A 121,896-nucleotide genomic window follows, 5' to 3' on the forward strand; every position below is an offset into this window, starting at 1 on the left:
AGTAATTCTTGAAATGACGTGTCTTTGATGTCCCTTCACTTAGTTAAAAGGTCAAGCAGTTGAAGACTATGACTAATAATAACCTCAAGTGTGGTCAATGCCTTGATCCTGGGAAGTTGCCCCTCCATTTTAAGTAATATCTAAGGTAGTAGTTATGATTTCAAAATTATCCAATGTTTTTCCATAGCACACATTAAATAAGTAAATATATATATATATTAGTTCGGCATGTATGGCCAGCTGGTTAAGACACTCGACTCGTAATCCGAGGGTTGCGTGTTCAAATCCCCATCATGATAAACATGCTCGTTCTTTCAGCCGTGGGGGCGTTATAACGTGACGGTCAATCCAACTAATCGTTGATAAAAGAGTAGCCCAAGAGTTGACAGTGGGTGGTGATGACTAGCTACACGCGGGCTATCTGCGCTAGCCGTTCCTAATCTAGCAGTCTAAGACTAGAGGGAAGGCAGCTAATCATTAACAGCCACCGCCAACTCTTGGGTTACTCTTTTACCAACGAATAGTGGGATTGACTGCCACATTATAACGGCTGAAAGAACGAGCATGTTTGGTGTGACGGGGATTCGAACCCGCGACGCTCAGATTACGAGTCGAGTGCCTTAACCACCTGGCCATGCCGGGGCCTTATTAATAAATAATAAAAAGTTTCGAAAAAAACTAAATTAACACATGAGATATTTATAAAGAACTTGTTATTTTATCTGACGTTTCGTCTTTGCGGCTTCATTAGGGTTAGTACATGTATTTTATAGTCCAGAACATACCATGCACTAACCTGAAAAAAGCCGCAAAGGCGAAACGTTAGATCAAAAAATAAATAACTCTTGTACAGCTATGTGGAATATAAAACTTTGTATCGCTAGGTGTAAATTCCTCCTGTATGCTCCAAGAAGTTTAATGGAAACATAAAATTTCTATCACATTTGAGATTCGAGTAGAAAAAAAAAAAGCTCATATTCGGGTGTTTGGCTGAACTGAAACTAAAGACATGTTTAAAAATTTTGTATTAAATTATGAATTATGACATTCACATATTTTTTCCATTATTATTATTAAAAGGTAACATTTTAGGTGTTATAACATGTCATTTAAGTATAGAGCGCCCCTAGTGGTACAACGGTGTATCTAAATGCGGGTTTTGATACCTATGGCGGGCAGAGCACAGGTAACTCATTCTGCATGGGCAGGTGGGTTAAAGCGTTCGACTAGTAATCTGAAGATCGTGGGTTCGAATCCCGCTCTCGCACTAAAACATGCTCGCCCTTTCAGCCATAGGGGCGTTATATGTGACGGTCAATCCCATTATTCGTCAGTAAAAGAGTAGCCCAAAAGTTGGTGGTGGGTGGTGATGACTAGCTGCCTTCCCTCTAGTCTTACTGCTAAATTAGGGACGGCAAGCACAGATAGCCCTCGAGTAGCTTTGTGCGAAATTCAAAAACCAAACAAACACACGGTATCATTCAAAGTGAGTTTTTGTTTTCTGAATACGTGTTAAAACGAGTTTACTTTAAAGTGTTCTCATTCCAAAGTTCCTGATATTAAACACTTTAAACGTAAAACAATTTAATTTGTTATTTATTGTATTTCAGCTTTTATACTTTCACAACAGGCGGCGTGATCTAGTGGTTAGCGTGTCGGGCTGTGTACCTCAAGTTCTAACGTTAAAACTGCAGGTTGTTTTTGACATTTTTTGAACTTGTCACCAAGATCAGCAACTGTGTACCGAGTAGACGGGGGAGGAGGGGGGGTAACAGAAGTTAATAGACAATGGATGTTGACCACTGGTTCGTTTCTATTTGTTGTCAGTATAAGCTGGATGTGTTTAAACCCTAAGGTTATCACATTTAGCTCATGTGGAACATAAAAGTAATTTTGAGATTCAAAATACGACACACCCGCTTCTTTAATCTTCTATACTATATGCATGCCATTATATATATATATATATTTTAACGTATAAAGTTGTCAGGTGATCCTAACAGTTAATAAATTGTATCTTCAACGAGAAACATGAATTTTAACCTTATAATAATGTTAGTACGATACCTTTTTAAAACACTCCGTTTCCAAGTGTTATTATTACACAACATGGCAATACTGAAAATGCGTTATATATTAAACGTTGTACGCAGACAAGCTCTTTCACAAGAATACAAAATTTCCTGAATTCAAGCCCAATGTCTCCATCTAGTAGCATTTATATTAACTACACATTTCATATTAACTTTTGCTGTGTATTAGTTTGTCTCTGTCAAAGCTTAAAACTGCGTGTCTTGAAAACCAAACTCTAATCACCAACAAAATTCTTTGTAAAGTTTCCTTTCCCTGTTGTTAGTCAATAATATGATTTTTTCACAAAAATTAGTCTTTTTACTAAGATACTTATCTTTCATATATATCTATATATTTCAACTTCAGCAAACGTGTTCCTATTTCTTCTCTACAAAAAACAAGTGAAATATAAACAATGAGATATCTCTGCAATATTTTAATTGACTTGTTTGTTTGAATTAAACACAACGCTACACAATAGGCTATCTTTGCTCTGCCCGCCATGGGTATCGCAACTCATTTGTAATATCTTGCTTAGAAAAGAATACCACATAAGTTGACATCGAATTTAGTCACGATGACAGATGTCCTTTTTTTACCAAAGCCAATTTTTATATGGTTTGTTTTTAAAAGTTTTTATATGCAGTTTTTGTCTGTGCAAGAGGCCTGACATAGCCAGGTGGGTTAAGGCGTTCGACTCGTAATCCGAGGGTCGCTGGTTCGAATCCCGGTCGCACCAATCATGCTCGGTCTTTCAGCCGTGGGGCGTTATAATATTACGATCAATCCCACTATTTGTTGGTAAAAGAGTAGCCCAAGAGTTGGCGGTGGGTGATGATGACTAGCTGCTTTCCCTCTAGTCTTACTCTGCTAAATTAGGAGCGGCAAGCAAAAATATCCCTCGAGTAACTTTGTGCGAATTTAAAACAAACAAACAAACATTCGTAACAGTTTGATATTATAAATTAATTAAGGACATTAATTAATGAACTGGTATTCGAATGTTGTAAATAATTAATTCTGAGAGCTCTTTAGATATACAGCATGGCCAGGTGGTTAAGGTACTCGACTCGCAATCCTAGGGTCGCAGGTTCGAATCCCCGTTACACCAAACATCCTCACTCTTTCAGTCGTGGGGGCGTTGTGATGCAACGATCAATCCCACTATTCACTAGTAAAAGAGTTGGCGGTGGGTGGAGATGACTACACTTCACTCATATACTGCTAAATTAGCCCTCGTGTAACTTTGCGTGAAATTAAAAGTAAAAAAAAAAAACGAACTACTAAGAGACGGGATATGTCGTGAAAAATAAAAACTTGCAAACTTTGTCTTTTCCTAAAAAAACAGAAGTTCAGCAATACGTGATAATGGTGTAACGTGTCCATGGGTTTGTGGAATTTCACTAAGTGTATAACTGGTACCTTAAGTGAAATTCTTTGCTGTCGAGAGTAACTTCAATTACTTTCTATCGGATGTCAAACAGGCTAATATCAAGATTTCTCTCTTCATTAAAGGTAATACCGGCTGATAAACATTTTCCAAGGTCGTTTTACCCTTCTTCAGTTCAATGGAACCAATCAAGTGCGCGAGGTTTTCCGTGATCAATACAGTCCAAACGAGCTAGAATAACAGACCCACTTTGCACGTGCATGCTTCATTATTGCGCGTGCAAAAGGTGGGAACGCCCCTTACAATGGATTCATCAGGACAGAATATAGTTAGACCGAGTTACCAACATATATCTTCATCACGAAAACACACACACACACAAAAGCAAATTACTGTGACGTACATCGACTGAAGTTTCGATTAAGGTTCTCATATATTATAAATGAACGTATCTTACCATATTTCACTCTGATAATTGAATTACGAACACGATCAAACCTCTTTTGTTTTCCTTTCCCTCTCTTTCTATCTGTGCTACACCCCCCAGTGACAAGGCAGTATGTCCACGGGCTTAAAACGCTAGAAGCCGGGTTTCTGTACTCGTTATAGGCTGAACACAGATAGCCCATTATGTTGTTTTGTACCAATTACAAACAAAAAAATCATAATAAAAACATGCTATACAATATTTAATTTATATGTTAAACAGAGTTATAATAAAATAGCCATTTTTTTTCGAGTCTCTTGCATTATATGATTGAGATAACAATAAAATTAGGAGTCACTCCTTTCAAAATCTCCCAGCGTAGACACATATTTCATCTTTCACGAAGATAAAAACATAGGGGGCGTTCTCTCACTTCGTGGGTATTACAATACGACAACGGAATGACTCGTATTTTGTTTTCACCTCATAAAACCGAAATATTCAGTAACAAGCAAGATCTACACCATCATTAATAGATTAAAAACAAACTATCTTTTTATATCCTCTACCGGGTTAATTTTTACCACGGAGTAGTGGGAGTGACCTTCACATTAAACGTCATGGCTAAAAGGGCGAACATAATTTGTGCAACGGTCGAACCCGCCAGCCTCCGATTCGAATGCCTTAACGCGCTCGGCCATGTCGGGCCTGTAGAGATTACTATATTATCATTATAAAAGGCTCTTCGTTTATAATAATGCACAAAGCTACACTAGGGGACACCTGAGCTCTGCCCACCACAGGTGTCGAAATGGATGCTATTGTACTTGAAGATAAATCTACCAACCTTTCTTAGATCCTTTGATTTGTTAAAAGGTTTGTTTATTCATTATCACCTTGTTCATTCTTTACAAACTAATTTTAGGAGTAATAAATAAATACAAAATTCAGTTTTCATTTTGTGACAAATGTCACACAGTATACACATATACACAATTTTCATGACCCAGCATGGGCAGGTTATGGCGCTCGACTCACAATCTGTGGATCGTAGGTTCGTATCCTCCGGCCCACGAAACATGATCGCCCTTTTACCCGTGGGGGCGTTATAATGTTATGGTCAATCCCACCACTCTTCGTTAGGAAAAGAGTACCCCAAGAGTTGGCGGTGTGTGGTGATGACCAGCTGCCTTCCCTCTAGTTTTACACTGCTAAATTAGGAATGGCTAGCGCAGATAGCGCTTGTGCAGCTTTGCGCGAATTTCAGAAAACAAACAAATAAGAAACAAACACAATGTTAGAAACAACAGCGATAAATTATTATTCATATATTAATTATTAATATCATTTTAGATTTAAACGTCACATGTGTTACAAAAGTAAAACTTTAAAGTAAATTGTTTTCATAACAAGTTTGATATTTTGTTTTTAAAACTGTGATAATTTCACAGTTTTAACAGTTTACGAGTACAAGTAGGCCTACTAAAATTAGCCATTCCATTATTTAAGCCTACTCAGTGTTAATCAGGTCGATTTAGTTCTGTCTTGACTAACTCTTCTGTGTGATTATTTCTGAACTGTATTTTGTTCTGACTAGCCTAAGCCTTACAAATTTGATATTACTACTGGTACTTTTGATCCGTTTGCTAACTCGAGCTGATCATCAGTCACACACTGATCAATTGTGCTTTCTTGTATCGAATCTGACAAGTAATTTTTATTCTCTTTCTTCTGACTGCAGAATCCATAAGGTCAGTCACTGTTTCATTTCTTACCGGCATCGTGTTTGTAAATAGCTCCAGCTGCTTTATGTTAAGACTTATGCTGTTGTTTGCTGGTGAGGGACTTGGGCTTCTTCGCAATCTATTCATTTTGTAATTAACATAGCATCTCTTCTATTTAGCGGCCCAGCATGACCAGGTGGTTAGGGCGCTAGATCAAAATCTGAGGGTCGCGGGTTCGAATCCCCTTCGTACCAAACATGCTCGCCCTTTCAGCCGTAGGGACGTAGCTACTCGTATGAGTAGCCCAAGAGTCAGCGGTGGGTGGTGATGACTAGCTGCCTTCCCTCTAGTCCTACACTGCTAAATTAGGGACAGCTAGCGTAGATAGGCCTCGTGTAGCTTCGCGTGAAGTTCAAAGTTAACAAACCCTTATTTATATTAACCTCGGTAAATTCCTACTTCTGGTCAGCCATCTCGAGTTTCAGATTTTAGTGGATATTCTTGTACTTGTCAGTTATACTCTGTCAATGGGCTTCCATCTACTGTTCATCTCGTTTATGTCTTTTGGTGCTCTCTCCTTTGCAGAACAGAGACATGTCGATTGAGCACGTGATCACGAACCGTTCTCGCATTATTAGGTCTCCAAGCCCATGTCAGTCCAGTGTCGGATTTGACTATTCTTAACTTCTGATGAAAACATTATTCAGGAAGTTCATACCGTTTTAACAAAACCACCTTTAATTTGCCATAGTCCATGGCACCTTCTGACGTCATATCTTCATACATTTGTAGACCTTTTCCTGTAAGGAGTGGGTTGAAAGACATTGCCCAATCGCCTTTGTCCCAGTTATGACTATGAGCGAATCATTCATATCTCTCCAGGAAATGATCCATGTCATCTTTATAGTTATCAAATTTGAACAGGTATGGTCGGCTGGCCATGACTCCATTGTAGGGTCCTTCTTCCTCTGGTTGGATGATATGAGTAATTTTAATGTGTTGTTTTCACTGTTCCCTGTCTCTCTTCTCTGTTCTATTCTTCTTTTTCAATTTGTGTTCTTATTTTTCTCTATATATAACCAAATATTCTTTTCTCTTGTTTTCTTTTCTCTCAACCTGTATTATCATTCTCTCTATTTCTTGCCTTTTCTTTCTCTCATTTTTTCTTTCTCCTTTTCTCTTTCAGTCTTTCTCTTTCATTTTCATCTTTCATTCTTTCCGTTTTCCTTTCCTCTTTCAGTCATCCTCTTTCCTTTTCTTTTTTCAGTCTTTCTCTTTCCTTTTCTCTTTCAGTCTTTTTCTTTCATTTTCCTCTTTCAGTCTTTCTCTTTCCTTTTCTCTTTCAGTCTTTTTCTTTCATTTTCTTCTTTCAGTCTTTCTGTTTTCCTTTTCTCTTTAAGTCTTTTTTTCCCTTTTCTCTTTAAGTCTTTCTTCCCTTTTCTCTGCCTACGTTCTTTTTTCTCTATTTCTTATTGTTCTTCAATAAACGCTCATAGTTCAGTGTCCTTTAATCCAAAATGCTGTTCTCATTTTACCCATTTATCAAAATCACCTGACGCTGTTGTATAACATAATTATTATCTCTATATTGTTTGTTGTTATTACACTTCTGCATATATAGGCCTACTTATTTCCGCTGTTGCTCGTGTTTTCTTCTATCGCTGTTTACCGTTGTATAATCCTGGTTATGATTCACCAACTGCCAAAATAATGGAGGCATATTCTTCGTAATATTATATATAGTAGTAGTATTTAGTAAATAAGTTAAATAATATGGGTATTTGCCTAAAAATTCTTCCAGAGTAGGTGTCTGTGAGTTGCTGGTAATAAATTTGACGATAAATTGACAACGCACACTCCACTTGTTTTCAAAATAATATATATATATTCGAGCTAGTTAAAGGTATTTACAGAAGTTCCTGTAAAGATTATAGCTATATTATAAACTTTATATAGTTCTCTTCTTCTTGTCAGAAGTCCAGTTAGGCCTAATAAATAGCTTTAGAATTTCAGTTGACAGACCGAACTATTTTTCTCTGTTTTTATCGCACGATTATTCCTGTATAATTGACTTAATTATAGCGTGAATTACTACAGTCGTATACCGCTATTGCAGTGATCGTCTGGTCTTCAAACTTCATATATTGTCTGTTCCTTTTGTCAAAGTGCACTCAGGCTGGTTCAATTACTCTAGAATTCGCTTTCACGGAATAAATTATACCTCCTGTCTCTTTTAAAACTGTTAATTTTCCTCTAACATATTAATTGTTAGGCCTTTCACTTCTACATCAGTTAACATTAGGTTTATCATTCCACGGCCGAACTGCAATTTCAGATGACTTTAGATATTCGTCTCTTCTGTCCATTTACTGTTCCCGCTCGTCTCACACTATTTATATATTTATCACTTAATAGTTTCTTCGCCTTTTAGAAAGCGATATACCCTTCATCAATAAATTACAGGGGACGTTCGATAGCGTCAACATCAACGAACTACAAACACAACTTCGAATCATCGTCTGCTTTTAACTCCCTTATTACAAAAAAAAAAAAATCATAAAATGTTAACTCACATAATAATTTATTAATACTGCCTACAATAGACAGTCTTTTATGATGACAACTTGAAAATGAAAGGCAAAGAAAATTATATAAACAGGTCAAAAAGAAAAATTAGTCCTATATTTTAGGAATGGTATAACATAACAAATTCTGTAATAAGCATTTTAGTTTTTTTATTATCACATGCAGTGGTCAGAAACCATGTTAAAATATAAATGTATTTCAGAAGATGACCTAGAAAGGTCGAAATATTGTTCTCTGTTTATCAATAAAAGTGTTAATACCAGCCGTTCTGAGATACATTTTTGTTTCAGGTGAGTTTCTCGTATTCAAGAATGTTGAAATATATGTAGAGATACACAAAGTAAATAAATTATTAAAAAGTGATAAGCAGAACTGTAGGGTTTTAATAGCAGGTATTGGACAATAATGATAAGCCTACAAAGGATAGTCAGTACTGGGAAGCCATTGATTAGAAACTTGTATTAATAACTGCTTAATTATTAACTCATTTGGTTTACATGGTTTGAGTAACAGACTTAGGCTTAGCTGTTATTGATAACGTTCTCCAAAATACATTTTGGAGTTTTTCTCTCTTTGTGTAATTCTTTTTGTCTTTTTCTTTTTCGAATTTCTTTTTAACCCCATGTCTTTATCACCTAGATTCCAATAATCATCTCATTGACCATGGACGAATTACTTAGCCCGGCATGGCCAGGTGGTTAAGGCACTCGACAGGTAATCCGAGGGTCGCGGACTCGAATCTCCGTCACACCAAACGTGCTCGCCCTTTCAGCCGTGGGGGCGTTATAACGTGACGGTCAATCCTACTATTCTTTGGTAAAAGAGTAGGTCATGAGTTGGCGGTGGGTGGTCTTGACTGTCTGCCTTCCCTCTAGTCTTACACCACAAATTTAGGGACGCCTAGCACAGATAGCCCTCGTGTAGCTTTGCGCGAAATTCAAAACTAACCAAAACGAATTACTTAGGTATAAGTACTTTGTCAAACATCATGTTTCTAATTTTCACTTAACCAAAGTGTTTTAGTTTACCTGTTGCGACACTCTGTCATTAATACACTTATTGTGTAACATATCACTGAGAAGCAAAAATCACATAAAGTGTTTCACTAGAATTATTATTTTCTGTTCATACAAGCAAAAGGCTAGTGTTATGTTGAATGTGCTGTGAACATAGCATGCGCCTCCTATATTCACTTCCTCAGTGGCTCTCTGATAACTAATTCTTCAGCTGCCTTCACAATTATAACGTTAATATTACCATGGTAGTTAAATGCCGAAACGAGAGACCCACCTAAAGAACCAATATACCAAGTACGTTATTACGTATTATAAACGTTTGGTTTTACGACTTATGGAAAAAAACAACAACAATGATCCTATTACATTTTTACCAACAATATTTGCTTACACTAGGCCATCGTGATGATTAAAATTTATTTACTTATTTGTGTTTTCTTATAGCAAAGCCACATCGGGCTATCTGCTGAAGCCACCGAGGGGAATCGAACCGTTGATCTCAGCATTGTAAATCTATAGACCTACCACTGTACCAGTTGGCGACGTATGAATGACGGTATGAAATCTCAGACACAACATTTCGTAATCCAAGTAAGACAACGTTTCCTTGTAACAACTGATGAATTCACACTTAACTAACGTAAGGTCATGTCCAACAAATCATTTTTCTAACCACAAAGAACCAGTACCACAGCATTTTCATCACTGAAAACAATATTTACATGTTCAGTCTTGAGATCCATGTGGAAACAGCACGATGAAACTATTCCCATGATGGTTAGTTTAATGACACTATGAAAATAATGACTTCCTTACGTAAGTTAATAATGTTAGTTTACTGTAGATAATTTACGCCGTTTACGTGAAGAATATGTGTGTGTGTGTGTTTTGTTATAGCAAAGCCACATCGGAGTATCTGCTGAGTCCACCGAGGGAATCGAACCTCTGATTTTAGCGTTGTAAATCCGTAGACTTACCGCTGTACTAGCGAGGAACTTCACGTGGAGTAACGTCCTGATATTTGAGCGTTGTTTTGTTTGTTTGTTTTTGAAATTCACGGAAAACTACAGGAGGTGTATCTGCGCTAGCCGTTCCTAGTTTAGCAGTGTAAGACTAGAAGGAAGGCAACTAGTCATCAACACCCGCCGTCAACTGTTGGGCTACTCTTTTACTAACGAATAATGGGATTGACCATCACATTATAACGCCCCACGTTGAAAGAGCAAGCATATTTGGTGTGACGGGTGGAGGGGAAAGCTTTGTTTTAAACTGCGTTATGTTAATGATATCAAAACAGAACGATGGAGAAATAGTTGGAAATAATCCATAAAATACAATTAAACAAAACAAGAGAGTGCCTTCAAGTGATGTTGTAGACGAACGCAATTCTGCCCGTATAATCATTAATTATACTTTTTGCTACTTTGTGTTTCTTTTTCAGATACTTGGTAAGCCTTCTGTTGATGTATTTTGTTTCTGTGCTAACTGTTTAATAATACAGAATGGAGATCAAACTACATCAACATACGTGTTTATTATCATTGTATCTCTTTAAGTTACTGATACCACAAGAGGTTCAGTATACTGATGTTGGATTTTCATCAATTAATGTTTTCTTAGAGATCTCTGTTTGCCCTATAGCAAAATTTGATTTGCAATGTTTTGTTTTAGACGTTTGTTTTTATAGGGAGTTCGTCATAACGTATAGATGTCTTATTTCGAAACTTTCTAAAGAAATAAAAGAAAACTTGATTCCACAAAAGCACACGGTTGAGTTGGTTAGAGTGAATTAATCACTTAATCAGTACAGGCAGTTAATGAGTTAGACAGTGAAAATAAGTTAGTGCTTCTGTTATTCAGTGATCGAATTAATAAGCTATTTACGCAGCGTGTTTTTTTTTTTTTTTGCAAAACGATTTAGTTCAGCTTAACAATGTGCATATGCTCAGGGCCCGGCATGGCCAAGCGTGTTAAGGCGTGCGACTCGTAATCTGACGGTCGCGGGTTCGCATCCCCTTCGTGCCTAACATATTCGCCCTTTCAGCCGTGGGGGCGTTATAATGTTACGGCTAATCCTACTATTTGTTGGTAAAAGAGTAGCCCAAGAGTTGGCGGTGGGTGGTATATGACTAGCTGCCTTCCGTCTGGTCTTAAACTACTAAATTAGGGACGGCTAGCGTAGATAGCCCTCGTGTAACTTTTACGCGAAATTCAAAACAAACTAAGAGTATGACAAACCTACTAGTATGCTCACTATTTTGAAGTAAAATAATATTTTAATATCTGTTTCTGTTTCCGAAATTCTTTTGAAATATAGCTGCACATACTCTAAAATAAAGAGAAGCCTACTCGTCAATAGGAATTTAGGTTGAATTATTTTTTCGTTACCACGCATGGGGACGATCAAAATTTTTGTTTCTCTTCACTGCAACAGTGGCTGTAGTTAGTTAGTTTATTTTAGTTTGATTAACTATTGGGTGATAACACTGATTACTTTGGCTGTCGTTTTATGATCTCTAAAAGGCGAGTCGGTCGAAGCTGTGAAGAGGTCTCGGCGAGCTAAAACAAAAGTTATAACTGGCAGGTTAATGCCAAAAGTTAGGATCGAACCAGAAACTTTTAAATCTTCAGTCTAACGCTCTCCAAACTGAGCTATCATCCAAGATAACATTTTTATATCTGTTCCTGTTTTCAAAATTCTTTAGAAATGAGGTTGTGCCTCATTTTAAATGTTATTTTTTCTTATTATCTGTTTAGAATTTCGCACAAAGCTACACGAGGGCGATCTGCGGCAGCCGTCCCTAATTTAGCAGTGTAAGACTAGAGAGAAGGCAGCTAGTCATCACCACCCACCGCCAACTCTTGGGCTACTCTTTTACCAACGAGTAGTGGGATTGACCGTCACTTTATAACGCCCCCACGGCTGAAAAGGCAAGCATGTTTGGTGCGACGGGGATTCGAACCCTCGACCCTCAGATTACGAGTTCAACACCTTAACCAACCTGATCATGTCGGGCTTTTTTTTTTTACAGAATAAAATTTTCTACCAGACCAATAGTCTCCTCAACATGAACGAAAATATATTCACTTATTTAGTGACTCATAATCTGAGGATCGCGGGTTCGAATCCTCCTCGCATCAAACATGCTCGTTCTTTCAGCCGCGGAGGCGTTATAATGTGACAGTCAAATCTACTATTCGTTGGTAAAAGAGTAGCCCAAGAGTTGGCGGTGGGTGGTGATGACTAGGTGCCTTCCCTCTATTCTTACTTTGCTAAATTAGGGACGGCTAGCGCAGATAGCTCTCGTGTAGCTTTGCGCGAAATTCAAAATAAGCCAAACCAACAAATCCGTAGACTTTCGCTGTACTAGCTGGGGCTTTTTCTCTGTAATACATGATCCCCTTGAGGTTGTTTTATTCACAGATTTGTTGAGAGTTTTTGCCAGCTGTCCCCAGTTTAGATTTTACCTCTTATAACCACAGTATGGCGAAATTTGTAACAGATATACCAATAGATGGAAGGTTCAAATCCCAGGTGGCAGTTAAACATGCTTTTGATTTTGTAAATAATTTATTCGAGATAAATCAAGCGCATGTTCTCGCTACAGATAAAAACGAAGATTTGTAACACTCCGGTCTTCTCAAGTCAAATGATTTCCCTTCGGAACCGCAGAATAACAGGAGATTTGACAAAAAGCAACAGAAATCTGAATATTTTGACAAAGTTAGTCAGAGTCAAAGAATTTTGTTTTTATTCAAACAAAAACATTAAAGGTTCGAAAGCAAATCTACAGTTTCATCACCTTTCTGGAAAGCTATCATCTCACGAACAGCCCAACTATTATTTAATATTTTTATTTATTTATTATTTTCACAAACATTATTTTTTGGTAGTACTATGAGAAAATTAGTGCTATCTATTCAGCACGGTTTAAACAGTAACGTGTATCTCACAAATTGTCTTCGTTTGCGTTTTCTTAAAGCAAAGCCACATCGGGCTATCTGCGGAGCCCACCGAGGGGAATCGAACCCCTGATTTTAGCATTGTAAATCCGAAGACATACCGCTGTACTCGCGGGCTGGGGGCACAAGTTGTCACAGATATCACTTGCCTCTAACTCTGAACAATAGGGCTGGTTTACTGAGTTTTCTTTCATCAAAAGATTGTTTGTTTGTTCTTTTAATTTCGCGCAAAGCTACTCGAGAGCTATCTGCGCTAGCTGTTCCTAATTTAGCAGCGTGAGATTAGAGGGCAGGCACAACCTACTGCCAACTCTCGGGCTATTCTTTTACCAACGAATAGTGGGATTAATCGTAACATTATAATGCCCCAACAGCTGAAAGGGAGAAAGAACATGTTTGGTGCGATGGGGATTCGAACCCGCGACTCTCAGATTACGAGTCGAACGACCCTGGTCGAAAGACGTGCTAGAGAGAAATGGAGAAAATTCGGGAATGTTTTGCAAACATTTATTTATAAACAATAGTTCGAACTAACAGTTAGTGTTTTTGTGTTCCATAAGTAAGGTATATTACGTTACTTATTAACTCTAACATTAATTAACAGTCTTCATCATACGGTTTTTAAATATATCGAATATTATTAATTTTTATTTCGATGTTCTCGTGGTTGAATGGGCTTATCACACTAAAAATCGGATTTCAATACCTGCACTATGCACTGCATCAACAGAAATTTCCTGAGCTGGCCGAACCTCTTAAAATATTGTTAGGATTATAGTCAAAAACATTGTTAGCAGCGACTGTTCCTAAAAGATGAAGCAATCATTGCATTCTAATTTTTCTCAGTAGAAATGTAATATAAATCTATTAAGTTAGTTTGCTCCGATGGAAAGTTAATATTAATATAACTAAATATGAGAATCAATAATTTTTATCATTATTTCTAGAATTTTAGACCTCAATCAACTGTAATTATCAAACAAAATTTTATCCAATCGATCCACCTGGTGAATGATTTATTTAATTTAATTCAATAAAAAAAACTGCTGGATGAAATAGTTTGAAACTTGAGAAAACTCTCAAGAGTAAATGCTCTTCAGCATTCTACCTCAGCTATTCAAAGTTAATGATATTAAAAACAATCCTCTTCCCACATAGTACGTACGTTGGCGTTTTTATCCAAAGAAAACATCCATTGAGATATAAAACCAAACTTTAAAATATAAACAGGAAAACACAAACAAATAACGCCCATCGTAGGGGCATAGTGAGGGGAAGTCAGAACCACATGTTTATTTTAAAAGGGCTATGAGTTGCACAAGTTTCTGTTCCACTCTTTTTTGAAAAAAAACAAAACAAACAAACCTGCACACAGTCACTAGGGCTGACTACGCTCCTGAAGTTCCACGCATCGTAAAATGGTGTAATCAAACTAAATTGAATATTTTGAATTTTCTATGATCATATTTAAATATAGTAATATAGAAGCAGTGTGTTACATGTATATCATATTGACATTGCCGATGACATAAAATCAAACTAAAAACCAATGTAACTGTTTTTCTTTTTTATAATTCTAATACAAAATATCTTGAAATTCATTTCGACTTGATATGAATTAAACTTTTATACTAAACAAAGAGGGCGCTAAAGGTGTTCACTTGTGTAACAGAAATTTGAGATTAGGCTTATCTGATATCAGTAAAACTGGGAATTGGTGTGTGGATACAATTTTTAACTTCATACACAAAGTAGGTTTTAAGTTTATGACTAATTTCGATGTATTTGTTGGAACAACTTGTTTGTAATTGAGTCTTATTTGTAAAGAAATAATCGAATGCACATACTTTTCATAATCATAAGTCTTCAATTTTGAATTTTACCACATTCTAATAGTAATAGCAACACATGGCTCATTAGTATATGAACTTAAACCCGTAGCTACAGCCTACGCTAATGTATAGGTTATGTATGTTACATTAACAACCTGTACATTATTGTAGCTTGAAGTTCAGGCTCTGATCCTAGACGTGTTTGTTTAATCTTATCAATTTTTACACTCTTAAGTTCAAATTTAGGTGTGTTGAGTCACTAGTCCTAGTAATTACTTGCTACTGACTAAGTAACTGAGTGTTACTGTTAGAAATTACGGATTTACTTACCATATTAAAATAGTTTGCGATATGTCATATAATATAAATCCAATTTGGAGCTGTACTAATTGTACATTAACTAAATTGTTATTTAAAAGGTTGTGAGTGATCTCACAATTTTCTTAAGACATAAGTTAAATACGAAGGTATATTCGAGTTAACCATTATTATAATAGTCGTAAATATATAGTGATATTATTATAATATATTAATGTGTGAGATCATGAAATTTGATTGAGTGACATAACTGACACTTAAGTAATGTTGGAAGAACACATTGAAGGTGCATTATAATTCATTTATATATATATATATATATGCATGTTAAAGTGTAATATTGCTTGCTATATAGTAATAGAACTGAACCGTTTTATCTCATTTTAGCAATAAAACGTTCTTACAATGAGACAAAATATCACAAAAATTGGTTTTGCTATAAAGTAAATTCAAGTATGAACATTTTGTGTTTTATTTTATGATGTCACTTAATGAATAGTTGAAGCTACTAAAAGTAATATTAGCTAAAATGTGTTAGCAGATTGAAGTATTGTAGCTTGGTGAAGTCCAACTATTTTTCTTCCCCTAAATGGTATTAATATTGTAATTTCGTTCAGTTTAAGAAACTTTAGAAGTCCATCATCAGGTAAAAAGTTAATGATTGGACTCAGAACTTAAGTATTACAATATTAAAAGGAAAAATCACTTTAACTGCATTTTCAATTTATATCAGTAATCAGGTGGGTAAAATGTCCTTCAACGTGTAACACTTGGTGCAATTTTAGAACTAGCTGTAACAGTGATAAGTATGTTATTTAAAAACAAAAAGAACAGTTGTTAAATATTTGAAAATGCACTTATATCACAGTTTAATCAATTTTTTTTAAAATAAACTCTTAAGTTTTTGCAGATTGAATGATAGAGTTGAATTGTTTATTAGATTAATTAACATAATTACCTATGGATGCAGTTTATGGTGTTTAGTGTTGTAAAATAATGCAGGTCTAACAATTTAAACTTCATCAGGATTGTTTTAGTTTTAATGATGGGTGTTCCATAATTCAGCTATGCAAATATTGAAAATAATAATTATGGATTTGTTGTAAATTGGAAGAGTTTATCGTGTGTACCTAATTTTGGATAAAGTCTTCATTAACATAGTTGAAAACTGATTTAATTAGGTAAACATATAATTTAAAGGGTTAACCGGTAAATTGTGTGTTTTAAGTTGCATTGTTAAGAAATAAAAGTGATTGTTTCTTCCTACACAAACACGTGAAATATTTTTTTATGGTCTGATTGTTAATTGTCATGTCTTACTTTTAGTATCAGTGCAGATTGGTGTGAATATGAAAAACTGGACCTGAATATTACACTAGCAGGTTCGGTGATGAGCTGAATGGTTTAAGTCTTGGCTCTTCAAAACCACAAAGCAGAAACAGTTCCCAAGTTTGGGGTACTGTTATTACTGTGATGTGCTCTGTAAAGTTTAGTATTGTATGAATTAATGCAATAGTCGTTACATTTCTCCAATTTAACTTATTTGCTTGACCTAAGTAAATGGTAAATGCAAACCAAAACCTGTGTTTAGCATAATGAGCCTTGTGAACAAAATGAGTCTTCATTTGAAGATCTGATATTAAAACTGATTATATTCATTGTACTGAATTTTTTACACTAACACTTAAGAAATAAAGTTAGTTTACATTCATAATCATTTGGTCTATTTACAGAAGAATTATAGGACCTGTTACTTGTGCTGCTAAAAGATGATTGAAATTACGTGCAACGATCGACTTGGAAAAAAGGTGCGGGTGAAGTGCAAGTATCCTTTTGAAAGCGGTGTTACTTGTGTGTACTTAGCATGGTTCTACATAAAGCAGTGTTACTTGTTTACACTCGTGTGTACTTAGCATGGTTCTACATAAAGCGGTGTTACTTGTTTACACTCGTGTGTACTTAGCATGGTTCTACATAAAGCGGTGTTACTTGTTTACACTCGTGTGTACTTAGCATGGTTCTACATAAAGTGGTGTGACTTGTTTTCACTCGTGTGTACTTAGTATGGTTCTACATAAAGCGGTGTTACTTGTTTTCACTCGTGTGTACTTAGCATGGTTTCACATAAAGCGGTGTTACTTGTTTTCACTCGTGTGTACTTAGCATGGTTCTACATAAAGCGGTGTTACTTGTTTTCACTCGTGTACATAACATGGTTCTACATAAAGTGGTGTTACTTGTTTTCACTCATGTACTTAGCATGGTTCTACATAAAGCGGCATTACTTGTTTTCACTCGTGTACATAGCTTTGTTCTACATAAAGCGGTGTTACTTGTTTTCACTCGTGTACATAACATGGTTCTACATAAAGTGGTGTTACTTGTTTTCACTCATGTACTTAGCATGGTTCTACATAAAGCGGCATTACTTGTTTTCACTCGTGTACATAGTTTTGTTCTACATAAAGCGGTGTTACTTGTTTACACTTGTGTACATAGCTTTATTCTACATAAATGTTTTGCATCATTAGCCCATTCAGGTTAGTCACAGAAACTGTTTGCTGTTGAAATAGTATGTACATGCACCACAAAGATTAGCTTTTGGTATCGTATGTTTTAAAAGAAATTTGCAAATGTTGTAAAGTTGTAACATTTTCAGTTGCTAAATAAAACACGGTCGGCAACTTTTATTTCAAGTCCGTAGGTGGTGTAATTGTAGGCCATCTTGTGATGAATGAACTTTTAATCAGTAAGTGTAGAAAATATTTTTGATGGTGCAGCTAATGTCTGAAAAAAAGAAATTTGGCTAAGGAGGTTAAAAGTTAAAGGTGTGTTATGGAGATTTGTCTAACAGGTTTGGTGAATGTCACCCTACAAAGTATGGATTTGTATTCTCTCTGGAAATACAGTACACAAACAAAACATTAAAATCTGAAATGATAACCCACACAGTTAAACCAAAAGTCAAATGTAAAACTACTTTATGGGAGAATCTCACAACAGTTTTATTTACAGATGGTAAATGTCATAAGATTTAAATTTGCCCACAAAAAATTTTAAAGCTCCTGAAAGGGGTAGAGTCTGGTTTTATATACCAAAATACATTAACACCCACAAAGCCAGGTTGCTCATGATGCTCACCACACATCTTTAGAAACAGGGCAGGGAAGTTCCATTCGTTATTCAACTCATCAACACAAAGGATGGCTATCTGTTTCAGGAATCACAAGTGAAACCCACAGCTATCCTTCCTGTAAGAAACCGTAACTAGTGATCGATAGAATAACTTAGTCATAGACAGTAAACTGAGTTGTGAAAGCTACCAGTGAAAGTTTTACTCTGATGTTCTGTTGTAATATTTTCAATTGTTTAAGTATATTAGTGCAGAAAATTCTTACGGTATAAGAAATGTTCTGTAGAATTTTTTTAAAACTGTGTGCATGATTCATGAAATCTTTGAAGTTGAATTGTTCTGGTTTTAAAAATCAGTATAGCGACTTACATTTGTTGTGTGCATAAATAAAAGTTAATGTATACATTAGAATTCAGTGGAATTATTTGATCAAAATGTACATGTCTAGGAACAGAAGAGAGTGGTTGTGTGCACATGTTCATAGGAGGAGTTTGACTGAACCACTTATATTTGTCATATAAACAAATTATGTTTGTATAATTATAGTGGAACTATCTATAGTAATTAATATTTTCTAAATAGTCTACATTTTTTTGAGGAGCCATTAACATTGTTTTTACTTGAAATAATCGCATGCAGTGACTTTTGTTGACACTGTAATTGGAAGCCTAAAACCAACCATATTGCTACTGCCAGCTTTTGTGGGTTGGACTCTTTACAATAGGTTTGTGGTATTGTTGGTAATAAATTTCAACAGTAAACAACAACATGGTCCACTTGTTTTAAAGTATATTAAAACTAGTCAAACATGTATATATAAATGTTCATTAAACTGTTGGTTTATCACAGTTGTATACAGAGCTTTAAATCTCTCTTTCATCAAAGTTCACAAAATTGGTTCAGTTACTCGTAAACACATTTGGTAGATGAAATGTTCTTCTCTGCTGTGTTTTTACAATACAGTATATGCTAATTTTTTCCTTTAAAAATTGCCACCATACACAGTATCTCTAAGCTTGTAATCATGCAGTCTAGATCTAAATTATCCATTATTGACATGCTGATTGTGCTTTACACAGTTGTTAGCTTTTGATCTCGCAGATCAGAAACCCCAAACAAACATTCTGCATACTGGCCTGTGGTACATGGTGTTTTCCAGGATGTAAGTATGCTACTAATGAAATCTGCCAGAGGGCTCTTTTTTATTTTAATAATTAGTTTGTTATCTTGACAATAATATTTCCAAAATTTGCTGATCACCATAACTTGGTGTAAATGGCTACTTTTGTTCCTGGAGATCCTGGATCACATTTCTTATTTGGCTTACATGAGGAAAATGGGTCTTAGCATTGCAGTGTGCGAAGTGTTTGGGTTATGGAAATTTACAAAGGATCTTTTTTCCCATTGGAATTCTAATATAGCAAAGGAAGAACAGAATGGAAGTGTAATTTTTGTAAAATTCTTGAAATATTCAGTTGCATGTTTTGAAAGTAGCTAATAGATTTGAGATTAAGGAAAATGTGTGAAAAGTTATTGTATGCTTTTATTATACTTCAGTGAGGTTACTTTGGTCATGTTTTTGCTGGACAAATTGCAGAGATAAACAACTGCAATGACTTTGGTTTAAAAATTTTGATTGTGAAGAGAAACTTGAAGATTTAAACTTGTTTTCATTGAAATTCAGGTTAAGATTCAACAGTTTTTAGGATGTTTAATGAAACCTGTGAGGAGGTGGAGTTAAGCAAGGTTGAAAATGATGAATACAGAGAGAATGAGGACCAAAGGATCTGATGAGGACCTGAAGATTTTACCGTCACGTTGGATCAGGACCTGAAGATTTTACTGTCACGTTGGATCAGGACCTGAAGATTTTACTGTCACGTTGGATCAGGACCTGGAGATTTTACTGTCACGTTGGTCCACTGACTTAAATTTCAGTAAATCAAAGTGCTGTATGGCTAAGTTGTAATTAACATTTACTAAATGTGACATAGCTGCTCTAATTGGACACATTGTAATTAACATTTAACAAATGTGATATATCTGTCCCAACTGGACACATTGTAGTTAACATTTATCAAATATGACATAACTGTCCCAACTGGACACGTTGTAGTTAACATTTGCTAAATGTGACATGACTGTTCCAGTTGGACACATTGTAATTAACATTTACCTAAGGTAATATAACTGTTCCAACTGGACACATTTAGTTTTATGTACTGCATATAATGCTGTACTGACTTCTTCATACTCTGGGTAAACTTGCTCTTTAGTAATTACAAATTGTTTGGAAATTTTGTTGCGTCATAGTTGGATCAAAAAATAAGTTTGGTTAATTTTTGTTTTTGTCAGTCAAATTGTTTATGGCTTTAGTAACATAATCTTTATGATTTGGTACTGTTCCAAATGTCTTCCCCTCGGTGTGGATTCCTGTACGTGGTGAGGGGACCTCCCAGGGAAGGTTCTGTTCTATCTGGTTAACTTCTCTGGGATCTAAACATCCACCCACGTGTTTGCCGTGCGTGGCGACCCGTGAAGGGGAGGAGAGGATCCTGGTGGTTGAGGGGTCCAACCCTAACACACCACTTTGGTCTCAAATTCCTGTAGACGGCCGGCCTTTGGGTGGACCCCCCTTGGGTCAATCGGCTGGTCCACTTGGGCTAGAGTCAACTAAGTACCAGTGTTGGAAGTTCTCAACGGGTGTTGTGGACATTGTGCCTGATGCTGGTGTTTGGGTATAGTGCTCACAAAACCCTGGCGTTGCTGCATTGTCCTTGCATGACTTTGTAGTGTGTCCCCTTGTAGGGCTCCATGGTGGGTGGGGTCAGTGGGTACCGAAATTTTTTCTTTTTCCTATGGATCCTCCAAAAAATTTAAATAAAATTGTAAAAAACAGTCAATAGGTAAGCAACCACGTCTTGAATACTCAGAACAGCAATCTTCAACATCAGTAACACACGTACCTCATTTTCTTATATTACATTCTCTTTCGGAAAAACCTTTAGGGCAAATGTCCCCTTTTTTTATTCAAAAGGGACTAGAGGGACTTGCTGGCTCTCCAAAGTCAGTAAAGAAACTTCGATCTGGTGACATATTGGTTGAAACATCCACATCCCAACACAGTGAACTCCTCTTGAATTCAAAGGCAATTGGGGATATACCTATTGAGGTTACACCCCATGCTACCTTGAATTCTTCACGAGTTATTGTTGAAAGGGATTTGAAGAACGTTCCCGAGTCAGAGATTCTCGCTGGTCTCTCCACTCAAGGAGTTTCTGCAGTGAGGCGCATCTCCACTCCCAAAGATGGAGTTACACTGCCAACAAATACCCTTGTTTTAACATTTACTTCACCACGTGCACCTGCCACCATCAAGGCAGGTTATCTCATTGCAGGGTTCGCCATACATACCAAACCCTCTTGATGTTTCCAATGTCAGAGATTTGGCCACTCAAAGACATCTTGTCATGGTTCCCTGACATGCGCTCGTTGTGGAGGCAAGGACCACGATGCCTGTGACTGTGACATGAACCCACATTGCATAAACTGCAATGGTTCTCACCCCTCTTACTTTCATTCTTGCCCAAAATGGTTGGAGGAAAAAAAGGTGCAGCGTTTGAAAAGGACACATAACATTAGTTATCCTGAGGCTCGGAAATTGCTGTCCACAACTCCATCTCGGACATATGCTGCTGCACTTCATTCCACAATTACAGTGGGAGTGCAGACAGATCTCTCTGTGCCTCCAAGAGAATCGTTTTCAAAACAAATGAAAAGCCTTTTGACCTCCGTGGTTAAAAAGGTTGATGAATCGACTTCCACACCCATCTCTGTTCCTCCCATACCTTCCAACAAACCTCAAGATCCACGTCCTTCAGTTTGAAATACAGGCATTTCTTCTGATACATCTTTTTCTCCCACCACAAGAGACAAAACAATTATTCATTCACGTCCTCAGTCACTGGAGTCCCCTTCCAATAACAAAAACCTGCCCACCCGACCCAGAGCAGGATCCATGGAGGTTGATAGACCTCCTCCGACTAAAGGCAGTAAAGAAAAAAGACGTGGTCGTAAACCGAAGGGTTCTCCAGCCACTTCACCAACCCATTCTTAAAAATGGCCACCTTGATACAATGGAACTGTCGAGGTTTACGTTCTAATCTGGACGATATCAAAACGCTGATTGCTTCCTACCATCCTGTTTGTCTTTTTTTACAAGAAACATTTCTCAAAACTGCTGATACTGTCTCCATTCGGCAGTTTTCTCTGTACAGAAATGACAGGTTGTGTGATGGTCGAGTACATGGAGGGGTGGCACTGTTGGTTGATCAACACGTGCCCACCCTGTCTTTGTCACTCTACACACCCTTGGAGGCTGTAGCCATCCGTGTTTCCTTGGGTCATACCATCACTGTTTGTTCTCTGTACCTGTCCCCTGGAGAGACATATGATCAATCAGATCTTGATGCTCTTGTTGAACAATTGCCATCTCCATTTCTAATCCTAGGGGATTTTAATGGACATCATCCCCTCTGGGGAAGTGCTATTATTGATGGGAGGGGGCCGATCTGTAGAGCGGATGCTCTCTGATCACAATCTTTCTCTTTTCAACACTGGTTCTTCCACTTACTTTCATGCACCTAGTCAGTCCTTTACCGCTATTGATCTCTCAGTTTGCTCCCCTTCATTATTCTCCCATTTTTCATGGAGTGTTGACAGTAATTTACTAGACAGTAATCATTTTCCGATCCTTTTAAGAGAGACAGGCCGTGGTCGATGCCACCCTACCCACGTGCCCCGGTGGAAGCTGGATCAGGCAGACTGATCCACTTTCACTGCTCTCGCAGAACTTGATCCTGCCATCGTAAATCAGCCATCAATAGACGACTGTGTAGCAGCGGTAACTGACTGTATTACACATGCAGCTGCTCAGTGTATTCCTAAAACCTCGACACGTTTTTCACGATATCCTTGTCCGTGGTGGAATCCTGCTTGCCACTTAGCGCGGAAGGCTCAAAAGCGGGCCTGGGATAGTTTTCGTAGATATCCCACACTTTCAAACCGGGTTGCTTTCCAACGGGCCCGTGCACATGCTAGGTGGGTAAGACGTCAAAGCCAGAAGGATTCTTAGATTAAGTTCACAACCAGCGTATCTTCTACCACCAGTTCCAAGATCATATGGGACAGGATTTGAAAGGTTAATGGGCACTACAATTCTGTCCCCCTCTCGATCTTACTCTCTGATGGTCAGGAGGTGACTGATGTTCGGAACATCGCTAACTCTCTAGGTGAAAGTTTTTGCTGGGTATCTAGCACTTCTGCTTGTTCCTCCACCTTCCTGGCCATCAAGACTGGGCAGAGCGATCACCTCTTTCCTTCGAACTGACTGTTTCTTTGACTATAATTGTCCCTTTACCCTGGTGGAACTAAAAATGGCCCTTCATCGGTCTGACAGTACGTCTGTTGGACCTGATGATATTCATTATGACATGTTGCACCATCTATCTCCTGCTTCTCTTGATGTCCTTCTGATTGTTTTCAACCGGATCTGGCAGGAGAATGTTTTTTCTGATGCCTGGCACCAGGCTATTATTTTACCTTTCTCTAAGCCAGGGAAAGATCCCAAGATTCCTTCAAACTACCGTCCAATTGCTTTGACGAGCTGTCTCTGTAAGACATTAGAAAGGATGGTTAATGCTCGTTTTGTTTGGTTCCTTGAATCAAACAACCTCCTCTCGCCCACCCAGTGTGGGTTCCGTCGACAGCACTTCACCACAGACCACTTAATTCGTCTTGAAACATCTATCAGAGAAGCCTTTCTCAACCGCCAACATCTTGTATCAATATTCTTTGACATAGAGAAGGCTTACGACATAACAAGGAGGTATGGCGTTTTGCGAGACCTCCATACATATGGGTTACGTGGCCATCTACCCATGTTTATTAAACATTTTTTAATGGACAGGAGATTCCAAGTTCGTGTGGGTTCGACACTTTCCCGTTCTTTTGTACAGGAACTTGGAGTCCCTCAAGGCTGTGTATTGAGTCTTACACTCTTCAGTATAAAGATAAATGCCATCACTGAACAACTCCCTCTCACTGTTGCGAATGGGCTGTATGTCAACGACTTTCACATCTCATGTCAGTCGTCAAACATGAGATATATTGAGCGGCAACTACAAACCGCCCTCAATTGTGTACGGAAGTGGACTCTGGCGAACGGCTTTAATTTCTCTCTCTCCAAAACTGTATGCATGCACTTTTGCCGTCGACGGGGTATTCACCCTGATCCTGAACTTCATATCGGTGAAGTTTTGCTGCCAGAGACCAAGTTTTGGGGCTTATCTTTGATCATAAACTGACCTTTATACCACACTTAAAGCAGCTTTGGGTCAAATGTACAAGAGCACTGAATATCCTCCGTGTTCTCTCTTCTACCAGTTGGGGGGGCAGATCGCTGTTCAGTGTTAAAGGTATATCGTGCTCTTATTAGATCGAAACTCGATTATGGATAAATGGTCTATGGCTCTGCCAGACCCTTGGCCTTAAAGATGCTGGACCCCATTCATCACCAAGGACTTCTACTCTGCACTGGGGCTTTCCGTACCTCTCCAGTTCAAAGTATATACATTGAATCTCATGAACCTTCTCTACACCTTCGCCGTTTGCAACTATCTTTACAATATACTTCGAAACTTCATTCCTTACCAAAGCATCCCACCTGGAAATGTGTTTTTCTTTCTCGGTGAGCAGTACTTTTTCAGAACAGACGATCTGTCATTGCTCCGTTTGGCCTTCACATCCGGGCGCAATTGGATGAATTGTGTCTGTCCTTGGATAACATTGCAGATTCCACAGGTTGGCCCATCCCACCATGACTTATTACAGCCCCCAAATGTGACATTTCTTTCAGTCACCTGAAAAAAGGCAGATACTCCAGATTGGAAGTACCATCTTTTATTCAATGAATATCTTTCAAACAATCATTCAGTTCTCACTTATACAGATGGTTCCAAATCAGGTAATTCAGTGGGCTCTGCTATGGTTTGCTATGGGTCAGTAATTGCGCGCAGAATCCCTTCTACAGCTTCTGTGTTCAGTGCTGAACTGTATGCCATATCTCTTGCCCTGGATCATATTGCAGCTGAGCAGTACTCCAACTGCACTATTTATACTGATTCGCTTAGTTCTATACTTGTCTTGGAATCGCTACACGTTAGCTCACATCCTATTCTCGCTGATATTCAAACCGACTGGCCCATTTCTCATTAGCAGCTACTTCAATCCAGTTTTTCTGGATACCAGGCCATGTTGGTATTGGGGGAACGAGCTTGCAGACATGGCAGCTAAATATGTCTGCTTCAGCACCATCACTCCTATGCCTATTCCGTGCATGGACTATGGTGTTGTCTTCAAGGCTCGACTCCGTGCCAGCTGGCAGTCCACTTGGGTGAGCAGCGACAACAAACTTTTCAAATCAAACCCAAAATTGGACTTTGGCCATCTAGCTTCCATAAAGTACGGAAGGAGGAAGTTGTTCTCACTAGGCTACGCATTGGTCACAGTTTTTTAACTCATCATTTTCTTTTATCTGGAACTGATGCACCAATGTGTAGTTTGTGTAACACTCAAATCACTATCAGCCACGTTTTACTTTCTTGCCATCGTTACAATTCTCAACGACGGCAATATTTTAAATATATTTTTTCCCAGGGTCAGTCTGTAACATTGGACAGAGTTATTGGTGATGGTGACTCTGTCCACCTTGATAATGTTTTTAATTTTTTAATGGCCATTAATCTTTTTAATCTCATTTAAGTGTTGCATATTTATTCATTACACCTTTTTAATTGTGGTTCCTTTTTTACAGTTTTAATCTCTCTCATTCAATTTGACATTGGACAATGGCCAGAACATTAAATAACTTGACACCAGGACTGGAAAGGCCAACATCAGGTGACTAACGCTACTGTTTGAACTATCCGTTTGAACTACTCGTTAGTCGTCCTGGCGAGTTGTTATTATACTTTTGCTGCATATCATTTCACACTTTTACTACTTTACTTTTTAGTACTGGCCATATTGACTCATAATCCGGAACCAGGACTGGAAAGACCAACTTCAGGTGACTGACGGTGGTTTTTATACTTACCTGTTAGTCTTCCTGGCGGGTTATGATCATTACCATTTTGCTAGAGTAAATATTTTACAACTTTGAACACTGGATGTCACCATTGGTTTTTACACCATTTTCTGTTTTAATTGCTGTTTTGTTTTTACCTTCATTTACTTTTACAAATTTTACTCCATTTACTTGACTTTATCTTTTTACTGGACATTTGGCTACTCATTGTTACAATTTTGCTGTCTCTTTTAAAACTTCTATTATTTTAAATTTTGATACTGGTTGCTATGACACATAACCCGGAACCAGGACTGGAAAGGCCAACTTCAGGTGACTGACGGTGGTTCTTGAACTTACCTGTTAGTCTTCCTGGCGGGTTATGATCATTACCTTTTTGCTAGAGTAAATACCTTACAACTTCTTATGCTCTGCCTTCTATCTTAACATTGTAGACTAGGTGTCAACATTGGTTTTATACTTTTTTGTTTTACCTACATTTATTTATTTATTTATTTTTTTTTACATTTTTACCGAATGTCTGGCGCAGATAGCCTCGCTGCTTTGTGCCATAAAACACTAAATCAATCAATCAATCCAAATGTCTTATTTGAGAGTGCAGTAATTTTTAAGGACATTTTCAAACTTGCTATTTCTTCAGCTTTAAATGTAATTTCTCTTCTGCATTTTCTGAAGTATTTGTGAATAGTTTCCTTTGAGAAATGTTAGTAATAGATTAAAACTACCTAGAAAACATTCTCAAACTTAGAAAAATCTGTATTGTACATCTATACTACTGGTATCATGTGGCTAGGTTTCATCCAGTCTGTAAATATGAAAAGGCTTCCTCAGTTTAAGCTCCTTGGTGGCTCAGTGGTAAGTCTTGAAGGTTTGTGGTGCTTAAAATTGAGTATTGATACCCATGGTGGTCAGAACATGGATTACCCGTGTTTAACAACAGACAAATCTTAATTAAAATCAGAGTTTAAATTTCAAATAAATTTATATAGACCTTCATGAACATAATTCATGGTTGGGTCATGTATTTAGTGTAAATATAAATTTGCATCACACTTAAGTTTCAGAAAAATTCTTTTAATTTATTGTGGGATGAACATATATTCCAGCATTTGAATAGGACTATCTTCATTTCATCCCAAAACTGTTTTAGCTGATTTTTTTTCTAGGGAAAATAACACATGATATCCAGAAATAAAAGCTATTTTTTCTATTGGTAAATCAATCAGTTAAATGTTGATGTATCCTGGAAATTAACTACAAATAGGCTTAGTTAATTTTGTGTTCATGCTTGGATTTTGTTGTTTACAATGTTTTCTGTATAAATCCAGGTTTGTTTGCAGTAATAACTTATAAATTTTGAACTTTTAAACTTAGCTTACTTTCTGTGAAACTTGGTTTTCTTTTATATATAAGCAATTTTTTTTTTTTTAAGTTAACTAGTTTGTGTAGCTTAGGGTTTTAGTTGTGAGTTTCGGTTCGAACATTTTTGTTTAGGTTAGATTTAGATGTGTGTAGTTGTTGGTTTAACTTTTCATGAATTTTAATTTTACTGGAATTTCACTGTTCTGAAGTTTTCATATTATAGTTTAACTTAAGGGAGAATACATTAGGTTGACACTCACACAAAACTACACAGTTACCTGTACTTAGGTTTATTTTGTTAATGTCTTAATAATAAACATTTGTGGACTTGTAAGCTGTACTCCAATCAGTATCAAATGTTTTTTCTCAAAAGCCCTGGTTGGAGATTAGAGAGATAATTATACTTCATAATACAATATTTTCCAAATCTTCAGTTAGGCTTAATGCAGAAATCCATTATTCTTAAGGAATATCACAGTATGTACCTGTTTTTCCCTATGGTAGTACCTACACACACTTGGATACAGATATTATTAAATTATTAATAAAATAAAAATTATTAAACTTTGATTCTGTTCAGTTGATCAGAAATTTATAGGTTCATGTACTAAAGTCTCATAAAATATTATTTATTCCTTGAGTATCTTTTACCAAGGAAGTGTATTTCTTTTGATGATGGTCATCTATTACAGTAATACTTGTTTGTTTGTTATTCTGAAAATGTGCACATGCTTATTTCATTGGATCTAAATATACCTTAATAGACGTTTTCTACAAAATATTAAATATTTTAAAAATGTCAGGTCACAGAATTACAACATAAGTTTATTTATCGATAGTATTAAGTATGGTTAAGTTTAGCTCTAACTAAACTAAATTAAAAAACATGCACAATTTTCAGGGTTAATATTTTATCGAATATATGGTGTGTGTAATAAAGGCTTAACTAATGTTAGGCCTAAGGCAAGTGAATTTTTAGATGTTTGAGTTTGTGACCAGAAATCTTGTGTTTACTGTTGCAATAAAGAAACTGATTTGACCATAAATATTTTGTGGATCTTTGGTAATATCTAATTGAAATGTAATATATCAGCTTTGTGTGGTGAGGTTGAGTAAACAGAATGGTTTCAATTTTAAATTTGAGAGTTTGTCACTTAGTATTTCTAAAAACTTGTATCTGAGTGCAGTACAGTGTAGTACTATTCATATTATTATCAAAAGTACTTTTTTCTTGAAAACAAAGTGAACATTATGTTTGTAAGTTTTCCTTAATGAAAACTAGTCCAGATGACACCATTGGAGACTTGAAGAAATTGATAGCTGCTCAAACTGGAACTCGGTGGGATAAAATAGTTCTGAAAAAGTGGTAAGTTTCCTGTATTCTTACGCTTTGTTTAACATGTAAAGTGTTTTCAATATTTAGTACTTACTTGACAGGAATAGGAATTGTATTTTTTAAGTAGTACCTTCATTGCTTATTGTGTTCTAGAAGGCTGACTAATATGACTCTAAAGGAGATTGGTCCAGTTAGAGTTGGACAAGTAACTTCCTATGTTCTTCCTCTTATTTTGACCAAACTTGTAACCATATTATATCTCTGAATTTTCTAAATGGATCTTTAAAAAAAAAAACTTAGTAAACATTAGCAGTCAGTTCGACATGAAAAGAGATTTTGTAGTAAAGAATATTCTGTGTATTTCTTTTCATCCTAAAGTTTTCATATTTAATTTGCATAACCTCTAGAAGCTAAATGAATATTAAGGGTCTATTTTCAGTAAAACTTTACCTGTTCTTTCGACCGTAACACTGACTGCAGCAAAATTGGCAATGAAGGGAAATTAAAAGTTGCAAGAAAAATAATTTTAAATTATCTTTTACTCTTGTTTCAAGAATGACTTTGTGTTAACAGTTACACCTTTCTCATAACTTTGTGTTGACAGTTACACCTTTCTCATAACTTTGTGTTGACAATTACATCTTTCTCATAACTCTGTGTTGACAGTTACACCTTTCTCATAACTTTGTGTTGACAATTACACCTTTCTCATAACATTGTATTGACAGTTACACCTTTCTCATAACTTTGTGTTGACAATTACATCTTTCTCATAACTCTGTGTTGACAGTTACACCTTTCTCATAACTCTGTGTTGACAATTACATCTTTCTCATAACTTTGTGTTGACAGTTACACCTTTCTCATAACTCTGTGTTGACAGTTACACCTTTCTCATAACTCTGTGTTGACAGTTACACCTTTCTCATAACTTTGTGTTGACAATTACATCTTTCTCATAACTCTGTGTTGACAGTTACACCTTTCTCATAACTTTGTGTTGACAATTACACCTCTCTCGTAACTGTGTTGACAGTTACACCTTTCTCGTAACTCTGTGTTGACAGTTACACCTTTCTCATAACTTTGTGTTGACAATTACACCTCTCTCGTAACTGTGTTGACAGTTACACCTTTCTCGTAACTCTGTGTTGACAGTTACACCTTTCTCATAACTCTGTGTTGACAGTTACACCTTTCTCATAACTTTGTGTTGACAATTACATCTTTCTCATAACTCTGTGTTGACAGTTACACCTTTCTCATAACTTTGTGTTGACAATTACATCTTTCTCATAACTCTGTGTTGACAGTTACACCTTTCTCATAACTCTGTGTTGACAGTTACACCTTTCTCATAACTTTGTGTTGACAATTACACCTCTCTCGTAACTGTGTTGACAGTTACACCTTTCTCATAACCTTGTGTTGACAATTACACCTCTCTCGTAACTGTGTTGACAGTTACACCTTTCTCATAACTCTGTGTTGACAGTTACACCTTTCTCTTCTAATATCTTAAGTTACTTGCCTTTCACATCTGCTTTCATTTAATTTTTGTTACAGCAGAACAAATTTACGTAGATGACAGAATTATAGTCGTGCCACAATGTGCAAATGCTGGGATGTTTCATGAGATGTTTTTCATTTAAGTTTTCTTATCTAGTGTAAGAAGTTCCTAGGTTTAATTATTTTTATAACAAGGAAATACAAATAAAAAAACGAGAAAGTTCGTCTTTGATTCGGGTCTTTAGTTACTGACGAGCAGGGCATTTGACCTTCATGTTTCTTTTATAATGTTGTTTGTTCACAAAATTATTAATTTATTAAGCCAGGATTGATAGATTTATTTAAACATTTCCATTTGAAATTAAATTTAAAAATATATAAAAGTACTTGTATTATAAAATACTTAAGGTATTCACATAATTGATGAAGTAATGTAATTCAGTTTTGAATGTAACTGTAGAGAGGTTGTGATATATACTTTGATTCAACTCTCTCCAGAGGGTTGATTCTATTAATCAGTATAATCGATTAGCCGTGAAAACTGACAACGTTGATTAGTTTTATGTAAAATAATTAAAATTATGGTTAAATCGAGATTGCCTTGAAAACAGTCAAGCGATTATTAGTTTTCATTATTCCAAAACATACTTCAGCTGACAATACAGCCATTTCTCAATCTTCAGGGTTTCTACTTTTTGCCCATCTCGGCATTGAAAATGTTTGCTGTAGTCTTTTATACTCTGCTCAAGTACCCGAGGCAAATTCTAATTTGCAAATATCTCCATTAACTTCAGTGCACCCTTTATCTATGTGCTGTAAGCACCTTTTTAAGATAATCTAATCACTTTTTCTTGACAAAGCATTTGGCATTCAGCAGGTGTATCGTGCTTATTTACTATTTTTGTTGTGACTTAGAACATGGTTGGCATTTCTACAGGTATCTTTTTGCTGATGTTTATACGCTACCTGATTAAACAAAGAAACATACTGATGGATATGAATTCCTGAGTTAATGTTTCTTCTGTAGTGGTCTCTCCCACTTCTGCCATCTGGTGTTTGCCAGTAGTCTGTTAAAGAAGTGTTGACATCACGTGGCCAAGCACTGTTACACTTAATGAACCAAGTGTATCCCAGGATGACTGGTATGATCGAAAGAGTTCTCTGCTTTATTAGTAAAAGTGTTAATACCCGTACCAGCTGTCTTGAGTCACATTTATAATTCATGTGGGTTTCTCATAATCACAAATAACAAACCAAGTGTTTTATTCAAGACACAATTTGTAAAAAGAAATACCTGGACTGCCAGGATGTTGACAAACTGACACGAGTTTTGATCTTTGTCTCTGCTCTTTGGCCACCTGGTGTTGACATTGTTTTCTACGTGACTTGTTCTTATCAAATCATGTTGTTATTGACTGTATGAACACTAATGTTTAGTGGTATCAAATGTTTTATAGACTTTATTTGATTTTCAAGTGTTTATTGGCACACACAAAGTACACTGTGAAGCTGGAAAAAAGGCACAGTTTGATAAAGATAACAAATTTATTTCTATATACGAATAAAATATACTTCAGAAAATCATTGTTTTAAATGTATTTTTTGTTTAAACTAAAAATTTATTTTTCTAGAGTTAATGGTGTGTTATTCCTGTTACAGGTACTCAAATCTAAAAATCTTAACTTTCATATGAAAAGCTTAATTTGATATGTGATGTCTATACATCCAAACTAAACACGTTGCATTAATAATTACACCCAATGTAAGTATGAATTAACATCCAATGAGTAATGTTAGTGTACAACACAACTAATGTTTCACTCATATTTTTACTGTTAACCCTGCAGTGTTTACTATGATTATTTGAGTTGGTTAAATCCTTCTTTAAGCAGTAAAGTCTCTGTTGTATGTAACAGCTACTGTGGAAAACTTGAGATTAATTTTACAGCTTATATTTTTAACTTGTGTACTTGTTTATCTCTCTATTAAACCATGAAGTATCAGAATGTTGCAATTCATTGCAAATGTTTATTTCATTTGTGTCGTTTCTCTCATTGTTTAGGTACACAGTTTTTAAAGATCATATTAAACTGGAAGATTATGAAATCCATGATGGCATGAATCTGGAACTTTATTATCAGTGAAATCCAATGCAATTGATGTGATTTTGCATTAATACAAAAGGTCGCCCAGGAACTGGAGTTTTCACACGCTTCGTGTTTAGAGTTAAAGATATTTCAATGTGGAATAAGATTGGCACCTCTCAAACTTATCTGTGTGAATTTCCAGAATCAAAGATGTTATAAAAGAATCGGAGATTAGACGTAATCAAAACTGTGTTCTTAAAGAAAATGAATTTTTTAATTAAATGCTTTTTCCATGTAAACTGTGTGCTTGAATTTCTCAGTTTCCCTGTTATCATGTTTCTCTGTTTAATGGTTTCAAAGTAGCAAGTTTTACTTTTCTGATTTTGTTAGGTAAGAACAGTATATCAATTACATTCAAATGTTTTGTAATAATACTTCTCGAATGTGCACAGTTTAACCGTAGTTTCAAGATTCTGTTCGTATAAAGAATCATCGTCAAAAGTAAGGGTAATATCGTAATTACGTTGTAAAACAGTTCTTCGCATACAATTTGCTGTTTGAACATGTTTAATAGTATAAAGTAATTATTACGATTTCATGATAATTTTGAAAGTAAAACAATGCTTTTGTTACACAGATCAGCTGTAAAATATCACGTGTTAAAATAAACGTGTGTAAAGTATGTGATTTCTAACTTTTTGTATCTAATGTATGAATTAAACATGTTTTTAAAGAATGTTTTTCTAACTAGGAAATCCTTTCAGTTTTTAGGCTGCTATTAGAACCAAAAGTTTTACTTCTAAACATTGAATGTTACATAACATTTTTACACCACCATTTTGAAAGAGAACTGTTATTAATCAGTGGAAACTGATACAAAAAATAATTATTACGAATTTATGCTTGTCTGAAATTAAAAATATCATTCATATTTTAAGTTTGAGTTAGTTTTTTTACAATAGGCTAAGAATGATACATTTTTCTCACTGAAATTGTTGTAACATTAAATAATCTTTAGTGTTTCTAGATACTTGCATAACTTAAGACAAGTTTAGTGTATAGGATATCTTGTCTACATTAGAAGCTCGTGAAAGTTGTAGATCATACAGAATTTAAAATTAAATTAACCAAAATAACAAAAATCAATTTGGAATTTGTCATTTCATTTTTGGAAAGTTCTGTTCCTCGCCAGTTACCTTGGACAAGGGTATCATACGAACAAGACTAAACTTCTTGTAATGGTGGAGTGTATTTTATGTGCGTAGTGTTTTTAGTTTGCTATTTATGTATAATCTGGAAACTGTGGTAGCATTGATGATACTAATGTTGTTAAAGATTGTGTGCTGAAAAATATATAAGAATAATGCTGCACTTCCTTCAAAACCTATACGATTCACTGTATTGAGTCGATAAACCAAAACACCCATGACCACAGTTAAGATACTGCTTTACATAAACCAAGAAACCAGTGCTGTTGAACACGATGTATTGTTATTTTTTTGTTTACAAGTTCGTGAAGGACTTTTTGTATTCTTTAATTGTTATTTGTTCAGTATACTACATTATTTACAACAGTGTTTTTAATTGTTCGTAGCACAACACTTTTCAATATACTACATTATTTACAACAGTATTTTTAATTGTTCGTAGCACAACACTTTTCAATATACTACATTATTTACAACAGTGTTTTTAATTGTTCGTAGCACAATACTTTTCAATATACTACATTATTTACAACAGTATTTTAATTGTTTGTAGCACAACACTTTTCAATATACTACATTATTTACAACAGTGTTTTAATTGTTCGTAGCACAACACTTTTCAATATACTACATTATTTACAACAGTGTTTTTAATTGTTTGTAGCACAACACTTTTCAATATACTACATTATTTACAACAGTGTTTTAATTGTTCGTAGCACAACACTTTTCAATATACTACATTATTTACAACAGTGTTTTTAATTGTTCGTAGCACAACACTTTTCAATATACTACGTTATTTACAACAGTGTTTTTAATTGTTTGTAGCACAACACTTTCAATATACTACGTTATTTACAACAGTGTTTTAATTGTTCGTAGCACAACACTTTTCAATATACTACATTATTTACAACAGTGTTTTTAATTGTTCGTAGCACAACACTTTTCAATATACTACGTTATTTACAACAGTGTTTTTAATTGTTCGTAGCACAACACTTTTCAATATACTACATTATTTACAACAGTGTTTTTAATTGTTCGTAGCACAACACTTCAATATACTACATTATTTACAACAGTGTTTTTAATTGTTCGTAGCACAACACTTTTCAATATACTACGTTATTTACAACAGTGTTTTTAATTGTTCGTAGCACAACACTTTTCAATATACTACATTATTTACAACAGTGTTTTTAATTGTTCGTAGCACAACACTTTTCAATATACTACATTATTTACAACAGTGTTTTTAATTGTTCGTAGCACAACACTTTTCAATATACTACGTTATTTACAACAGTGTTTTTAATTGTTCGTAGCACAACACTTTTCAATATACTACATTATTTACAACAGTGTTTTAATTGTTCGTAGCACAACACTTTTCAATATACTACGTTATTTACAACAGTGTTTTAATTGTTCGTAGCACAACACTTTTCAATATACTACATTATTTACAACAGTGTTTTTAATTGTTTGTAGCACAACACTTTTCAATATACTACATTATTTACAACAGTGTTTTTAATTGTTCGTAGCACAACACTTTTCAATATACTACGTTATTTACAACAGTGTTTTAATTGTTCGTAGCACAACACTTTTCAATATACTACATTATTTACAACAGTGTTTTTAATTGTTCGTAGCACAACACTTTTCAATATACTACATTATTTACAACAGTATTTTAATTGTTTGTAGCACAACACTTTTCAATATACTACATTATTTACAACAGTGTTTTAATTGTTCGTAGCACAACACTTTTCAATATACTACATTATTTACAACAGTGTTTTAATTGTTCGTAGCACAACACTTTTCAATATACTACGTTATTTACAACAGTGTTTTTAATTGTTCGTAGCACAACACTTTTCAATATACTACATTATTTACAACAGTGTTTTTAATTGTTCGTAGCACAACACTTTTCAATATACTACGTTATTTACAACAGTATTTTAATTGTTTGTAGCACAACACTTTTCAATATACTACATTATTTACAACAGTGTTTTTAATTGTTTGTAGCACAACACTTTTCAATATACTACATTATTTACAACAGTATTTTAATTGTTTGTAGCACAACACTTTTCAATATACTACATTATTTACAACAGTGTTTTAATTGTTCGTAGCACAACACTTTTCAATATACTACGTTATTTACAACAGTATTTTAATTGTTTGTAGCACAACACTTTTCAATATACTACATTATTTACAACAGTGTTTTTAATTGTTTGTAGCACAACACTTTTCAATATACTACATTATTTACAACAGTATTTTAATTGTTTGTAGCACAACACTTTTCAATATACTACATTATTTACAACAGTGTTTTTAATTGTTCGTAGCACAATACTTTTCAATATACTACATTATTTACAACAGTATTTTAATTGTTTGTAGCACAACACTTTTCAATATACTACATTATTTACAACAGTGTTTTTAATTGTTTGTAGCACAACACTTTTCAATATACTACATTATTTACAACAGTATTTTAATTGTTTGTAGCACAACACTTTTCAATATACTACATTATTTACAACAGTGTTTTTAATTGTTCGTAGCACAACACTTTTCAATATACTACATTATTTACAAGTGTTTTTAATTGTTCGTAGCACAACACTTTTCAATATACTACATTATTTACAACAGTGTTTTTTAATTGTTCGTAGCACAACACTTTTCAATATACTACGTTATTTACAACAGTGTTTTTAATTGTTCGTAGCACAACACTTTTCAATATACTACATTATTTACAACAGTATTTTAATTGTTCGTAGCACAACACTTTTCAATATACTACATTATTTACAACAGTGTTTTTAATTGTTCGTAGCACAACACTTTTCAATATACTACGTTATTTACAACAGTGTTTTTAATTGTTCGTAGCACAACACTTTTCAATATACTACGTTATTTACAACAGTGTTTTTAATTGTTCGTAGCACAACACTTTTCAATATACTACGTTATTTACAACAGTATTTTAATTGTTTGTAGCACAACACTTTTCAATATACTACATTATTTACAACAGTGTTTTTAATTGTTCGTAGCACAATACTTTTCAATATACTACATTATTTACAACAGTATTTTAATTGTTTGTAGCACAATACTTTTCAATATACTACATTATTTACAACAGTGTTTTTAATTGTTCGTAGCACAACACTTTTCAATATACTACATTATTTACAACAGTGTTTTTAATTGTTCGTAGCACAACACTTTTCAATATACTACATTATTTACGACTGTTTTTAATTGTTCGTAGCACAACACTTTTCAATATACTACGTTATTTACAACAGTGTTTTTAATTGTTCGTAGCACAACACTTTTCAATATACTACATTATTTACAACAGTGTTTTTAATTGTTCGTAGCACAACACTTTTCAATATACTACGTTATTTACAACAGTATTTTAATTGTTTGTAGCACAACACTTTTCAATATACTACATTATTTACAACAGTGTTTTTAATTGTTTGTAGCACAACACTTTTCAATATACTACATTATTTACAACAGTATTTTAATTGTTTGTAGCACAACACTTTTCAATATACTACATTATTTACAACAGTGTTTTTAATTGTTCGTAGCACAATACTTTTCAATATACTACATTATTTACAACAGTATTTTAATTGTTTGTAGCACAATACTTTTCAATATACTACATTATTTACAACAGTATTTTAATTGTTTGTAGCACAACACTTTTCAATATACTACGTTATTTACAACAGTGTTTTTAATTGTTCGTAGCACAATACTTTTCAATATACTACATTATTTACAACAGTGTTTTTAATTGTTCGTAGCACAACACTTTTCAATATACTACATTATTTACAACAGTGTTTTAATTGTTTGTAGCACAACACTTTTCAATATACTACATTATTTACAACAGTATTTTAATTGTTTGTAGCACAACACTTTTCAATATACTACATTATTTACAACAGTATTTTAATTGTTTGTAGCACAACACTTTTCAATATACTACATTATTTACAACAGTGTTTTTAATTGTTTGTAGCACAACACTTTTCAATATACTACATTATTTACAACAGTGTTTTAATTGTTCGTAGCACAACACTTTTCAATATACTACATTATTTACAACAGTATTTTAATTGTTCGTAGCACAACACTTTTCAATATACTACATTATTTACAACAGTGTTTTAATTGTTCGTAGCACACCTTTAATGTCAGATAACTGAAAAGAAATGTCTAAAAACAGTATATCAATTTTTGCCTGTTTTTGTGCTTCTGCAAGAGTGTAAAAGGTTTGACTTGCAATAGGAAGTACTGTATTTAGTAATTATAACAGAACAAAATAAAAAAAAAATTATTTGACATGTGTAAAATGCACTGGGACTGTACTAGGTGAGCTGATCAGTTTGTGTAGTTATGAATTAAACTAACGTTGAATACTGAAACAAAAAAAATATTTCACTCCCCAAAGACAAAAAGTATTGTGTCTATACTATTTTTTTCAAGTTGGTCCAAGGTCCTAGTGTGGCATAACAAGATATCAGGTCATCCCTTAAACAATGTTCGATTTTAGGCTCAGTCAAAGAGAAAGGATTTCAAATGCTTTTAATGTAATTTAATCAATAATGTGTGTTCTATTATTATTAATTACTTCCTGCCAATGATTCACAAGCTTCTGAATGTCACTTCTATGAAATTCTTGGGGTTTCGAAGAAAGAATGTAGAGAGAGTAGTTTTGACATCTTTATGTGTTCCAAGCTCTTTTCCATCAAGATAGTTCTGCAAACTTCAGAATAGATAATAATCTGATGGGACAAGGTCTGGAGAATAAGGAGGATGTGGAAGTTTTTCCTAGTCTAGCTCTTGCATCTTTGCAGATGTGATCATTGGTGTATGGGGCCATACATTATCTTGGTGTAACACAACACATTTATGATTGATCAAGGCAAGCCTTTTCTTTCAGTGCAACATTCAAGTACTTTGTTGACAGTAGAAGTCTGATGTAATTGTTACATTGAGTGGCACCAACTCATAGTGGATCACACCAACAATATCTCACCAAACACTTAATAAGACTTTCCTAGGATGGAGATCCATTTTGAGCTGTGCTTTAGCCAGTTTACCTGCACTGAGCCATAGCATGCAGCACATAACATTTTTATAAAATATCCGTTTTTCATCTCCAGTCACTCACCTATCCAGAAAAGGTGAGTTACGTTCACAAGAGTGCAGAGAAGTGCAAATATCCACTCTTGCTCTAAAATTGGCTTCTGTAAAATATAAGGGATGCATTTTCCAAGTTTTGACACCTTTTCAAGCTGTTGCAGATGACGGTGAACTGTTGAATTAAGCTTCTGTGCTAGTTCTTCAACTGTTAACGCACAATATTAATCATGTGCAGCGAGCAGTAAGTCTTCATTAAACTCAACAGGATGATTTGAATGCGGTGCATTATTTAAGCTGTAGCAGAGATGCCAACCATTACGATTTGAGCGTAATCATTACGATTTTGTATACATTACGACTATATGCTCATACAAACAAATATTACGACTTGTTGCAACTCTCAAATTATTATGTATTATATAGGCCCATACAATAAAGTGATAAATTGTTCCCCACGGGCTTGAGAGGGGTGAAAAGAAAATTTCTTGTGAGATACAAATAAATTTTGATAATAAATAAAAAACATAGTTCAAATGGCTACTTGCGATATTCATGTTTGTGCTTACAATAATAAAATATTTGTATCTCCGACGTCTACCAATAGTTTGAGTGCGGTGCTTCTTCATACTGGGTACGTGGGGAAATCCATAGTTACGTCATTGGTGCTGGTCAGCCAATCAGCGCTTACGTAGATGGGTATTTCTCGTTTTCTGAGCGGCATAGAAACACCAATGTGATCGTTCACAAGATGGAAAAAAAGAGGCCTCGTTCACCATATTGTCTTGTTTCTGGCAAATCTAAAAGGACTAAAACTGTGAATCAAAAATTTAGGAAAGAGTATAGTGCAAAATATCTGGACACTGCATCAAAAGTCAATGACAGTCATGCATTTTGTACAGTTTGTCACATCGATTTTTCTGTGGCGCATGGTGGGATAAACGATTGTTCCAGACGTAAAAAATCGGCATCTCACCAACAAAAGGCTGAGGCGAAGACAAAAACGATGCAGATAACGACATTTATGAGTAAGCATTCAGAATATGAAACCATAGATGCGGAAGTAATATTCACGCAATTCGTCATTGCTCATAATTTACTCCTAGCTGTAGCCGATCATGCAGGACATCTATTCAGAAAAATGTTCCCAGACTCTGATATAGCGAAAAAATATGTCTGTGCTGGAACCAAAACTACAGCCATTGTACAAATGTTGGGTTGCAAAGATGACAAAATGATTTCAAGCATATTTACTAACAGTGTTTGCAGTTTAGCCACAGATGGATCCACAGACATGGATGACTCAAAACTATATCCAGTGGTTGTACGATATTTTGACCCTTTGCTTGGAAAAATTGTTCTCTTTTGATAATGGTGGAATGGAAAGAAGCTTCAATGGGAGAGAATATTTTCAAGCTTTTGGACCATGAACAGACAAAGAGGAAAATTTCATGGGAAAACTGTCTTAGTTTTTCTTCAGACAATGCCTCAGTTATGTCTGGTATAGGTAAAGGTGTGATGGGACACATCTCAAGACGAGAGCCTAGCAATTACTTCATGGACTGTGCCTGTCACCTCATGAATATTGCTGCCCAGAAAGCTTCCAAAGAACTGTCCTGCCCAGTTCCTGATATATTGATAGATATCTACTATTTTCTGTGCAAAATTACTAGCAGTAAACAACATTTCAAAGAGTTTCAAGGATTGTATGACAAAGAAACAAGAACAATTCAACAACTTGTTAACACAAGATAGCTATCACTTGGGGTGTGCCTCAACAGAATATTTGACATGTGGAAGCCATTGAAGAAGTATTTTCACTGTGAAAAGGAAAAACTAGATTCAAAAGGATCTAAACGTGCATCTCAGTCAGGCAGCAAGACTTTATCAGTCAGGATATCCTCTCAGTCACACAGGGACACAAGACAACAGCCTCCAAAAGCAGACAAAGAAACATTTGATATAACTCAATATATGTTTAGGTAGTCTGACCTTGTACTAAAGAAGAGACAATCAATGAAAAAAGAAAAGAAAACGAAAGCTAGCAAGGAAGTAACCAAGAGAAGTTATGTGCAGAGCAAGTTAGATAAGTTAACCGTTTTCTTGGACAACAAAATGAACTTGTTATTTTGTCTTTTTCTTCAGTCTGCAATTCCTCTATTTGAGCAAGCCAATTTGATATTGCAAAGAGAAGAACCTTGTATACACATTATGCACAGAACTCTGATTACACAAGTTAAAAATATACTTGTCAGATACATCAAGCCAGTGAAGGCAACATCACTGAACTTGACTACAACAATGAATCCTTATACAAATCTGATGAGTAGTTTCTATTGGAAATGCTGCCAAGGAATACATTGTTAAATATGAAAAGGACCTGGACCTGATCAGCTTCTACACCAGTGTCAATAAGTACTATATTGCAGCTACAAATTACATGATGAAACATTTCCCTCTAAATGATGAACTTCTGATTCACGCAGAGGTTACTGATCCAAAACTGAAAGTCAGCAAAGATTTTTCTTCTCTACACTTCTTCACAGACGGGTATCCTGTCCTTGTCAATACACATGAGCACGACACTATTGACAAGTTGGAAGGGCAATATTTGAACTATCAAATTGATACTTTCTCAGAAACTGCCCTTCAGTTGAATGTTGACTAGTTTTGGGTTTAGCTGTCTTCAGTTAAGGATGGAAATGGTAACCAGAAGTATGACATTCTGTGTAGAGTTATGCTTGGAATTCTTACAATCTTCCATTCTAATGCTGACAGTGAAAGGATATTCAGTTCAGTGACTGAAAACAAAAGCAAGTTCAGACCAAACTTGAGCACCTCAGTTTTGAGTAGTATTATAACACACCAGATGTGTATGTAGTCAAATGGACAATGTTGTTATAACTCCCAACCATCCAGGGACATTCTCATGAAAGCAAAGGCTGCAACAGCTGCAAAACTATTACAATAAGCATCATAAACATGATATAAACTAGTCCTTACACAAAGGCTTTTTCTGCTTACTGTTTGTGCATGCTCAATGTTGTTTGTTACTCTGAACTAAATAAAAGACATAATTTCAAATACACAAAAAACAGTCATAAATGAGCAATCTATAGCAGTAATATATAATAATGGTTATAATAATAATATAATAATAAACAGCTTAAAGACATTGGTCAGGCCTAGTAGCCGCAAATGATAAAGGGCTCTTTCTACAATAATTACGCTCAGTCATTTGAAATAGTTGGCATCTCTGCTGTAGTCACCTGATCTGAACTTCTGAAACCACCTTCAACATTTTCTTTCATTGAGAGACTGCACCACAAACCTTGAATGTTTCGTGTAGTTTCTGCTGCAGTGTTGCCCTTTTTAAACTCATAAAACATTATATACCTAATGTGCTACTCAGATACATCTATCTTCATGAGGGTTTATTTGATTAATGATCTGAAACAGTGGAGTTGTGTTAGTTTCTTTTATTTGTCTGAACATTTTTATACACGTCCTACTACATATTTTAGTCATTAAAGCCTTCTACTACGACAGAAATGATGATGCACTTTGTGTATTAAATTTTCGGATATTACTTATGGGATGACTTGATATTTGAGTGTGTGTGTTAATGATCATATTGTTATATATATCCAAGGGAAGCTTAACTCCCAGCTTATACCAACTTGTACAAAACTCTTCACCACCTCTTCAATGTAGTATAATTTTTGGTTATCAATACAGAAAAAGATTTTTTTTTCCAGAAAACTTAATTCCAGCAAATGTTTTGATTTGATTTTTACTGAGAGTTGAGTGGGACGTTTGAAGTAAATCTTATTTTTAGCTAATTCATAAGACAGTGTCTAATCTCTTAGAATGACTATTGTGAGAAACCCACCTTTAGGTTGACTTCCAACCCAAGATTCCCAGAATATCGCTTAATGTTATTAGGTAATAGATTTCTTTTATTTTAAAGTCACGAGAACAACAACTATTATAGTTTTTATAAAGCAGACAAGTTTCTGTTATAACCTATAAACTGTGGAAGATCTCTGCCTCTCCTGCCCCCCAGTGGCACAGCGGTATGTCTGCATATTCACCGCTAGATACCAGGTTTCGATATCCGTGGTGGGCAGAGCACAGATAGCCTATTGCATATCTTTATGCTTAACTTACAGACAAACTGTGGCTCTCCGTGTCTATTTACCGTGTTTACGTACATTGTGAAAACAGTCTAATTAGCAACTAATTAGTATAAACCTTTATATTGTTTGTTTGTTTGTTTTCAAAACACACTAAAAGTGTTATTCACTAATATTTTCATTTAACTATACGGATGATGGTTTGTTTTGTTTTTAATTTCTCTAAAAACTGCACGAGAACTCTCTGAGCTAGCCGTCCATATTTTACCAGTGTGAGGCCAGAGGGAAGGGAGCTATTCATCATTACCACAACCCCGCAAACTCTGAGACTACTATTTTACCAACGAAGAGTAGGATTGACTGTCACATTATATTGCCCTCACGGCTGAAAAGCGCGAGAATTTGAACAATTAATTAGATCACGACTCATGCTCCTTACTCATCTGCCCACGTAGATGATATTTTGATGGCACTGCTTGTTTGGCTGAGTATACAAACAAAAGTTTTCACACTATAATTTTTATTCCATATTAAGATATGTCATTATTATTTCTTAACGTGTGGGAGACAAAGCAGCCATACTTGAAAACCGTTTGTTTGTTGTTGTTTTTTCTGTTTGTCTTCTTATAACAAAGTGGGAAAAACTGATGGCTGTACATGGTAATCCTTTCATGGACTTTCATCTTATCATCAGTGAAAACAAGCAATCTTCCAAAGGATCAAGAGGACCTAAGTTTTTTTAGAAGTTTGGTGTAGCACACAAAAAAAAAGTCTGCGAAAATTATAAACTTTCAGGCACACAAGCAAAAAAATTTGTTTGCTACGAAATCTGTCGCTAAGTTTGAGATGATTAGTGTTTGCAACCAGGGTAATACAGTAGTACATTTTGTTACATCGTAGGTATCTGCAGGCATTGTTGTGCTTGTTTGAATAGGTACCTTAAAGCAATTTAAAAATATGTGACACATTTTACCACAAAATGGAGCTATGATTCACATTTGTTAGATTACATACAAAATCTTTGTCCACGAAAAACAAAAACAAACTTGACAACAAAAAATGTTTGTATTTGGCTACAATGTGTTGAAAAATGCGCAGTTGTTTTTGGTTAGCTAATTAAAATGTAAATAGGAAAGATAGGTTTGGGACACTCTGAATGTTAAATCGTTACAACTAGATTCTAATGGCCAGGTGATTAGGGCGCTCGACTCGTAATCTGAGGGTCGCGGATTCGAATCCCCGTCACACCAAACATGCTCGCCCTTTCAGCCGTGGTGACGTTATAATGTTACGATCAATCCCACTATTCGTTGGTAAAAGAGTTGGCGGTGGGTGGTGATGACTAGCTGCCTTACTAGATGACTTACTGCTAAATTATGGACGGATAGCTCTCGTGTAGCTTTGCGCGAAATTAAAAAACAATCAAACAGATTCTAACAAGTTCATACTTCGATGTTTCTAAAAAATTATCCTACTTTCATAAATGGATAATATTGCACAGAGTAGTAACTCTTTGAACATTGCTGAGAATTTCTGTATAATTAAAATCATCTATTATTACTATAAACAAATACTTGTTAAATGAGTTTTACAGTAAATACTTGGATATGATGGTTAAGTGTGTACTATAAAATAGTTTTCTATTCTTCACTAAATGTGAAGGCGTTAGGTGTGTATTGGTATTATCAGTATTGCTCATCGCGATGATATGAAACAAAATATTTATCTCGTGTAAACTTTTAAACTTTGTTTAAATGAAAAAGTTTGGAGTAGTTTACAAACTATATATACTTCCGCAAGGTTCCCGAAAGCGTTGTTTCGAGAGTACATAAAACCAAAATTTAGTGTAACGATAATTTTGTTTCTTGTTTTCGAAGTTCATATGTCATGCTCTATTGTATTATACAAAGTACATAATTCTTCTCATGATTCATGGTATGCGCACGTTTCACTGACCTTACGACAGTACAAGCTGCAACTTTAGGCGTTCCTTAAGTGACGTCATTTTAGTGTCTATTGACTGACAGACATTACCTTGCTGTACAGTGGTGCGAGTGGTTAAAACAGGTGACCCTTCCAGGCCGTCTTCGGCACGCTATGAAGAAAGTATAAAGCCGTAGTTAGAAATAAATCTCAAATTAATACGCAAATTGTCTGTGGTGAACAGAAGGCTTAGGATAATATTAACACTGTAACATAATATTGGACCTTGTGTCAATAATCTATTGGGATAGTTATAAAAATGAATATTAATTGGAAAAAAATCATGTTAGAGTTATTCGTTACGACAATCTGAAGGTAATATATTGTACCAAAGTATTTATACCTCAAAATACATTAAACAATATACCTAATAATGTAAGAATATTTTGTCGGTAGATGGCACTAGCACTGTACTGTATAATTTTTGTTTCTGTTTATTTTTAATTTTGCGCAAAGCTACTCGAGGGCTATCTGCGCTAGCCGTCCCTAATTTAGCAGTGTAAGACTAGAGGGAATGCAGCTAGTCATCACCACCCATCGCTAACTCTAGGGCTACTCTTTTACCAACGAATAGTGGGATTGACCGTAACATTATAACGCCCCCACGGCTGAAAGGGCGAGCATGTTTGGTGCGAATGGGATTGGAACTCGCGACCCACCTGGTCATGCCGGGCCCATACGTTAACAGCTGGAGTCATCACATTCTCCTGGTTCTTCGACGAGATTTGAACACTGATTCATCTGAGTTGCAGATTTTCCTACCCGGAGGTTTCGTTGAACTGTTTGCAATCCAGGATAAAATATGGCGATATTTTTGTTTTGATATGGATGACATTTGAGCAACAAGGACGATCAGAGTTGGTGATGATGCTGTCATCATTCCTGATCGATACATCACGATGACCAATTTATTGGACAAGGCAAATTTTTGTGCCACATGGGTCTCCCGTTTATCCAGGCAGATTTACTAAATAATGGTATAAATACCAGGCTACCACTTCATCTCTACCGCGCTAATCATTTGATACGAATTCTTTCAAACAGGTATGTCCAATCGTTGATTTCTTTCAAACAGGTATGTCCAATCGTTGATCGTTAACTGCAAAAAACGTTTCAAACAACCGACTTTTAGGATCACCTTTTTCAAAGCTATTTGCTAGGATTTGTGTACACACAAGTCCAGATCCCAAATCTTTCAAATATGCTGTGCAAAGAGAAGATCTACTGAGTTTAATAAAAATATTGTAACCTTTGTTTAATAATAATATGCTATTTGTTTAATGGATGTCTATTTATTTGTTGATAAACTGTGTTCTGTGTGTAGGCACGTATATGCAAGAAAAAGGAAGTTCAGGCTATTAATATTAATTTCCGCTCAGAACAAATTACCTAGTGTTATAAATTATATTTCTAAAGTCGTAACTTGTTTTTTTGCTAGATAGTCGGGGGTTTTAATGATCTAAAAATTAATTTGGCAGGTCTAGAACATCTAAGAAGTTCTAAGAGGCTTAACGCCATGTTTTCTATTAGATTAAAGGTTAGATTATAAAACGAGATAATTGTGAAGACTGAGTTTTCAAGATGTTAGGCTTATTTCTCGCCGATGAAATGAATCAGTTTGTGTTTTCTTTATTTCTTTTTTTAAGTCGTGAAGTGGTACAAGCAGGTTTATTTTTAACGTTAGTGTAGTGTAGTTTTCATAGTTTGTAAAAATGGTTGAACCTTAAATTATTTTCCACAGATAACTTAAAAGACACCATAGACGAAAGAACAACTTTACTACAATACTTCGATTTAAAACAAACACTCTGTAACGAGAATAGATGCTACACTTTTCGTAGGTATGTAACAATTACTATAATAATAATTGCAAAGATTAATCAAAAATAATGCATAAAATCACGTATAGTAAGAAGCCAAAGTAATACTGTTAACAAAAATAACATTAAAGAACGAATAAAATATACCTTACTTATATAACACACAAACACGAGTTACTTCGCTTTGCTTCTTCTTTGTGGGTATTTGGGTATGTTTAATTTTTGAATACCCAGGAGGGTCAGGTGCACAAGACCTCTTCCCCATCTCTAGTTTTCATGTCAGGTACCAGTAAGAATTTGTTGTTGTTGTAGATTTTGGGCCAGAGTATCCAACAGTACTCCAGCCCTTTTAAGGGCAATGCCCAGAGTATCCAACAGTACTCCAGCCCTTTTCAGGGCAATGTCCAGAGTATCCAACAGTACTCCGGTCCTTTTCAGAGCAATATCCAGAGTATCCAACAGTACTCCAGTCCTTTTCATGGCAATGTCCAGATTATCCAATAGTACTTTGGTCCTTTTCAGGGCAATGCCCATGTATTGTCTTGATTTGCCCTCTTTTTTTTCCTTTATCCATTTATTATTATTTTTACTTATATTTCATTTTTTGTATTTCTATTCGTTTTTTTTCTACTTATATATATATATATATATATAATAAAATAATAACATTCTTCCGATAAATATAAGGCCAGGCATAGCCAGGTGGTTAAGGCGCTCGATTCGTAGTCTGAGGGTCGTGGGTGCGAATTCCCATCACATCAAACATGCTCGCCCTGTTCAGAGCCGTGGGGACGTCATAATGGGATGGTCAATCCTACTATTTGTTGGTAAAAGAGTAGCCCAAGAGTTGGCGGTGGGTGGTGACACGAGTTACTATCTCAGCTTTAAGTATTATCTTAATTTAACCTTCGTTGAAATATGCAATATCGGTACACTAGTATATAAACAAAACTCTATACAGTCTTCTGTAAAATATCTTGTGACAATAAAACCCCATAAAAAACAAGCTTTGACAATGTAACTGAGATAAGTCGTTTCTATACAGTACGTGTTATTGTTTAGCGTAAAGAAAAATTACAGGACAGTGTCAATTGTATAGCTAAGAGTAAACGTTTATGATGGTACAAGATAACAAATACTATCCTTTGATAATGTATACTTATCACGCTACCTAGTGTATTATTGTTTTAAAGTTGTTGATTAAAAAAGTTTATAACCGCTTGAACATTGTTGATAAAAAAAAAGATTATTAGCGTTTGGATATTGTTGACAATAATTAATTTATTATTGGTTGAATATTGTTGATAAAAATTCATTACTGCTTGGATATTGTTGACAATAATTTATTATTGGTTGAATATTGTTGATAAAAATTCATTACTGCTTGGATATTGTTGACAATAATTTATTATTGGTTGAATATTGTTGATAAAAATTCATTAATGCTTGAATATTGTTGACAATAATTTATTATTGGTTGAATATTGTTGATAAAAATTCATTACTGCTTGAATATTGTTGAAAATAGTTTATTACTGCTTTATAATCTGAACGCCCGAGTCGCGCCGAACATGCTCGCCCTCCCAGCCGTGGGTGCGTTATAATGTTACGGTCAATCCCACTTTTCGTTGGTAAAAGAGTAGCCCAAGAGTTGGCGGTGGGTGGTGATGACTAGCTGCCTTCCCTCTAGTCTTACACTGCTAAATTAGGGACGGCTAGCACAGATAGCCCTCGAGTAGCTTTGTGCGAAATTCCAAAAACAAACAAACAAATAATCTGTAGTTTAATAAACATTTCATTTTGAGTTAACAGTGAAAGTTTCAAATCTTTATTTTAAATCGCATATCTAATCAACTGTTACAATTAGGATAAAAATGAATTTGTAAGAACCTATATCACAATAGCCAGGTACCCAATGCTAATGTGCATTATATTATAGGCAGCTTGATGTGGAAATACGTTTTATTGGTTAATTAACTCATTAATATCGGTTAGTTAATTAACTAACATCGGTTAGTTCTGCAGATTTTTCAGTACTAGGAATTATTTGATACGGTTTTCGTCCACCCTTGCATGCTTTTCAAAGTACTATCAAAACCGAGACACATACATCACAACTCACAACATCTAAATCATTTTAAAACATTCTTCAAATAAACCAATAAATGAGCTCACGAAATTAGTTGCTCTTAGCAATAACGTCACGAAGAGAAGTTGCTCAGAAATTTCGATATCAGCCGTTATTAACTAAAGTCGGGCAGTGTCATCTATCGGCGTGATTGGGTAATAATAAATATATATTCAAGTGATACGTTTTATTGGTTGATACACTGTGGTCAATACCCGCATCTGTGTAAAGTATCTTTCTGTAACTCAGCGGAATGAAAGATAAATAAAACGACATCTGGTGTAAGTTTACTACTATGAAATATTTAATATAAAGCCATTAAAATATCGCAAACGATAATCCAGCACTTTAATATGGTATATCAAATACAATGTGTAATTGCACTCACTATGACGGTTATTATAATAAAAATAATTATATATATTTTATTTTTATTTTGTAAGCTATATTATAAATTACATATATGCGCATATGAGTTTCTGTACATTTTTTGTTCTTCAGAGTTCCATTCATGAGTTAAGATGTGAATATTACTTAAATTCGTAAAATATATATTTGGAAAGTTGTAAGTAGACGACTTGGTTGGTGCCTAGGGCAAGCCATCACATTTATGGCCTCGTGGAGAGTTCCATGGCTAGCCATTTTTTGTCACTTTTCCGCTTTTACCCCTTTGCACCCTGGGCGGTTGTCCTCTCCTAGCTATGACTCTGAAATTTTGTGTTAGTTAGTAGTTTTGATATCGTAAAATAAAATAAAATATTAATGCAGTCGTTACGACTATCGAATATATTTCTTCTTGTATGTTTTGAAAATAATGATATGTTATAATATTTGAAGGAATTTGCAAGACTTTATCTGTAATCACATACATATGTTTCTCGGTAGCCTATAAAGTTAAAATTCTCGATTCGATTCCCATGGAGAACACATCAAAACTGCTCATTGTGTGCATCTGCGCAAAAACAACAAAACAAAAATGATGTCAAAAGCACAAATTTGTTGCTATTTCTGTTTGTTTGCTCGGAACTAAGCAAAAGTTACGCAATGTTATATCTGTGCTTTGCCAACCACGGGGGTAATTTATTTCTGAAAAACCAACAACAGTATATATACACCAGTCAATAAAATATACAGAAACGTTTTCAGCTTCAGTTTTCTGCGTACAAGGTTCGAAAAGAAGATTTTCTTCAAATGATTGTTTGTTTTGAATTTCGCGTAAGGCTACACGAGGGCTATTTGCGCTAACAGTCCTTAATTTAGTAGTGTATGACTAGAGGATAGGCAGCTAGTCATCACCACCCATCGCCAACTCTAGGGCTACTCTTTTACCAACGAATAGTGGGATTGACTGTTACATTATAACGCCCACACGGCTGAAAGGACGAGCATGTTTGGTGCTACGGGGATTCGAACCCGCGACCCTCGGATTACGAGTCGAACGTCTTAACCCACCTGGCCGTGCCGGGCTTACAGTGGTGTTAAAGATCTAGCTTGATTACGAGTCGAGCGCGGACCCTCTTCAAGTGAAGATATGGTTGAATACTTTGAGGTTTCCGTTGTTTTTAACTGTGTGGGTTCTCGTCGTTGATTGGTGGTTTATAAATTTCAAGTACATTTTAACGCTTTGTGTTTTGATGCACATATATGTAACGAGAATGATATTTAAGTTTATTTATATGAAGCAATAATTCGATTTTCAAAAACTTGCGAGGTTCAAAGGATGTTATGGCTGCCATCTTTAATGGAGAATATTAAACAAAGTCAATCAAAGACAAAAATATAGATTATATGTAAACAAAGTTTACTCTTGGAATTAAAGGTCTAAAACATATATTTAAGCCTTTTCCATCCTGGTGTTGTGCTTTAAATATTTTATATTTTATCAACCAATCAGTATCCAGTTCTTCTAGAATTGTTTTATAGGTTAACCTATTTACATGGCCCGGCATGGCCAGGTGGACATTCAACTCGTAATCCGAGGGTCGCGGGTTCGAATCCCCGTCACATCAAACATGCTCTCCTTTCAGCTGTGGGGGCGTTATAATATTACGATCAATCCCACTATTCTTGGGTAAAAAAGTTGCCCAAGAGTTGGTGGTGGGTAGTGAAGACTACCTGCCTTTCCTCTAGTCTTACACTGCAAAATTAGGGATGACTAACACAGATAGCCCTCGAGTAGCTTTCCACGAAATTCAAAAAATAAACAAACTTATTTACTTGAACTGTGCATTTATTTATTTCTGGTAACGTAACAAGTAGAAATTATGATGTGGTTACTAGAATATTGCAATCATATAAAAAGGAAAGCAAAGTTAATTGAGATAAACTCGTTTTGAAAGTCGACCAATGGATCTGTGTTAATTTATAGCTGTATGTCCCGTTTTTAACAGTAAACAACATCTTCACCGAACTTAAAATCCCAAATTTACACGTGCTTGTTATTCTTGGCAATGTTCCTAATAAGGCCTCACGAGTTTGATTTTTAATGATCGTAAGTGCGCCTATACTGCAATGTCACATCATTTTCCTCGTACGCTTACCTAAGCCTAAACGGAACAGACTTGTCCCAGTCGGTGGCGTTTCTAGATTTGTTTTTAGAGGGGACATAGAGGCAAAGAATAAACTGGAGGATTGTTAGGGAGATAGAGTTCTTCAGTGAGGTGCTCCCTCCCTTACTCAGATGGGTTATACTTCAAATAGAACAGTACAATGTAAGTACCAAATTCTCCGTGTCGGAATTATTAGGACGTCTCGTGATCTTTAGATCATCGCAAATTAAAACTTCGCGTCTCAAATTCCTCCTTGTTTAAATCTCACGCGAAATGTTCTGGTAACACAGTTAATTTTGGTTTTTAAACAAATGAGGTTCTTCACGACAACGGAGAAGACAGTGTATCATGTTTACTCAAACGTACTTTTGAATATTCTGACTAATAATAGAAAAATCTGTCCAGATTACGTGCACACGTGGTCTTACTCTCGTTTTCTAAAGTAAAACACAAATATTAACACGTCGATTTGTTAAAAGATTAATGGGTGTTTATTTTATGACCAGGTGTTTGTGACTGGTTTGAACTTTGTACGTTTTCATGTTTACCATGTATTATCATTATACGTATTTCCACCTTATTTTTGAAAAAAAAAAAAAAATTTTTTTCAGTAAACGTTTAAACGTTAACCACAGTTTTGTAAAAGTAAAATAAATGAAACGTTAGATGAATTAGAAATGTATAGCTACCTCGATGTTGGTAGCGTTATGTTAAGTGGTTGGTTGCAGCTCATTCGACAAAGTGGGCCTGGCATGGCCAAGCGCGTAAGGCGTGCGACTCGTAATCCGAGGGTCGCGGGTTCGCGCCCGCGTCGCGCTAAAACATGCTCGCCCTCCCAGCCGTGGGAGCGTATAATGTGACGGTCAATCCCACTATTCGTTGGTAAAAGAGTAGCCCAAGAGTTGGCGGTGGGTGGTGATGACTAGCTGCCTTCCCTCTAGTCTTACACTGCTAAATTAGGGACAGATAGCCCTCGAGTAGCTTTGTGCGAAATTCCAAAACAAACAAACAATTCGAAAAAGTACATTGTTACGACTCATTCTGCTTAGTTGGTGGTTATGGGTTATTTTGTTAGGTGGGTGGTTACAGCTCATTCTACTGACGACCCTCTAAAGAAAATTTAAATATACACACATATATATATAAAACTATGTAACACAAATTTTGCTCCTGGGTAGTATGTGTTATTTCTTAATTTCTTATGTTGTAAAAGTACAGAAAATGACCATTATTCCCTTCAAACATTGCTTTTGTGACCTGGATAACGAAATTTAGAAATTAACCTATTTTCTATGTAAAAATGGGCAAATTTGCACATTTTCATTTACATAAGGTCTGAATAAAACAACATATGAATCAAGATTTACATGTATTTATACTAAAGTTACACAAAAATGTTTAGAAGTGAGTAGTTTTTCGAGATTTGCTACTGTAATGTAAATCGCTTTCACGTATCAGCCCCCAAATATAGTCTCCCATCATGTTTTCGTTATACGCTCCTTGGTAGCAGAGTTCAAAGTCCAGTATATCTTGGTGGAAGCGCTTGTCTTGCTCCTCTGAGTATACTCCCATGTTTTCCTTGAATTTATTGAGATGAGCGTCAAGAATATGGACTTTCAGGGACATCCTACAGCCCGTTTTACCATAGTTATCACCAGAGCCTCAACCAGTTCTACATAATTTTCGGCCTTGTGATTGCTCAAGAAGCTCCGAACCACTGCGAAAAAGCTGCCCCAAGTTTTTACCATTCCTACTGAGCTTTTTTGGGGAATTCTGTGTATCCCTGTATCTTCTTTATTTGTGGTCCAACGAAGACACCAGCTTTGACCTTTTTCTCAGACAGCTTAGGGAAGAAGTCTCGAAGGTACTTGAAGGCTGCAGACTCCTCATTAAGAACTGTGACAAATTGTTTCATAAGACACAGTTTTATGTGCGATGGTGGTAACAACACCTTCTGGAGGTCTACCAGCGGCTCACACTTGACATTGTGCCTCCCCACAGAGAACTCGGTCCGTTGTGGCCAGTGCTTCCTGTTGTAGTGTGCTGTGGTGTCACAAAGACAAAGATAACAGGGAAGCCTGGTAAAGTCTCCTTGTAAACCAATCAAGTGTGTCACCATTTTGAAGTCTCCGATAACCTCCCAGCCATACTCATCATACTTCAAGGCTTCTAACAAGATCTTGACGCTGTTATATTCCTCTTTGAGGTGCACCGAATGAGCCAGGGTAAGAGACGGATACTTACTCCCGTTATGGATCAGCACTGCTTTGAGGCTTCTGGATGCGTCTGGAGAATGTTTGCAGCTTTTTGATGCCATCTCTAATAAAATCAGATAGGTCTATGTGTTCACTTAGGCAGTCAGAAATAAACTGAAGTGGTGAGTAGCGAGCCCTTGTATATATATTATTATGGAAAGTTCTAGAAAATTCTAAAAAAAATTTGAAAATTCTCATGAGTTTTACAACATTCTAGAAAGTTTTTGAAAATTCTTGTAAGTTCAAAAAATTCTCTATAAGCTACTCAGCACTGAATCTACCTGGAATGATGTGAAACTTTGCTTTTCCATTTACTTTAGACATATGGAAATTAATACTTTCTGCCCAGGAACAAAAAAAAAAGTAAAACTTTGGTTACATAGTGTAATCTAACAATCTAAACAAATAACCTGACTGTATGTTTACATACATATATATATAATCTAACAATCTAAATAAATACCCTTAACTGTATGTTTACATACATATATATTCTAACAATCTAAATAAATACCCTTAGCTGTATGTTTACATACATATATATATGTAATCTAACAATTTAAACAAATAACCTGACTGTATGCTTACATACATATATATATAATCTAAATAAATACCCTTAACTGTATGTTTACATACATATATATATGTAATCTGACAATCTAAATAAATACCCTGACTGTATGTTTACACACACATATATATAATCTAACAATCTAAATAAATACCCTGACTGTATGTTTACACACACATATATATAATCTAACAATCTAAATAAATACCCTGACTGTATGTTTACACACATATATGTATATAATCTAAAAATCGAAATAAATAACCTGAACTGTATGTTTACACAGATATATATATAATCTAACAATCTAAATAAATACCCTGAACTGTATGTTTACACACACATATATATAATCTAACAATCTAAATAAATACCCTGACTGTATGTTTACACACACATATATATAATCTAAAAATCGAAATAAATAACCTGAACTGTATGTTTACACAGATATATATATAATCTAACAATCTAAATAAATACCCTGAACTGTATGTTTACACACACATATATATAATCTAACAATCTAAATAAATACCCTGACTGTATGTTTACACACACATATATATAATCTAACAATCTAAATAAATACCCTGACTGTATGTTTACACACATATATGTATATAATCTAAAAATCGAAATAAATAACCTGAACTGTATGTTTACACAGATATATATATATAATCTAACAATCTAAATAAATACCCTGAACTGTATGTTTACACAGATATATATATAATCTAACAATCTAAATAAATACCCTGAACTGTATGTTTACACAGATATATATAATCTAACAATCTAAATAAATACCCTGAACTATATGTTTACACAGATATATATATAATCTAACAATCTAAATAAATACCCTGAAATGTATGTTAAAGGAAGCGTGGTGTTGAATAAGTGGACATATAGAAACTTTCAACCTGTAGTGAATTTTTAAATTTATTGATAAACATTCATGTTATCCCCATGGAGTGTTAACACAGTAGCTCGCTAGGTATCACTACCGTCGCTTCATTTGACGTTTTCTTAAGCAAAAAGAAAGCATAATATCGTTTGTTTGTTTTTTAGGCATATCAAGTACCATAAAATATTTCACCTGCCCCTCACTCCAGTGGATCAGCGGTAAGCTTATGGACATTTTATGTTAAAAATTAGGGTTATTATTTCTTGTGGTGGACAGAGTACAGGTAGCTTGATACAAAGACCACAAACATACACTCGTCTGAAAGTTTCAGTACAGTTATCCCCTCGTAGCAAAAGTTGTTTCGAATCGCCAGGCCTGATTTTGAAAGCGACGTTTCACCCTGCTCATCACAGACTTGTTCAAAGAGGCCCTAACTAAATATATATAGGAGAATGAAAGACATGCTTTAAACAAGCGAAATTTTTTTACATAAATCTTTTTTCAAACAACAAAATAGAATACTCATATTTAAATAAATCTCAAAAGTTGTCTCTCCAAGAAGAGTGTGTGTTTGTTATAGCAAAGCCACATCGAGTTATCTGCTGAGTCCACCGCTGGGGATCGAACTCCTGATTTTACATTTGTAAATCTGTAGACTTACCGTTGTACTAGCGGGTGGGATCCAAAATAAGTGAAACTTCATCAAAGATACACTGGTGTTTCAAAAACTAACATCATATGAAATTTTTTGTCACATGAGAAGAAAATTTTACAAAAAAGGATATCCGTGTTCTTCTACCTACAACGGGTATCGAAACCCGGTTTCTAGCGTTTTAAGTTGGAAGACATACAGCTATGCCACTAGAGGGAGGTACAGTGGGAAACAGAGCTTTGTTCAAGACATGGTGATTGAAAAACTGTCACAGAAGAGGATAAGTACGTTTCCTATTGTTTCCTGTTAGAATTAACATACATAGCCTGTGGTGCTTAAATTCAACAACTCTAAGGTCACCCGTTCTGTATCTTTGAAAGTTCCTGCACAATAATAGGTAATTTGATTAATCTTATATTAGTGAAAAATAGAGAAAAGTTGATGACAAGGAACCCACTTTTAGCAAACAAGGGTGACAACGTCAACACTTTCGTTACTAATTCGAGAGGTCCAGCGTGGCCAAGCGTGCTAAGGCGTTCGACTCTTAATGCGAGGGTCGCGAGTTCGAATCCGGTCGCACCAAATATGCTCGCCCTTTCAGCCGTGTGGCCGTTGTAATGTTACGGTCAATTCCACTATTCGTTGGTAAAAGAGGAGCCCAAGAGTTGGCGGTGGGTGGTGATGACCAGCTGCCTTTCCGCTACTCTTACACTGCTAAATTAGGGACGGCTAGCGCAGATAGCTCTCGAGTAGCTTTGCGCGAAATTCAAAACAAACAAACTAATTCGAGCTGTCTTCAAACTTTATCAGAAATGTATACAATTCAATATGGTTTTTAATAGTCTGAGTATTACTTCTAAATAGTCCTGAATAAAAGTTTTGGTGATATTTTGTTCGCTTATGGGACTAATAGTCATTAAAATATATCCGAGGGTCGCAGGTTCGAATCCCGATCGTACAAAACGTGCTCGCCCTTTTATAGCACTAATAGTCATTCAATTATAATCGTTTTAGAAACTTGGATTTCTTTATAAAATCCATGTACTTCACTAATAATATGAATTATTTCCATTTGTTTACGACGATTGAGTTAGGGTTGTTACCCGTTCGCTTGGCCTAGCATGGCCGGGTGGTTAGGGAGCTTGAGTCTCAGTCTGAGGGTTGAGGGTTTGAATTCTCGTCACACCAAACTTTCTCGCACCTTTCAGCCGTGGAAAGTTAAAATGTCTCGAGCAATTCCATTATTCGTTGGTGAAAGAGTAGCCCAAGAGTTGGCGGTAGATGGTGATGACTTGCTGCTTTCCCCTGATACTTCACCTAAGTTAGGGACGGTTAATGTACAGGGTGGCCCGTAAGTCCCTACCCATCCATATGTTATTGTGTTATATTCAATTACGCATGTATTATAAATTTGTTTTTTTTTGTCATAGAAATATGGCGGGTGTCAGCCCATTTATACTTGAAGAGTGTATTGTGACAAGTACGTGGGTACATGAGCGCAAGAATACTGGTGACACCATACAAATACACTGGATACATAAGATATATGGATGAATAAGGACTTACGAGCCGCCATGTAGCTAGCTCTCGTTTAGCTTTGCACGAAATTGAAAAACAAACAAACTATTCGCTCATCAAGTTCTATATAATAAATTACCAGACATGTTTTGTTGTTTTTTTACATTCTTATTTGATAACTTGCAAAGAAGCTGATAAAGCAAAACGTTTTCTGGAATAAAATCCTTTACCCGGTATTTATTAGCAATTTAAAAAAACAATTTCATCAAACGTGGTAACATACTAGATTTCAGAATTATTCGTTAAGCTCCAATTTAGTCTAATTTCAAGACAACGAGTTAATGGTGTAAAAACTGAGGCACATGGATTATAGGCCTCGCCAGCAGCAACGTACGGCTAGTAATGTATTATAGACAGTTCACGTTAGTAACATGTAATAAGTCAATCAAAAGTGCATGGTGACACTAATTACCATCAAAGAAACCATACTGTCTTTAGTGTTATAAATCGAATAACTTCTCTTATTAGTTAAAGCCATAACTCGTACTTTCTGGGTTAAACTTTATCCCACCTTATGTATTTATAATAGGTAAAAATGACAAGAGAAACGGAAGGCGTCAAAACGCTATTCTTTCACCGTTTCAACTATGTAAGTGCCTTGACGAATTAACCAGCATAAAAGTAAACCATTCGCACATTATAAGATCAAAATTTGTTAATTTTAACTTTTTTCTAAGCTACAACTTAATAAAGGTCGTATTATTGAACAGTATTCGCCTATAGCGAACGCATTAAATTGTGTTAAAAACCAATATGGTGGACCTGGAATACCAAATATACGAAAATATGGTTCTCACGTGTATTATTCTCAAAGCGAGTTAAAAAAATTGAAACCAGCACGTCACTGTATCGTTATTTTGTGTTTTTTAATAATACAAAGTTAATTAAAATTAATTTATTTTAATACGAAGTTGTTTTCACTCGGTGTATCTGTGAAACGTTTGTGTGTCGAACAATGTGGATAACACAACACTGCACGAGTTTTCTTCACAGGTCTTAAAGTTTGACTTTGTGGTTTGATAAAAGGAACCATTGTTATTGAAGCTGCCGAGACCAATGGATTCAAACTTGGAAGTTTACGCTGTTTGTAAGTGTTGACTTCAAACTGGTAAATATGATTTAGAAACAAAGTGTTGTTTGTGAAACGTAATCTGTCAGACTGACAAAGAGAACTTTGATTCTCTTCGCCAAAATTTGACGTCATGAAAAACAGCCAATAACAAGTCACGATAGAAATCATAAAGATTTTGTTAAAGACATGCGTATATTTTTATGAATACGTTTATTCGAAATGAATACCTTAACATTGGAAAGTATTTTTATTTATTTTCCCAGTGTATCTGAACATTATCGTATGATAAATCACGTTTTTCTTGTAGATCTTGTGTTTATTTAACAGCGCTGTAAAGTACTAGGCCCTCAGAGATAGTAGATGTTATTACGGAAATGTCCGGATATCACTTTAACGACTTCAGTCTGAGACAAGTCCCCCGCTCGTACAATGGTAAGTCTACGGACTTACAACGCTAAAATCAGGCGTTCAATTCCACGCGGTGTGCTCAGCAGATAGCCTGATGTGGCTTTATTGTAAGAAAAACAAACACACTGAGACAAAACGGTACAGAGCTTTTGTGTATTTTTTCAACATTACTTAAATACGAACTTTGATGTAATGTAGAAGAAAATATAAAGAAATTACCGATAGCATATTACAGAGATTCTCTATATGAGTATTTATATTAAGGCCGTTCCTTTTATATACGTTGTTAAGGGAGGCTGAGGACGTATTGAGTTACAGGTCACGTGACACATCATCCGTAAAGGGGAATGAGTTTATGAAAGCTCTGTGAACACATAACGCCACAACAGTTTACCGTACGCCGGAATAGTTGAATTTAGCTCTCCGCACCCTAACTTCCTTTCTTCTTTTTTTTTTTTTTTTTTTATTTAAAACTTACTTGCACGGAAAAAATTACAACAGTCTGGATATAAATTCAAAGCAAGTAGATATTAACTTGTGAATAGAGCAAGATATTTAATAAATTAACGTATATGTGTGTTTATATATACAAGGATAATTCCTTGTCGGGTGTATGTGAATACCGTAACTTTTATATATATATATATGTGTGTGTGTGTGTGTGTTTCTGATTCAGAAGAAGCTCTGTATGTTAAGTAAACGAAAATGTTAGGTCCTCAAATCGTACCTAATATTAGGTATTAATCTGTTCGTTTATACTTGAACTCTTATTGAAGTAAGTGAAAGAAATGGATGAAGCATGATTCCGATTAACATTTATTTGACAAAGAGTTTTTGTTCCTCTCCAGAATTGTTAGCTTGGCTCGGTTACTTAATTTATATATCGTGTAGGATTTGTCTTTAATTCATGTATAAGGATGAATGTTTTTGTTATGAATTTAATTTCGTTATTTTTAGATGCTGAGTTGCTCACAGTCCTGAAGTTGTTAATGGTTTGAATTTCCACTGTTTTTTTTTACGAGTGCTCGTAAAATCTGAGCATTGATCGCACTGAGCAGGAGGCCCCTTAATTCTCCGTTGCTAGGGATGAGGATGCCTGTCGGGATGCGAGTGACGTCAGTTTCAGCGTACGTCCAGCTTAGTAGTGCATCTTCGGAGCCGCCACATTGGCGAGACCATTTACTGGAGTTCAACCTAGGCGGTAACGGGAGGGGATACATCCTCTAAGTGGACCCTTCATAATACATTATTCTGATGACATGATATGCGAATGTTGTCGACCATTAAAACTACGCACGTGGGGGTTTAATTTGTGTAAAGAAGCGGGCCAACGGTCTTGAACAGTCTGGGAAAGGCTTTGGGGAACAAACATACTAGCTCGACTATGCGTTGCTTGTTGAAACAGTGGTGGATGTGAGTTAAAACTGTTTAGTTGAAAACGTATGCGTTATTTTTCGAAGTTAAGATAGTATAATTTGAACGTGTGTGTACCATATGCCCAGCATTTCAAGTATATAAACTTCGTTACTAATGACGATGTGGAAAGTTAAACCTTTATGTATCTGGAGAAAACAGCCTACGGAGTATTATTAAAATGTGATCGTTTTTCTGACAGAATGATAACAGATATTGCATAATTTGGTTATTTTCTTCTTTCTTTTTTTTTACCTTGCTACAGAAATGCTTTCATGTAATTAGAGGTAGGTTTGTCTTCCTGTGGTTAGTAAAAGTAAAATTACAAATGGAACAAGTCTGTTATCTGTAAAGAAAATGTAGTGGTGTTCCTTTCTAAGTCCCAACTCTCAAGCCTATACAGCATACGCTCGAGTACGTCACACAAACATGGCCACATTCCCAAGGTCCAGAGGATCTCGTAGTGTTACTAGTCCTCCTAAACGTAGCCTAATTTTAACTGGCCTGGAACAAGTTCCATTTAGAAGGTAAGATATAATTACTCATCTAAGTTATTTATATACAATTAAATATTCCGAAATCTCGTAAAACTGGGGATACAGAAGAAAGTGTGCTTTTGTGGTCGCTAAATCTTCACCGTCATGAACCGTATTTGTCTGGAGTAATTTTATATATGTGAAATAGTAAATTAATCATCAACAGAAATGTCGATAGATGTCGGAATTATAAATATACTCTCCTTCTCAGTATAGTACGAAATTAATAATTATAAGTTACAATATATTTATATATAATTTACCAAACTGGGTCTCAAATCATTACGACCTTAGTCTAAAACTAAATTATACGACAATTGTAATTAGTTTAAAAACTGGAGTTCGTTATAACCTCGTTAAACAAGTGAAGATATTGATTGAAAATATATATTAACACGTGATAATAGTTTTGTTAACCACTCATATGTTATAAGTCATAATTTAAAACAAAGAACTTGTTTCATTCAGTTACAAACACATCTACTTTAGGCCTTATCAATTTCGAAACACAAAGAAACAAGGTTATTACACAAACATCACCAAATTTGAGTTAAGGGCACCATAACTATCTTTTTGCATTACATTCTGCATTTAGTTGAATATAAATATAGTGTTAATGAAATATTAAAACCATACAGTGTTATTAAAGGATTAGAACTTTATGTTATTTCTGAAATGTTAAAACCGTAAAGTGTTATCGAAGGATTAGAAGCGTAGTGTCACTGACGGATGAAATAATGTAATGTGCGAAGAATCAAATTCATGTAGTGTTATTGAAAGATAAAACCATCTAGTGTTACTAGATAAAACCATATAGTATCACTGAAGGACAAAACCATGTAGTATTACTTAAGGATAAAATAATATATCACTGAAAGATGAAAACCACGGGTGCACGTTGTATAACGAAAATATGTGCACGCCATTTGTTTTTCATATCTTTAGTGGATCCAGATGTTGACCAAACGTCTTACGGAAGGGTACAAAGAACGTAGGCGTATGGGGAACCAGAGCAATAGCCGAGCATACTAATTGGGCTAGGAAAAGTGGCATGAAGTGTAGCTGTTTGTATTTAAAAAAGTAGGGCTAACTAATGTGAAAATATTAGTTTCAAAGGGCAGTATTTTTACATACGTAACATTAAATTATTCTCAAGCAATTATTCAGGTAATAGTAAGTGAATAGTGACGGACTTTCCAACAGGACGTTGTCTGGCGAACATACCATGTTAAAAAAACTGGAAATTTTTTTGTTGATTTTGTAATTTAGTCTCCTTTGATTAATATTGTTTGTTTTTATTTTTAAAAAAAAGTTGATGGTTTAACGGAAAATAGTTTAACTCAGAAACAATTTAAGTTTGAAATTGAATTATTTTTGGTATCATGATCAGTTCTAGGCGCTTTTGTTCTAGGGTAGATGATCACACATTGCGGCTTTACTTTTAGGCTTATTAAACCAACATACGCTACACTTGTAGGTTATGGCCCCCTTTCTGAAAATTCCGTCACTAATATCGTAATGTGAAGACAGTAATCGAACTATTCTATCTGCATAAATGCCTTTTGGCTTTTGTGATTCTCTCTATTTCGAGAAATCATGCGTGAATAGACACTGGTATTTTTATTGGCTAGATGTAAGACTGATTCATTTGGTTTTATGATTTTTCTCGTAACGTTGAATTTCAATTTAGTGTACTTTCGACAGATTCAAGACAAAAATAGAAGATTTTGAAATAAATAGTGAACATCAAGCAAAATACAAGTTTTTATCTACTTTTTATAAATATGAACGGACCAAATAATAACCGATGAATAATGAGATTTGGATTGTGGTTTTGATAGAGAAAAACAAAGGAATCAAATTTTCGAGTTACTTCTTTCGTTGAGTCACACATGTAATGCATATGGTTTATTCATTGAAATATGGTGCAATTTTCATTTAACGTTTACTTTTAGGCATATAGAATATGCCAATAGAACCAGTACTGCTTAACACGTAAATTAGGCCTATGTGCTAACATAACAAACATGACTTAGCGCATTAATCCTAATACTACCAAGTGAATACAGGCCCGGCATGGCCAGGTGGGTTAAGACGTTCGACTCGGAATGTGAGGGTCGCGTGTTCGAATCCCCGTCGCACCAAACATGCCATGGGGGCGTTATAATGTGATAGTCAATCCCACTATTCGTTGGTAAAAGAGCAGCCCAAGAGGTGGTGGTTGGTGGTGATGACTAGCTGCCTTTCTTCTAGCCTTACACTGTATAATTAGGGACGGCTAGTGCAGATAGCCCTCGTGTAGCTTTGCGCGAAATTCAAAAACAAACAAACGAAGTGAATTTTGCTTCTCCACCTATCGGTACAATAAATTAAAAATAATTTCTGAATATGCCTGTTACATTCTTCTTTTCTGTTGTAACATTTTAAGAAGTTCAGGGTTTTGTTATTTCGGCAGGAACTGGGGTTTTGGTGCCTTGCGATGTTTGTGTTTGACAAGAAAGTTTCGAACAACAAATTATTCATCATTGTATATATTTAAATTACCAACAAGAAAATTTTGGTAAATTCACGCAGTGCGACAAGTAATCAGTCGGACAATGTTGGGGATAATATTTATTAAACAGACATTTTCTATCGGTAGAATTATCTGCATATATGTGATCATAATTAAAAACTATTAAATGCGTTTTGACACTGTAGTTTTAACTGTATAACATCCACACTACTAAATGTAATTTATCAACGCAATCTCAATTGTATTACATTTATTACATTGTATTAAACAATAATTAATGCATGCATTATTACTATTTCAGTTGTATTGCATTATACTTTGGTGGGCCTGGCATGGCCTAGCGCGTTAAGGCGTGCGCTTCGTAATCTGAGGGTCGCGGGTTCGCATCCCCGTCGCGCCAAACATGCTCGCCCTTTCAGCCGTGGGGGCGTTATAATGTGACGGCCACTATTCGTGGGTAAAAGAGTAGCCCAAGAGTTGGCGGTGGGCAGTGATGACTAGCTGCCTTCCCTCTTGTCTTACACTGCTAAATTAGGGACGGCTAGCACAGATAGCCCTCCCTAAAATTCCAAAAACCAAACCAAACCTATACTTTGGTAAATGTATTTTGACAATGCTAATTTGAACTGTATCAATTACATGGTACATTAATATTCTATTTTAGCATCACTATTTTAGAAATATTTCACGTGCTTGTTATTGTGCTAATTTTCCATTAAATTGTAAAATATAAAAACTTGTATAGATACATAACTCATCTGACGAATCTGAGAAAAGTATTAAGTTTTTTTATGGTGAAAATATTTCATTTTTTTTTCTGTAACTTTATATGTGTTGTGGTAGTTCAAATGTTCAGTCCAGTCTTTGCAAGTCAAGAGTAACAGGCCTCCCAGTGGCACAGCGGTATGTCTGCAGACTCACACCGCTAGAAACCGGGTTTTGATACCTGTGGTGGGCAGAGCACAGACGGCTTACTGTATAGATTTGTGCTTAATTTCAAATAACCAAGAGTAACAGAAAAAAAAAATAATGGCGTAGAAAAGAGAAATACTGAATACATGTACATAGAAATAGTTCATGAAGCTATGTTGTCAGCGGGAGTCGAGAATATGTTTCATTATCCTTTTAAATGTGGTTACTCATTACAAAAGGGGGGGGGATAAACGTGTGGGATACTTTGTGATGTATCCTGCACGTTTTCAGGAAATATGATATTTTTTGGATCAAGGAAAATAAACGTATCACCTGGAAATCGGATTTGTGACAGGAACACAATCGATTTCGTCTAGTGCATCGTGTAAGTCTCTCTATGAAGTAAAGAGCAACGCTGTTTTCGAGCTTTGGGGTTGATTTGTTACAGTTTGGGGTACACGAAATTACTAACCCCTGTTTTGAAAGTTTTCAGTCCCCGCTGGGACATCGGCGAGTCTACAGATTTACAACCCTGAAATCAGGGTTTCGATTTCCCTCGGTGGTCACAGCAGATAGCCTGATGTGGCTTTGCTATAAGAAAAATACCACAAAACACACACACAATGTAGATTTCTTATAATGATTTTACAGAACTGAAGTATCTGAATCCCTGTCGCACCAAACATGCTCGTCCTTTCATGGGTGGGGGCGTTATAAATGATGGTCAATCCCATTATTCGTTGATAAAAAGAGTAGCCCAAGAGTTGGAGGTTGGTGATTACTAGCTGCCTTCCCTCTAGTCTTACACTGCTAAATTAGGGACGGCTAGCGCAGATAGCCCTCGAGTAGCTTTGCACGAAATTCTAAACAAACCAAACTGAACTAACTGTAGTCAAAATATCCATATGTTATTTTCTTTGTGCAGAGCTAAACAATGGGTTACCTGCATTCTGTCTACCTATAGGAATCGAATCCTGGATTTTTATGTTATAAGCCCGAAGAATTAGCGCTGATGCTCCATTAGACCGTATTATCCGTACATAACTACACGTAGATCTTTATATTTTTCACTCTATTTCATTTAATTTTTGGTAGAAAAAATGGTTTCCTGTGAATTTTTAATATTGCAGGTGTAGTTCGCCCGTCTAAATAAACCAAAACCAGTTACTTGACTTTTTAGGGTTAAGATCATTCATGATGACGAGAAACCCATTTGAAGTAAAAATGTATTCACAAGACAGCTGGTATGGATATTAAAACTTTAATTAAAATAAAGTATAGAACATCGTTTCGATCTTCTCAGGTGATCTTCAGGTTAACGAAAAGCGATCACTGCCTTAATCTTGTGCTCAGCTATATTTTAAAACATGGCTTTCAAAGTGCAAAAGTTGTAGTATAGTCTGGAGATATCACAGTCGTAAACGGCTAAAGAAAATGGTGCTGGAGCTGGGATTGTAACTTGCAGTAATTTGTTAAATTTTATCAGCAGCATGTCTTGAAAGATATCCCGGAAGTGGGTGTTGACGACGTTAGGACTTGATTCTAAATTTGGTCTTCGTGTTTTTCCTGTCGGTGTATGTGTGGCCTCCATATTTAAATGGACGAAGCTTCGGTTCACACACACACACATCCCAAATTATAGTGTATCTAGACATTTTTCGTGGGTTGTTTTTAATCATTCTTTTAAGGTTTTTTTTTTTTTTTGTCTGATCGGGTTCTTTTGTACGTATTTATGTGAATGTTAGGGTTTTATCAAAAACTTCCATCATATGGTGAATGAGTGTTTGTTAAATAGGCTTAAGAAAAATGTGAAATATAATGCAAGTGTACGGGTTTTCTGATATTGTTAAAAACAAAACAAAAGACCTTCGATTGGTGGCGATTATAAGTTCGTTCGTTGCTCGAATATTGTTTTTTAATTTGCACATCTCAAAGAAAAATGTGGATTTCACATGCCAGAATTGACACATCCTTAACCTCCAATATCGGTTGGAAAAAAGCTCCATCTGACGCAATTAAACCAAGTTATTTTATTTATTTTGTATGAAAATTGCATCTTTGATTTGACGTGCGAGCTTAAACTCACGTTGTTAAGACCACTGGTGAAGGTTAAGGATGTATATTCAGAATGCAGTTTATTACACGTTAGTAGATTGTCCTCATAATGTCGAACCCCGATTTTAACTTTGACCCCTATCCTCTACCCCACTGTCTGGTTCAAAGATACACGCTTACGTCATCATTTTAATCAGCTTACATACTGCTACAGTATGACTAAAGTGTTAAAGAGGACTACAAGGGCAGGTCTGCAAATCAATGTGTAATTTAAGTATTTAAAACAAAGCAATGTATTTCTCAATTATAACTTTAAAGGATAAACGTTTCCCGAAGCTACAAGATTCGTGATGACAAGAAACCCACTTGAAGTAAAAATGTATTCTCAAAATGGCTGGTATGGCTATTAAAACTTTAATTAGAATAAAGTACAGGGCAACGTTTCGACCTTCTTAGGTCAGCCAGCTTCAGGTTAACAAAGCGAGTTTGCATCTGACCGTTCCTATACATGAAGTTACAACAGTCTACGATATAAAAGCCTATGGTATTATTAATCTGTACCAGATGTTATTACTCACGTTGGTGTTGGCTGTTTCGTCTCTGATAAATTCGTTATGACAGTATTTTTTTCTCCTATGCATAACATTTGAAACATGAGAACCATACCGTTTAAGCTCCAAAATTATTTGTTTGTTTTTTGAATTTTTCGTACAACAACACGAGGGCTACCTGCGCTAGCCGTCCCTAATTTAGCAGTGTAAGACTAGAGGCAGCTGCCAACTCTTGGAGCTATTCTTTTACCAGTTAATAGCGGGATTGACCGTCAAATAAAAATACCCCACAGCTGAAAGGCTGAGTATGTTTGGTGTCACAGCGATTCGAACCCGCAACCCTCAGTTTACTAGTCGAGCGCCCTAACCACCTGGCCATACAGGGGCCCGTTCCAAATTGAACAATGTATAAAGATCTCAGAAAACATATTTGGAATCATAAAGTTGTTTGCTTCTATTCAAGCGTGAAAGTAAACAATAAGCTATCTTTGCTATGCCCACCATGGATACCGAAACCCAATTTTTAGCGTTGTAAGCCTTCAGACTTACAGTTCTGTTACTGTTAGGAGGAAGCAAATTATTCTAAATTTCAATAGTAATAATATATATACATATATTTCCACAATGATAGTAATTCTTCTTAAATGTATCACTTTTTTACGGGTCTGGCGTCGCATAAAGGTTAGATTGCCGATCTGTGGATCAGATGGTCCAAAGTTCGCGTCGCGTTGTGGCAAAAAATAAGTCCAATCATTTGATTATAATAGCTTTAGAGTTGGTGGTGGCGGTGCTGTTAACTAATCGTCTTCCCTCTAGTTTATAAGTTTGGGACGGTTAGTTCAGTTAGCAGTTGTGTAACTTTGCGCGAATATTCGAAACAAAGAAAGCTTGTTTTTTTTTGTATGAAGACACTGTGGCTTTAACTGACGTCACCATTAAATCTTGTTACCTTGGTGGCTGTGTGATGCTATTATAAAGGAAGTTGAATGATATGAACACTTACCACACAAAAGTTAAATGATTTATTGCATGTGTTACACAGTCTTGATGTACGAATTGAGAAACCAAAGCACTACTGCACGTACGTGACACAAACCGCACATTAGAAAACGTTTTTCTGACCTTAGTCACGAGACCAACTGACGACTAAGCGCAATGTGTTTTTCAAATTTGTCAGTACAATCGTAGTGAACAACTGGTATTAGTGTAGTGGTCTAAACATTTTATAGGCTGCATGAATTAACACCACGTTTAAAAATTTGCACGAGCTTTTAAGCACAATCATGTTACCACACCCGCGATGGCGAACATGTCTGGAAATTTGCCAGAAGTTGATCTCGAGACATCATATTACGTTGCATAATAATTTCGTAATTACAGTTAACTGCTTTTCAGATCAAGAGAAACGTTACATGTATTATTAGAAAAATAAAAATGTTCGTAACTAAAATTGCTCAGATGCATTTTCTTGTTTAAGTGCCAAACAAGAACGAAATCGAAATATCTACTTTGAATTATACAGTAGTATTCACCACCATTGGCCCGGCATGGCCAAGCGTGTTAAAGCATGCGACTCATAATCTGAGGGTCGTGGGTTCGCATCCTCGTCGCGCCAAACATGCTCGCCCTTTCAGCCGTGTAGGTGTTATAATGTGACGGTCAATCCCACTATTCGTTGGTAAAAGAGTAGCCCAAGAGTTCTAAGACCAGCTCTGAACACCGGCCGTAATCAATTTGAAATCATTCCCTTTGCTAGGACTCGGCATGTCCAGATGGTTAGGGCGCTGGAATCGTAATGTGAGGTTGCAGGTTCGAATCACAGTCACACCAAACGTGATCGCCCTTACAGTCGTGGGGGCGTTATTATATATCGGTCAATCTCACTATTTGTACGTGAAAGAGCAGCCCAAGAGTTGGCGGTGGGTGGTGATGAGTGACTGTTTTCTTTCTAGTTTTACACCGCTAAATTAGGGACGGCTAGCGCAGATAGCCCTCGTGTAACTTTGCGCGAATTTCAAAAACAAACAAACTCTTGGCGGCGAGGTCGAATAAACTTTTCCTTCACCTTTAATTTGCCTCTGAAACCCATGAATTACTAAAAAAAAAAAAAAAAAGGACATGAGTTGGGGGATCCTGAGTAGAGTAATTATTAATCTGCTGAGCTCACCGAGAGGAATCGAACCCTTGATTTTAGCGTTGTAAGTCCGTAGACATATCGCTGTACCAGCGGGGGGCATTTGTTAATTAATTAACTATAAAAAAAACGTCAGAAAGTTATATTGCATAATGTTTTTAAGACTGATTTATCATTAACGTTAGGGATCAGCGCTAGCGAGAGGCCAGGGGAATTCACCCCCCTGAAATATCGTCTCATCAGCATGATGCTATTACTCTAGGCCCGACATGACCAGGAAATTAAGGCACTCGACTTGTAATCTGAGTGTCGTGTGTTCGAATCACCGTCACACCAAACATTCTCGCCTTTTCAGCCGTGGGGCGTTATAACGTGACGGTCACTCCCACTATTCGTTTGTAAAAGAGTAGCCCAAGAGTTGGCGGTAGGTAATGATGGCTAACGCAGATAGCCATCGTGTAGCTTTGCGCGAAATTCAAAACAAAACAAACCTGTTACTCTAAAATTTGGCCTCATATATCTCAACCCAACATCTCTCCTTCAGGTTAAGAAAATCTGAAGTTTTAATGAATTAGAGTTTCGAATACATAGTTAAAATATTAGTTGCTTAAACTCGTTCTCCTTTGTACATACTCACGTGAAATTCGAGTTTGCGCAGAAACGTTCGACTTTGTCATGTAATTTGCATGCGTTTACTTTCGTTAAACGGGCCCGTTATGGCCAGTTCGACTCGTAATCTCACATTAGCAAGTTCGAATCCTCGTCGCACCAAACATGCTCACCCTTTCAGCCGTGGAGACTTTATAACGTTACGATCAATCGTTGGTAAAAGAGTAGCCCAAGAGTTGGCGGGGGGTGGTGATGGCTAGCTGCCTTCCCTTTAGTCTCACACTGCTAAATTAGGGACGGCTAGAGCAGATAGCCCTCGTGTATCTTTGCACGAATATTAAAAAAACAACAAAAAAAACTTCAGTAAAACAAGGCAAGGGATCATTGGACTGGATCTTTTAAATACATATTTAAACGAAATGAACTCTTTTTTTTGGGAGGTCCTGCATCAATGCCTTATTTATGTTTTACATTTATCTAATCTTTATTTTAAATGTCAAGAATGCTCTTTTGTTGTTGTAAAATTAACATGAAGCGTACTTAATACTGAAAGTTTTGTACCTTTACATGTAGAATCGTGATTAACCCTAAAATTATTCGGTTTTATTTATTTTGGACATTTTCTAAATTACAAGAAGTGGTTACTTTCTTAACGTCAATACAACTCTTACCTTTTTGTCACAGTGTGCACTTGCAAAATCTTAATCCTAAACGAGTTCGACTTTTAAGTTGTGTCACAGTATAGAATTACATACTATTTAACGTCGTGTTATATGTACAAGCATGTTCAGCATTATGTCACAGTGTAGTATATACTGCCATACTGTTGTGTGTTAATATACAGTAGCATTCTGTTTAACGTTGTTGTCATTTTATACACTGCCGTACTTTCAACTGACGTATGTATATATACATATTGAGTGAGGGTTCCAAGAATTACTTGGCAAATGTGATGCTGCTATCAATCGTGGAAACTAACTTGTCAAGTTTGAGGTGGGTTACACATGTCAAAATTACAAAATTAACAAAACACGACTAAACGAAAACAGGTCAATACAGTTACAATTTTAGCCCTACTTTTACTGTGATTATCGTGGATACGAAATTACCATATCCAAATTAAAAAGGACAACACAATTATAATCTCCACCACCATTAATGTTAGGTTGACAACTATCTGAACGCCATTAAAAATAACCTAACTTCAAGTAGAATGGCTGAAGATTTATAGAAACTAGGCGTTTATACTGTTCCATGCTCGTCTGGGAGAGAGGTTACGTAGGTAAAAATGTGTTTCTGAACATATAAATGCCTTTTTTTTATTTTGAGAGTTTCTGACCGTCAAATCCAACGTGATTTATACAAAGTGGATAATTATATAAAAAATAAAGAAGAATTATTCAAAATTCCTTAATCAAGAGCCTGAGTAATTGAAACATCTCCCAAGGTCAATCTAAGTTAAACAGCTTCCTGACCTTCAAAGTTCCGGGGTCACGTAGGCATTGTTGATTAGATTTCCTGCCAGAAGACAACGTTAGAATGAAGAGGACACACGAATGTGTCGAAACTAGGCCTATAATAAAAGACTTTTGACAGTTTGTTTGACTTACTGCGTTTTTCCACTGATTATGCTGCTATTCGAAACATATGACCAATCCTACGTACCTTGTTATGTTAATTAATGGAGGTTGGTTGGTTCGTGATGACAGAACAGCTATTTTAGATTTATTCAAATGCCCCCTTTAATTCAGTGCTTATGTTATCAACAAATTCAACTTACGTAGTCCTTCTTAAGCATTACCAAATGTCATCCTAGATGGAATTATGCCATCAAAATAGACGAGTACGACATTTAAGGGGTAGTCGAGAGGAAACACGTTTCATAAGTGGTTGAAACGTAGAAAATGAGTTAGACAGTCCAAAGGGCAACAAAACAAATTGCCTTAGTCATTTTCTACAGTAAAAGCTTTCTTTTCTCTATTTGCAGCCTTGTATCTTTTACTTCCATCTTTTTTCTTTCCACTGTTTAATCATTTTGAGCCAATTTTCGATCTGACTTCCAGCACGTGGTGTTATCTCGAAGTTTAGTGCACATTATATTTTATTTGCTTCGAAATAATCCCACTCCTGACATAAATATTGTAATAGCTTCTATTGTTGAGTTGCTTCTTTTTAATTGTTTGATAAGATAATCCAAAGTCCGTTCTACTTAACGATAATGGGTTATTTAATTTGTCAACCATAATGTTCAAATTCTACATAAACCAGTTGATAAAAGATTCACTAATCAATTAACTGATGCGCTGACTAAATTAATTCTAACTTACTAAGTGGCTGACTTGATAACTGGTATTTTTGTATAATGTTTATTTCACAAACATTTCTCAAAGATTCGAGGTATGAAGTTAGGCCTAAACACTGAAGAAAATTCTAGGTGTACTTCTAAAAAAACTCCCAACAGGCATTAAAACATTTAAATTAAAATATTAAAAACTTGGGCAAAAACAATAATGCATACAGAAGTAGAATACACAGGGCCGGCTCTAAATTTTACACCGCCTCACCAAAATTAATTTCTCCTAGTGGTTTAAAGAATCAAATTATCAATTTATTAAAAATATTTGAAAATTGTCAAGAAGAGTAAACTAGGGCGGGAAAAACATGTTTATACGTGAATATACATGTAATCAATAATACATTAGGTGTGACAAAAGGAATGGGGGCGCGACTTAAAGGAATGAAAAATAATAATTGGTGGCCAAACCAGTAGCTGTGGTTATAGGATTGATAATAATTTTACAGTAAATGTTCATTCATTGGTTAGCTAGGCAGCGTATTTTGTTTTGCCTGTCACCATGCCTCAAGTTTAACAACCAATCCCTTTTTAGCAGCGTCTTATGCCCCTCCTCACATAAAGTATTTTCGATAACATATCATGATGTTTTGTTAAAACACGCCAACAAACCACACAAAGTGACATCCGATAGTAACCAACATTAGCTTTAGAATAGCAGCCCTATTATTCGGAGCAGACCTATACTTTACGGAGCCAACCAGAATCTTTATAATATATGGCGGTAGTTTTATTCTCTGAAACAGTGTTAATAACTTCCTTTGTAGTAACGCCATGAAATCTAGATTAATAGTTTCATGTAATCACCCGCACGTATTTGGTACAGCCTTATGAAGTGTCATTAGTTACACTAATTGCTTAGTTGATATCACGTGATGCTAAACGTTCTTTAAGTAGAATAATTTAATAGACGTTATCAAATTTGAGCTTAAAAGTTAGTAATGAATAATAACCTCCAACCCGTATTATTTTTTGAATACTTGAGCTAGAAGCTGATAACCTAGTTTGCCTGACAGTGCTTTCACCCCATAGTTTTGCTGACCTAAATCAGTCGTTTTTGATCAGAATTGCCCCCCAGTGGCTCAGCGGTATGTCTGCGGACTTACAACGCTAAAAACCGTGTTTTGATACCTGTGGTGGGCAGAGCACAGGTAGCCCATTGAGTAGCTTTGTGCTTAATTCAAAACAACAATTAATCAGAATGACAAAAACTATCCATTTTTACTCTTACGTGAAGTTATAGTAAAAGCTTCAGTGATAGCTAATTTGTGTGTGTGTGTGTGTGGTTTCTTATAGCAAAGCCACATCGAACTATCTGCTATGTCCACCGAAGGAGGCCCGGCATGGCCAGGTGGTTAAGGCACTCGACTCATAATCTGAGGGTCGCGGGTTCGAACCTCCGTCGCACCAAACATGCTCGCCCTCTCAGCGGTGGGGGCGTTATAATATGATGGTCAATCCCATTATTCGTTGGTGAATGAGTAGCCCAAAAGTTGTCGGTGAGTGGTGATGACTAGCTGCTTTCTCTCTAATTTTACAGTGCTAAATTTCAGACGGCTAGCGCAGATAGCCCTCGTGTAGCTATGCGCGAAACCAAACCACCGAAGGAATCGAACCCTTGATTTCAGCATTGTAAGTTACAAGACTTACCGCTGTTCCACAGGGGGAGCTAGCTTGATTTTGTGTGTAGGCGGGCAAAAAAAATTGATTACAGTTCAGAGGTGTTTGTTGCATAACTTTGTATAAACCAGCACCTAATTGTAGGTTGTAAACATTTTGTCTTTTTTAAATTTCGCGCAAAGCTACACGAGGGCTATCTGCGCTAGTCATCACTAACATAGTAGTGTAAGACTAGAGGGAAGGCAGCTAGTCATTACCACTTACCATCAACTCTTGAAGTGCTATTTTACTAACAAATAGTGGAATTGAATGTAAAATTTTAACGTTCCCACGACTGAAAAGACGGTTTCTTGTGACTGTGATTCGAACCCGCGACCCTCAGACTACGTGTAGAGCGTCTTAATCACCTGGCCATGCTGGGCCGTATTATAGAGATCTGCCTCTCCACTGAATTTGAAAAAAAAAGTTGAAGATGTTTTCCTATCAAATAAATTTTCCGTTTTTCAGCTGCGAAGAAAAAAAAAGGAGAAATTCAATCAAAATTATATTTCGTGTAATTCTTAATGGATTGCCTAAAATCTAGTGTGTGAAGTAAGGGCTCAGTGGAGTACATCAGTTGAAAATATGTGATAGTTTGGATGACCACAATGCTGGGCCGCGAGTGTACAACTGGAATTTATTAGATGTGAACTTTTCCTCGTGAATTCGAGATCGGACGATATTTCGACTTTGTTTGTGTCCTCGTAAAACACTAGTATTTACTTAAGCCTACATGTTTGCGGAGCCAATGTATCAAAAATCTTCATCGCCATCTAGTGGCTTGCATGTGCCTCTGCAATAATTAAATAACAGACTTTGTTGGAGGCAGCAGTTTGCAAAATATAGAATGTAGATGACAAGTCTTTCCTGATTTGGACTAAAATTCAATAGTTTATGCAGAATCGACTTTTAGACCATACACCAGAGTCAGTTAGAAATGCATTACCATTTAGAGGTTAAAGGTCAAGATAACAGACTTTGTATTCTTGTACTCAAGGTGACGTACATGTTTTCAGTCAGAAGTAAACATTGTTCAACACCCTCACTGTGGGAATAGGTTACATGTTTATATTCACAAAAAATGTGTTAGGACAGCAGGAACGCACGTAGCCACTGCGTCATCAAGGCTTAATTAATATGGCTTGTTCTAAGAAAGGTTTGTCACTAGATGTACAGGGGAATTGTGATGATCGTTATGGTTTTACCGTCGCATTAAAACGAAATTTCACTCTTTGTTTAGAATACACAAAGTTAGACGCAAACATTTCAAAGGCAGGGTTTTCAAATGTTGGTGTATTTTCAAGATATCCTTCAGAGAAATTTAAGCACCCAACCCACATATACGTGTGCTTTGTTACAGCAAAACCACGTCAGGCTTTTTGTTGTGTCTACCGAGGTGAACGGGTGTGTGTGTTTTCAAATTATAGCAAAGCCCCATCCAGCTATCTGCTGAGCCCACCGAGGTGAATCGAACCCCTGATTTTAGCGATGTAAATCCAAAGACATACCGCTTATTTAAAAGTTGTAAATTCGAAGACTCATTGCTGTCCCACCCCAAAAAACGTCGTCTAATGATTATCATATCAGATTGTAGAAAAACGTTCTTGGGCGATACGAAGAGTGACGTAAGTGATATAAGAGTGACAGTCAATCTTGCTCTTCGTTTAAGATTTGGAATTTTTGGAATGAAGCACAAAGCTACACAACGTGCTATCCGTGCTCTGCCCACCACGGGTATCGAAACCCGTTTTTTAGCCCATTGTGTACTTAGTATTGTTCAGATCACTGACGTGTACAGATGTGTGAGTTTGGGGCAGGGGATCAAGCCCCTGACATCCTTCCCTTATGGCCCAAAGTTGCCTATTTTTACCCCTGTCATAAAAATTGCCGCTACAATAAGATGGATCTGATCCCACAAGTTGTTTGCTGCGAATTTGTTGGAAACGTACATGTTTTAGAGGCAAAATGAATGGCACACAGGGACTTGCAGGGTTTTGTAGTAAAAAGAAAACGTTAATTTATGTTTAATTATAAATAGTCATTAATTCACTGGTTAGGTTTAGATCGTAAAAATTATTCTAAGACCAACTGAAAAATAATGAAGGAAGATTCGGTTGTTTCTATGGTTTTCAATGTTGTTGTTTTTTATTACCAAAGGCAGTCCATAATTTCCCTTCCCAAGAAACATATTTGCCCTTTTTGTCAGTGAGTCCTTGCCCTTTTCATGTTCTCTACACATTGCTGGTTCAGGCAAAGAAATGAAAATAGAAACAAAATAAAGTATTCCTTCTTGTATTACAACTTGTATTTATCAGTCACACATTAATCTTAAAAACTGTTTGTTTCAAGTTAGTCACAAAGCTACACAATGTGTTCTGCACACCATGGGTATCAAAACCTAGTTTTCAGTGTTTCAAGCCTTAAGACAAAATTCTGTGGCACTGATGGGTCTTAAAAACAGTGCATTGGATATAGATCAAAACTTTAGTGCAAATTAAGAAAAGGACTTATTGAACCTAAGAGATTACACAAGTCAAAGGTCACTCTGTCATGAAAGATAAGTAAGTTTCACATTTACATAATACTTTTTAATTATGTTTGCACCATATTTCAATGAAGGCCAGCTAGGTATTATTATTCAAAGAATATTAATTATAGAAGTAGGGTTACAATATTATGTTTATTTGTTTCAGAATTTTTGGGCAAAACTACAAAAAATCTTAATTGTGCATATCTGCATCTGGTTTTGAATCTGATAAACTAGCATGAAGGCAGCTAACAAACAGCACAAACTGCCAGAACTAATGTTAAATCACCATTGCTAATGGAATATATATATATCTCACATCCTCTAAAAAGCTATATTCTTCCATGAAAAAGAGTTTCTGATATGCCCATATCTAAAGGTATATTATGTACTGCAACATATTGAAATTAAATCATGGAACAACAAAGGAATTAAACTGTATTTAAATGGGTAAACTAAATGAGATGTAACTGTAATAAGTAATAAAAATGTAAATAAAAAACATTACTGACAATAATATTAAAGTAAAACACAATCAGCAGTTATTAGAAGGAGAGCAGAGGGACTTCTCTTCAAATTCTGATTTTCTGCAATTGAATCATCTTTCTAAAAAGTTAGAATGAACTGGATTTGAAGCTGCAAACACTGAAATGATTACATACATGCTTTAGCAATGACATTTTAAAATAGGAAGTGGTACCCATGTTTGTCACATGTTTTTAAACTATACTCTCAATCCTGTTCTTAAAAGATTGGATAAAAAATAGTCTGCGTTCCACATCCAATTCACAGATTTTTTTTAAGAAAAGCTCGTCCTTTTCTTAATTTAGTGGACTTCTTGTTTAAAAAGGAAATTACAGCTGTGTATATTTACTCTACATTGTTTATTTATATGTATGGGAGGTAACATCAATCTTGACGTATGTTTATGTGCTAATTAAGGAAAAAAAGTCCACTGAAAGACATCTGTTTACTTGTTCATTATGTATTGCTATAACATCAACTTTATTGTCTTTTTTTAATTTTCTTATACTAACAGATAATCTCGGTTCTCATACACAATTTTTTTAAATTTGCAGAATTTGATGAGAGGAGGTAATTTTTTAGATTTTGCGATCCTGATTATGCTAAAAAAACAGATGAAAAAGTGAAAAAAACAAACCTTTTCCAACTTTTTACATAGTGTGCTGGTGTACCATGTAGAGTACTACTTCCTGTGTTTTTCTTTAACTGGCCAATCAGAAAAAGAAAGAATGTGAAAGTATTTCTGCTCCATCTATCATTTGCAAGCTGCCTCCAAGTATCAGATGAAGTTGGCATACTGTACGTAGGAGACCTAGATGCAATAACTATGTTTTCTGTTGATTGCAGATTGCCAGATTTATATTACATTGGTTTATTCAAAATGGAGGCAGTGTCAGTTTTGATCCCATAAGTTTTGACAGACTTATGGTTTTCCCAACTTCAGCTGAGTGTTTGTGCAAAATAATAATTTATATACAGATATATTCTAAAATGAATTTGATGCTTTATGAAAATAAAGACTCAAGAGGAGATACCAAAGTGAAAACAGAAGTCTCAAATTATTATTATTTTTTTTTTTTGATAATTTTGATTAGGTTTCATCTTTGCCCCTTTGAAACATTGTTCCATTTGGAATATTAGCCTGAGATATATATATATACATAAAATCATCAATGTTGTTAAAAGCAAATAAATTAACAAAAGTGCATTTTACAATTCAAAAGTGGTAAAAGTGACCAAGATGCATACACATTGTCCAGAATTGGTGAATGAACCAAAGTACATGCACATTCTCCAAATCTGGTAAACATAACCAGTGTGCATCTGCTCAGTTCAGAACTGGTAAAATAACCAAAATGTATCTATTCTTTCCAGAACTCATAAAATAACCAAAGTGCGTTTGGTGTGTTTTTCTTATTGCAAAGCCGCACCAGGCTATCTGCTCTGCCCATCAAGGGGAATGGAAGCTCTGATATTAGCATTGTGAGTCTGCAGAACTACTGCTGTGATAGAAGAAGTATACACTGTATATTACATTACAGTCAGAATAAAGTGTGTCACACTGCTGTGTTGAGAATAATTGTAACAACATTGGAGAGGCATAAGACATAACGCTTGTGTCAGAGTTATATAATTCTTTACACTTCTTTTTTTTTTTAAAGGAAAAATTCAGTTATTGCAATGCTTAAAACAAACATGTTATTTTGAAGGGAGATTTTGGTTGTTATGATGTCCAAAATAAACATGTTGCTCTCTTACAGGGAGTCCTTAGTTGTTGTAGGGCATTGTTCTATAAGGTGTTACAATCTTATGTGGAAGCTTATTGTGATGTCTACAACAAACAATTTGCTATTTTGTAGAGAGAATTTGGTAATTGTGATGTCATGCTATAACGTTGCGATTTTATAGAGAAACTTTTGTTATTGTGGTGTCCACTACCAGCATGCTGTCATCTTATGGGGAGACTATATATAGCAGTCATGTTGTTTTACTCCAAACAATTTATTTAATTTACATGTTTCTAATTTACTTCAAGATGATCTCTAAAATGAGACAACTTGTAGTTTTTTTATTTTTGTGATGGAAAAATATTAATACTTTATAATTAGTATATTTCAAAGTAAGAACCCTTTTCCTGTTGTATTTAGTAATCCTAAATATAATATTCATTGCCACTATAGCTAATGGCTTCATATACAGAGAGTTTTATTCAGTAAAGACCATAAATACTAACTAATATTTCTCTTTGTTATAGTGCCAATCCAGACCAGCTCCATGAAGTCACCATGGACTCTGTTAACCAGCCTGAAGTCTTCTCACCTACAGGTGAGTTTTAACAGGTTTTACAAATAATATTTCTGTATCTTTACCCTAAACCAATAAGCTTAGGCATTAGTGGAAAAATTTCCACAGGCTAATTTTCACAAATCAGAAATTACTGGATTTATATTTGTAATTTTCAGGAAAATGGAGATCTTCATAGATCGCATGTTTTTATAATGGAGTAAAATTTGTTTGTGATTATTAGAATCTTCAGAAATACGAAAAGAGCATGTATGTATGTACACATATATTTCACAAATTAGTTACTGACGATATTCTTGTACTTTGAACAACATTCAGGCTAGATGATTATTTTTCAAAGTATAAAAGTTTCACTGGATCATGCTATTAACAATGAAATTCCATTTCGAAATAATTATCATAGAGGGGAAGTAATATGATGGTAAGTTTGCTGTTTACTGAACTAAATTATTAAAGTGATTAATATCATGTTGTTGTTTTTTAGCAAACCCCAGAGGTGCCATAATATCTCCAGTGCGTGCCAGAACTATTAAGGAATATGATCAGGTTGGTTGAATAATAAAGAGATTGACTGTCTTTTATTATCTTTAAATACTCGGCAGGATATCTAAGGCACCTTTTTGTAATGCTATAAGTAACATTTGTTTGAAAAGTGAAGACATCTGTTCGTAATGTTATAAGTAACATTTATTTGAAAAGTTAATGTTCATCAGAGTATTTTATACGGGTTTATTGTACCAATATTAGTCCCTATGGTAGTTAGATTCTATTTCACCTCAAACAAAGCCAGGAACTTCTTCTTTTGTATATATGTAATAATTTTACAAACTTACCAAAATAAATTCAGTTGCCTTGATTTGTAGTTTATTTTTCTTTTACTATTAACATGTAATTAAGTTAAGTGGTATTTAAAAAAATCAATTTTTTTTGTTAATAAAACTGGTGCTTATTTGAATCTTTTCCATCAGTGATTCTAGCTTTATTTTTTTATACCATACAGTATGCAGTGAAAAGATTTATATATCTGCACTTCCAAAAATATTGCTGTAGTAGTCTCCCCCCACTCCAAATTGACCCAAAGTGTATACTAACTGTGACTATATATATAACACATAACTAACAAATAATTTGACGTTGCAGATATAGAAAGTTTTCTAGTATGTCTCTCAAAAAGTTAATTACTCTTAAATATTTTCATAGTTTTGTAAGGTAATCTTCCTCCAACATTTGACATATAAAACTCTTATCTTTTGGAAACTTTGAAACCAATTTTAGGCTATACTAAAATAAAAATGACGTCTGAAAAGCATGCCTACATAAAACATTTTTTCAACACATCCTCGTGTATGTGTTGTAAATAGATGATTCAGTTGGTATAGAGTCAAGGCCATATACAATTTTTTATTTTTTAATTTATGAGTGATATTAAAATGTACATCATGTATGATCCCATTGCCACCATACAATCTATTTACTGTATTAGCTATGTTGGAAAGCCCCCAGAACATTGTGATTAAAAAAAAATTAAATAATAAAAGTTTTATTGAACTATTGCAAAACTGTTGAAGAAGACCACTTTTCTTTGGCCTTTTTGCTTCTCATGTTCTTGTAAATGTAATAATATTTCATCTTTCTGAATATAACTGGAAGAATTTTTTTATAGACTTGCTTAGTTTATATATAAACCTCATGACATATATAATTTATAAGATATGCTTAATCAATGAATTTTCATACAGTAATGTCAAAAGAGTCTCAATTCTTATATACATATCCCTATTGTGTAGTTGTTATTCTAATAAATTAAAAATTTACACAGCAAATAGCAGACCTCAGGAAAGAAAATTTCAATCTGAAATTGAAGCTTTATTTTTTAGAAGAAAAAATGGAAAAAAAATTTGATGGAGATTGTAAAGAACTCCACAGAATTGTAAGTATGTTCTCAGGTGGCTTTAGTGTCTTTTCCTCACTTACTGTATTTGGTATATAATAACTTACAATTCTAGAAAACCATCAAACCTTCCTGTCATTCAAACTCAAGCATACATTGAACTGTGTCATTATTGTCCTTAATTTTAAAGTGATGATAATGGAGAAACCTTTTTTTTATTTTCATTGTATATATTAAGCAATTAACTAAAAAAAATATTCTAGAATTACAAATTCTTCTTATTTCCTGTTACTGTTGTAAATAATAATTAATTAATAATAATAATTAATGATGAATATATCCAATAATCACATTACTGTGTTCTTTCTTTCAGCTCTACAGATGTTTCACTTGTTCATTTTCTCTAAAACTTGATTTGATAAGATCAAAAGTTTATGTGTTAAACCTTTGTATTTATTTTGTAAACAATAGTCAAGAAACTTAATTCTGAAAGGGTAAAAATAAAAAACAACAACTTCTTTCTAATACTTGTGGGTGAATTTCAGTTGGTTACCTGTGTTGGGAAATTTCTTTTATAGGCAGTTCTGAGTACTAGTACAAAATGTTTTGAAGCAAATTATAAATATGTAGTTGAAGAAATATACTTAAAACAATTACTATGGTTAACAGTAACTTTATGTCATAAAACTATTTAAAAAATCGTCGAAGAAGGAAGTGAAGAAACATTCTCTGCAAGTATGCATATAGAGTACTGGCAGAAAAATTACCAGGAATATATTCCTGCTGCTGTCCATAATGTAACTTATCTAAATTTAGAATGTGTTAGAATTAGTGTTTGTACAATGTTTGTAAAGTTTATGATTCATAAGGTTTACCAATAACAATATCTGCAGTACATATTGAGCTTAAATCTTGTAAGGTTTATTATTATTAATACCAGTTCTGAAAATATTTGTAGAATCCACAACTCACAAGGTTTATCAATATTAATATTAGCATAATTTGTAGAACTACCAGTTCTTAAAGTTCAGTAATTTGAGTATTCACAGTTATGGTTTATTTATCGTTATCTGTTCCACAATATTTTGGAAACTTCCACCTTGTAGGATTTAATATTATCTTATAGTCATGTTAAACTCAGACATTATAATATTTTTCAGAACATAAAGCTTCAAGTTGATGTAGAAACACTACATAAGGAACTCGAACAAAAACATAAGCTTTTACAGGATGCATTGTAAGTATTATTTTCTCAAGTACACACTGTATTGGGAGATATTTAACATCTTATTTGTTGTGTTTGATTCTTAAAAGTGTATGATAATGACTCTTTTAAAATTTATTTGAATGAACCAAGCAACTCTGATATCAACAGTAACTTTGTAATATTCATGGCTGGTTTATTAGTCATGAAATGTTTTTAATGGAAAAATTTAAGATTGTGAAATTGATACTTATATAAACAAGACTTGAGGTATGTATGATATCATTAATACAATCATATCATTTTGAAAAACAAACCTGTTGCTGATTTAAAATAAGGAATATATAATTAGAGTATATCTGATATCTCTAAATGAGTTCATACAGTTTATCTCTTTAAGTAACATTTTAACTTGAAATGTCCTTTATTTCAAATGAGAGAAAGAACTTTAATCTGTTACAGAATATTGTATGTTGCACTGTGTGTGCATTTGCATATATTATGGTATACCAGTATGTTGTACTTTGTGTAGTACATATGTTGTGGTATATTAATATATTCTACTGCATGTATATGTATATACACACACACATATATGCACATATCAGTATTGTGATACATCAATATGTTGTTCTATGTGTATTATGTACTGTTTTTATGTGCAGCATAAATACAAATTTCTGCAGTTTGTTCTATTTTGATCAGGGAAAATTATATCATTAGTGTTCTACGCTTTTCTGATTGAGGACATTCTTGGACAGCTGTTTCTTCATATTCAAGTAAAATACGTTAGATTTCGGACACGCTTTTAATTTTTTCAAATTATAGTGTTAATGTTACATCTTCATTTGTTGTCAGAGGAACTCTTGAGAAGCTAGAATACAATCACAGAAAGGAAATGGAAGAACTAAAGAGAAAGACCAATGATAAGAAAACCCAGCTTCAAGGACAAAAAACAGTGTATGAACAAGTAAGTTTATATTGTTCTCATTTCCAGTTAGTCCTCATTAGAATAACAGCCAGAAGCATCTCTTCCATGTTATAATTTGTGACAAATGTTTATCAAACAAGTACATAAATTCAAGATCATGTGTCAACACTCGACATTCTCTAAAGTGATTGATTGATTGATTGCATTATATAGTGTAGTATTTTATAATTTTGATGCAGTTATGATTCCTTTGTAAAATAATTCTGTTAATTATGTGTTATTATCTGATTGATCATATTTTTAAATGAAATTGTGTATGTTAATTATTTTTCTACCATTATTTTAATAATGTGGAAGTTTAGTCAGCATTTTTTGGGAAAAGTTTTCCATTTTAAACAATTTTGATTTTAAAAAATGATAATATTTATATATGACACATTTAGTAATGCAAAACTTGTAGCCATTTTTTAAATTGATAATTGCAGTTTAACAGCAAACCCAGGGAAAGAGAAAGTGACCTGGAAGATCACTGCAGTGAAGCCTACAAACAAGCTTTTGGCCTAGATTTAAATCAAGTGAGTTAACATAAGTCATAACAGGAAGAAGGTGTAAGCTTTTAAAATTATTCGATGTCACTTTGTCCATGATGTATGTGATATATGCTTTTGTTTCAGAATTAATTTTTATATCTTTTTTGTTGTTTTATAATTAATAAAACATTCCTAGAACTAGACTAATATAACCATTAATTGTGCAAAATGTCTTATGTTTTTTTGTGGTTGTTTTTCGCATAATTTGTGAGGATATGATTTGTAATGATAAATTTCGGTGAAAATGGAAAAAAAGAACATACTGATAATTTTAAGGTTGGTATTTTCTGTCCCCACTAGTCATGTCCTCTTACTAATGTACAAAATGATGGTAGTGATATGGAGAAATGTAGACTAAATCAGCTAGTGAAAGAATTGAAAGCTATCATATGTAAAAAAGATGAGGAAACAGAGGTAAGAAATTTATAATCCTAGATAGTAATGCTTAACTTCAGTTTTAAATGTTTATTGCTGGCAAGGAATATTTAATCTTAAACAAAGTTAACCTAACATAACATTTAACTCTAACCAGAAACTTGTAATCTTAGCAAGAAATGTTCAGTTGTAGTAAGAAATGTGTAATTCTGGCAAGAGATGCTTAATATTAGTGAGAAATATTTAATAGTAGGAAGCATTGAATCCTAGAAAGAAATTTCTAATACTAAGCAAGAGAGATATACCTTAACCTTACCACATGTATTTTGATATTGTAAAATGCTTATTAATATCTCACTTATTAGAGAAACCTTTTTGTTACCTTAGCAACTGAAAATGATGCTAAAAGGTATTATATTGACATTTTTAAATTTGTTGCATGAAAGAACTTAATCTTCTAAAGCAAAAGTTTTTGAACATTTTTTGTTTGTAGATTATCTGAATTTTTTTGAAGGGGGATTTCAGCAGACGATATATAACAGCATAATTGAACAAAATAAAATAAGCAAATAAAGTACACTCTAATATTGACTACAACCTAACTTGCCTATGTTTTAATGCAGTGGTTCTCAACTTTTTTTATGTCCCACACCCCTAAAAAATTTTAATATGTTCTCGCACCCCTCACAGTAATTATTTATTTAAGAATAAAGGTGAAGGTGTCCAAAACAAATTTTTATGATTAGTTTTTAATGATATATAAACAAACACGAAACATTTTGAAAAGAAAAATATTACAACAAACTAAAAGTTGCATAAACCCTACATGGCCTACAAAAAAATAAATGTTCATCCATGCATGAAATGAAATTTCATTGAATTTGAAATGTTCAAATGTTCATAAGCCAATTTAAATTTAATGACTTTTGTTCCTGTTTATTTCTTACGAGTTTTTCAAAGCGTGGCACAATTTTTGAATATATAGGACAATACCCTTAATATAAACAAAAGAAAAAACTGAAATGGTATCTCGCACCCCTGGTTGGGAATAACTGTTTTAATGAGATGCATATGCCTTGTTTTGTGAGCAAAGTTTTGAAATGTTAGGCATAATATTCTTCAACTTTAGTCTTAGGTCAGGTTCAGCATTTATCCTGCTTCAATATTTGGCCATTGCACCAAACATTCCCGCCCTTTCAGCCGTGGGGGCGTTATAAGTTACGGTCAATCCCACTATTCGTTGGTAAAAGAGTAGCCCAAGAGTTGGCCTTGGGTGGTGATGACTAGCTGCCTTTCCTCTAGTCTTACACTGCTAAATTAGGGACGGCTAGCACAGATAGCCCTCGAGTAGCATTGTGCGAAATTCAAAACCAACAAACAAACAAATCAATATTAAGCCTTCAGGGTCACGATTTGATGAAAATCACAGGTATATAGTGGCAAAAAGCATCAAAAATTGAACTGCTTTGTTTGTAGGTTTTGAATGTTCTCTGCTTCTCTGAATACAAAACTCTAATAGTGATTTTAATGTTTCACTGCAAGAAACTCCAATAAGTATTCTTCACCTTTCATAGAGACAGCAACAGACAAGTTATTATTTTGCCATATGTAAACACTTTCATCTCAAGAATACATTTCACACTTGAACTGAGATGCCTTACAGTGTTGAAATTTACTGAATTCATACACATCATTCCTGTTTATGTAGCTGAATTTTTAAACCATCAAGTATTGAGTTTGCTCTGGAATCTACCAACTCTTCATTTCCATAATTATGAAACTTTAAGTGGGCCACTTGAAAGGAGCTTAGTGTCAACTTAAGTGAGAGAAATTTCACAACAAAATAAAACTTTGAAATGATGCATTTTGTTTGTTTTTTATAACACACAAAAACTACACAATGGCACATATCTATGCTCTGCTTACTGCGGGTTTCAAAACTTGATTTTTAGTAATATAAACTGAGACTTATTGTTTAGTCAGGGAGGGGGAACTTGGATGATTGCATGTCATCTGCTTGGTTATGCACACACTTTGAGATATGAGTAAGTTACAGTGTTGTTAGCTTCTGTGTTTAAACTGTAACTACTTATACTAGCTGAATAATCACTATTTATTTTTTATGTCCTTACTAGTTCATGAAGTAGAATAAAGCATATCTGTCCATCCGTGTTTCATCCATACATTCCAGTCTTGTATACATAATATCTAATGATTGAACAGATGAAGTTTGACAAAAGTTGTAGACTTTGCATTTAAAATTAAGAATCAGAAGAAGGTTATTAGTGAAACATACACAAAGAAAACACAAGTCCAAACAAACATAAAACTAAGTCAACACAGATATATGAAATATACACCACAGTAAACTTAAAGATATTGAGAATAGCAACAACAAACTAAACAAGACTGAAACTTCTTGCTGGCTTTTGAGCTTCTTTCAGAAAAAAAAAATAAAATTTAATTTTTTTCTAACTTCTTATCATTATGCATTTTATGTTGTTTTAGTTTAGTGTTTTATGTTTTAGTTTAGTGTTTTATATTGTTTTAGATTAGTGTTTTAGGTTTTAGTTTAGTGTTTCATGGATAAGCATTTTCAATGTTATATCTTTAATCTTCATGTAACTTGAATAATTTGTTATTATGTAATTACAAAATTTAAATGTCAGCATTCTCTTGTTGTGAATCTGGTGGATGATATAATAATTCTCATTTCACATTTTTTAAAACCTGGTTTCAACTGTGAGAAGATATAGGATAAAGAATCACAGGATTCTGTGATTTGTATTTTCTGTTTACATTGTATTTTAGAACTCATAAAAATGCACCACCTTTTGACTTGAATCATAAGTTCTTCATTTTTGCCATTCCCTGCACTTGCTATTTAAAATATGGTTAATTCTAACTGCAACTAAATAAACTAATGAGAAAAGAGATATTAAACATTCATTTGTTGGATTCCTTGCATATTTACATCTGGTTTACTATGATGCATTAAGATAGAGTGTGGTAGTAAGAATCTCTGTTAAACATACTGTTAATCTGTGTTATATAGAGTTTAAATTAACAGGTTGTAATTTCATTTCATTGTGTTTAGATGTCAAAGCAGAAACTCTCCAAAGATGAAGAGAAAATAAAATTCTTAGAAATAAAAGTCCAGAAGAGAGATAACACAGTTCAAGATTTGACCCAATCCATTAGAAAAAAGGATAAAGAGATACAGCAACTGAATAAGATTTTAGAGGACAGACACGGAGCTGTAGAATCTATTGATGGAGCTTTCACCACAGCCCTTTACAAGGCCACAGTGGCGGTGTCAAATGGCAACAAAATTGGTATTGTAGAAGCAAGGGAAGAACTCAAAGCAGCTTTGAAAAGAGTTAGTTTGGATTGTATATGTGTATAAAGATAGGTGTATGTACGTGTGTTATATGTGTTAAATAATACACATTCTTTGTGCAAGGTAAAATAGAATTCTTATAAATTTGTTTCTAATGTAATAATACATCATTGCTTGGGTTATTAACCTGTTCATTTCCGTAGATGAGATAACTCGTCCAAGCCGATCAGTAACACAGTGCCACGGACGAGCTAACTTGTTCTCAATAATACTTAACTTTAACGCTAGATGTCAACACCATAAATGCATTTGACCTACTTACAAATTGTTTCACTTTCAATCCAAAAAGGGGTCACGGAAAAGGTTATGAAATGAAGAAGCATTAGAGTTGTATTTTGAACTTCGTTCGAAGTTGCTATAGCAGCTGAAATACTTGGCAGTCAACAGGTTAAAGGGATTAACCTTATGATGATATATTTGTGAATATAATTCAACTTCTTCAGTACCATGTTATGCTACAATCTATTTTTCAGTAGTATATTTGAGAACTTTCTTAATCACTATTTTGATAGCTATTTATTTGTATGATTTGTTTATAATATTTTTGAGTCTTATTTTTATTATTTGTAAGGTTGTACTTACTCTGTTAATGTTACTTAGAACCTTTTTTTTGATTGTTAATCTTATAATTTTCATAAATAATTTTAATACCATAACTTTTTATTAAAAAGTAAATATTTTGTTGTTGCATAAATACCAAGAGAAATGATTCATCATGTAAGAAATGGACCCTAATTGAAAAGAAGAACATCGTGACTCAGTATAAAAATGTATTTAATCTCTAGACTGTGTTTCAGCATTTACAAAATGAACCATAAGCATCATCAGTAATCTCTGTAGGTGTTTCAAAATGAACACTAAACTGTAATTAAAAACCTTTAATTATTTTCATTTTACCTCATTTGAAATTGGGAACTGTAAAAATTCTGTATTTGTCATCTTTCTAAATTTTAGCACATCCAAGTCCTCAAATATAAATAATATAGATTCAATTACTTCTTCAGTTTACATTAACCCATATACGAGGGCTGTTCAAAAAATACGCGGACTGATGTCATAAAACAAAATGTACTTCATTTAGAAGTTACAGGTCTGGGACCCCTTCAAAGTACTCTCCTCCCCAACGCACACATTTATCCCAACGGTGTTTCCACTTGTTGAAATAGTCCTGGTACGCTTCTTTTGTAATGTCCTCCAGCTCCTTCGTCGCATTTGCCTTAATCTCGGGAATCGTCTCAAATCTTCTTCCTTTCAAGGGTCTTTTGAGTTTGGGGAACAAGAAAAATTGCAAGGAGCAAGGTCAGGTGAGTAGGGGGGGTGGGGAAGAACAGTGATTGAGTGTTTGGCCAAAAACTCACGAGTTCTGAGGCACAAATTTCGCAGAAATGCGGTGCATCTTCAATTTTTCGGTCAAAATCTCGTAACAAGATCCAACTGATATCCCACACTCTTCAGCAAGCTCCCTGACAGTCAGACGTCAATTTGCTCGCACCAGGGTGTTGATTTTGTAGACGTGTGGGTCGTCAGTTGATGTGGAAGGACGTCCAGGATGCTCATCATCTTCAATGGACTTTCGACCATCCTTAAAACGTTCATGCCACTTGAAACATGCCGTACGCTTTATAGCAACATCACCGTAAGCCGTGTTAAGCATAGCAAAAGTTTCAGTCGCAGATTTTCCAAGTTTAACACAAAATTTCACAGCAAGTCGTTGCACCTTCAGGTCATTCATTCAGAAATCCGCCAAACGAAAAAATCGCGTAGCTAATACACAAATGAGGATATCTGCAATCGGGAAATGGCGTCGTAATAAGCTGATCTCTGCGAACCTAGCGACACCAAGCGGATTCCACTGGAACCAACTGGAGCCGCGCAATTCAAACAGTCCGCGTATTTTGTGAACAGACCTCGTATTGCTTGTATGTTTCATTAAATACATCATAATATTGAAAAGTGTTCAAAGATTAAATATATTTTTTGATTTGTCGTTCTTATTTTAAATGACTGGTGAATTTCAAACCACAGTTATTTTTTTAATTATAGCAACATATTTTGTGTAGTGTGTTTCATTTCCTAAAGATATATTTTAGTGGTTATAATTTTAGACCTGTTTGGTGGCATAATTTACAAAAGTACGTGAAACCTATAGAAATATTTAGATATTAGATTAAAAAAAACGTGTCATGCATACAGTTACAATGAATTAATATTTGTGATGCAAAATTCTGTACTAGGATAAGTAAAAGAGTAAGTCAGCATATGTTAAGTCCTGCTTGTTCTTATAAAGAAAGCAACTTAGCAGTTTGTATTTGAACACTCAACTAGGTGCTTTTTAGCAGTTCTGAGGAAGCAACAGATACTTTGAGAGGCAGATCCAGTCTTTCTAAGGAAGATTTGCTAGACGAAATACAGAGACTAAGAAACGAGCTTCAATCAAAAGAAAACAACATTCAAGTACGTAGAAATAAAAAAATTCACAGATATTTTAGTAATTCAGCAAATTAATTACTTTAAAGCCTTTAAAACAAGAATTTCTACTTCCTAGTATTAACAGTATTTTTTTATAAATTTAATTTGAAAATATATTAACAAAACCAATCAGGGAGATTGCATACTTTTGCTCCACTACTACTATTTTGAGATTGCATGTGTTTATATTGGTTAGCATAAAATATCACCTTGAAAACTCAGAGAATCCTTTTTAGATCCAGAATGATCAGTGAGCTGGATCGTATTTTGTGATGAGGAGTCTCAACCTTAATGCTTCTGTGAAAGTTGGTACAAATCCTAACATATTGAGTTATTAACCCAAACTGCAAAAATGCCCTATCTGGGCCAAATTTAGTGAGGACTTTCCCATTTTGACTTCAAAGCTTGTTTAAAATTGTTGCTTGCAATGGTCTTTTGGTTTTTGAGAAGCTCTTGTGGGAACACGAGCAGACAAACAAAGACCTGATTATAATAAATATCCTTGTTCCCTTTTGGGTTGTAATTAAAATGGAATCTTTTACAAGCTTTTAGTTACAGTATGGCTAACCATAAATAAAATGGTTACTACAGGATTCATGAAATATGTAATACACTATTATTTTGTTTTTAGATTTCACAGTTTCAGAGTTACACTGAAAATTAAAAATCTGTGATATTCTAAGGATTCACATCTTTTAAAGGTAGAGTTTAATACAAAATACATAATTTGAAATGAATTATGAACAAACTAAGTGGATTCATGGTAACAATATGGTTTATGCATAAAAAAAACAACTCATTAACATTTTGTATATAAAAATAAATTACAATGATAAAAAAATTAAATTGTCGTTACAGCTTTATAAATAAAATTAACAACAGTTACTTGCAGAACTATAAGATGTAAATATTATAAATCTTGAGTTTCAATCTGTTTGACATTTTTTGAATCTTTGCCCAGATTCTTGAGCAGCAGTCAGCAGAACGATTGCAACAAGTCCAAAACTTACAGCATAGTTTGAATTCCCTGCAAGAAGAGATATCTAAATCTGCTAAGCTACATGTGGAAAGAAATATCAAGGTATCTCAACTTCAATGTCCCATTCAGGCTAGTTGTGGGGGAAATGAGGTCTGTCTGTCTGTCTTTTACCTTAATAATCTTAATTTTTCCAATTCTTTAATGGTTTTTAACTTTTTTTTCAAAGTTATTAGCATATCTGTAATGTACAATAAATAAGTACAAGTATTTAGAAGTATAATTTGAAAGTAAGACACATTTTTTTAGATGTAAATGTTTAATTAAATTTGTAGAAATGGACTGGAAACTTTGCAAATGATGAGCCATACAATAGTGTAAATCTACTTAGTATGTAGATGTAAGGATTGACTTTTAGGATTATGATTGAAATATTTTGAATAATATTTCTATATGTTTTAATTGAAATTATTTTGGTTGAAAATGGAATCAGAAAGCAATGTTTTTGTCAAAATCACGACTCAAAACTACCTAATTTATTGTGTAGTGCTGCAGATGTTTTTGCTACTTATTTTACTTCTGTGTTTTAAAATTTTGTATTTCAGAATGGCTGGTATGGGTAGTAACATTTTTATTGATAAGGAGAGCAAATATCATTTCTTAACCTCAAAATCACTAGAACTGATACACAATTTACAACAGAAATCCACAAAAAAATCACCCATACTGTATTATACATACCCTGGGACTCAGCTCATGAAACAAAACAAAAACTCAACATATCAAACCAAATAAACACAGCCCCAAAACTATGTTCACCTGGTAAAATTAACGATGAAGCCAACAAAATAAAACAACACTTCATCAACATCAACAAATTTACTCCAAAACTGTGGATAAAATTATATGCACACATCTGGACCAACAACAAACAAACAACAATAAATACCAAGATACAACAAACTACAAAACCTTATACTGCTGCATACCATATGTTCCTGATATCAGCGAAAAAATAACAGACACTTGGTAAAACTTATAACAAAACACAACAATCCAGTAAACACCAAATTTATCCATAAGCCAGGTACAAAACTAAAGTCCATACTATGTAAAAAACTACACTGACAAACACAACAACAACATAATTTATAAAATACAATGCAACAACTGCCACGACTTCTATATTGGAGAAACAAGCAGAAAAATGGAAACTATATTCAAAGAACACAAAAAACACCTTCACACATTTTCGAACACTGCGAAGCAAATAAACACAACATAACCATAGAAAATACCCAGATACTAAGTAGGGAAACAAATATAAACAAACACAAAATCAAAAAGCCCTAGTTATACAGCAACAAAAACCAAAATTAAACCAATATAAAGGAAAACCTTTATACCTATACTAATTAATAACTTAATATCCACCTGCAACGGCCCTTGCAATCCCGTATTCGTTTATACTCTTGTCCTTAAGATGTTTCCGTCGAAGGTCACATTCAAACTCTCTCTTTTGTAACCTGAAGATGACCTAGGAAGGTCGAAACGCTGTTCTCTCCTTATCAATAAAAGTGTTAATACCTATACCCGCTGTTCTGAGATACAAGGTAGATATTTAACCCTTCAACTGCAGTTAAGTACTTATGGTGGAAGTACTTTTTAGCTAACATTTTTAATGGCCCAGCATAAAGTTTAAAAATGTGAAGTGGTTTAAAAACTTGTTGTTTTATTTAGGATATAATTTGTTTTTTAGTAATCTGTTACAGCTGAATATATTTTTGTATGAGAATAAATATATTTGATAGAATATTAGGCACTGCAAGGGTTTAAATTGGTAACTTTGTATCTTAGCCTAAACTTTTATTTCATTTGACCTGAATAAAAATGTATATGATGTAAGAGGTAGCAAAGGTCAAAGGTAGATTTGACTTATAGGTAATGATGTTTTTATGAATAATAGAATATTTAGAAAATGTAAAACAAATTAATGCCTTTTAAGTACTTCACCGAAAAGAAGGAACGCATTTTATTCAGTTATACTGTATAGTGTTATTCATGTTTCCATATTTGCAGGATCTTGAAAGTGAAAGAGACGATATCTCAAAAGAAATGGAAAAGACACTTAAAAGTATTATTAATAACTTGTATTTGAAAGATTCTACAATAAAGGAACTAGAACAAAGATTAGAAAATGCTTTTGAACACAAAAATGAAGAAATTCAAAGATTAAAAAGGGAACTAATGTCTTCGAATGATGCAATAAAACATCATAAAGAAGAAAATGATGCTTTGAACCTCAAATATTTCAACTTAAAGAAGAAAGAAATCACTTTGAAATGGATCTGAAGTTTAAGAATGAACAGTTTATTGAGTTAACAACAAAGATTGAGGGCCTAGCTGAGCAGCTGAGAGTTTCTGAACACAAAAAGTCTGAAATTGATCAGTTCTTAAAAGAAAAAGAAGAATGTTTCCAAGAAACTATCAGTAGTTTAAGTGAAACTCATAAAGAATTAAATAATAATAAGATGATGTTGGAGCAACTTCAAGGAAAATTTAAATCTACATCAAACGAGATGGAATTGTATAAAAATCAAGTAAACGTACTTCAAGATTCACTTTCAAAAGCAGAGCACAATCTGCACCTCAGAAATGAAGAACTGGCTTTGGCTTTAGAGATGATAGAGGTGCTTAAAGCACAAAAAAATACACATTTTATCAGTGAAGTTGGTTGTTTAACAGAACCGTTAGGACACGTAGAGGAGTGTGAAATGAAAGCGTGTGAAAAACAAGATGATGAAGAGATTACTGATCTTGAAAATACTAAGAACGAGCTTATTGAGAAAAATGTTGTACCAACTGTTCAGGAACTTAATAGTAAGCCTACTAAATTAAGTGCTTTAACAAATTATCATTCTTATTTACAAGATTGCTTTGAGGATGCAAAACAAAGTCTTGCAGAAAAAACTGATTTGATTGAAATAGTAAAGAGAAAGATTGAAGAATTTAATAGAGAGGTTGAACATATCAGTGCGAAACTAAAGAAAGAGAGTGATAAAAAAAGGCACGTAATAACAGTTGATAATTCTATGATACATTATCCTTTCCAGTCAAGAGAAAAGATGATTTCAACAAGCAATGTGTCATCTCAGGTCCTTAGCGGCCATGGAACATCCTGCCAGCAAGTAGAAGATAATAACAAAGAGGTTAATCTAATAGAGAGGGCAATACTGGATAAAAACAGCTGTATTTGCAAGCTGTACAGTGCTTTAAATGCTAAAAAGGAAGAACTTGTTTTTGCCAATAAACAAATTGAATCTTTAAGTAAGCATTTGAATTGTGTAAAGGCAGAATTAGTTAAACGAAATAAAGAGCTGGACAAAATATTTAGTGACCTTTCAGAACAAAAGAAAGGAAAAGATAAAATGAACATGAATGACAGTCTGGTGAAAGAAGAAAAACAAAGAAGCGTCAGTGAGAAAAAAACAGTTGGCTTTTCCAACACAATGACGTTAGATTTTCCACACCTGACCAATGGAAACCATGTGTTACAGGACAAGCTTAAAGAGTCCACACAACAACAAACAATTCTGGATGAGCAAATCACCAAATGGAGAGATGAATTATTGTGGTTAAAATCTGCGAATTCTCAAAATGGAGCAAGAAGTGATCTTGTAGAAGTAAGTTTGAAGTGTTTTCTCTTATTTCTGTTTGACAGTAATGATATATATATATTTATATATTTTTTGAAATAATTATTCTTTAGTAAAGGAATTGAAATTTAAAAGATACATGTATTTTGAGTTTACACAATTAGTGGAGGAACAATTTCAATGACAGCTATGTTTCTAGGACGTACAAGAAAGATTATTAATATCTTGACTTAGAAGTAGTATAGTTACTGGGTATGGCAATACTCAATAGTAGGTTTACAGGTGCACAAGCATATATAAAAAATCAACTATAAGTTATCTTATATTCAGATTGCACAAAACCTGCATATAAACCTAGGCTATTGTGGGTGTTTAGTTCACTGGTAGTATCACCTTTCCCTTGCAACTTAAGCATAATTGTTTAACGAGACTGCATTAAAAAATTATGCTCGGTCATTTATAGTGACCTATGAACATCATATGATCTTAAGCATTATATATTTTGTGTTTGTGCAGATTTTTTTTATCTCTCTCGACTGTTTCTTTGTCTGTGTAATCTTCTGTCGATGGAAACTATGATGAGAAAATCTAATACATAAAAGGAAAATATATCTCATCACGAACTGTTTTAGAGCATTTCTCATGGCGTTTATATTGAATTTTTAAATTTCTTCTAAGTGACCAATGTGGTATGAGAGTTGCATGAAACAAGATCCGATTTGGGGCTAATTCCTGAGTAGCGAGAGAAATATTTGATTCAGTTTTGGAAGATATTTGAGAAAGATTTAGTAATGCACTGTAGATACTCTAAAGTTTAACTTTTGGATCTTTTACATGCATAAAATAATGTTAATACCTGTTGCTTTGCCACAGCCTAACTGAGGAAAGCTTTATTCCATTATATCTTACAAAACAATATTGAATAACTTTATTTTTGGAGAGAGATAAATTAATAAATCTTGAAAAAAAGTCCTTCTTAAAAACAGTATCTAGTCAGGAAAGAAAATCTTCATATTATAGAAGTGAGGAATTGAAAAAAAATGCCAGTAAAAATATAGAACATTTATTATAAATGAACATCATTGAACTGGATTATTTGTAAAAATTACACATAAAATAATTCAGTTATGATCAGATGTTTTATTAAAAGGAAAAATGTGATGAGATGAATAATTTATATGTTAAAGTTTTTTTTTAAATAAACTAAGCAATAATTTATGTCTTTGAATAACTATTCAGTGCCTGTCCTATGAAAGTGGGTTTTCCTGGGGATCTCCTGTTTCCCCCCATATCAAATTTCCTGGCACGTTTGGATCTTCTGATACCTGCCATGGCATTGGATTTATAGGTCCCAGCCACTAGGTGACCCTATTAAAAGGGTGTCCAGTGTGACCTACTTTGTTCAAGCACTGTCGACTTCAGCGTCACAACATCAAAGTTGACCTACCACCAAAGCCACTTGTCTTGGTCTTCTCTCCACCTCTGCATCCACCAGACGTTTTTCAAGTTTCTTTGTTAACAAATACCAACAATCATTAAAATTATAATTATTAGCCCCCCCCAATCATTTTAAAAACTATGCATGTGGGGTGAAGGGGGATAATATTATCCCTGAAAACCCCAGTTTAGGAAAGTGTAAAATCTTTCTTTGAAAAACTAAATTTGTACCATAATATTTTGTATGCCTTTGAAGAACTTATTTCTGTCAAGTCAAGCTGATAATTTGAAAAGCAGTAGTTTGTGTTGTTACTTACTTCAGTACATATAAATAATTTGTTTTCTATGAAACAGAAAATTTTATTACAAGCACCAAGTGAACCTCCATATAAAAATGAAAGTCTGACTGAAGACAAATGGTTGAGGAATGGAACACCTCCTTTCATCCATATTCAGGAACACAAAGAGCATGAAACACTGTCCAGTGACCTCTGTTTGGAGTCCTTACAAAATTTGTTGTCCCAAGTGCATTTGCAGGTAAGACCAGATATATCAATATTTATCAGTCATAGTTCAAGTAGTAGTTAATTGAATGTTTTCTTAAAATTCAAACTTGTTCATGAATTTGTTTGCAATTAATTGAATGATGAGAAACTTTTAAACCCTAGGATTGGCTAACAATTCTTTGTTGTCCTAAGTGCATGAGCCCGCAAGACTAGTTATCTCAAGATTTATCAGTCATAGATTAACTAGTAGTTAAATGAGTATTCTCTTAAAATTCAAACTTGTTCATGAATTTGTTTGCAATTAATTGAATGATGAGAAACTTTTAAACCCTAGGATTGGCTAACAATATATTTAGATTTATGGCTTTGTTGTCCTAAGTGCATTAGCAGGCAAGACTAGTTATCTCAAGATTTATCAGTCATAGATTAACTAGTAGTTGAATGAGTATTCTCTTAAAATTCAAACTTGTTTATGAATTTGTTTGCAAGTAATTGAATGATGAGATACTTTTGAGTCATAGGATTGGCTAACAATATGTTTAAGGTTTATGACATCATTGTATTACAACCAATATGTTTTATGTTTTTGTAATTTGCATGACTTGATTTTTAAAATTTTAAATATTTCTTATATAATAAAAGTATTGAACATTGTCCATAAATGCAGAAGTAGTTAATAGGTCCAATACTTTAAAGGTGTGACATGTTTATAAGATACTGTTTTGTGTATTATATTCTTATCTTAACATTTAAGATTTAAAACTATTTAACATGAATGACAGTGTTTGAAATGAAATGAAATTAACACTTCCTGAAAATATGAAAATTAAAAAAATACAGAAGTTTGGAATTTTTATTGACAGATCCAGAGCCTTTACGTTCAATTGGAAAACAGTAAGAGAAAACAACATTCTCTTGCCTTGTACTATGAAGCTGAACTGAGAAGAGCAGTATGTCCTGAGATCTTATCTGTAAGCAGGAGTGAAAATGATATAACAAAGATAAGAGATAATGAAGACTTTTTTGGAATAGTTCTCTCACCAGAGACAAACGAAGTGTTCTTGAGTCGCTCTGTTTCTCAACCAAACGTTAATCTAGCCATTCAGCTGAATTCAAAAAAGAATAGAAGGAGAAAGAATTTGATCTCAACAAGCTGGAAACTGTCTAATAACGATGTGAGTGAAAGTTATCATTTGTGGAGGCAACTTCGGTCACACAGTCTTTCCAGATTTGGTCATTCAAATAATGTGAACAACTTAAAGAAGGAAGTCTTTGTGTTGATGTTAAGAGTAGAACAACTGGAGAAACAGGCTTACAAGAAACTGGAATGTTTCACTAATACAGTAAGTTCTTTGATGTTGCTGTAATCATGCTGTGGATAATAAAGTAAAAAAAAAACAACTTTTGCACATGGCATTATATATACTGTGTCTCATTCCATATATGCCGAAATTTATTTATATAAGTTTAACAGAATCACATACATTTCAGGTGAAATATTTATCAGTGATTTGACTGGTAACCTAAAAACAAATATCAAGTATAAGAGATGTACATTTAAGATTTAAGTGGGTGAACTTATCTTACAATTTTACAAACATTTGCTCAGTCTTTACAAGATGAAGAGGTGGACAAACAACAGGATCAAGTGTGCTATTCTCAGAGGGTGTGTGAATTACTACAGTTCCAGCTGGAAGAGCTTTCTACTTTTCTGGAAAGAGTTCTGTCATATGATGCTAATGGCCAGCCGAGCCCCAGATTGTGCACACCAGAGTGGATATTTCATGCCAGGCACTTTCTTTTGGAAAGTAGGAAGTTATCCAAGTTCTTGTCACACAGCTTGCTCAGTAAGTTAATAGCTGTTCAGTTTTAATTTATGGGTCATAATTGTGGGAAAACACCTTTAAATTATTATTATTTAATGTCAGCTAGTAATATTATGAGTGAAAAAGGTAAAAATGTATGTAAAGACAACATTCTTAATGTGTAGTTTGTGTGCAGCACATAATTACACAATTTTTATTTTTCATTCAATGCCAGAACTCATCAATTGATACAGAAGCTTTTGATTTTTTTAAATACTAAATCTGACATGAATCATTTTAGAGAACTGTTATGAACCACTCCAGCTTGGGAATTTATCACAACAAATATATTGATATTTCACAACTAAAATCTCAATATGTTTCACAGTTAAAATATTTGATGATATTAAAGAAAGTATACACTTATATATTTACATTTTATAACTGTAAATACACTTATTTTTAAAGTGGAAATAATATTTTCACTTTATATGCAGATCACCATTCGTGTTAATTTTATTCTGAAAGGCTGGTCAGGTGAAATCATGTTAGTATTATTCCAAAAGCAAAGGGTGACCAGACAAAATCATGTTAATATTATTTTAAAAGTAAAAAGGGTTCAGACAAAATGATATTAATATTACTCTAAAAGTGAAGGGCATTCAAACAAAATCATGTTACATTATTTAAAAGCGAAGGGGGTCAGACGAAGTCATGAATTAAAAGTGGGCAATTGATTTCGTGGTAACCCAGGTTTTAAATTAAAACAACAGCTGCACTTCTTCATGTGATTTATAGTTTTATAACAACATGAAGTATAATTTATAGGAAATGAACTGAAGCAAATCTTAACCATATTTATCATAATTTTAGTTTAAAAACCTCAGCGCTTTATTTTAATGCAAAGTATCATGGAATTTTGTAAATCTGGTAAGCTCTCTTCCACGTTGAAAAGATAATTATCTACTAATTAAATGCATAGGCCAGCTTTCCTTATTAGTATTTTCTGCTTAATTATGATACTGTTTTATACTTTCTTCATTTTAGTGATACTAGCTTAATACTGACTTAATAAATTTATTATTTTTTTCCAGTTGCTAGAAATTCTTGTACGTGTGAGGAAAATGGCATCATCCATTCTAGGATTCAACATTGTGCTTTGGAAATACAACCACACTTAACCACGTTTTGCAATTTGGAATTCAATACCAAGTGAGTTTTCAATTTCATCTTTAATGTTAAAATAATAACAACAATCCAAAGACATTTTTTTTGTGTGTATAGTGTTTTTGATTTTGTTTATTCACTAAAGCAGTTTATTTGTTTATGAAACACTTGATATTGGAGGTAATGAAAAAATTATGAAATCAATTTTTCTTTCAAGTTGTTATTTTTAACATGAATTTCACTCACTTTTAAACTATCAAAATTTAGAAATATTGAAATTAGAAACTTGATTTCTACTTTGGATGATCCACAATCAGAAGAAACGTGTATGACAGACTTTTAGTTAGTTGTAAAGAATAGATAGGTAATTGATAAACATTAACATAAACACTTTATATGAAACCATATAAAATGTAATGTTATCACAAGTTTGTCGTTTTTTGTAAATATAATCTCATACTCAGTTCTTGACATTAACAATGGTAAATTGTATATAATCTCATACTCAGTTCTTGACATTAACGATGGTAAATTGTATATAATCTCATACTCAGTTCTTGACATTAACAATGGTAAATTGTATATAATCTCATACTCAGTTCTTGACATTAACAATGGTAAATTGTATATAATCTCATACTCAGTTCTTGACATTAACGATGGTAAATTGTATATAATCTCATACTCAGTTCTTGACATTAACAATGGTAAATTGTATGTAATCTCATACTCAGTTCTTGACATTAACAATGGTAAATTGTATATAATCTCATACTCAGTTCTTGACATTAACAATGGTAAATTGTATATAATCTCATACTCAGTTCTTGACATTAACAATGGTAAATTGTATATAATCTCATACTCAGTTCTTGACATTAACAATGGTAAATTGTATATAATCTCATACTCAGTTCTTGACATTAACAATGGTAAATTGTATATAATCTCATACTCAGTTCTTGACATTAACAATGGTAAATTGTATATAATCTCATACTCAGTTCTTGACATTAACAATGGTAAATTGTATATAATCTCATACTCAGTTCTTGACATTAACAATGGTAAATTGTATATAATCTCATACTCAGTTCTTGACATTAACAATGGTAAATTGTATATAATCTCATACTCAGTTCTTGACATTAACAATGGTAAATTGTATATAATCTCATACTCAGTTCTTGACATTAACAATGGTAAATTGTATATAATCTCATACTCAGTTCTTGACATTAACGATGGTAAATTGTATATAATCTCATACTCAGTTCTTGACATTAACGATGGTAAATTGTATATAATCTCATACTCAGTTCTTGACATTAACGATGGTAAATTGTATATAATCTCATACTCAGTTCTTGACATTAACAATGGTAAATTGTATATAATCTCATACTCAGTTCTTGACATTAACGATGGTAAATTGTATATAATCTCATACTCAGTTCTTGACATTAACGATGGTAAATTGTATATAATCTCATACTCAGTTCTTGACATTAACGATGGTAAATTGTATATAATCTCATACTCAGTTCTTGACATTAACAATGGTAAATTGTATATAATCTCATACTCAGTTCTTGACATTAACGATGGTAAATTGTATTTGAATTTGGAGTCAGTGCCCATCATCGTTGTGCTCTTGAATTTTGTTTAAATGAAAAATTTGTTTACCATAAAGTAGTATTGAATGAATGATATCTGGGAATTAGGATGATTCGGATATGTGGTTAGAACCTGTGTATAATATCTATCTCCAAACAGTGAGAGTAGGTCAAGATGTTAAAAGTTATTATTGTAGGTTAGTGGTATTTCAGACCATCAATTCATTTAGTCACTTCACAATTTCCTTGAATAGGTTTTGCTCCCTTGATTTAGCAGTTGATACTGTAAAGAACTGTATATGTAGTGAGAAACGTTTGAATAAGATATTTCTCTCTCGTTCACTTCCAGTTAATATCAACAGCCAGTCCTTGTTCTAGTGTGTTTCAAGTGTTGAAGTTTTAATTGTAACATAATGCATCTGCCAGAAGTTCTAATACTAAAGTATACATTGAACATTAAATAAGACAAGTAGATAGAAATATTAATGTTCGAAAGATATAATTTAATAAGTTGTACTGATATATATATATATAAATTTTAGTCATAATAAACTAAGTGGGCTAAAAAACATTAGTGAGGAATCGTCACTGTTCTAACTAGCCAGTACTAGACCAGCTCTTGCTAACCGAGGGAAGCATGGTTTTGACAAAATATATAAATATGGCTACACATCCCAGCTGCAAAGAGGGTGAAATACTGTTCTTCGAGGCAAATAAGTCACTCGCGTAAACAGAAGAGTAGGTCACCAATTGGAACACTAGTTGTAATGGAGTTTATAATTTACAGCAACCTATAATTAAGTTGAAAAAATATTTTAACACATATTCAAAGCAGTTATTTAGAACTTATTAACTCAGAGAAAACCATGTTACAAAGTGTGTTTGTTTCTCTTTTAACTGTGAATGGGAGTTGAGATGCAATGCACGACAACAATCGAGATTACAGGACATGAGAAGGACATATGTTTATAGTGGGTGTAATGAACTTACACTTGTATGAACTTGTAAGAAGGGTGCAGAAAAATGTTTAATAAATTTATCTTACTAGTTCTGTATGAGTGTCACCTTGAGCTGTACTAAAAACCACAAGAGAGTTAAATATAAAGTGAGGATAACCCCCATTATCAAGCACATGTGAACTTAAGAATACCTGAATACAACCTATGAGTTATACATAAGCTGAGGAAGATATGAATGAACAAATCTCTATGAAAATCTGTAACACGTTTCTGTAACAAAAGGTAATTTGACTTTAAACACTAAACAACTAAACACAATACCATTAGCTAAGCCAAGCTTTTTCATGACCATAACTGACACACGTGATGTTTTCCACTGTGATCTGAGCACGTTTATCTGGTAAAACCTAGCTATTACCCTATTTGTTGACAGAAAAGACAGCAGTCTCTCAGGAACTGCCAGCTAGTAAATCTGCACTTTATGTGTACCAGAGAAAATTCATCTACCTGAGAAAAAAAAAGTTGTGTTGTATACCTGAGAAACTATCTTCATCTAAGTTGAAATGGTGGAAAATACAGACTTTTCAAAAATTTAGCTGTTAATTATGAGAGAAGCTAGAAGATGGTACAGCACTGTGCCTTAAAACTATCAGTGAAGCATGGAAACAGGTTTGAACAATGAAAGCAGTAAGCAGTGTTACATAATGTGAATATCAGTGTGGTTATTAATGATGGCTTTAATATACTTAATTTACTTAATGCAGTGAAAATAGTGTTATTTAGTTGTGAAAGTAGCTTATAGTGTTAAAGTGGTTCGTCATCAAAGTTTTTTTTTAAAAGTTATGAAATTTTTATTGTGAAGAAAAGCATCGTAACTGAGAAGAAACAAACTAGTGTTACATAGTTTTATTTAAACCAACATGGAATTGTTCTTGTACTGCATGATTTGCAAACTTGTGTCATGTTTTCTTTTTACATTTCAGTCTGTCTGTTATGCCAAAAATGTTTTATACTAACTGATTTCTTAATAAAAAAAATGTTATTTCTATTTGATTAAAGTCATATGCAATGGAATGAGAATTTTTTAAGTTAGGCTGAACTTTGTACTATAAGTTTCCATGTATATTTAATAATAAACTTAAGAAGGGATTTTTTTTCAGTAGCTCAATGAAGCAAGCTACGAGCTTAGAAACGGAGAATCAGCAGGTACAAGAAGATGTGAAAAGTAAAATAACTGAAGGTAGGGCTCTAGATAGACCTGGGAGTGACAGTACTAATGAACTTTTCTCCAGTATGTCTTCTCTTTACCAAAACTGTAGTGCCCAGAGTGGTCGGAGATACACACATTTAAGGAGCTCAGTGTCTGATAATCAAACAGCCAGAGTCGATGGGAAAAAAGAAAGTCCAGGAAGTAAGGTGGTCATTCTGGAAGAGTCTGACAGTGATGATATGCTCCTTCTCTTGAATGACCGTGGGCTACCGCACGATGTTCTCATACGAAACTCACAAGATAAAGACCTGACGACCTGTAGTCTACCCACACAGCATAGAGATGGAATAACTGATTTCTGGTATAGACAGTCTGATCTACTGGAAAATTCAAAATCCTGGCGCGTGATTGACGATTTACAAAATGTGCAAGAGTCAGGCAACGCCCTGTGGGTGTCATACCCATCCTCTGATTCAGACATATGGTCAGAGCCTGATCGTAATATCTCTCTCCAGAGAATGGGGGGTGGACCAAGACTACAGTAGTTACTATAGTCTAGTGGCATGTCGGCAGTATCAGCAGAAACCACGAGGAGAGGAGTACAGTTCCGATGAAAGTCGTACCAGTACAGAAATGACACGGAGACTGACTGTCAATAGTGGTAAAGATGTATTTGTTTTGCTTTGCACTGCATGTCGTAGGGAACGTGCAAAAGCATAGCCTTGTAAATATGCTTCAGAGCTTCTTTTATTTCTGTTGATAAAGCATGTACAGGTGAACTATCACATTGCATACTGCCAAACATAAGAAAGTTAAGACAAACATATAAGATCTCGGTCTGTGTAGTTCTAACAGTCCTGTTTCAGTGTTGTAGTTTGTATGAATAAGCATGAAAATGTGCCTTGCATTTAGATATTATTAAAAGCCATAAAATAATGCTTGATTATAAAAGTTTTTCTTTTGGACATTATTTATCTTGTGCTAACAAATTTTCATAATATTTTAAGTATGATTTAAAAAACTAATGCAATGAAATTTGGCATGTTTATTTTAGCGTTTAATGCAATTGATTTGCATATGTAAGCATTTTAGAAGCATATTTGTTTCATTGCAGATGAGGTATACATTTTACTACAGGGAAAATTGCATTTAAAAATTGTTGGTCCTTTTTCATACATTATAAATATTATTAAAAGTAAGGAGAATTTTCTTTTTTTTTACTTTTTAAAGAGTTTCACTTAATAAGAAAATTAAAAATTTTTTTAAACAAAATTTTTCATAACTTTATATTATTGTTATCATTACTGCGATTTTGGTTGCTGATTGTGGAAGATTTTTCTTAGTTTGGCTTGCAGTGTTACATTTATGTATATATAGTTTAGTCTTGGTTTTTTTTAGTAAAGTTATCAGTCTATATGTGATCTTTTGTGACTGACGTTTTTTCAGCTCATAAACTGAGGAAAAAGAAAAAGGCTCATGCACATTTCAGAAAATTAATTCACACCTTCAGAATATTGAAGGTCTCAGCAAAATATTGCACAATGATTTAAGTGTGCTTCAAGAACTGAGTGGTCAAGTGATAGCTAAAGTGTCCGAACTGGGTTCACCAGAAGAGGTAATATAATATGCTTACCAATTTCTTAATTTTCATATAAAAATAATTAGTATGACATTGATAAAAATAATACTTTTTAAATTTTCTCAAACGTTATAAAATATTTATAAGCTGTTTTAATTGTGATGCATGATATGGATTTATTAATACATGCATTGATGTTCATTTGTTTTCACAGCATTAGAAATTGAGATTTTAAAATGCAATTTTGGTTATTTGGAAGAAGGTTTTTTTTTGTATATTGTATGAATCAAATTAATAGGAGACTTAATTTTTTTGTTGGGTTTATGGACTTTTTTTATTGGTTTTATCTTTAAAATTTGGAAAATTATGGGATTTTTTTTATAATATTTACTTTCTCTGGTGACATTACTGTATAAACCTGTGGTGCACTTACTTTACTCTCTTGGGTTGGGTATTTAAAACTTTTTATAAATACTTAAATAGTCATAGATTATTTTCCTTTATCAGAAATTGAAGACAGAAGAAGACATTTCTCGAGAATCAATGGAAGAATATCACCAGTATCTGAAAATACTGCATGAAAAACTTGAGAAGGTGATGACTTCTAATGAAAACTTGACAGAAAAATTGAAAGGAAAATCAGGTAGTATTTGTTTACTTTGTAGATTGATACATATTCATGACTGAGATGTAGTTCTTTTAGTTTTTATTATTTGTGAAATGAGCTGCCTTATATACACAGAGACAGCCACAACAATTAAAATAAAGTACAGAACAGAGTTTTGAGCTTTTCAGGCCATCTTCAGGTTAACAAACTCTCTTCGTTAACCTAAAGATGACCTAAGACAGTCAAAACATGGTCCTGTACTTTATTTTAATTAAACGTTTAATACCCGTGTTTAGTACCCTATCTTTAGAATAAATGTTTACCTCAGAAGGGTTTCTCATCATTATGAAGTTACAACAAGTTATCTAAATTCAAATATGAAAGAAATGTTTACTGAAAATCCTCCTATTAAAATTGAATTTTGTTAAGGATATTAAAGAAAGAAATGATAAAGTGGGGAACTATTTCATTAAAATTTTGAAAACATAAAAATATTAAACTACAATTAGTGCAGAGTAAAGTAACTTAATGTGTAGTTTTCTCTATAAAAAATTAATTGTAATATATATTTTAATCCAATCTGTTACGTTTTTACGTTTTGGTAATGGTGTCTTTCTTTCTTTTCTTTTTTTACATTAATATGCAAGTTTCTTCATTTCTTTCTGGTTACTGCTGTTTGTTTTATATAGAAGCCTAATTTGTCAGTCGTTGTGCTAGTTTTATAGAAGAAGGTTTTTCTTTTTTTCTTATTGCAAAAATATAGATTTTCATGGAAGTATGCCAAAATACGTTAGAGATTTGGACACGAAATATAAAACTGCCATAGAAAGAGTTAACAAATACAAGCAAGAGCTTATAGCCAAAACAAGTGTGGAAACAGAACTTCAGGAGGCTCTATCTCAGTATAAAGTAGATGCAATACATAAGGAACAAGAGTTGGCATCCTGTCATAAAGAACTTGCATCTTGTCGTACTGGACTTCAAGAAATGGAAAGGGAAGTTAAGGAAAAAGAGGTGGCGTACACGAAGCTTATGGATGAGAAAGATCAGTTGGAGAAGGAAATAACCTCGAGAAGTCACCTGCATCAGCAAGTTCACATGAGGCTTCAGCATCTCGTTGAGAACATTACAGATCTAAGGACTCGTCTTCTTGAAAAAGATCAAGAAAGTAAACATTCTGAAGACATGAGAGCTGTTATGGAAAATGAATTGGAAGCAAGACAAAAGGAATGTAAGCAGGTCCAAATTGGAACTTGAGACTTCAAAAGGAAATAAAGGAGAAAGAAGACCAATGCAAAGATTTGGAAAAAAAGAATGAAAAACTTGAAGAACAGAACACAACTCTTGAGGCTTTAGTTCAACAAACTGGCAAACACTTAAGTGAACTTGAAGAAAGATACAAGAGGAGTACAGAGAAAGAGCATAAGTACATTTACTTAGAGAAAGAAATTGTTAGAAAGGATACAGACATAAGAGACTTGATTAAAAAGAATGAGACTTTACAATGTCATCTTACAGAATTGCATAATAAATGTACTCATCTGGAGGAACAACTAAGGTCTAGGGATGAAAGATTAGAGCAGTTAATGGAAAAATCATCATGGCTGGAATGTGAAATTCAGCTTAAGCAAAAAGAACTTGAAATATCTACAGAAAAATGTTTTAAGTTAGAAAAGGATCTCATAGATGAGACCCAGCACTTTGAAACAACAAAAATAGATCTTGAACAACAAATTAAGGTTAAAGAACATGATGTCAGAGAACTGGTCGAAATAGAAAATGATTTAAAATTAAAGTTAGAACTAATGGATAGAGAACAGAAAAAACTTAATGACAGAAACATAGAATTACTGAAAACTATCCAAGAAAAGGAGATGCAGCTTACTGAGGCAGTAAGTGACAAAAATGAGCTTGAAATTAAGGTGCATGAGTTGGAAGAAGGGATGAAACACGTGAAGCAGAGTAGAAGTAAACCTGAATACAAAGATGAAGTATTTGGAATTGGGGTTGCAGAGTTAATGAAAGACAAATCCAGGTATGTGATAATCGAGCAATAAAAAGCACTCTACTATAATTGAAATTGACATTACGTTTTCTAATTTAGTTAGTTTTTGTTGCATTTTTATTAAAAAAAAAGAGTCGTATTTATATATATATTTTTTCTGTCATTAACTTGTTTGGGGTTTATTTTATTTCTTTAAAATGTTTCATTGTAAGAGTTTGGGACTGCCCAACCTTCTAACAATATCTATCAGTCAGTTCTCTCACTTTGTTATGAGTTGTTCTATCAATATGATACAGTAGGTGATTTTTGTATTGTTAATAAAATGCTGTTAGCAGGATAGAATGGTGAAAAAATGCAAAAATATCTTTTGGGGAAGCTAATTACCTGGTTTTAAATTTTAATATACTATTTTTTTAGTGAAGTTGACTTGTTTCGAAATGAAGATCATATCTGAAAGTGATTTAGTTGCATTTGTATCATAAGGAATAAGAAATTAATGATTCTTGTAGGCTGTTATCAGGCTGGGAGTTTCTTTACTGAAAAACAGTTGTGGCAAAAGTACTACTGGTTATCATTGTAAGATATAAGATATTTTATTATAGGATGGAAGAGGAACTGAACACAACTCAGCAGAGATTAGAAGAAGTAATACAATTAAATAAATGCCTACAGATTGAACTGAAAGCTATGAATAAATTAAGTGTTCAGAAAGAGGACCCTGCTTCAGTAGAAGGTAAACCAAATTATGTTATTAAATTTAGCTTTACATTTATAATTTGTAATGATAGTGTGAAGAGAAAACAAAAAAGTAGATGATTGAAATGAATCTTTTAAAGAACCATTAAATATAAAAAAACAACATAACTCACCTTTAACTAGACGTCTACCTGAAGTAAACCAACTAGATTTTGAGACTTACTACACACAATCTTGATCACCTAGTTTTAAACATAAGTTGTGATTAAAAGTTTGCTAAGATCTGTGGTCATAGGTGAAATCACTCATCAAAAAATAAATGAGAAAAAGGATAGACAGACAGTTAAGAGTTAAATATAGAACTTGTGTGAATGTTATATGAAAACACAAGTTAATCTCCTACTTTTATACATCAAAAGCTATTACAACAGGTTTTGTGTCTATTTATTGTTGAACTCTGTAAGGGAAAAGGTGTGTTAAAGTTTTATGATTGGTCTACTTGCAACTGTTGGTTCTAAACTTTTGTTATATTTACTGGTTAGTTTTTTACTTTGAAATTCATTGTCTGATATGCACAGAAAACTTAGTTCCATCATAGTTATGTTAAATAAAAGATGACTTGCATGAAAGGCTAAAAAAATCCTCCAATAACAACATCATTGGAGATGTGTAGAATAATTGGCTAAAAGTGAGTAGAAGATGATCAGAAATGAGATGTTAGGTTGTGAATTGATGGTGATTTTGTCATTCATGCAATGTAATTTTTAACTTCCTATGTAAGCAGTTGTAATTTTATCTAGAGCTGTGAGGCTGCACTCAGCAACTCTCATAAAGATTTTTGACTTCGTCCTTTGTGGACGCAGAAAAATGTTTTGTCTCAATAAGATATTTCTCATCATTTAGGAAGTACACACTTTCGATTTTGAAGACGTCACGGTGCATGTTTCTAAAAGTTAGAAAAATATGGTTTAGGATTTATTTCACATATTTTTTTCCAAACATGAATTTGTAGATCAAGCAGAAGAAACGAACAAAATATTGCTTCTACAACTTGTTGAAGAACTACAAAAGTTGCGAATAGCTCTGACCAAGAGCACCGACTTCAACAGAAAACTTCATCGAGACATTAAACAAAGTACAAGCAGGAAGGAAGGGATCAGTACCAGTACACAAGGTCAGTAACTTCTTTTTTATAAACAAAGAGGGTTTTATAAGCCACCAAAGTTGACCGTAGTTGACATTGGAGTTTCTTAACATTCATATCCATGCATTTTGAAAGCAGTTATCTTTTCGTATATGTTGTGCAAAATATATTGAAATTGTTTCATTTATTCTATTTTAAAAATTTTCTTTTAAGATAATTAATACATCTGATATCTTGTCCAATTTTTAGGAAGTTCTGGTGCTTTTTTTTTATTTGCTTAGCAACTTACGAATTTCTGTGTGAGGCTTTACCAAGTTCTGTCAAGTATTGTAACAATGAATTGAAACTTTGTATTAGTGTGAAGATTCATAGTTCAAAATCCTTTTAGCTATTATTTTTCCACTTTTTAAAAAGAATTAATCCCCGACCCAAAAAAACAAAGAATAATGTCTGTATATCAAGTATTTTTTCTTCCAGTTACTTACTATCAAGAATTCATCCTCTTGTGAACTGTTTCATATTTTAAATTGTATTGTTTGTTCTGTATAAATGTAGATTTTATAGAAAGTGTTTGTATCTTCAAAACTATAATTTCTTTATTATTATTAAAAATAAATATTTAAATGCAACATTATATGATATTTTCAACAATATTTCTAAAAATAAAAACATTTATTTTTAAGCCAAATATTGATTTTAATCAGTGTGTATTTACAACAAAACATTATTGTTTATTCAACTCTTTTAAAAATAAAGTTTATTTTTTCATTTTAGTAATTTTCTTCTCTTTAAAATAACAAACGGAGAAGTTAAACAGAGAAATCTTAGATACTGTTTTCATTGCTTTAGGATTAGATAGTGAGCAGTCCATCTCCCATGCCAGTACTCTGTCTTTGGTTAGCACTGGTAGTTACACACATAGGACTAATACACAATCAGAAAGTTTAGAACCCAGTAGTCCAGAAAGTTCACTGTGTTCTGCTGGAGGCAAAAATCCCTATTTTCATCTCAGCAGATTCCATGAACCTATAAATCACCCAACTCGTTGGACTTTCAAGAATGGAAGTGAAAATAAGACACACAGCATGAGTGCTATTAGAAAAGAAATGCACAAAGATACTTTATTGGCCAGTCCAACTACCACAGATGGCAGTAGTTCAGAAGGATCTCTCCAACACCATATATCTAGATATGATGCAGAAAACAATGAACTTCTTGAAAAGACATTTATTCGACAGTGTTCAGTCAGTAGCAGCGACTATGAAACTCTGTCTCTTACAGTCTCACCTAAACTTTTACAAGATCACTATCCAATTAAACAAACAAATAGTTTGGAATCCTCAGGTGGATCTTCCCATCAATCCAATACTGAAAAAGAAGGATTTCGACATGACTCCAATGGTACTGAACTGTCTGTTGCTGGAAGACCTTGCAATTCTTCTCCTGACCTTGGTATAGAGTCAGATCCAAATCATGAAGGTGGGGATAGAGAGGAGCCTGTTTTTACAACCTGGAATAAACTTGCTGCAGCTGTATCATCCAGACGCTCTGTTCCAATCCAGTTAGTAAGGACAAAAAAGACAAATGAAAACTTGAGGATAAACAGAACATTTGCAGGAGAACATTTTCCACTTGATACTGCAGGTGAAGTTATTTTAAAGGTCATTGGCTAGATAAAATAAAATATGTTATAAAGTACTTTAAGTACAAAATGTCTTAGATTCAGGAAACTTTGTAATGGGTTTGACAATTTTTGCATATCAAGTCCAAAGTGACTCGTGTACTGATTGCCCTGCGAAAGGTAACATCTACTAAATAAACAGTAAAAACTTAGTCTTAGGAATGGTCATTGTTAGTAAAGTTTGTTTTATTCTGTACGTTGTGTAGCATGGAGAAAAAAATATAGTAGTTAAATGTTTGTAACTTGTTCAGTACATTTTTACCAAAACAATGCTCCCTAGATGTATATTTATATATATATATATGTCTTCCCATATATTAACAAGAACTCACAAGTTCATGTTGAGAAGTATTTATTTACATTGTCCTTTTCAAGATAATGTATTTTATTAATTAATAGTAGTAGTAGTTCTATATGTAGTAATAAATGAAAATAGACATGAATGTATATTTTAATGTGATGTTTATATAACACTGAATAAATGACAAGCATTTTTATAAAAAAGAAAATTTCTAATAATTTTATTTTTTGGTTTAAACATTTTTTTCATGTTATTGTTGGTTCTTTTTTATTTTTCCGTTAAATAAAAATACTGGTTTTTATGAATTGTAATCCCCTCTGTGAGTTCAGAAGCAAATTTTCTCATTTCGGTGGTCAGAAAACTGAACAAGGCCTATGAACAGTCATATATGTCCTAGAATAATTTCCTTTCACTAAAACTTTCTGCTAGAAAAGGAACATTCACAGCTGTATCTTTCACTACTGTCAAATAAACACATCGATTATCACGTCTTTGCTCAGTGTAATTTTGGTCTTTCCAGGTCTTATTGGGTATGGTTTATCGGCATCTGTTCCTGAATTAGGAGAAAGCGAGCCACATGCTGTGTGTCGGTTTAAGGAGTATGGGATACTGAAGAAAGAAATAAGAGAAAGTATTGTTTTACTGAGAGGTGTAATTGCTCGGGTCAGGAATAAGCTGAACTGTTTAACTTTACAAGCTCCAAATAAAGTCCTTGTAAGTTTACTATGTCTATAAGATGAGAAAGATGAATATATTTTTAGAGGTTTTATGTTAAGATTTACAAGGAAAGTGCCATTGAAAAAATAATTTTAAAGTATTTTGTTTTATTTCTTAGCTATTAGTTCTCATAAAGAGTTTATTTGTGTCTTTATTTTATGGATTAATACTTAACATGTTTAAGTCCTGGTGACCAGCTTTTAGTTAACTTGGTTGTCACAACTTAACATTACTGACTCTCACTCACACCATCCTTGGGTTAGGGCATTTAGCTTGTAATCTGATCATAGGTTGTTTGAATCTTTCCCTGAACATGCTTGCCCTTTGAGCTCTGGGAGTATTATAATGTGACAGGCAATCCCACTGTTCATTGGTATATAGTAGTTTAAGGGTTTGGAAACTGCTGGTGTTAACTAACTGCTTTCCTTCTAATCTATCTCTTCAAAATTAGGGAAGTCTAGCACAGACAGCCCTCGAGTAGCCCTGCACAAAATTAAAAACAAACTCATTGTACTTGTATATATCCTAAGTAATACCATGGAATCTTATAATTGTAACCAGTTAGATTATACATGTGCTGACTCATACATAATTCTATACTTCCTTATTAAGACCACACATACCAAAGATTCTAGCAAATGTAACCAGTTTTTAATGATTTGATGGAACTCTGTAAAAGTAAGGATTCTTTCATACTTGTAATCTCTAAAAATGATTTCTTGTAATTTTACAAGTTTAATCAGCCATAACAACCAAAATGGTGCACACTCAATAAGGAACTGACCTTTATTCACACACACACACACACACATATTAATTCATCAAATGATAAATGAAAACTTGCGTTTAATCAACTTTAACTGGTATTCATTGAAGGTATACTCTCACTGTACTTATCTGTTTCCCAAGTGTTGTGACGTTGGTCAGTGTTAATATTAAATGTGTTTAGCTATTGCACCTTTACATGTTACACTTAAATACATAATTTAGATTTTTCAACCACATGTGCATTCTAGAACACAGGCTCATTTGGCTTCTCTTACTTAATTCTAGAGACAATAATTTGATAATTATACTTATTTTTTGTACTTAATTATACATCTAATGGTTCAGCAGTAAGTCTCTGGGCACACAGTGCTAAAGTTTGGGTTTTCATTCTCATGGTGGGCATAGCACAAATGGCCAATTTTATGAACTTGTGATTAACGAAAAAACCTTATTAATTATTATAATTGACTTAAATTAATCTTTGTTAATCTGAAGATGACCTAAGAAGGTTGAAATGTTGTTCTTGTACTTTATTTCAATTAAAGTTCTTAATGTCCATACAACCTGTCTTTGCAATAATTTGATTTTTCATTAATTATTTTCTTATGAAAAGTAAATTAATAACATTTGTGAAATTAATCTCAAAGAGTTCAGTTTTACTTACAGTCAGAAGTTTTTTTACTTGTGAGGTTAACAGCTTGTGTTCATATTTTTTATATTAAGGAAAGGTTAAGAAAAAAACAGGAGAATTTCTGGTAAATAAAATCAAAACTGAAGACATCTTAAGTTGACCAGACAATCCTGGTTCTACAAATATATATATTTAATTTAAAATAAATAATTGTTTCTTCTTTCAGAACTTAGAATATAGCACATTGAACGATATTTACTCCAGCTGTAGTGATGTGGGTGGATGTCTGGAGAAATCCTGGAATGTAATCGAATGTTTCCAGTTAGCTTCACTACCTTGGAAGAAAGCTGTTAGGTCTTCTACAGTTAGTTCTCCAAGTAAAGAGGTGAGTAAGAAGTAATGGTTAATCTGTCTGAAACTCGGTTTCAGCTGTAGTGTTACTCACAGTCGAAATGGTCTAATATTTTTGTTACAATTAGAATGTTATAAAGAAATATTGTGAACAATGTGTTCACTTAGGAGACAGTTTTAATAGGAGACAGTAATTAGGCTAACATAATCTCATTATGTAGACGATATCTCCTCTAAGTCAACAGCATTTTTGTGAAAATGAAGGACCTGCATATATATTTTTTTTAAAGCACCTCAGGTTCTTTTCTGTTTCAAAATAATTTTCAGTGCTAATACTGATAAATCCTTACATATTTACAAAATATAAAACTGTTTGCCTGAAAGTTTGTTTCACTTATAATAGAAGCCAGAGCTGAATTGTGTCATCATAACTTATTGTGCTTTAATTAACAAAATTTAACTTTTACTAAGCAGTAGGTCATAAGTGCTGTCTATAATAATTTACAAAATCAGACAGAACAGTTATAAGGTTTAAACTTGCTTAAACTTTTGTTTAAATACAAACTACTGAAAGTCTCAACTAACAATTGAGGGTACTTTCAGTAGTTTGAGATAAATTTATTTAAAAATCATAAATATGCATATTATTAAAATTTCACTTTTTAAGAGTTCATGATCATTAATTCTATTGTGCTTTGAAATATATTAGAACTGTGTCTCGTTGTTGGTGGTTATGTTTGTCGTCATCGAGGTCACAGCTGAAGAGCAGCGGTATTTGTAGTAATCTTTGTTCTCTCGTTTGTTGTTTCAACAGTTTTGTTTTTGGTTTGAACTTTGAACTGTTTCTTATATCTCTTTGCATCAACATCTAACAAGATTTCCTTTGCTCAACTTTGGCACTTAAGACTTAATTTAAAAAAAAAAACAACTTTAGACTTAAGTAGTAACAGAGGATACTTATTAGATATGGCACACAAATATTTAACCAACTTAAACTGGACCGAGAAACATTTGACGAAAACTGCTGAGTAAGTCAGAAAGTACGCTGCAAATGGATACGCTACATGTGAGAAAGTAAGGTGAGCTAGTGCAACCTTAAATTAATGACATGTTGGCGATTTTTATAACATAGTATTTAACATATTTAATTTTAGTTAAAAGACAGAAAGAAAAAATGGAAACATTTTCTTCTCATTCCAAAATGTGTCTGCACTGAATAAAATGTTCAGTCTCTGTATTATTTTTTAACCATATACATGTTTTTGACTTGGCTTGTGGATCCAAGCAAGTGGCCTAGTTTGACTCACCCACTTGCACTGAACTATCAATGTCTTTCACAGGTTTATACATTAATCCAAATTTATATTTCTTTGTAAATGCAGTTTAATGCATGTAACAAACATTGAAAGTGGTGAAACCACTGGTGTTATGGTACAAATAAAATTTAGCTGTCAAATATATATATAAGTTGAGCCTTCAGTTTCCTAACAAATACAATGAGAATGTGTAATCTGATAGGATCTTTCCATGGCACATACTATCTTTACAAGTTATATGTATATTTATTCAATTTCACTCAATTCTCTGAATTTGTGACTAGTTGCTTTACTTCTTGATGAGTTATTGCTCCGAATTCCTTTTTTACTGCATGACAATCTCTCCTGGCATATCAGTGATATAAACTCTGACATTGACCTCAATTCTATAGTCAGTAGTTTTATTCTTTTCCCATGTTAATGTCATTCTAGGAGTCACCATATTAGACTTGTTATTGTTGTGAGTGGGAGAATGAATTTTACCATATTTTACCGTACCTGGAAATCTCTTTTCCTTTTTTGGTTTTTCTATGATGGCTTAATTTCCTATTAGTTAAGTTTTAAAGCATCTTTTTTCATACTATAACCTAAGCATACAACTGTTTCACATCACTAACCTAAGCATACAACTGTTTCACATCACGTCCATGTTACTTTTTAACTTGATCTTTACATCCCACCCTTGATTATGTTAAATACCGTTGACTTTCTTTGTATCCAGCAGAAAAATGAGTCGGCTTCCAGTTTTCACACGCATGCTCGTATAGATTTTGTCATCCCATGCTTGTTTCTCCAACACCTCTTAAAAGTGATTTGACAGTTGAACATTTTGTGTATTGTTTTTCTACTTTTAGATATGTGTCATTTCTGTCCTCCACCTTATTTCTTTACTTCTACCAAAACTGTAACTGACCTTTCATTTCAATGGAAAATTTACTTTCATTGTTTGGACAAGCAATTCTTTGCGTGACACGACTGATACTTAGAAATGTTGGTTGTTCTTGTTCTCAGCACTGCTGTAACACTAATGTTGTCTCTTGAACTAATTTTGTTCTATTTTCATTACTAGTCTGTGGAACTATCAATCTCAGATCATTATTCATTTTTCGTCTCTTTACTTAATATTTTCTGACTTCACTGACATGCCTCATACACTTATCCAATAGAGAAGTTATTCAGTTTCTCAGGCCCTCATTCGTTGTAGCACATAACTCTCAACACTTGTTTGTTTGTTTGTTTGCTTTGGAATTTCGCACAAAGCTACTCGAGGGCTATCTGTGCTAGCCGTCCCTAACTTAGCAGTGTAAGACTAGAGGGAAGGCAGCTAGTCATCACCACCCACCACCAACTCTTGGGCTACTCTTTTACCAACGAATAGTGGGATTGACCACCGTCACATTATACACCCCCACGGCTGGGAGGGCGAGCATGTTTAGCGCGACCTGGGTGCGACCCTCGGATTACGAGTCGCACGCCTTACGCACTTGGCCATGCCAGGCCAACTCTCAACACATTAAAAATGCAACAGTTGTGAACTCACAACAACTGAATTATTGGAAGTTAATCATTGACTAATTAATCAATTACATCTCATATTTAAAAGAAAAGAAACAATGAATATTTTTTTGTATTTTTCATTAAAATCACAACAAGTTTTTATGTTACATATAAATGAATAAATATGTTTCAACAAATTTCAAAAGTTCAAAGGAAAGAAATAGGTTTTAAAATACATTCTACTTTTTGTGATTGCTTAATTCTATAAAGTAATGTTATTTTACAAAAAAAAATTTTTTTTTCAGGAGTTACAAGAAGAGCTGAGTGAAGTAAGAAAACATTTAAAAGAAACTACAGAGAAACTTGCTGTAAGTACAGTATCTAATGTATCCAGGTAACTCCCAAAAAATGCAGCTTTTGCAATTGTGTTTTTATCCCAATTAATGCATGAATTGAATTATGTAGAGACTTAGAAACCACATTTCAAGTTTTCTTATGACATAAGTATTAATGATTGGTAGAAACGTGCACCATTCAAATTGTATCAACACAGTAATTTTGGAGGAATCTTTCAATTTATACAGCAGGGGCATAGATCCTGGGTGGATGGGGTATACATCCCCCCTTCAATTTAGGTGGGGGGTATGGTGCATACAATCATCTTCCCCTACAGTTTGGTCTGTTGAATTGTTTTATTGCATCACAGGCCTACAAATTGTGTTTGTTCTTGTGATTCTCTGTTCTTACCAATCGAATTATATAATTAGGCCTAGATGTAGGCTTTTTCAGTAGCTGAAATGTACATCTTTAATATAGGCGCTTCTAAGCTTTTCGATCTAAGCAATAGTTGGTAAGTATCAGTCAGTAGGCCGAAGTATACATGCAAGTATCGTGGCAAAAAGATTACTCTGTGACTGCATGTTTACAGCTTTCAGGTTCACCTAATCAGAGATTACCAATTTGTAAATTGAACAGTCCACATAAGTGGTTGTAAAAATTATCCTCCCTCCCCCCATCGGGTGTAAAAAATCAATGCCCCTGGTATACAGTACCTAATAAACTTATTCAGTGTATGGAAAAGGTTAATTTTTGTAACTTTTTTTATGTGTAGCAAACTAAAAGTTGATATTTATACTTATGTTTAGGTTGTTAAACAAGAAAAAGATGGAATGGAAAAGGCTATTACAAGACAGTGTAAGTGAAAAGTGATTGTTACATAGTGTCATACACACCCTAAAACCAAAAGAAATTTCAATTCCTAAAACATATTAATTGCTTCTGCAACTGTTTTCCATTTTTCTCTTATTTTGTTTTAATCAAAGTTATTTTACACAAAGGTACTTCAGAACGTCCTATTTGAACTAATTGTTTTAAGTAGCACTGTGTCTTTATTACATTTCAAAATTAACAGATTGTTATTATGAATAGAATAACTCAAGTAACTGAATATAATTTTAAATACATTTTCTTATATTTTATAAATTTTTGTTATGTTACAATTCCAGCTTGTTCATTAAATCTCTAAATGAATTTATTTTCAGTAACTAAGACCTGCCTTATCCTCCAACAAGCCAAAGGCAACTTAGCAGGTGATAAGAAATCCACAAAACATCCTGCAGGAATTATGTGATGTGAATAAAATAACCTTAAATATATTCATGAGAAAAGAGCCAGAAAATAAGGTGCAGTTTGGGATAATCATGGCTACACATAGCCATGAAACAGTGACCTAGTGTTTTTCTCCAGACCATAGTTTTTAATGCATAAGAAATGAGAAACGTAATTATTGATCAAAATGCTGCACATTAAGTCGTTCTTATGAGACAAAATGTTTATACTTTAATTCCACACAGGCTTTTCTTCTTTTTACATGACACTGATTTTTATATCTCACATTTTAAGATACACCATACTTGAATTACATGGGTGACTAATTAGTTATTCATTACTGAGCACTAGGAATAGACGAATATTGGACACACCTTAGTCGATTAGAAAATATTACACGTGGTATGAATTTGTATGTTGATTTGGTAATTTTTTAATGCAACATGGAAGTAAGACCCAGATTTCAATTTTATATCTCCATGTGTGTATTGAGTTTCAACTTGTGCACAAAGAGATACATCTACAGTCACAAATTTATACAATTATATTCTGGGGTTTTATTTATACAAGATCAAAGAAGAGTCCTTCCACTCTGGGAGATAATGTGCCAATAGTTTAACATAAATATATATATATATATATATATATACACATTAAGATAGTTAATATCTTCGTGAGCTTAGAGCTATTGATGAGGAAATTAGATATTTGAAAATACTCACTACTGTTACGGGTGGTTGTTTCTATCCAAACAAGATATAGCATTTAGTAAACATTTGGAGATATATATATATATATAACAAAAACAAGGTCAGGAAAATGTTGTTCGAACAAACATACAAAACGTAATTGTATAGTGAATGTATTTTTTTGGTAACTAGCAAAAAAAGAATAGCAAGTATTACAAAAAATGTACATTTTGAGTCAATGTGTGTGAAATTTAAAATCTGTGTATTGTTGGATCTTGGATTTTTGAAATGGTGGAAGATCTCAAATAAACTTTTGATTATAAATGTGCGTGTCCTCACTTTAATCTATAATTGCACTTAAACATGTGTTGTGAACTTTAGATAATATATAAATGTATCTGCAATACAAAACCCTGTAACGTGAACGCTTTCAAAAGGAGGGCATTTTTTCCATCAGGTGCAAACTGCAATGTTTTTTCACTTTCAATTTATTTAATCTGTTGCAGATTCAGAGATCTGTTGGCTTCTAATTCTTCTTGGGGTGTTTCTGTGAGACAATATTAATCTGAGACCCTTCATGTTTTATATAAGAAGTTAGCAGGCCATTAATCTCCACGAAGTTGGCAAATTCTGTAAAATATACTTAATTTTGTACGCTACATTTATAAATACCAGTTCAACAGTGGTGAATAGTGAGTGAGTATTGAGTCAGTCAGTCCCACAAGATATTTGTACCATTGTTAATTATAGTGTACATTCAGTTACTCAGTTGATTAACTGTGAAACTGTACAAGTTTATTCTTAAATTAGGCCTAATATCATTGGCAAGTTATTTCCATGTGATTATTTATAAATCAAGGCCTAAAGTACAATTGTATACAAGGTTGCAGAATGTTAAGGAAGGAATAAACTAATTTATTATTATGTAAACACGGACTGAATTTCATATTATTTTCACCATATAATTTAAAAGAACCCACTGAATGAAACAAAGTCATTCTAAATTCAGTAACTGTTTTTTGGTAACTACCATAAAAAAAATGAACATTTCGATTGAATGTGTGTGAAAGTTAAAAAGTTATAAAATGTATTTTAAAACAGGCTGGAATTTGACCAGTTAATTATTTCTTGCCAGTCTATTATAATTAGCATTAAAAACATCTATTAAAAAAGAACAAAACTGTAATGATACACGTAGGTGTCGGTAAAGTCAGAAATCTAAAAAAAAGATTTAAAAGTATGTCGATTAACTAACAATGCTTATCTCAATTTTTAATCACAGTTACAACATACAACAGGGAGAAGCGAGTTTGATACAATATACGTGCCACATGAATGTAACATAATAAATCCAGTATCATTCCATTAATGATGTTACTTTCATCGGCATTGAAACAGGATTCAAAACTAAAGCAGGCAGAGAAATGAAAGAAGCTTATTGGATTGCTAAACACTGTTCAGCTTTATGGAATTAATCTCGATCGTGGAATCAGTGTTCTTTGTTCATCACTTTCATCTCTGTCAGAAAAATAATATTAATTCTTTGCTTATTTTATCCTGTAATGTGAAACCTGAATTTCCTAAAACTTACTATTTCTTTAAAATAATTTTTCCTACCTGTTTTTATAAATTAATTAGTATAACATCAATAATTCTCCAAGTGTCACCTTTATTTTACTAAAACACTTTAGTTTCAAATATACATATATTTAGCCATTTCTAACCTAAAATATCCCTAACACCTTTTTTATATACACTCTTGCTCGGCTACATTGTACCAGAAATTAAACACATCAGTACACAGAGATATAAAAATGTCATGGAAAACTGAATGACCTTTATATATGTATCACTCATTCACTTACACCACCTTTCCTGATTTGTCCCTGAAAAAGAAAGGTCTACCTTTCAAAAGCACTCGGGTTAAAGGGTTTTTATTCTTTCTAGTATCTACAAAAAATGTTAATACTTAAACAGTTCCATTGATAAAGCCTAAATTTCAGAAAATTTACAGCACTTTGATACATCATATATTTTTGTGAAATAAACATGCTGTAAACACATTTTTATTCCTCTAAAGTTCTATTGTATAAATGTACATCTACTTATTTCACTTTATATTCATTTACAGTACATACTAATAACATCACTAGACAAGCTGAGAAAAACAGCTTTTATTGCTTACTTAATGAAACAAATTCATAAAAGAACACATACACAAAAACACATCCAAATAAATTTGCTATGTTTTAAAATTTTCTTTGAAAATATTACTTAAGCACATCTCAAACATTAGTGACATTTGATTAAACAATTTTAAAGATATTCTCTCAAATGTGTGTTAAGAGAGGTACACAAGTGTATGACATAGAAGCACTTAAACGGAATATCTGAAACTTTAAAAGGTAAGTCTACAATTAGAAAAGAGTACAATATTTTAAGGTTTCCTTTGATAATTATGGGAAAAAAATCATTTTAACAAATTAGGCATACATGATAAAGAAGGAAATATTACAAACTTAGAAGCATCTATATTTCACCAGAAAGAACTTAATATTTAAAAAACTAATACAGGGTGTTTGGAAAGTCACTGTGCAGTTTTGTCTGTTAG

General features: G+C 34.0%; 4 protein-coding genes across 15 annotated transcripts; all 4 read left to right on the plus strand.

Moving 5' to 3' along the window:
- Positions 1-14,828: 14,828 nt before the first annotated feature.
- Positions 14,829-34,044, plus strand: ubl (Ubiquitin-like protein 5). Of its 3 annotated transcripts, none has more exons than XM_076460228.1 (4): positions 14,829-14,930; positions 17,063-17,154; positions 29,214-29,336; positions 32,878-34,044. In XM_076460228.1, the coding sequence occupies exons 2-4, from the start codon at positions 17,099-17,101 to the stop codon at positions 32,957-32,959; spliced, it is 261 nt and encodes an 86-aa protein (XP_076316343.1). In that variant the 5' UTR covers positions 14,829-14,930; positions 17,063-17,098; the 3' UTR covers positions 32,960-34,044. The 3 variants fall into 3 exon arrangements, with proteins under 3 accessions (XP_076316343.1, XP_076316344.1, XP_076316346.1); XM_076460229.1 differs by having other exon boundaries at positions 29,253-29,336; XM_076460231.1 differs by having other exon boundaries at positions 14,862-14,896; positions 29,253-29,336.
- Positions 34,045-51,981: 17,937 nt separating this feature from the next.
- On the plus strand, positions 51,982-105,281 carry LOC143228842 (uncharacterized). 10 transcript variants are annotated; one of them, XR_013015472.1, is made up of 15 exons: positions 52,018-52,120; positions 55,865-55,918; positions 79,454-79,524; positions 79,988-80,049; positions 81,323-81,433; positions 82,555-82,631; positions 83,457-83,568; positions 84,015-84,104; positions 84,420-84,533; positions 87,592-87,873; positions 90,220-90,348; positions 91,325-91,492; positions 93,419-95,022; positions 96,787-96,969; positions 97,802-98,351. XR_013015472.1 is itself a non-coding variant. In XM_076460232.1 (12 exons), the coding sequence occupies exons 1-12, from the start codon at positions 61,253-61,255 to the stop codon at positions 93,689-93,691; spliced, it is 1,587 nt and encodes a 528-aa protein (XP_076316347.1). In that variant the 5' UTR covers positions 60,526-61,252; the 3' UTR covers positions 93,692-95,022. The 10 variants fall into 10 exon arrangements, 1 of the variants encoding a protein (XP_076316347.1); XR_013015477.1 differs by lacking the exon at positions 52,018-52,120 and adding an exon at positions 54,262-54,335; XR_013015476.1 differs by lacking the exon at positions 55,865-55,918 and having other exon boundaries at positions 51,982-52,120.
- Positions 105,178-107,203, plus strand: LOC143228844 (uncharacterized). Its single transcript, XM_076460234.1, has 3 exons — positions 105,178-105,310; positions 105,782-105,917; positions 106,645-107,203. The coding sequence occupies exons 2-3, from the start codon at positions 105,818-105,820 to the stop codon at positions 107,136-107,138; spliced, it is 594 nt and encodes a 197-aa protein (XP_076316349.1). The 5' UTR covers positions 105,178-105,310; positions 105,782-105,817; the 3' UTR covers positions 107,139-107,203.
- Positions 107,204-107,467: 264 nt separating this feature from the next.
- Positions 107,468-119,609, plus strand: LOC143228843 (uncharacterized). Its single transcript, XM_076460233.1, has 9 exons — positions 107,468-107,916; positions 108,489-108,619; positions 109,595-109,756; positions 110,576-111,370; positions 112,229-112,422; positions 114,051-114,209; positions 117,294-117,356; positions 118,134-118,182; positions 118,530-119,609. Exons 1-9 carry the CDS (start codon positions 107,468-107,470, stop codon positions 118,616-118,618), a joined length of 2,091 nt encoding a protein of 696 aa, XP_076316348.1. The 3' UTR covers positions 118,619-119,609.
- Positions 119,610-121,896: the final 2,287 nt, after the last annotated feature.

The sequence above is a fragment of the Tachypleus tridentatus genome, chromosome 10, assembly GCF_004210375.1.
Source record: "Tachypleus tridentatus isolate NWPU-2018 chromosome 10, ASM421037v1, whole genome shotgun sequence".
Classification (NCBI taxonomy): domain Eukaryota; kingdom Metazoa; phylum Arthropoda; class Merostomata; order Xiphosura; family Limulidae; genus Tachypleus; species Tachypleus tridentatus.

Bases quoted from the DNA above. Each gene is read 5' to 3' on its own strand.
- LOC143228843 (XM_076460233.1), top strand. From the start codon at position 107,468: ATGGAAAAATCATCATGGCTGGAATGTGAAATTCAGCTTAAGCAAAAA. The intron at 107,917-108,488 runs GTATGTGATAAT...ATTTTATTATAG, and splicing joins TTAATGAAAGACAAATCCAG to GATGGAAGAGGAACTGAACA. The intron at 111,371-112,228 runs GTGAAGTTATTT...TGGTCTTTCCAG, and splicing joins TTTTCCACTTGATACTGCAG to GTCTTATTGGGTATGGTTTA.
- ubl (XM_076460228.1), top strand. From the start codon at position 17,099: ATGATTGAAATTACGTGCAACGATCGACTTGGAAAAAAGGTGCGGGTG. The intron at 17,155-29,213 runs GTATCCTTTTGA...TTGAAAACAAAG, and splicing joins AAGGTGCGGGTGAAGTGCAA to TGAACATTATGTTTGTAAGT. The intron at 29,337-32,877 runs GTAAGTTTCCTG...CTCATTGTTTAG, and splicing joins AAAATAGTTCTGAAAAAGTG to GTACACAGTTTTTAAAGATC.
- LOC143228842 (XM_076460232.1), top strand. From the start codon at position 61,253: ATGGCCACATTCCCAAGGTCCAGAGGATCTCGTAGTGTTACTAGTCCT. The intron at 81,434-82,554 runs GTAAGTATGTTC...AATATTTTTCAG, and splicing joins GTAAAGAACTCCACAGAATT to AACATAAAGCTTCAAGTTGA. The intron at 83,569-84,014 runs GTAAGTTTATAT...TGATAATTGCAG, and splicing joins AAAAAACAGTGTATGAACAA to TTTAACAGCAAACCCAGGGA.
- LOC143228844 (XM_076460234.1), top strand. From the start codon at position 105,818: ATGGAAGAATATCACCAGTATCTGAAAATACTGCATGAAAAACTTGAG. The intron at 105,918-106,644 runs GTAGTATTTGTT...GCAAAAATATAG, and splicing joins AAAATTGAAAGGAAAATCAG to ATTTTCATGGAAGTATGCCA.